General features: G+C 49.9%; 1 protein-coding gene across 4 annotated transcripts; it reads right to left on the bottom strand.

The window, feature by feature from the left end:
* Positions 1 to 8,488: 8,488 nt before the first annotated feature.
* On the bottom strand, positions 8,489 to 105,807 carry LOC140733090 (ETS domain-containing transcription factor ERF-like). Of its 4 annotated transcripts, none has more exons than XM_073055930.1 (5): positions 105,717 to 105,807; positions 77,863 to 77,913; positions 16,683 to 16,917; positions 15,147 to 15,253; positions 8,489 to 10,602 (listed from the first exon to the last, which is right to left on the bottom strand). In XM_073055930.1, the coding sequence occupies exons 1-5, from the start codon at positions 105,790 to 105,792 to the stop codon at positions 9,332 to 9,334; spliced, it is 1,740 nt and encodes a 579-aa protein (XP_072912031.1). In that variant the 5' UTR covers positions 105,793 to 105,807; the 3' UTR covers positions 8,489 to 9,331. The 4 variants fall into 4 exon arrangements, with proteins under 4 accessions (XP_072912031.1, XP_072912042.1, XP_072912052.1 ...); XM_073055941.1 differs by lacking the exon at positions 105,717 to 105,807 and adding an exon at positions 98,211 to 98,259; XM_073055951.1 differs by lacking the exon at positions 105,717 to 105,807 and adding an exon at positions 89,288 to 89,451.
* Positions 105,808 to 124,787: the final 18,980 nt, after the last annotated feature.

Here is a 124,787-nt window from a genome sequence, read left to right as displayed (position 1 = left end):
GGTTCAGCCACTCGGCATCCAGGATGAGGTAGTAAATTGGAGTAGACATTGGCTTTGTGGGAGAAGCCAGAGTGGTAGTAGAGGGTTGTCTCTCTGACTGGAGTCTTGTGGCTAGTGGTGTGCCACAGGGATCAGTGCTGGGTCCATTATTGTTTGTCATTTATAACTATATTCCCAAAGACAATGTGGTTAACTGGACCAGCGAATCTATGGATGACAGTAGGATTGGGGATGTAGTGGGCAGCGAGGAAGCCTATCAAAGCCTGCAGTGGGAATTGGACCAGCCGGAAAAAGTGGGTTGAAAAATAGCCGATGGGATTTAATGCAGGAAGTGCAAGGTCTGGCAGTTTGGGAGGACCAACCAATATAGGACTTGTATCGTAAATGGTAGGGCATTAAAGAGTGCTACAGAACAAAGGGATCTGGGAGTACAGGTCTATATTTCCCTGAAAGTGGTGTCACGGGTAGATAGTGTTATGAAAAGAGCTTTCTGCACATTAACCTTCATAAATCGCAGTACTGAGTACAGGAGATGGGATGTTATGTTAAAGTTGTATGAGACATTGGTTAGATCTAATTTGGAGAATTCTGTACACTTCTGGTCACCTACCTTCAGGAAATAGATCAATAAGATTGAAAAAGTACAGAGAAAATTTACAAGGATGTCATCATTACTTGAAGACGCGAGTTGATAGGAAAAGGTTGAATAGGTTAGGACTTCATTGCCTTGAGCACAGAAGAATGAGGGGAGATTTGATAGAGGTATACAAAATTATGAAGGGTATAGATAGGGTGAATATAAGCAGGCATTCTCCACTGCAGTTAAAGGTTGGATGAGACATGAACTAGAGGTCATAGGTTAAGGGTGAAAGGGAACCTGAGGTGGAACTTCACACAGAGGCTGATGAGAGTGTAAACAGACAACGGAAGTGCTGGATGCAGGTTCGATTTTGACAATTAAGAGAAATTTGGATAGGTCATGGATGAGAGAGCTATGAAGGGGTATGGTCCAGGGCAGGTTGATGGGAGTAGATGGATAATACTTTGGCATGGACTAGATGGTCAAAGGTCCTGTTTCTGAGCTCTATGACCTCTGACCTCTCTTCACCAGACCCAGACCTTATTCACTCCACATCTGACTTGTCTACATGACCCCTGAACTGCCCACACCTGACTCCTGACCCCTGTACATAACCTCTCTGCACCTAACCCCTGGGCCTAGTGACTGTCTGCCTCCTCCAGTTCTCCTGGTCTGGCTGGGCTAGTGCTACGGCCCCTCTGGGTCGGGAATCCGTCCTCATGCCTTGAGCAGAGACAGGACAGGGCTCAGGGCTGGGGTCGGTCTATGGAATATACACATACACACACACCTGCAGACACTCCGTCTGGACACCAGATGGCAGCCCAACCCCACATACCCTGTGAAGAGGGCGATCACCTCCTCCCTCCCCCCTTTCCTCTCCCTCTCTCCCCACTGCCTCGCTCCTTCCCACCCTCCCTCTCAGCTCAGCCACCAAACAGGTTTCCTGTTCTGTGTGGGGCCATCAAAAACCGGCATTGAGCAGTCTGTGTGTTTCCACAGGTGTTCAACAGAGAGAGGAAGAAGGAGGGCAAGAGTGAAGGAAAGGGAGAGAGGAAGGAGTGAAAGGGATACGCACATATTCCCCTCTCTCATTATTAAAACAACTGCTTGAAATACCCACACTCGATAAAACACACTGACTTCTGAAAACAGGCAGATCCAAAGACGGCAAACAAGAGAAAATCTGCAGATGCTGGAAATCCGAGCAACACACACAAAATGCTGGAGGAATTCAGCAGGCCAGGCAGCATCTATGGAAAAAAAGTACAGTCGACGTTTCGTGCCGAAACCCTTCGGCAGGATGGGTTTCATCCAAAGGTGAACTGTCTCGTCTCATACACTTATATACATACACCGATATACACACATACCCTGATACACATTAATGTACACCCCAATATCTACATACTGATACACACACACAAACACACTCACTCCACTCCCTCCCTCCCCTCCTGTGTTTACCACCGAACTCGCTCCGTAATGACACCGTCTCGTTCCCCCGGCTCGCTCTCCCTCTCCCGGGACTCTGTCGTAACGACCCGCGTCCTCCTGGGGCACCGCTCCCTCTCTGATCCGCAGCCGAGATCAAGCACCGTCTCTGCTCCCGCACACATGATGCAAGCGGCCTCCCTCACACGGCCTTGCACACATCTCGTGTACCGAGGAACCCGCGGTGCACCGCCCCCGTCCGCGACCTCCTCCCCACAACCTACAGCCGGACCCCATCGCGTTCGCGGTGCGACCCCCGACCCTCGTCAGAGGCAAAGTCGAGTTTATTTTCCTTTATACAAGTCACGATGCACTGAAAAGCTCACTGCAGTGTTACAGGCCCGTAGCTTCAGAAAATCACCAATTAAACGCAAATTATACAATTTTACAAGAAAAAAAGTTATAAATCGTGTGGACAGCGGCGTCTCCCCCCCTCCCCCCACTTCCAGGGCGGCAATGGCTAATATGAGAGGGTATAACGTTAAGGTGATTGGAGGAAAGTACAATCTTATGAGGGAGGTCAAAGATAGTTTTAAAAAGAACACGGAGAATGGTAGGTGCAGGGGTGGTGGTGGAGATTTAAGAGACTCTTAGATGACAGGACAATGGAGTGGTATGTGGGAGGGAAGTGTTAGATTCCTCTTGGAGTAGCCTAGCACGACATTGTGAGCCAACATCACAGCCGCATCGGCTGGTTGGAGAACCAACTGGTTGAAAGGACAGGTAGCTGTTCCTGAACCTGGTGGTGTGGTACCTCTTGCCCAATGAGAGGAGTGTAGAAGGTGGCATGGCCCAGAAGGTGGAGGTCTTTGGCGATTGGTTATGGCTTTCTGAGGCAGTGCCTCCTGTAGGTACTACCGATGGTGGGGTGAGTCCACCACCACTCTGCGGCTTCTTACATCCCTGTGCCTTCGAACTGCCGCCATGCTATCAGTCAGGCCACTTTCAATAGTACATCTGTAGAGGTTTGTTAGTGTTCGGTGACAACTTTGACAAACTCTGTCCTTTCTCCCTGGTCTGCTGAGCCTCTCCCTACGTTTATTGACCCACCGTATGCTGTGTTTCACCCTCAACTGTAGCCGGGCTTGTAGCAGTAGTTAATGAAGCGGCGTGGAGAGGCTGGGCCTGCAGTTCCAAGGCCGGGGGTGGGGGTGTGCTTCAGAGCTTCTAATGTCCAAAGCATCCTGTTTGTGGGCTGGATCGACATGTCCCCCCACCCCACTGGCCCTCACCAATTTTTCTCAAAGTACCAGAGAAACCATCCTATCCAGATTCAATTGCCCGTGACTGGAAGAAATTGCAGTTTTGGACACGGCTCAGCACGTCGGGGAAACTAGCCTCTCCTCCATGGACGCTGCCTACCCCTCCCCCTAGCCCCATGAAGCGGCCAGCCTGACTCCTCACGCCCTGGGCATTCTCTTTTCACCCCCCCCCCCCCCCACCTCCAACTGGCCAGAAGATACAAAAAAAACTGAAAGCACGCACCACCAGGCTCAAGGGCAACTTCTACCCTGCTGTTGTAAGATTATTGAATGCCCCCCCGGTACGAGAAGATGGACTCCTAGGTGACAATCTTGCTCCTTATCGTCTGCCTGCACGGCACTTTCTCCGGAGCTGTCACATGTTATTGTTTTACCTTAATGATTTGACCCAGACCCTGAGACATAGGACCAGAGTTAGGCCATTTGGCCCATCAAGCCTGCTTATTTTCCCTCAGTCCCATTCTCCTGCCTTCTGATAAACAGAATGCTTTTCACTTTCTCTTGGTACAGGTGGCAATCATAAACCAACTCCAAATCTACTTCATTGTGACCCTAGCCTGCACTGCACTTTCTTTGTAACACTCTATTCAGCATTCTGTATACTGCCTCCATCTATGTAAGTACGAACTGTAGGGCACAAACAAAACCTTCTCACTACATCTATGTGCGTGCAACGAGAATAAACCAATTCCCAGGTACTAATTGTGGGTTTGAGAGACCCATTTCTTCAGAGCCAGGTCCCTGATGTCTGGAGTTAACTCCAGGGATATGGTTGCTTCTCAGGAGAACAGCTGTGATTCAGAAGCTCTAACCCAACATTAGAAATGAATGTTCTACGTTACACTCAGGGTGGGCTGCACACCGAGTACGGTGTGCTGTTCTGGGCACCCCATTACAGGAAGGATGCAGAAGAGGTTCACCAGCGTACTGCCCGGTTTTAAAGGCGCAATCTATAAGGAGGCGTCGGAAAAACTTGGGAGCTGTTTTCTCTGGAGCAACAGCTGGAGAACACTGAATGAATAAACTCCAGGCATCGATTTTAACTGGCATTATGGAGGCAAACCATCTTCATCAGGGATGGTACCTAGGCATGTCTGGTGCGGTGGTATTTATACCCCCTGTGGTCTGTCCCTCCCAAACACAGACATTACAATATAGACCCTTCAGCTCACTCACCATTTAACCTGTTCTGGGATCAATGTGACCCTCCCCACCAACATAAGTTTATAAAATTCCGAGAGCCATAGACAGACATTTTCCCCGGGGTAAAAATGCCAAGTCCTGAAGCATGGAGGTTTAAGTTGAGAGGGGGTAATGCCAACAGAGATGTATGGGACATAAGTACACCTTGAGCAACACACGCACACAATCTGGGAGGAACTCAGCAGGTCAGGCAGCATTTATGGAGGGAAATAGATAGTGAACATTCTGATAAAGCGTCTTCCCCCGAAACATTGACTCAATAGATGGATGGGGCAAGTACTTTACAGAGAGTGCTGGGTGTCGGGAATGCATTGCCAAGGGTGATGGTGGAGGCAGATACGATAGGTGTTGAAGAGCCTCTTAGATGGGACCTGAATGTGCTGGGAATGGAGGGATATGGACATTGTACTGGCCGACTGGATTTAGTTCTATTCGACATCATGGTCAGCATAGTATTGTGGGCCAATGTCCCGCTCGTTGCTGTTATGGATTTCGGGGCAAAAGAGAACAGGTCTTGTACATTTGGTGACTGTATTCCTTTAGAGAGGAACTGCAGATGTCTGGTGTCAGTGAGATGGACACACCTGGCACTGGAAACAGAGCTGAGAAACAAGCCCTTCGGCCCAAATGCTCCATGCTAACAAAGACTCCCATCTGAGCAAGTCTCATTTGCTAACATCCCTCTAAATCATGGGTTCCCAACCTGAGGTCCATGGACCCCTTGCTGAATGGCCTTGGTCCATGGCATAAAAAAGTCGGGAGCCCCTGCTCTAAAGCTTTCCTATCCATGTGCCTTTTAAATGCTTTGTACCCACCTCAACCACTTGCTGTAGTCGCTCATTCCATATATGGACCACCCCCTGAGTGAAAAGGGTTGCTATTAAATCTCTCCTTCCTCACCTTAAACCAGCACACTTCTGCTCATCTTCCAGCCCTGGGGAAAGACTGTGCATTCATCCATCTATGCTCCTCGTGATTTTACACACCTCCATAAGGCTACCCCACCGCCTCCCACACTTCCTGGAACAAAGTCTTAGCTGCCCAACCTCTGCCTATAACACAGGCCCTAAGGTTTTAACGCCAGCAGCTCTACTACATCATGGGTTCGAGACTAGGTGTTCACCAAAGCCTCTTCCAAAGTTCTAGAGATGTATTGCAGGCTGGTTGCATGACCATTTGGTATGGAGGCCCCAGTGTTTAGGGTCACGAGGCTGCACAGGGTGTGGAATTTAGCAAGCTCCATCCCTCGCCACCCTCAAGAGGTGGTGCCTCAAGAAGGCGACGTCCATCACTCAGGACCCTCATCACACGGGACATGCAGTAATGAGAGGACAAGGGAGGAGGTACAGGAGCCCAAAGACACAGTGTTTTAGGAACAGCTTCGTCACATCTACCATTAGATGCCTGAATGGCCCATGAACTCACGAACACTACCTCACTATTTTGCTAAATCTTTCTGCACTAGTTATTGATGGTTCCATTTTCTTCTTGTAACTTTTAGCGATTTTTAATGTCTAGCACTGCCCTGCTTCCTCAGAGCAAATCTCACGACATACATCAGTGATGATAAAGTGGACAAAGTTCCTCTCCTCTGTGTAACAAGGTGATGGAGACGGGGGAACCCCAAACACACACCCACCACCCCCTCCAGACCCCGGATGCTTTCTCTCCTGTTTGTGGCAGGGCGAGGGAGGTAGGGGGAATCACAGGCCTCAGGACTGGGGTTGGGGTAGGGAACAGTGGGAGATTCCCGTGTGGGAGGGAGAGAAATGGGGAAGGGCTGCCCCGCCTGACACATCACTGGGGTACAGGTCTCTCTCGCACAAACACCCAGAGACCCGTATGTACACGACCACACACATCGCCCAGTGCTGGTGTCTGCGTTACACCCTCAGAGAATGAGAGAGAGGCGACAACAAAATAGGATCAAATCACACAGCCAATGGATCCATAAATGTCAAATCTGTTTATTCTTTATGATACAGTCTTTCAACCGCGAATCATTTTGCATGTACGTCTATTTACAGTTCCGTTAGCTAAGGCAGGGTCTTTAACCTGAGAGAGGAGAGGTGGGGGGGAGAACGGGGATGTGCGGGGAACGGGGTTAGGGAGAGGGTGGGCGAGGGCCAGTGTGGGGCTGTTTTCCCAGGCAGTGAGATGGAAACCCAACCCCGAGACCCTGGCACAAACCCCGTCCCATACGGCATTCACCCCCCGCCCCCACCACCGTCTCTGTCACATCGTCCCTGGGAAGAAACATCCCAGTAGGAGCCCATTACTCAGAGCAATAGTGGGGTGGGAGGAACAGGTTGGCTATCAGGGAAGGCAGGGGGAAGGAGCCGTATTTGCCCCCTCCTCGTCCCATTCTGAAGTGAGAAGGGCAGCCTGAGACCAACATTGCCACTGCCCCACAGTGCCGTGTCCATTGCTGGAGAAACCCCTGGGTCCTAGGCCCCAAGGCCAGAACTGCCCCATCAGCAAATAAGAGGGCAAGTGGATGGGGAAGTGGGTGAGGGGGCTCCCTATCCAACTGCGCTCCACACCTCACCGGAGAGCTTGAGGTGACGGTGGAGGAAGTGTCCGCGAGCAGATGGGTAGCAAGGGGCACCCATGGGCCTCAGAGGTAGGCCTGGGGGAAGAGAGAGAGGAGGAGGTGGAGGAGGGTGCGACTAAATCCCGAAGGGCTTGGAACAATCTCCTCCTACATCCACTTGGAGGTGGGAGAGGGTCAAGTCAAAGACCCCCTCTGCTTCACCCCCAAACTTCTGAGCCCAGAAGGCAGAAGCAGAGGGATAGGGGTAAGGCCCAGGACACTCAACGGGCCCGGGGAGAGATCCCGGATTCCAAAAGTGGGCAGGAACCCCACCCCCACCAAAAAAAAAATCAAGGTCAGTACTGTCTCCTCACCACAGCCCCCACTCCCACAATGGGCTGGCATTGACTGTTCTTGTGTGGCAGTGCATTCGTGGGAGGGGCACAGGGTCTGACTCCACGGGCTTGGCGGGGTAATTTTGTCGGGTACCTCTGCGCTTGAGAGGTACCACCCAAGGCACAGAGAAGGAAAGGAAGGGGTAGAGTATCAGCAGTATCCGGGTAGAGATGGGTGAGGGTCAGGGAGAGAAGGGAAATGTGATAGGGAGAGGAGGGTCAGAAAGACAAAGGGTGAGGAAGAGAGATAGGGATGGGAGGTGTGGAGAATTACAAAGGTGACTGAACCGTATCAGAAACAGAGAGGCAGGGAGGACAGAGGTTGGTCACCGGGAAAGGTCGGACAGTGAGGGGTGATGAGATGGAGGAGGGTGATGAGAGGGAGGGAGAGGTGGAGGAGAGGGAAGGAGGACGAGTTGGTGGGAGGGAGCAGTTACGAGAGAGGTTTCTACAACACCCTCCCCCGTTCCCTGGACCCCAGCAGGGGCAGGGAGATGGGTCTGAGGTGGGACCAGGCCTCGAGTGTCAGCCAGAGCCTCCCCACCCCAGCCCAGTCACGTCAGTTTTAGTAGAAGCTTATACATGGTTATAAAGTGATTGTCAGAACATTACACCCCCCCTCCTCCCCACCCCTCCCAACCCCTTTCCTCACTTACCATGCCCCCTCCTTACCTTCCCCTCACCTCCTGGCCCCTCCCTTCCTAGCCTCCCATTCCCTCCTCTCCTAACTCCTTTTTGCCTTCCCTCCCTTCTGCAGCCTGCACCTAAACACTCCCTCAATCTCAGTAGCCTTCCATTTTGATTATCCCTCTTTACCCTCTCTCTCTCTCTCTCACTGCCTCCAAACCATCCCCCCCTTTCCCCTGACCTCCCATCTACTGCCCCTCCTTTTCTCCTCCCATATATCCTCTCAATTTCCCATCCTCTAACCCCCCCCCCCCCCCCCCACTGGGCCCAGGACAAATTTTGCTGGTTAGATACCCCACCCACCCCGTCTCACCACTCGCAACCCCCCCCCCACTTCAAGACCCTTCCCTACCAATGTAGTAAAATGTTTGGTTTTATAAATAGAATTTAAAACATTTCTAGAATTAAAAACCCAATCAGCCACCTCGCCACTCCATCCCATCAACGCCACCCGCCTCGCCCAGGAAGAAATGGGTCCAGAGGACCGACCCCAGCGGTCCCTGGGAGTAGAGATTCAGAGTCCAAACTGCATGGCTGGCATCAAAAGGCCAGACTGGGCCAGATACCCAAGGCATAAATGCCCCAAAGACAGGTTCTCCCACCCTTCTGCTGGGGGAGTGGGAGCTCAAAAGCCACAAACCCATTAATTTAGGCCTCAGAGAGGAGAGGAGGGCTTTATAAATGCAAGCGAGGCCAATATTTTTACACCCCTCCCTCTCCTACCCAAACGAGGAGTCACCTCGTGAGGTCTGGGCCTAGGATGAAGGACGTGTCCAAAAAAAAGGAGGGGGGGCACGTAGTGAGAAAGGGGCCTAAGAGAGATCTAGTCCCCAACCCACACCCTCCCGAGAGAAAATAAAAGTTATTATTTTAAAAAGCCAGTAAACAATTCTTTTTTTTTGAATTTTTGATTTTGATTTCATTTTACAGATAAAAAAATACACCGTTTCCCTCAAATTAAGAACAAAAAAAAAACAAAATATTGGTGCGTGAGGGCCTGTGAAGAGGCACGCAAGGATTTAAGGCACCCAGGAGGTGTCAAGTGAAGGCGATTGATCATGGCTTTTGGGGAGGGGAGAAGGATGGGAGGGAACGAATGGGAGGAGGGAGAGAGAGAGAGAGAGAGAGAGAGAGAGAGAGAGAGTGGGGACAGAGGGGCAGGCAGGAGACACCACCATCACAACTCCTTGTTTTCCAGTGAGAGCTCGGCAGTGGCCCGCTGCAGATCGGTGCTCTCCCGTCGCACTCCCCCTCCGGGGACAGGGGCCGGCTCCTCGGGCCTTGGCTTCTTGTCCGTCTCCTCGGAGGAGGAAGTGGAGGAGGCAGAGGAGGCCTCCAGTGGTCCGCCCTCACTCCAGCGCCTCTTGAAACGCAGCTTGAGGGGCATGCATTGCGGGGCGGTCCGGGAGCCGTCCCGGGTCGGGGCTGGAGAGCGGGGCTTGGCCGGGGCAGCAGGAGCTGCCGGCTGGGCGGTGGCAGCCGTCTCCAGGGCCGTCGGCGTCTTAAAGACCTCCTCCTCTTCCTCGCTGATGTCCGTCACTTCCACCGTCACGTCCTCCTCCTCGTCAGAGATGGGCTCCACCTTGATCCGGGGCAGGGGCCCGCCACACGCGGCTGCGGCATCCTCTTGCCCCTCTCTGCCCTCGTCAGGCCGTGCCTGGGATTGGGACTGGGGAGGCAGTGGTGCCTTCTCCCGCTGGCGACGGCCTGGCGGGGGGGGCTGCAGCTTGAACTGGAAGGTGGCTGGTGGCTCCTCGGGGCCCAGGGAAGAGGGGAGCGGGGCCGGTGGGCCAAGGGGGTGGGCGGCCTTACCCTCGGGCCTCTGGGGCTGGGGCACCACGACGGTGGTGGGCGGGTAGTGGAGGAAGGCGCGGGGGCTAAGGTGGTAGTTGTAGACACTCTGGGCATGGGCCTGCAGGTAACGCTTCATGTCCTCCGGGCTGAAGGAGAAATGGCTGGCGCCCGGGTACATGGGGCTGAGGCTGGGCGAGGGGGTGTAGCTCAGGTGGGTAGGGGTGACGGAGAGGGCCGGGGAGAGCGGGGGGGCCAATAACGAGGCCGCCGGGCCCATGGGTGACACGGGGAAGGGGCTGAGTGCCTCCGGGTGCAGGCGGTGTCTGGGATAGAGGCGGAAGATGCTGTGAGGCGCCGGGGGACCTCCTCCTCCGCCACCACCTCCTCCACCTCCGCCCGCCGGCCGGAAGCCATTCATCTCGCCTGCCCGACGCTCCTCGGTGGCAGAAGCCTCCTCCACCTCCGAGGTGGCGGAGGCGCCGTCGCTGCAGTCGCTGACGGAGCCGCGGGCCAGCCGGCGGGCCACGGCCGTGTAGGGGGCGGGCGAGCGCAGCTCCTCGGAGGGCGAGAGCACCTCGGGCGGCGCAGCTGGAGGGAAGCGGAAGTGCGAGGCCGCAGAGGGGACCGGCGGCGCACTCTGGGGAACAGGGGCACCTGTGGGGAGTAGGGGATAGTGCAGATGAGAGAGGGTTGGGGGAAAGGGGGAGGGGAAGGAGGGAGAAAAGGGTGGGTAAGAGGAAGGGAAGAAATAGTGGGGAGGGGCGAGGTGTTTGGGCGTGGAGGGTGGGGAGGTGGGCGAGGGTAGAAGATGGTGGATATGGAGATGGCAGAGGGAGGCAGGAGGGGAGGAGGGAAATGGAATGGAGGGAGAGGTAGAAGCAAAGGAGTATTGTGAGGGGGAGAGAAGATGGGGATATGGAAAAGGAAGAGGAAGGGAGGGACAGGGGAAGGGAGGTGGTAGAAGACAAAAGAAGTGTTTAGACGGTGATCTCTCTTCACTAGCCACAATCAGCAATTAACCCACAGACTTCCCAAACATAACCACCACATTCTGAACCAGATAGTTCACAGACGGGACAAGTCACAGATCCCCGCGACACACCACTACTCACGGTCTCCGACTAATGAAACCAAACCAGCATTTTATGTAAGTGGGTAGAGCAGCCGGGATTCCCGTGGGATCTGATCTGCTGGATCACCTGACCATGTGGGACCTTCTCACAAATGTTGCTAAAGTCCAAGCCAACACTGACTGCCCACAAGTCAGTCCTGTTGGGACACCTCACACCCTCACAAAGCACAGATCAGATAAAGAGTGAAGCTCCCTCCGCACTGTCCCATCGCACACTTCCGGGGTCAGACACCAAGTGAAAGAACAGAATGAAAAGAAACCATTCGAAACTTGGACTGTATTACTTTCTCTCTCTCTTTCAGCTTACACAGATGTTGTTATGTTTACTTTGCAGTGTGAGTTATGTATAATTATGTTAATTTATGTTTGCTGTCTTGCGCTGCTCCTGCAGTTTCATGGTGTTTATACCCCGGGTATGTGTACCCATTATAATAAACTGCCACTTGAATCTGAGATGGGAGACGTAAGACTTCCTCAATGAAGGAAATCTCCAGCAGCTGTACTTCTCTGGAAAAGATGAAGAGGAGCTTTGTTCTTGTTCAGAAGCCCTATTGAGTCCCTGGCATTACAGGAGGTTGATTCAGACAATCCCCATAGAGCATATAACATATAGAACAAGCGCTTCGGTCCACAACGTTGTGCTGAACCAATTAAGCTCACGAAGCCTCATTCCTTCTGCCTGCACAACGCTCAATGCCTCCATTCCCTGCACGTTGCTTACCTAAACACCTCTGTCGTTTCCGCCTTCACCACCACCCCGGCAGCACACTCCAGGCACAAAACAATCACCATGTTGGAAAAAAAACTTCTCCTGCACATCTCCTTTAAACTGACACCCTCTTACCTTAAACATATGCCCCCTAGTGCTAGATATTTCGACCCCTAGGACAAAGTCTCCCTTCTCCAACTATGGCTTTCAGAACCCTTTAAATTTTCATCGGGCCTCCGTGGCTTCAGAGAAAAACAACCCACATCTGTCCAACCTCTCCTCACAGCTCATGCCCTCTAATTCAGGCAACATGCTGGTGAACCTCTTCTGCACCCTCTCCAAAGCCTGTAATGGGGGTGAGTACATTCTTTGGCCTACAATGTCTGTGCAGAACACAATTCCAATTTAAGCTCAATCTGCTCTTAATCCCCTCCTTCATACCCGCCACCACCACCACCCCTGGCAGTACCTTCCAGGCATCCACCCCTCTCGACGTGAAAAATCGGCCTCGCACGCCTCCTCTGAACTTGCCCGCCATCCTAAATGCGTGCCCTACAATACTGGACATCTCAACCCTGGGGAAAGCTATCGACCCTGTCCGTGCCTTGCATGATCTTATACATCTCTGTCGGGCTCCCCTCAGCCTCTTCTGCTCCAGAAATTAATAGCAGCAGCCTCTGCCTTCCAGCTTCTGAGGAGAGGGAGGCTCAGATTTAGTGGAAAAAATATTCAAAGACAATAAAGCTCAAGCAAGCAGTGTTGGAGTCTGATTTATGTTTCTGTTGGTGTGGGAGGGGCTGTGGGGGCTGGAGTGAGAGAAATGAGTCAGTGGTGGGAAAGAGGCTATAGATAGAAGGGTATAAAGGTGTGGAGGCGTGTTCAGATGAGCCACTGCTACGAAGGTCATGGGTGGGCTGTCGGAAAGGGGAGACAGAGCTCTGTGCATTCCCCGAGCAGCCGGTCGGAAACACACGAGCACACGCACAGAGAGATACGCCCTTCAGCTCTCGCACACAGAGAAACAGGCCCTGCTCCCTGCAGACACACACACACAAACACACACACGCTCCCCTCTCCTGTGAGACGGAGATCCCAAGCCCACAGGAGCTGAATCCTGCCTCAGTCTGCTCTGCCGTTCAGTCCTGGCTGACTATGCATCCAATTCGGCTTGCTCATTTGGAGAGGTTAGCTCTGTCACAGGTACATCCAAACTTATAGCAAGATGCGTCGCTGGCCTCAAATCCAATCTGAAAGGGCTGCACTGGGCAGTCTGCAAGTGTTCTCCCTCCTCCGGGGTTGCCCACAACTCACTAAACCTAAGCACGTCTTTGAAATGTGGAAGGGAAGTGGAGCACCCGGAGGAAACACACCCAGTCACGGGGAAAACGCACAAACTCCTCACAGACACTCGCAGAAGTCGAACCCCGATCAGCAATCACTGGTTCTCTAACCGCTATACTACCTTGCTGTCCTCCCTAGGAAGGATGTGGAGGCTTTAGAAAGGGTGCAGAAGAGGTTCACCAGGATGCTCTCCGGATTGGAGTGTTTGAGTTACAAGGAGATGCTGGACGAACTTGGGCTGTTTCTCTGGAGAGGCAGAGGCTGAGAGGAGACTCGGTATAAGTTTATGAGAGGCATAAATAGGGAGTAGAAAGCTGGCAGAATTTCCCCCAGAGTCAAAATGTCTAATAGGACGGGGCACGCATTTAAGTTTAGGGGGTTAAGGACAAAGCTGACGTGCAAGGCAAGTTTACTTACAGAGAGTGGCGGTGCCTGGAATGTGCTGCGAGGGTAGTCCTGGAGGTAGATACGATGGAGGTGTTTAAGAAGCTCTTGCACATATGGATGTGCAGAGAATGATGGTACGTGGACCATGTGTAGGCAGAAAGGATTAATTTAGTTAAATGTTTCAGTACTAGTTTAGCTAGTTTGGCACAGCATCGCAGACCAAACGGCTGTTCCTAAGCCCTGCTCTTCTTCTCTCAACCTCATTCTCCCTGTAACCCTTAACCTCCTTACCAATCAAGAAGTCATCAACCTCGCACCTAAACAGCCCAACATCATCATTGGCAACAATTTCCACAGATTCACTCCCCTCTGGTTGAAGAAATGCCTTCTCACCTCTGTTGTAAAGAGATGACTCTTTACTTTCAGACACCACCCTCTGGTCCCAGACTCTCCTACAGATGGAAACAGCCCCTCCACCTCGGCCTTTCCATATCCGGTAAGATCCCTCCCCCTCATCTTTCAATGACTACAGGCTCAATGGCTCCTCCCACATTAACCCCTTCACTCCCAGGATCATTGCTGTGAGAGGTTTGCTGCAGGAGCTCAGCATCTGCAGGGGTGGGTGGGGGTGGAGATGGTGCTGTTGATGTTTCATGTTGAGAGCCTGCATTAGGTCTGAGAGGGGAGGGGGAGATGACAGTATAAGAAGAGAATGGAGGGGAGGGGGGAAGGAGTGAGACAGTAAGTGATTGGTGGACTGAGGTGGAGTGTAGGATGATGGACAGGTGAACTCAGTTCAGGGGTTAGGGGGTTGGGGGGATGGGGGGATGGCCTGGAAAGGTACGTATATAAATATTGACGGTTTAGAGGTATACAGGCCAGACACAGGAAACTGGGACTAGATTAGATGGCAAACTTCGCCAGCTGAGACCAGTTAGACTGAAGGGCCTATTTCTATGCTGACTGACTCTCTGGAGTGGGAGACAGAGGGCTGGGGTATAATGGGTAGAGGGAGGGGAGTGTGTCAAGGTCAGACACAGCTGTTGGTGGGGGTGACAAGCTGAAAGTCAAAAGGCTACCTGTGCTGGACTCTGGTACAAAACGGAGGCGTGAGTGGAAACCCACGTGGTCAGGGGGTGAACATACAAATTCCTTACAGGAATTGAACCCTCAATCGTACAGTTGATGCTGTAAAACAGTGCACTTGTCTCCAAGCTACCATGCCACTCTATCTATGCCTCTCATGACTTTATAAGCCTCTTCACTCAGCCTCTGCCACTTCAGAGAAAACGACCCAAGTTTGTCCAACCTCTCCTTGTTGTTCATACCCTCTAATCCAGGCAGCATCCTGGTGAATCTCTTCTGCACCCTCTCCAAAGCCTCAACACCCGATACAGCTCAAAAAGAGATTTATATAGCTCCCAAAATACTTGTAAACTCAGCGTCCTAACCAATGAGGGGAAGCATGCTGCACATCTTCCTTACCAACTCGTGCTGCCACATTCAGGGAGTGATGGACCTGGGCCCCAAGATGCCAGCAACATTGTTGAGGGACCTACCCAGATAGCAAGATAGAGGGGGGTGGAGGGCCCACTCTGGCTCCAGACCACGATGTGCACAGACACTCACCCATGTCGATGAAGGGGTAGTTAACGAGGACCAGCTTGTTGAAGTTGAACTTGTAGGTGAACCTCTTGCCTTTGGTCTTGTGGAGGATGCGCTTGTTGTAGTAATACCTGTGGGCACGAGAGGTCAGTGTCATCACTGGGCAATGCCACACCCTCCATACACCCCCCCCCCCACCTCCAAGGGCGGTGTGGGAGGAGCGGTGAGGAGGGAGCGCCTGGGGGAGAGAGTGCTGTGGCAGCAGCGGTGAGGAGGGAACTCCTGGGAGGAGCCGGTGAGGAGGGAGTGCCGTGGGAGGGGCAGTGAGGAGAGAGCACTGTGGGAGGGGAAGTGAGGAGAGAGCGCTGTGGGAGCAGTGGTGAGGAGGGGCTGCCATGGGATGGGCCGGTGAGGAGGGAGCATGGTGGGAGGGGCTGGTGAGGAGGGTGCACTGTGGGAGGGGTTGGTGAGGAGGGGGCACTGTGGGATGGGCCGGTGAGGAGGGGGCACTGTGGGATGGGCCGGTGAGGAGGGAGCACTGTGGGAGGGGCAGGTGAGGAGGGGGCACTGTGGGAGGGGCGGTGAGGAGTCATTTCCCACTACCCTACCTTGTACACAGATACCATGAGCTGAGATTGGACCACACACCTCATCCCCCGGCAGAAACTCAACCTCTGCTGCCCCACCCACCTCCCTTTCTGCTCCATGTCAGCCCTCGCTCCCATCTTCGCTCTCTCAGGCTGTCTCCACCCACTCTCTCCACCACTGGCTCTCAAATTATCACTTCCTCTCCCCACTCCTCCCTCTCACGTTCATTCACCCTCCCTATAACATTTCCTCTCTCTTCATCTCCCCGTCCCCTCCCTCCTTTTTCTCTCCCTACCCCTTCTCTTTCTCCCTCTTTCCCCACCCCCTTTCTTCCCCCCTCCTTCCCTGAGACTGTACCAGGCAAAAGGGGGAATTCCCCACATCCGGACCCCACTACCCTTAGGAAGGCAGCAGAGGCCTCAGGCTGCAGACAGGGTCCGACGCCCCACACCATGCTGTACCTCACTCTCCCAGACATTCAGCCTGTGGAACTTGGGTCCTGTACAGATACATCTGGGGATCTGACCAACAGACAGGGGCACCAACATTCCACCCGCCATGTCACCCAGACCTGCTCCCCACACCCTGCGCGCTCTGAAACCCTGATCACGAACGCTCATTCTCCCCCTCAGTCCTGATATCTCATTTCCAACTGCCCCACTCTCCCTGGCTCTCTCTATATGTCTCCTCGCCACCCCTCTCGCAGTGCAGCGCTCCGCCACTGTCGATTTCTCAGCAGAGTGTCGGATCGCACCTCCCACACACCGTCACAACTGCGGACACGCATGCGCTACATGCATACCTATGTACGTCAGGCAGAGTCCCACCGCTTGTGAGGGGAGCAGGCCCCACCCATACCCAAGGGAGACCAGGGTTCCATGGACAGATCCCTCACCCAGCCTTGGCCGGGATCAGAGCATGGGGCTTAATTCAGTGGCACCACCCCCCACCCCCCCGCAGGCCCGGACTCACCTCAGCGCCCGGCTCAGCTTGTCGTAGTTCATCTGGGGCTTGCACTTGCGGACCCCCCAAAGCCGGGCCACCTCGTCGGGGTCCTTGATGACAAACTCGCCGTAGTCGCCCTGCCAGGCGATCACATCATGGTACTCCTCCTTCCGCAACAGCTCCAGAATGAAGTGCCAGAGCTGGATCTGCCGTGACCCGGGGCTCGACTCCGGCTTGTAGGCCCAGTCCGGAAACGCGAAGCCTGTTGGGGAGGGGGATAATGAGGCAGTCAGTGACAGAGCAGTAATCAGTGCCCGAGAACAAGCAGAAGTCCCTGCGAGGAGATCTCCAAGGGTACAACGGATGTCACTGTAGCACAATTAGATCACAGTATCAGGGTTTGACACCCGTCGCTACCTGTGAGGAGTTTGTACTGTGTGGGTTTCACCGTGTTTCTCCACCTTCCTGCTACGCGTACCGTGAGGACTAGCTACGTTGGTGCTGGAAGCGTGGTGACACTTGTGGGCTGCTCAACACAATCCCCAGACTGTGTGTCTCCTTGACGCAAAAGACACACTTCACCGTATAAACAAGAGAAAATCTGCAGATGCTGGAAATGCAAACACACACAAAATGCTGGAGGGACTCAGCAGGCCAGGCAGCATCTGAGAAAAGAGTACAGTTGACGTTTTGGGCCACAACCCTTTGGCAGGACTGAAGTGGGACATACATTTCACTGTATGTTTCAGTCTTTCAAGTATATGTGACAAATAAAGCTAATATTTAAAGCATTAAATGATCTCCTCAAATCCCAACCTCCCCTTCCCAATGAAGCCGGTATTTTGTTACACACACAGTCCCAGGATTAGTAATGATCCCAGCCTCTAACCCACTCCCAGGGATCAGTTATTCAATATATAAACCCCCAAACCCTTGGATTAGATCCCAGCCTTAACCCACTCCCAGACACTTCTCTACACTCCATTTACTTTCTTCTGACTCTCTCCCTTGCTGAAGAGCGGAGCAACATTTGCAATTTTGCTATTCCCTGGAAGCATTCCAAAATCTAGTGATTCTTGAACAATCATTTCTAATGCCTCCACAACCTCTTTCAGAACCCTGGGGTGCAGTCCATCTGGTCCAGGTGACTTATCCATCTTCAGACCTCTCAGCTTCCCAAGCATCTTCTCCTTGGTGATAGGAATTGTACTCACTTCTTCCTCCCGACACTCTTGAATTTCTAGCATACTGCTAGTGTCTCCCATAATGAAGACTGATGCAAAATGATCATTAGGGTCACCTGCCATTTCTTTGTCCCCCTATTCTATCTCTCATGTTATTTTTCAGCAGTTCAATATACACTCTCACCTCTCTTTTACTCTTTACATATCTGAAAAAAAAGCATTTGATATCCTCTGATATGTTTGGGTGACTTGCCTTCATATTTCATCTCTTCTCTCCTTGCTTTTTTTTTCAGTTGCCTCCTGTTGGTTTTTAAGATCCTCCCGTCCTTCCCACTGAATTTAGCTCTATTATATGCACCCCATCCTTTGCTTTTGTATTGTTTTTCACTTCCCTTGTCACCCATGGTTGCCTCATCCACCCTTTAGAAAACTTCTTTGGGATATATCTATCCTGCACCTTCTGAACTGTCCAGAAACTCCAGCCATTATTGTTCCATCATCCCTACTAGTGTCCCCTTCCAATCAACTTTGGCCAGTTCCTCTCTCATGTCTCAGTAATTCCCTTTACTCCATGTAATACTGATAATCTGACTTTATACTCTCCCTCTCAAACTGTAGTGAATTATAGAATTGCCTCCCAAGGATTCCTTTACCATAAGCTCCCAATCAAATCTGGTTCATTACACACCACCCAATCTAGAACTGCCTTTGCCCTAGTGGACACAATCACAAGCTGCTCTAAAAAGCCATCTCATAGGCATTCTACTTCCTTGGGATCCAGCGCCAACCTCACTTTCTCAATCTACCTGCACACTGAAATCCTCCATGACTATCCTAACATTATCCTTTTTACATTCCTTCTCTACTTACCATTGAAACTTATATCCCACATCCTGCCTACTGTTCAGGGGCCTCTCACCAGGATCTTTATATCCTTGCAGCTTCCTAACTCTACTCTTAAGGATTCTATATCTTCTGATCTTTCAAAGAATTTAGTTTTGCTTTTTACCATCACAGCCAACCTACCACCACTACCTACCTGCCTGTCCTTTCAATAGAGGTTGCATCCTTGGACGTTATGTTCCCAGCTATGTCTCAGTGATATCCACAACGTCATCCTGCCAAACTCTAATTGCGCTACAAGATAATCTACCTTAGTCCATGTATTGAGCACATTCAAATACACCAGCTTCAGTCCTGTATTCATCACCCCCCCCAGATTGTGCCCCCATGTTACACCTCACCGCACCCTACTGACCGCAATTTTGCCCCATCCTCACCGTCTCACTACACACTGCATTTACACACTCACACTCAGGTTTAGGTGTATCTCGTCCTTCTTGTACAGCTCTTACCTTCCCCAAAAGAGATCCCAGTGATCTAGAAATCTGAAACGCTACCCCTTGCTCAGTTCATCAGCCACTTGTTCAGCTGTATCTTCATCCTATTCCTGCCCTGACCAGCACGTGGCACTAGGAGCAGGCTAGAGATTACTACCTTGGAAGTCCTGTTTGTCAGCCTTTTCCCTAACCCCCTATACTCACTTGTGCAGGACTACTTCCTCCTTTCTACCTACTTCATTGGAGCCAATGGGTACCATGACATCTTGAGAATCTTCTATAGCCACTCTGGACCCTAGCACCTGGAAGGAAACAAACTATCATGGCTTCTCTTTGGTGGCAACTGAATTTCCTGTCTGTGCCTCTAACTGCTTAGTCACTATCCCTCTGCCTGACCTCACCCTTCCCGGCTGAGCCTCAGAACCAGCCACAGTGCCACTGGCCCAGCTACTGCAGTTGTGCCCTGTTAGTTCACCCCCTCAACAGTATCCAAAGGGGTATACTTGTTGCTGAGGGGAATGGCCACAGGGAACCCTACCCTGACCGCTTACACCCCTTACTTCTCCTAGTGGTCACCCATCTGAAGCCTGCACTCTGGGTGTGACCAGCTCAGTAATCTATGAGGCTTTCAGCCTCCTGAATGGTCTCGAGCGACTCCAGATCTGATCTTGTCACACGGGAGGCGAAGTTGGGTGCACCATGCAGTTGTAGTCAACACAGAGACTGTCAGGTACCCTGAAGTCCCACATCTCACAGGAGGAGCATTCCACTGCCTGAACTACCATCCTGCCTACACTTGTTATGCCTCTAACATCTCAAACTTATTGCCCAAGCCTGACTACTCTAACGCTGCCCACTCCACTCGAACGCTGTCCACTCCACTCGAACGCTGCCCACTCCACTCGAACGCTGCCCACTCCACTCTAACGCTGCCCACTCCACTCGAACGCTGCCCACTCCACTCGAACGCTGTCCACTCCACTCGAACGCTGCCCACTCCACTCGAACGCTGCCCACTCCACTCGAATGCTGTCCACTCCACTCAAATCCCACATCCTTTTACTGGCCCTTGCTAATTAATCCTAGTTACTAGTAACCCAAGCAATCTCTCTCTCTCTCTCCGCAAACAAGTCCCAACATAACCCGCTCATTTTTTAAAACTGGCGCGTGAAGTCCACAAAGAGCTGTCTCCAACTCACTCCATAATCTTCTGCCCCACAAAGGCCGTTATCAGTCTTTGTTGCCCCTCTGGCAGTGTGTTCCATGAATTTACCAATCTCCATGTAAAAAACCTTACCTTCGAAATCCTCCTCTAGATCTTCCTCCACTCACCTTAAAAGTATATCTCCTTGTACTAGCCATTACCATCCTGGGTAAAAGTCTTTGGCTCTCCACTCTACCAATGCCTCTTAACCTCCATCAAGACACCTCTCCATCATTTAATTCTCACTGGCCCCAATCCCATGGCTGTGACACTTTCCCATGAACTTTCAACTCCCTCATACTATACAATACAGGAGAGAATTCAGCCTTTTGGCCCATTGAGTCTCCTCTCCCATCCAATCATGGCTAATTTCCTTTACAGCCCCTTTCTTCTGACCTCCCCTAGATGCATAACCAATCAAGAGCTTATTAATCTCTGCCATAAATGTACTCATAGACTTGGCCTTCGCAATGAATTCTACAGATTCACGACCTTCTGGATAAAGAAATTCCTCCTCATCTCTGTTCTAAATTGATATCCCTTTAATTCCCAGGCTATGCCCTTTGGACCTAGACTCTGGGTCTGTCAAGTACTTATCTGCTCCATCTCAAACATCCCCATTGATCCGGACTCACCCAGGGGCCGGGAAATCCAAGGATACTCCACTCTCAGAGGGAAGAGGTGTCTCCACACCTCGGCTTTGCATAGCTGGGACCTCACCTTGTAAAAACCCTCTAAACTGACACTCTCTGAGTTAACATCTACCTGATACCCTCCTTCCACCTTTCACCCCTCCTGTTTCCACTCCCCAACACCAATCTCACCCTAACAACCAACCTCCTCTCTCCCCATCCCTGTCTCCATTCCCTCTCCCACTTGTACCTCTCCCCCTTATCCCCTACTTTCCATTCTCCCTCCCCTTCATCACCCTTCTCTCCATTTCCTCTTCTCCCCTTGTTGCCCTCTTTCCATCCCCTTTTCCCCATGTCCCCCTCTCCATTCCCTCTTCCTGTCACCTCTCCCCCTCGACCCCCTCTCTCCATCTGCTCTCCCCTTCATATCCCCCCTCCCTTGTCACCTTTTCCTGCTAGCCTGTCTCTTGCCTCCACTCTCACTCATCCCCCTCTTGACATCTCCTCCCCATCCTATCACTCAACCCCTCTTCTCTCCATCCTCTCTCCCTCATTACCCTCTGCCTTTCCCCTCATCCCTTACTCCCAGCCTCGCACTCTCTTTGCCTCTTTCTCTCCCTCTCTGCCCTCTACTTCCTGATTCATCATCTCCCGTGTCACAACCCCTCCGAATTTTCCAGGCCTGAGTAAGATCACCCCTATACCTCCCAAACCCTGGTGATGGACCCTCCCCACCCCCTGAAGTCAGAACACTAAATGGAGACTGGCCCCAAAAGTAAGAAACTTTCCCCGCTCTCTGTGCCTGGACCCCTCTGCCCACTGATCCCCCTGCAGGAGCACCTTCCCACAGGCAACTGGGCCAACTGGCGGTCACACCCTCCTCTCGGGGTGGGCGGGGGGTGGGGGGGGGGATTATTTGCGACTCCTCCAAAGGAGTAAATCTGTGGCCAAACATTAAAGATGAGGAGGGGTTGCTGCACTATAGGAGGGGCAGGGATGAGGAAGGATTTCTGTGGGAGGGGTAGTAAGGAGGAACGCTGTGGGAGGGGCGGTGAGGAGGGAGTGCTGTGGGAGGGGCGGTGAGGAGCGAGCGCTGTGGGGGGGCAGAGGAGGGAGTGTTGTAGGAGAGATAGAGATGTGGGTGGGGGTGAGGAGGGAGTGTTGTAGGAGAGGCGACAATGTGGGGGAAGCACAGAGGGAGGGGCGGTGAGGAGGGAGCGCTGTGGGTAGGGGTGTGAAGGGAGCTGAGCACACATAAACTGATGTTCCCAACCCACTGAACGGGGCAGAGTTGCGAGATGAGGAGTCAGCCCGAACAACAGCTACCACGGCAGCCTCTGCCAGTCCTCCAGCAGTCAGCACACGCTGCTGGAATGCAAGGAATTTCCTGAGGAATCCGGGAAAACTGCCTGAGACAGAAAGTCATATTACCTGGGGTCGGAGTTTGGTGGGGAAGGGTGAGAGGGGAGAATGTGAGAGGCAAGGAAGGAGAGAAGCAGAGAGGGGTGACGGGAGGGAGGGGGAAGGTCAGGAGGGAGTGAGAGGGGAGAGGAAGATAGGGAGGAGAGGGAGCAGAAGAGTAGGGAAAGGAGGAGAGGGAGATTGGAAGAGTAGGGAAAGGAGGAGGGATATTGTTAAATATAGATGGACGTTGAAAGGTAAGGTTAAAGTGGAAGGGAAAGAGAAGGTTGAGGAAGCAAGATCGAGTGGGAAGAAAGGCAAAATGCGGAGAAAGAGAGAGAAGTGGGTGTGTGAGAAGGGGCAGGGTGACGGAGGGAGCCCCAGAGTGTTAGGGGGTCAGTGGGTGGTGGAGAGAGTCAAGTGTGGCGAGATGGAGGAGTGACCTCAGATGCAGAATTCCCACACCAGCCTGCGGTTCTCACTGTCCTGCGCAGAGTAACGGCCCCTCACCACGTGCGGATACTGGCTGCATTGTGGAAGGAAGGGGGCGGCGGAGACAGGCACCAGGCTGAATCCCACCAATTGTCTGTAAACAGCTGGGGCTGACGACAGTCGCAACCCACCCCACCTCTCACACCACTCACACTATCCAGAGTACTGCATAGGGTGGGGAGGAGCTCGTGCATGGCAACACAGAACTCCAGAATCCACCCACATACTATGGTCCAAACATCGAACAGTACAACCTATGTACACAAGGCAAACACATCCTGTACAACACCAGAGTACAGTCCAATTGGCATTAGTCTGTTACTGTAGAGCACCAGGGTACAGTCCAATTGGCATTAGTCTGTTACTGTAGAGCACCAGGGTACAATCCCATTGGGGTCGGTCTGTCCTTTTTCCTTTTCTTTTTGTTTTTTTTATGTTTTGGGGTTTTTTCTTTCTGTTTATGTCAGTTATAAAAGTTTCTTCATTTTTTTTTCTTTTTAAGGATAAGAGGAGAATCAATTCTCCTTCTCCTTATTACATACTCTTCGATTAATACTTTGTTTGATCTTGATAATGTTATTTTTCCTTTTATTCAAACTGTTACTGATATAGATATTTGTGATAATTCTCCTCTTGTTCATATATATGTACTTTTTTTATTTAACTATCAGAGAGATTGATAGAGAGTCCCATTGGGGTCAGTCAGTTACTGGATAACACCAGGGTTCAGTCCCATTGGGGTCGGTGAGTTACAGTAAAACACCAGGGTACAGTCCCATTGGGGTCGGTCTGTTACTGTATGACACCAGGGTACAGTCCCATTGGGGTCAGTGTGTTACAGTAAAACACCAGGGTACAGTCCCATTGGGGTCGGTCTGTTACAGGATAACACCAGGGTTCAGTCCCATTGGGGTCGGTCTGTTACTGTATAACACCAGGGTACAGTCCCATTGGGGTCGGTCTGTTACAGGATAACACCAGGGTACAGTCCCATTGCGGACGGGTCTGTCACTGAATAACACCAGGGTTCAGTCCCATTGGGGATGGGTCTGTTACTGTATAACACCAGGGTACAGTCCCATTGGGGATGGTCTGTTACTGTATAACACCAGGGTTCAGTCTCATTGGTGTCGGTCTGTTACTGTATAACACCAGGGTACAGTCCCATTGGGGTCGGTGAGTTACAGTAAAACACCAGGGTACAGTCCCATTGGGGTCGGTCTGTTACTGTATGACACCAGGGTACAGTCCCATTGCGGACGGGTCTGTCACTGAATAACACCAGGGTTCAGTCCCATTGGGGATGGGTCTGTTACAGTATAACACCAGGTTATAGTCCCATTGGGGTCAGTCTGTTACTGTATGACACTAGGGTACAGTCCCATTGGGGACGGGTCTGTTACTGTATGACACCAGGGTACAGTCCCATTGGGGTCGGTGTGTTACAGTAAAACACCAGGATACAGTCCCATTGGGGTCAGTCTGTTACTGTATAACACCAGGGTACAGTCCCATTAGGGTCGGTGTGTTACAGTAAAACACCAGGATACAGTCCCATTGGGGTCAGTCTGTTACTGTATAACACCAGGGTACAGTCCCATTAGGGTCGGTGTGTTACTGTATGACACTAGGGTACAGTCCCATTGGGGTTGGTGTGTTACAGTAAAACACCAGGATACAGTCCCATTGGGGTCGGTGTGTTACAGTAAAACACCAGGGTACAGTCCCATTGGGGTCAGTGTGTTACAGTAAAACACCAGGATACAGTCCCATTGGGGTCGGTGTGTTACTGTATAACACCAGGGTACAGTCCCATTGGGGTAGGTGTGTTACAGTAAAACACCAGGGTACAGTCCCATTGGGGTCAGTCTGTTACTGTATAACACCAGGGTACAGTCCCATTGGGGTAGGTGTGTTACTGTACAACACCAGGGTTCAGTCCCATTGGGGTCGGTCTGTCCTTTTTCCTTTTCTTTTTGTTTTTTTTTATGTTTTGGGGTTTTCTCTTTCTGTTTATGTCAGTTATGAAAGTTTCTTCATTTTTTTTTCTTTTTAAGGATAAGAGGAGAATCAATTCTCCTTCTCCTTATTACATACTCTTCGATTAATACTTTATTTGATCTTGATAATGTTATTTTTCCTTTTATTCGAACTGTTACTGATATATATATTTGTGATAATTCTCCTCTTGTTCATATATATGTATTTTTTTTATTTAACTATTACAGCGATTGATAAAGAAGAGAGTCCCATTGGGGTCAGTCTGTTACTGTATAACACCAGGGTACAGTCCCATTGGGGACAGGTCTGTCACTGTATAACACCAGGGTACAGTCCCATTGGGGTCAATCTGTTACTGGATAACACCAGGGTTCAGTCCCATTGGGGGATGGGTCCGTTACTGTATACAGTCGACCCTCCTTATCCGCGAATTCCACATGCGCGAATTCAACCAACCGCGAATTGAGAAAATCTTGAAGTGCTCTTCCAGCACTTGTTGTTCGAGCATGTACAGACTTTTTTTCCTTGTCATTATTCCCTAAACAATGCAGTATAACAACTATTTTACATAGTATTTACATTGTATTAGTTATTATAAATAATCCAGAGATGATTTAAAGTATACGGGAGGATGTGCGTGGGTTATTGTGGATTGGGATTGAAAAAAATCAGAAGTTCTCTTACTGGTATTATTCAGCGTCAGTTAGAATATAGTATATATTTTACCTTTCTATGCATATAAAACACTTAAAAACATATGTTTCGGTGCCGGGCTTGGGAGCCGGTGACAGAATGCATCCGAGTGCACTCTCCACCATGCCGTGTTGATGTGGAGGATCAAAAACCCAAAACCCCAAAACCCAATAATTAAACCACTGCATTGCTTAGTAATAATTGTAGCTTCCATCGGGGCAGAGCCTTTCTCATTTTATCCATTAAAATTGTTCCGATCATTGACCGACGTAGCCTAACGCTTTTCCAATGACCGATGGCGTTTCATCTCTTTCCGATCGCTTTATTATTTCCACTTTATTTTCAATCGTGATCGTGATTATCTTCGTGAACAGAAACACTGTGGACTCAGATCTCTGCCACAGGGTCCTAATGTCCACCGCACTGAGACAGATTAAATAAGGTCTGTGGTTCCGCTGGGTCCTAAGATCCACCGCATTATTGACGCAGGTTGAATAAGGGACTTGAGCATCTGTGTATTTTGTTATCAGCAAGGGGTTCCGGAACCAAACCCTCGCAGACCAGGAGGGCCAACTTTAATACCAGGGTACAGTCCCACTGGGGATGGGTCTGTTACTGTATAACACCAGGGTACAGTCCCATTGGGGTCTTTCTGTTACAGTATAACACAAGGGTACAGTCTCATTTGGGGTCAGGTCTGTTACTGTATAATCCCAGGGTTAAGTCCCATGCGGGATGGGTCTGCTACTGTATAACCCCAGGGTTAAGTCCCATTGGGGATGGGCCTGTTACTGTAAAACACCAGGGCACAGTCCCATAGGTGTTGTTCCATTACTGTAAACACCAGGGTTCAGTTGCATTGGGGACGGGTCTGTTACCGTATAAAACCAGGGTATACCCCCATTGGGGTCGGTCTGTCACTAGATAACACTGTGGTACAGTAGCAGTGAGAATGGGTCCCCAATATCAGTGGGGATGGGCCTGTCACTGTATAACACTGGGGTACAGTATCAGTGGGGAAGGGTCTGTCACTGTATAACACCAGGTTATAGTCCCATTGAGGATATGTCTGTTACTGTATAACACCAGGGTCCAGTCCCATTAGGGTCGGTCTGTTAGTGTATAACACCAGGGTCCAGTCCCATTAGGGTCGGTCTGTTAGTGTATAACACCAGGTTACAGTCCCATTGGGGATGGGTCTGTTACTGTATAACATAAGGGGACAGATCTGGTACTGTATAGCACCAGGGTACAGTCACATTTGGGTCGAGTCTGTTACTGTATAGCATGAGGGTACAGTCCCATTGAGGACGGGTCTGGTACTGTGCAACTCCAGGGTACAGTCCAATAGGGGTCAGTCAGTTAGTTAGTGTTAGTTAGGGCTAAGGCACCAGTGACCCCGTTTCCATCCAAGGGGTTAGGTTGGATTTGGTGGAGGATTATAAATACCTGGGGATACGAAATGACAATAAACTGGACTAGTCAAAGAACATTGAGGCTGTCTACAAGAAGGGTCAGAGCCGTCTCTACTTCCTGAGGAGACTGAGGTCCTTTAACATCTGCCGGACGATGCTGAGGATGTTCTACGAATCTGTGGTGGCCAGTGCTATCACATTTGCTGTTGTGTGCTGGGGCAGCAGGCTGAGGGTAGCAGACACCAACAGAATCAACAAACTCATTCGTAAGGCCAGTGATGTTGTGGGGGTGGAACTGGACTCTCTGACAGTGGTGTCTGAAAAGAGGATGCTATCCAAGTTGCATGTCATCTTGGACAATGACTCCCATCCACTCCATAATGTACTGGTTAGGCACAGGAGTACATTCAGCCAGAGACTCATTCCACCGAGATGCAACACTGAGTGTCATAGGAAGTCATTCCTGCCTGTGGCCATCAAACTTCACAACTCCTCCCTCGGAGTGTCAGACACCCTGAGCCAATAGGCTGGTCCTGGACTTATTTCCACTTGGCATAATTTACATATTATTATTTAATTATTTATGGCTTTATATTGCTATATTTCTACACTATTCTTGGTTGGTGCGACTGTAATGAAACCCAATTTCCCTCGGGATCAATAAAGTATGTGTGTCTGTCTATATACCATCAGAGTACAGATGCATTGGGGATGAACTGTTACTGTATATCAGCAGGGTTCAGTCCCACTGGGCTGGTCTGTTACTGTATAACACTGGGATGCAGTCTCATTGGGGTCAGTCTGTTACTGTGTAACACCAGGGTACAATTCGATTGCAGTCGGTCTGTTACAGTATAACAGCAGGGTATTGGGGACGGTCTGTCACTAGATAACACTGTGGCATAGTAGCAGTTGGAATGGGTCTGTCACGGGTACAGTATCAGTGAGGAAGAGATTGTCACTGTATTATACCGAGGTACAGTATCAGTGGGAAAGGGTCTGTCACTGTATAACAATGAGGTACAGTAGTACTGGGGAATGTTTTGACACTGTATAACACTAGGGTATAGTATTGGTGGGGAAGGGTCCGTCAGTGTATAACAGCGAGGCACAGTATCGGTGCGAAAGGGTTTGTGTCACTGTTTAACACCAGGGTACACTATTGGTGGGGAAGGGTCTGTCACTGTATAACACCAGGGTACACTATTGGTGGGGAAGGGTCCGTCAGTGTATAACAGCGAGGCACAGTATCAGTGGGAAAAGGTTTGTCACTGTTTAACACCGAGGTACATTATCAGTGGGGAAGGGTCTGTCACTGTATAACACCAGGGTACACTATTGGTGGGAAGGGTCTGTCACTGTATAACACCAGGGTACACTATTGGTGGGGAAGGGTGTATCATGGTATAATACTGGAGTACAGTATCGGTAGGGAAAAGTCTGTCATTGTATAACACCGAGGTACAGTATCAGTGGGGAAGGGACTGTCACAGTTTAACACCAGGGTACAGTCCCATTGGGGACGGGTGTGAACATAGAATAGTACAGCACATTACAGGCCCTTCAGCCCACAATGTTGTGCCGACCCTCAAACCCTGCCTCCCATATAATCCCCCACCTTAAATTCCTCCATATACCTGTCTAGTAGTCTCTTAAACTTCACTAGTGTATCTGCCTCCACCACTGACTCAGGCAGTGCATTCCACGTACCAACCACTCTCTGAGTAAAAAACCTTCCTCTAATATCCCCCTTGAACTTCCCTCCCCTTACCTTAAAGCCATGTCCTCTTGTACTGAGCAGTGGTGCCCTGGGGAAGAGGCGCTGGCTCTCCACTCTGTCTATTCCTCTTAATATCTTATACACATCTATCATGTCTCCTCTCATTCTCCTTCTCTCCAAAGAGTACAGCCCTAGCTCCCTTAATCTCTGATCATAATCCATACTCTCTAAACCAGGCAGCATCCTGGTAAATCTCCTCTGTACCCTTTGTGCTACAGTATAAAACCAGGGTACAGTCCCATTGGGGTCAAGTCTGTTACTATGTAACACCAGGGTACAGTCCCATTGGGGTCAGTTATTGTATAACACTAAGGTCGGTCCCATTTGGTTCGGTCTGTTATGGTATAACACCAAGGTCAGTCCCATTGGGGTCGGTCTGTCACTGTATAACACCAGGGTACAGTCCCATTGGGGTTGGTCTGTCACTGTGTAACACCAGGGTACAGTCACATTGGGGACGGGTCTGTTAGTGTATAATTCCAGGGTTCAGTCCCACTGGGGATGGGTGTGTTACAGTATAACACCAGGGTACAGTCCCATTGGGGTCGGGTCTGTTACTGTGCAACACCAGGGTTCAGTCCCATTGAGGGCTGTCTGTCACAAGATAACACTGTGGTACAGTAGCAGTGCGGACGGGTCTGTTACTGTATAACACCAGGGTACAGTCCCATTGTGGTCAAGTCTGTTACTGTATAACACCAGGGTACAGTCCCATTGGAGACCTGGAGACGAGTCTGTTCGTGCATAATTCCAGGGTTCAGTCCCATTGGGGACGGGTCTGTTACTGTATAACACCAGGGTTCCGTCCCATTGGGGTCGGTCTGTCACTGTATAACACCAGCGTACAGTTCCATTGGAGTTTTTCTGTTATCGTGTAACAGCAGGGTAGTATCCCATCGGAGTTGGGTCTGTTACTGCATTACGCCAGGGTACAGACCCATCTGGGTTGGGTCTGTTACTGTGTAACACCAGAGTACAATCCCATTGGGGACAGGTCTGTTACTGTATAACACCAGGATACAGTCCCATTGGTGTTGGTCTGTTACTGTATAACACGAGGGTTCAGTCCCATTGGGGTCGGTCTGTTACTGTATAACACCAGGATACAGTCCCATTGGTGTTGGTCTGTTACTGTATAACACGAGGGTTCAGTCCCATTGGTGTCGGTCTGTTACTGTATAACACCAGGGTTCAGTCCCATTGGGGTCGGTCTGTTACTGTATAACACCAGGGTACAGTCCCATTGGTGTTGAGTCTTATACTGTATAACACCAGGGTACAGTCCCATTGATGTCGGTCTGTTACTGTATAACACCAGGATACAGTCCCATTGGTGTCGGTCTGTTACTGTATAACACCAGGGTTCAGTCCCATTGGGGTCGGTCTGTTACTGTATAACACCAGGATACAGTCCCATTGGTGTTGGTCTGTTACTGTATAACACGAGGGTTCAGTCACATTGGGGTCGGTCAGTTACTGTATAACACCAGGATACAGTCCCATTGGTGTTGGTCTGTTACTGTATAACACGAGGGTTCAGTCCCATTGGGGTCGGTCTGTTACTGTATAACACCAGGATACAGTCCCATTGGTGTTGGTCTGTTACTGTATAACACGAGGGTTCAGTCCCATTGGTGTCGGTCTGTTACTGTATAACACCAGGGTTCAGTCCCATTGGGGTCGGTCTGTTACTGTATAACACCAGGATACAGTCCCATTGGTGTTGGTCTGTTACTGTATAACACGAGGGTTCAGTCACATTGGGGTCGGTCAGTTACTGTATAACACCAGGGTACAGTCCCATTGGGGTCGGTCTGTTAGTGTATAACACCAGGATACAGTCACATTGGGGTCGGTCAGTTACTGTATAACACTAGGGAACAGTATCAGTGGGAAAGGGGTTGTCACTGTATAATACCAAGGAATATTATCAGTGGGGATGGGTCTGTCACTGTATGACACCGAGGTACAGCCTCATTGGAGTTTGTCTGTCATTGTGCAACACCTGGGTTCAGTCCCATTGGGGTCGAGTCTGTTACTGTATAACACCAGGGTACAGTCCCATTGGTGTTGAGTCTTATACTGTATAACACCAGGGTACAGTCCCATTGATGTCGGTCTGTTACTGTATAACACCAGGATACAGTCCCATTGGTGTCGGTCTGTTACTGTATAACACCAGGGTTCAGTCCCATTGGGGTCGGTCTGTTACTGTATAACACCAGGATACAGTCCCATTGGTGTCGGTCTGTTACTGTATAACACCAGGGTTCAGTCCCATTGGGGTCGGTCTGTTACTGTATAACACCAGGATACAGTCCCATTGGTGTCGGTCTGTTACTGTATAACACGAGGGTTGAGTCCCATTGGGGTCGGTCTGTTACTGTATAACACCAGGGTACAGTATCACTGTATAATACCTTGGAACACTATCAGTGAGGATGGGTCTGTCACTGTATGACACCAAGGCACAGCCTCATCGGAGTTTGTCTGTTACTGTATAACACCAGGGTTCAGTCCCATTGTGGTCAAGTCTGTTACTGTATAACACCAGGGTTCAGTCCCATTGTGGTCAAGTCTGTTACTGTATAACACCAGGGTACAGTCCCATTGTGGTCAAGTCTGTTACTGTATAACACCAGGGTTCCGTCCCATTGGGGTCGGTCTGTCACTGTATAACACCAGCGTACAGTACCATTGGAGTTTTTCTGTTATCGTGTAACAGCAGGGTAGTATCCCATCGGAGTTGGGTCTGTTACTGCATTACGCCAGGGTACAGACCCATCTGGGTTGGGTCTGTTACTGTGTAACACCAGAGTACAATCCCATTGGGGACGGGTCTGTTACTGTATAACACCAGGTTATAGTCCCATTGGTGTCGGTCTGTTACTGTATAACACCAGGGTACAGTCACATTGGGGTCGGTCTGTTACTGTATAACACCAGGGTACAGTCACATTGGGGTCGGTCAGTTACTGTATAACACGAGGGTACAGTCTCATTGGGGTCGGTCTGTTACTGTATAACACTAGGGAACAGTATCAGTGGGAAAGGGGTTGTCACTGTATAATACCAAGGAATATTATCAGTGGGGATGGGTCTGTCACTGTATGACACCGAGGTACAGCCTCATTGGAGTTTGTCTGTCATTGTGCAACACCTGGGTTCAGTCCCATTGGGGTCGAGTCTGTTACTGTATAACACCAGGGTACAGTCCCATTGGTGTTGAGTCTTATACTGTATAACACCAGGGTACAGTCCCATTGGGGTCGGTCTGTTACTGTATAACACCAGGATACAGTCCCATTGGTGTCGGTCTGTTACTGTATAACACCAGGGTTCAGTCCCATTGGGGTCGGTCTGTTACTGTATAACACCAGGATACAGTCCCATTGGTGTCGGTCTGTTACTGTATAACACCAGGGTACAGTCCCATTAGGAATGGGTCTGTTATTGCATAACACCAGGGTCAGTCCCATTGGGGTCCATCTGTCACTAGATAACTATGTGGTATAGTAGCAGTGGGGACGGATCTGTCACTGTGTAACACCAGGGTACAGTCCCATTCGGGTCGGTCTGTCACAGTATAACACTGAGGTACAGTATCAGTGGGGAAGGGTCTTTCATTGTATACCACCAGGGTATAGTCCCATTGAGGTCAGTCTGTCACTAGTATACACTGTGGTACAGTAGCAGTGGGGACTGATCTGTCACTGTATAATACCAGGGTACAGTCCCATTGGGGTCGTGTCTGTTAAAGTATAACACTAGGGTTCAGTCCCACTGGGGTGAGTTTCTTACTGTATAATACAAGGGTACAGTCCCATACTGGTCAGTCTGTTACTGTATAACACCAGTGTACAGTCCCATTAGGGACAGGTCTGTTATTGTATAACACCAGGGTACAGTCCCATTGGGGTCCGTCTGTCACTAGATAACAATGTGGTACAGGAGCAGTGGGGACGGGTCTGTCATTGTATAACACAAGGGTACATTCCCACTGGGGTTGTTCTGTCACAGTATAACACTGAGGTACAGTATCAGTGGGGAAGGGTCTGTCACTGTCTCACACCAGGGTACAGTCCCATTTGGGTTGGTCTGTCACTGTCTCACACCAGGGTACAGTCCCATTTGGGTTGGTCTGTCACTGTATAACACCAGGGTTCAGTCCCATTGGGGTTGGTTTGTCACAGTATAACAGAGTATAACTGGGTACAGTCCCAGTGGCCACACATTATAATTCCACGTCCCATTCCCATTCTGATATGTCTATCCATGGCTTCCTCTACTGTCAAGATGAAGCCACACTCAGGTTGGAGGAACAACACCTTATATACCAGCTGGGTAGCCTCCAACCTGATGGCATGAACATTGACTTCTCTAACTTCCGTTAATGCCCCTCCTCCCCTTCTTACCCCATCCCTGGCATATTTAGTTTTTTTCTCGCTCTCTGCCTGTTCTCCATCTTTCTCTGGTGCTCCCCTTCCCCTTTCTTTCTCCCTAGGCCTCCCGTCCCATGATCCTTTCCCTTCTCCAGCTCTGTATCCCTTTTGCCAATCACCTGTCTGGCTCTCAGCTTCACCCCACCCCCTCCAGTCTTCTTCTATCATTTTGCATTTCCCCCTCCCCCTCCTACTTTCAAATCTCTTACTATCTTTCCTTTCAGTTAGTCCTGACGAAGGGTCGTGACAGCGCTGCTCCCTATAGATGCTGCCTGGCCTGCTGCGTTCCACCAGCATTTTGTGTGTGTTGCTTGAATTTCCAGCATCTGCAGATTTCCTCATGTGAGTCCCATTGGAGATTGTCTGTTACTGTATAACACCAGGGTACAGTCCAAATGGGGTCTGTCTGTCATTGTATAACACCGAGGTACAGTATCAGTGGGGAAGGGTTTGTTACTGTAGAACACTGAAGTACAGTATCGGTGTGATAGGTCCGTAACTGTATAACACTTGGGTACACTATCTGTGGGGAAGGGTCTGCCACTGTATAACACCGAGGTACAGTATCAGTGGGTGTGTTGCCCTTAAGGCATTTGTTTAGCTTTATTACATTTTCGCTTTAGTAATTCGTTTGTAATTATTTTCTAGTTAAAGTTAAGGTTGTTGAAAGTAAATTCGTTGTCTGTGATGTATCGCGGCATGCGATGATGTCACACCCGGTTTCGCCGCGTCTTGTGGGAAAATACCGGTTTGGAGAAACGGGAAGGAGGGGGCTTGTGTGTCCAGGATCAGCGCGAGAAAAGTTTTCATTCTACGCACTAAGAAACATCATAGAAGCAACACCGTAAGTTTATAAGATAATCGATACGTTGAAGTAAAAATGTTAACGTGATTCTGTTAAAAGTAATGATGGTTGATAAAGTTTTTTTGTGTTATTGAAAGCATTGCTGGATAGTTTGTGAAGTGTATTTAAAGGCAGTTGATGGCGTAGGTAGATTCTGACTGTATGTTGTACTTTAATGTAATATAGTTTGTTGTAGTTTTACTTTTGCAAGTATTTATGATGTAAATGCGATGCCAAGGAAACAAATATTGTATATATTTTGTATTGTTTTATCAATAATTTTCACCATACGTTAATGTGGAAGAGTGAACAGTAAACGGTTAATCTTACTGCGATCGTGCCTCATTGACAACGGTTTAAACTTGGTGTTTAGTTCAGAGTTCTTACACCTGAATGAGAACATTATCGTGAGTAAGGGTCTGTCACTGTATAACACTGAGGTACCATATCAGTGGGGGTTTGTCACTGTATAACACTGGGGTACACCATCGGTGGGGAAGGGTCTGTCACAGTTTAACACCCAGATACAGTATCAGTGGGGAAATGTCTGTCACTGCATAACACCGAGGAACTGTATAAGTTCCGAAGTGTCTGTGGCTGTACAACACTGAGGTACAGTATCGGTGGGGAAGGGTCTGTTACTGTACAACACCGAGGTACAGTATCGGTGGGGAAGTGTCTGTTACTGTATAACAACGAGGTACAGTATCAGTGGGGAAGGGTCTGTTACTGTATAACAATGAGGTACAGTATCAGTGGGGAAGTGTCTGTTACTGTATAACACTGAGGTACAGTATCAGTGGGGAAGTGTCTGTTACTGTATAACACTGAGGTACAGTATCGGTGGGGAAGTGTCTGTTACTAACACTGAGGTACAGTATCGGTGGGGAAGTGTCTGTTACTGTATAACAACGAGGTACAGTATCGGTGGGGAAGTGTCTGTTACTGTATAACACTGAGGTACAGTATCAGTGGGGAAGTGTCTGTTACTGTATAACACTGAGGTACAGTATCGGTGGGGAAGTGTCTGTTACTAACACTGAGGTACAGTATCGGTGGGGAAGTGTCTGTTACTGTATAACAACGAGGTACAGTATCGGTGGGGAAGTGTCTGTTACTGTATAACACTGAGGTACAGTATCAGTGGGGAAGTGTCTGTTACTGTATAACACTGAGGTACAGTATCAGTGGGGAAGTGTCTGTTACTGTATAACACTGAGGTACAGTATCGGTGGGGAAGTGTCTGTTACTGTATAACAACGAGGTACAGTATCAGTGGGGAAGTGTCTGTTACTGTATAACACTGAGGTACAGTATCAGTGGGGAAGTGTCTGTTACTGTATAACAACGAGGTACAGTATCGGTGGGGAAGGGTCTGTTACTGTATAACAATGAGGTACAGTATCGGTGGGGAAGGGTCTGTTACTGTACAACACCGAGGTACAGTATCGGTGGAGAAGTGTCTGTTACTGTATAACAACGAGGTACAGTATCAGTGGGGAAGGGTCTGTTACTGTATAACAATGAGGTACAGTATCAGTGGGGAAGTGTCTGTTACTGTATAACACTGAGGTACAGTATCAGTGGGGAAGTGTCTGTTACTGTATAACACTGAGGTACAGTATCAGTGGGGAAGTGTCTGTTACTGTATAACACTGAGGTACAGTATCGGTGGGGAAGTGTCTGTTACTGTATAACACTGAGGTACAGTATCAGTGGGGAAGTGTCTGTCACTGTATAACACCGATGTACAGTATCTGTGGGGACGGGTCCGTCACTGTATAACACTGAGGTACAGTATCTGTGGGGACGGGTCTGTCAATGTATAACACTGATGTACAGTATCTGTGGGGACGGGTCTGTCACTGTATAACACCGATGTACAGTATCTGTGGGGACGGGTCCGTCACTGTATAACACTGAGGTACAGTATCTGTGGGGACGGGTCCGTCACTGTATAACACTGAGGTACAGTATCGGTGGGGAAGTGTCTGTTACTGTATAACACTGAGGTACAGTATTGTTGCGGAAGTGTCTGTTACTGTATAACGAGGTACAGTATCTGTGGGGACGGGTCTGTCAATGTATAACACCGAGGTACAGTATCGGTGGGGAAGTGTCTGTTACTGTATAACAGTGAGGTACAGTATCGGTGGGGAAGTGTCTGTTACTGTCTAACACCGAGGTACAGTATCGGTGGGGAAGTGTCTGTTACTGTCTAACACCGAGGTACAGTATCGGTGGGGAAGTGTCTGTTACTGTATAACAACGAGGTACAGTATCGGTGGGGAAGGGTCTGTTACTGTATAACACTGAGGTACAGTATTGTTGCGGAAGTGTCTGTTACTGTATAACGAGGTACAGTATCTGTGGGGACGGGTCTGTTACTGTATAACAATGAGGTACAGTATCGGTGGGGAAGGGTCTGTTACTGTATAACGAGGTACAGTATCAGTGGGGAAGGGTCTGTTACTGTATAACGAGGTACAGTATCAGTGGGGAAGGGTCTGTTACTGTATAACGAGGTACAGTATCGGTGGGGAAGTGTCTGTTACTGTATAACAACGAGGTACAGTATCGGTGGGGAAGTGTCTGTTACTGTATAACAACGAGGTACAGTATCAGTGGGGAAGGGTCTGTTACTGTATAACGAGGTACAGTATCAGTGGGGAAGGGTCTGTTACTGTATAACGAGGTACAGTATCGGTGGGGAAGTGTCTGTTACTGTATAACGAGGTACAGTATCGGTGGGGAAGTGTCTGTTACTGTATAACACCGAGGTACAGTATCGGTGGGGAAGTGTCTGTTACTGTATAACGAGGTACAGTATCAGTGGGGAAGTGTCTGTTACTGTATAACGAGGTACAGTATCAGTGGGGAAGTGTCTGTTACTGTATAACAACGAGGTACAGTATCTGTGGGGAAGGGTCTGTTACTGTATAACAACGAGGTACAGTATCGGTGGGGAAGGGTCTGTTACTGTATAACAATGAGGTACAGTATCAGTGGGGAAGTGTCTGTTACTGTATAACAATGAGGTACAGTATCGGTGGGGAAGGGTCTGTTACTGTATAACGAGGTACAGTATCGGTGGGGAAGTGTCTGTTACTGTATAACAACGAGGTACAGTATCGGTGGGGAAGTGTCTGTTACTGTCTAACACTGAGGTACAGTATCGGTGGGGAAGTGTCTGTTACTGTATAACAACGAGGTACAGTATCGGTGGGGAAGGGTCTGTTACTGTCTAACACTGAGGTACAGTATCAGTGGGGAAGGGTCTGTTACTGTATAACGAGGTACAGTATCGGTGGGGAAGTGTCTGTTACTGTATAACAACGAGGTACAGTATCGGTGGGGAAGTGTCTGTTACTGTATAACAATGAGGTACAGTATCAGTGGGGAAGTGTCTGTTACTGTATAACAACGAGGTACAGTATCGGTGGGGAAGGGTCTGTTACTGTATAACGAGGTACAGTATCGGTGGGGAAGTGTCTGTTACTGTATAACAACGAGGTACAGTATCGGTGGGGAAGTGTCTGTTACTGTCTAACACTGAGGTACAGTATCAGTGGGGAAGTGTCTGTTACTGTATAACAACGAGGTACAGTATCAGTGGGGAAGGGTCTGTTACTGTATAACGAGGTACAGTATCGGTGGGGAAGTGTCTGTTACTGTATAACAATGAGGTACAGTATCAGTGGGGAAGTGTCTGTTACTGTATAACAACGAGGTACAGTATCTGTGGGGAAGGGTCTGTTACTGTATAACAACGAGGTACAGTATCTGTGGGGAAGGGTCTGTTACTGTATAACAACGAGGTACAGTATCTGTGGGGAAGGGTCTGTTACTGTATAACAACGAGGTACAGTATCGGTGGGGAAGGGTCTGTTACTGTATAACGAGGTACAGTATCGGTGGGGAAGTGTCTGTTACTGTATAACAATGAGGTACAATATCGGTGGGGAAGTGTCTGTTACTGTATAACACTGAGGTACAGTATCGGTGGGGAAGTGTCTGTTACTGTATAACAATGAGGTACAGTATCGGTGGGGAAGGGTCTGTTACTGTATAACAATGAGGTACAGTATCGGTGGGGAAGGGTCTGTTACTGTATAACAACGAGGTACAGTATCTGTGGGGAAGGGTCTGTTACTGTATAACAACGAGGTACAGTATCGGTGGGGAAGGGTCTGTTACTGTATAACGAGGTACAGTATCGGTGGGGAAGTGTCTGTTACTGTATAACAATGAGGTACAATATCGGTGGGGAAGTGTCTGTTACTGTATAACAATGAGGTACAATATCGGTGGGGAAGTGTCTGTTACTGTATAACACTGAGGTACAGTATCTGTGGGGACGGGTCTGTCACTGTATAACACTGAGGTACAGTATCTGTGGGGACGGGTCCGTCACTGTATAACACCGATGTACAGTATCTGTGGGGATGGGTCTGTCACTGTATAACACTGATGTACAGTATCTGTGGGGATGGGTCTGTTACTGTATAACGAGGTACAGTATCAGTGGGGAAGTGTCTGTTACTGTATAACAACGAGGTACAGTATCGGTGGGGAAGTGTGTTACTGTATAACACTGAAGTACAGTATCAGTGGGGAAGTGTCTGTTACTGTATAACGAGGTACAGTATCGGTGGGGAAGGGTCTGTTACTGTATAACAATGAGGTACAGTATCGGTGGGGAAGTGTCTGTTACTGTATAACAATGAGGTACAGTATCGGTGGGGAAGGGTCTGTTACTGTCTAACACTGAGGTACAGTATCGGTGGGGAAGTGTCTGTTACTGTATAACAATGAGGTACAGTATCGGTGGGGAAGGGTCTGTTACTGTCTAACACTGAGGTACAGTATTGTTGGGGAAGTGTCTGTTACTGTATAACAATGAGGTACAGTATCAGTGGGGAAGGGTCTGTTACTGTCTAACACTGAGGTACAGTATCAGTGGGGAAGTGTCTGTTACTGTATAACAATGAGGTACAGTATCGGTGGGGAAGTGTCTGTTACTGTATAACACCGAGGTACAGTTGCATTGAGGACGGGTCTGTTACTGTATAAAATCACGGTTCAGTCCCATTCGGGTCAGTCTGTCAATGTATAACACTAGGGTACAGTCCCATTGACGTTGGTCTGTCACTAGTATACACTGTGGTACAGTAGCTCTGGCGACTGCTCTGACACTGTATAATACTGGGTTACAGTATCAGTGGGGATGGGTCGGTCACTGTGTAACAGCAGGGTACTGTCCTTCTGGGTTTGGTCTGATACTCAGGGTCCAGTCCCATTTGGGACGGGTCTGTTACAGTATAACACCAGCGTTCAGTCTCATTGGGGATGGGTCTCTTACTGTATAGCACCAGCTTGTATGTTACTGTATAACACCAGGGTACTGTCCCATTGGGGTCGGCTCTGTTACTGTATAACCGCAGGGTGCAGTCCCATTGGGGCCGGTCTGTTACAGTATAACCGCAGGGTGCAGTCCCATTGGGGTCGGCTCTGTTACTGTATAACACCAGGGTACTGTCCCATTGGGGTCGGCTCTGTTACTGTATAACACGAGGGTACTGTCCCATTGGGGTCGGCTCTGTTACTGTATAACCGCAGGGTGCAGTCCCATTGGGGTCGGCTCTGTTACTGTATAACACCAGGGTACTGTCCCATTGGGGTCGGCTCTGTTACTGTATAACCGCAGGGTGCAGTCCCATTGGGGTCGGCTCTGTTACTGTATAACACCAGGGTACTGTCCCATTGGGGTCGGCTCTGTTACTGTATAACACGAGGGTACTGTCCCATTGGGGTCGGCTCTGTTACTGTATAACACCAGGGTACTGTCCCATTGGGGTCGGCTCTGTTACTGTATAACCGCAGGGTGCAGTCCCATTGGGGTCGGCTCTGTTACTGTATAACCGCAGGGTACAGTCCCATTGTGGTCGGCTCTGTTACTGTATAATCGCAGGGTGCAGTCCCATTGGGGTCGGCTCTGTTACTGTATAACCGCAGGGTACAGTCCCATTGGGGTCGGCTCTGTTACTGTATAACCGCAGGGTACAGTTCCATTGGGGTCGGCTCTGTTACTGTATAACCGCAGGGTACAGTCCCACTGGGGTCGGTCTGTTACTGTATAACCGCAGGGTACAGTCCCATTGGGGTCGGCTCTGTTACTGTATAACCGCAGGGTACAGTCCCATTGGGGTCGGCTCTGTTACTGTATAACCGCAGGGTACAGTCCCACTGGGGTCGGTCTGTTACTGTATAACACCAGGGTACAGTCCCATTGGGGTCGGCTCTGTTACTGTATAACACCAGGGTACAGTCACACTGGGGTCGGTCTGTTACTGTATAACACCAGGGTACAGTCCCATTGGGGTCGGCTCTGTTACTGTATAACCGCAGGGTACAGTCCCATTGGGGTCGGCTCTGTTACTGTATAACACCAGGGTACAGTCCCACTGGGGTCGGCTCTGTTACTGTATAACCGCAGGGTACAGTCCCATTGGGGTCGGCTCTGTTACTGTATAACCGCAGGGTACAGTCCCATTGGGGTCGGTCTGTTACAGTATAACACCAGGGTACAGTCCCACTGGGGTCGGCTCTGTTACTGTATAACCGCAGGGTACAGTCCCATTGGGGTCGGTCTGTTACAGTATAACACCAGGGTACAGTCCCACTGGGGTCGGTCTGTTACTGTATAACCGCAGGGTACAGTCCCATTGGGGTCAGCTCTGTTACTGTATAACCGCAGGGTACAGTCCCACTGGGGTCGGTCTGTTACAGTATAACACCAGGGTACAGTCCCACTGGGGTCGGTCTGTTACTGTAAAACACCAGGGTACAGTCCCACTGGGGTCGGTCTGTTACTGTATAACCGCAGGGTGCAGTCCCATTGGGGTCGGTCTGTTACTGTATAACCGCAGGGTGCAGTCCCATTGGGGTTGGCTCTGTTACTGTATAACACCAGGGTACAGTCCCATTGGGGTTGGCTCTGTTACTGTATAACACCAGGGTACAGTCCCACTGGGGTCGGTCTGTTACTGTATAACACGAGGGTACAGTCCCATTGGGGTTGGCTCTGTTACTGTATAACACCAGGGTACAGTCACATTGGGGTTGGCTCTGTTACTGTATAACCGCAGGGTACAGTCACATTGGGGTCGGCTCTGTTACTGTATAACCGCAGGGTACAGTCCCATTGGGGTTGGCTCTGTTACTGTATAACCGCAGGGTACAGTCCCATTGGGGTCGGTCTGTCACTAGATCACACTGTGGCATAGTCACAGAGGGAACGGTTCTGTCACTGTGTAACATTGGGTTACAGTATCAGTGGGGAAGGGTTTGTCAATGTATAACACAGAGGTACAGTATCAGGTGGGATGGGTCTGTTACTATGTAACACCAGGGTACAGTCCCATTGGGGTCGGTCTGTTACTGGATAACACCAGGGTACAGTCCCATTGGGGTCGGTCTGTCACTAGTTAACACTGCGGAACAGTAGCCGTGGGGATGGGTCTGTCACTGTATAACACTGAGGTACACTGTCACTGCGGAAGGGTGTGTTACTGTATAACACAGAGTTACATTATCAGTGGGGAACAGCATGTCACTGTATAACACCAAGATACAGTATCAGTGGGGAAGGGCTTGTCACTGTATAACACCAGGGTACAGTCCAATTGGGGTCAGTCTGTCACAGTATTACACCAGGGTACAGTCCCACTGGGGTCGGTCTGTTACTGTATAACACCAGGGTACAGTCCAATTGGGGTCAGTCTGTCACAGTATTACACCAGAGTACAGTCCCATTGGGGTCGGTCTGTTACTGTATAACACCAGAGTACTGTCCCATTGGGGTCAGTCTGACACTGTATAACACCAGGGTACAGTCCCATTGGGGTCAGTCTGACACTGTATTACACCAGGGTATAATCCCATTGGGGTCAGAATGTTACTGCATAACACCAGGGTACAATCCCACATCGGTCTGTCATTAGATAACACTGTGGTATAGCATCAGTAGGGAAGGGTCTGTCACTGTATAACACCGAGGTACAGTATCTGTGGGGACGGGTCCGTCACTGTGTAACACTGAGGTACAGTATCGGTGGGAACGGGTCCGTCACTGTGTAACACTGAGGTACAGTATCGGTGGGGATGGGTCTGTCAATGTATAACACTGAGGTACAGTATCTGTGGGGACGGGTCCGTCACTGTATAACACTGAGGAACAGTATCTGTGGGGACGGGTCCGTCAGTGTATAACACTGAGGTACAGTATCGGTGGGGACGGGTCCGTCACTGTATAACACTGAGGAACAGTATCTGTGGGGACGGGTCCGTCAGTGTATAACACTGAGGTACAGTATCGGTGGGGACGGGTCCGTCACTGTGTAACACTGAGGTACAGTATCGGTGGGGATGGGTCTGTCAATGTATAACACTGAGGTACAGTATCTGTGGGGACGGGTCCGTCACTGTATAACACTGAGGAACAGTATCTGTGGGGACGGGTCCGTCACTGTATAACACTGAGGAACAGTATCTGTGGGGACGGGTCCGTCACTGTATAACACCGAGGTACAGTATCTGTGGGGACGGATCTGTCACTGTATAACACTGAGGTACAGTATCTGTGGGGACGGGTCCGTCACTGTATAACACTGAGGTACAGTATCTGTGGGGACGGGTCCGTCACTGTATAACACCGATGTACAGTATCTGTGGGGACGGGTCCGTCACTGTATAACACCGATGTACAGTATCTGTGGGGACGGGTCCGTCACTGTATAACACCGAGGTACAGTATCTGTGGGGATGGATCCGTCACTGTATAACACCGATGTACAGTATCTGTGGGGATGGATCCGTCACTGTATAACACCGAGGAACAGTATCTGTGGGGACGGGTCCGTCACTGTATAACACTGAGGTACAGTATCTGTGGGGACGGATCCGTCACTGTATAACACTGAGGTACAGTATCTGTGGGGACGGATCCGTCACTGTATAACACCGATGTACAGTATCTGTGGGGACGGGTCCGTCACTGTATAACACTGAGGTACAGTATCTGTGGGGACGGGTCCGTCACTGTATAACACTGAGGTACAGTATCTGTGGGGACGGATCCGTCACTGTGTAACACTGAGGTACCGTATCTGTGGGGACGGATCCGTCACTGTGTAACACTGAGGTACAGTATCTGTGGGGACGGGTCTGTCACTGTATAACACTGAGGTACAGTATCTGTGGGGACGGGTCCGTCACTGTATAACACTGAGGTACAGTATCTGTGGGGACGGGTCCATCACTGTATAACACTGAGGAACAGTATCTGTGGGGACGGATCCGTCACTGTATAACACCGATGTACAGTATCTGTGGGGACGGGTCCGTCACTGTATAACACTGAAGAACAGTATCTGTGGGGACGGGTCCGTCACTGTATAACACTGAGGAACAGTATCTGTGGGGACGGGTCCGTCACTGTATAACACTGAAGAACAGTATCTGTGGGGACGGGTCCGTCACTGTATAACACTGAGGAACAGTATCTGTGGGGACGGATCCGTCACTGTATAACACCGATGTACAGTATCTGTGGGGACGGATCCGTCACTGTATAACACCGATGTACAGTATCTGTGGGGACGGGTCCGTCACTGTATAACACTGAGGAACAGTATCTGTGGGGACGGGTCCGTCACTGTATAACACCGAGGTACAGTATCTGTGGGGACGGATCCGTCACTGTATAACACTGAGGTACAGTATCTGTGGGGACGGGTCTGTCAATGTATAACACCGATGTACAGTATCTGTGGGGACGGGTCCGTCACTGTATAACACCGATGTACAGTATCTGTGGGGACGGGTCCGTCACTGTATAACACCGATGTACAGTATCTGTGAGGACAGGTCCGTCACTGTATAACACCGATGTACAGTATCTGTGGGGACGGGTCCGTCACTGTGTAACACTGAGGTACAGTATCTGTGGGGACGGGTCCGTCACTGTGTAACACTGAGGTACAGTATCTGTGGGGACGGGTCCGTCACTGTGTAACACTGAGGTACAGTATCTGTGGGGACGGGTCCGTCACTGTATAACACTGAGGAACAGTATCTGTGGGGACGGGTCCGTCACTGTATAACACCGATGTACAGTATCTGTGGGGACGGGTCCGTCACTGTATAACACTGAGGTACAGTATCTGTGGGGACGGGTCTGTCACTGTATAACACCGAGGTACAGTATCTGTGGGGACGGGTCCGTCACTGTATAACACCGAGGTACAGTATCTGTGGGGACGGGTCTGTCACTGTATAACACCGATGTACAGTATCTGTGGGGACGGGTCCGTCACTGTATAACACTGAGGTACAGTATCTGTGGGGACGGGTCTGTCACTGTATAACACCGAGGTACAGTATCTGTGGGGACGGGTCTGTCACTGTATAACACCGATGTACAGTATCTGTGGGGACGGGTCCGTCACTGTATAACACTGAGGTACAGTATCTGTGGGGACGGGTCTGTCACTGTATAACACTGAAGTACAGTATCGGTGGGGACGGGTCCGTCACTGTATAACACTGAGGAACAGTATCTGTGGGGACGGGTCCGTCACTGTGTAACACCGAGGTACAGTATCTGTGGGGACGGGTCCGTCACTGTGTAACACTGAGGTACAGTATCTGTGGGGACGGGTCCGTCACTGTGTAACACTGAGGTACAGTATCTGTGGGGACGGGTCTGTCACTGTATAACACTGAAGTACAGTATCGGTGGGGACGGGTCCGTCACTGTGTAACACTGAGGTACAGTATCTGTGGGGACGGGTCTGTCACTGTATAACACCGAGGTACAGTATCTGTGGGGACGGGTCCGTCACTGTATAACACCGAGGTACGGTATCTGTGGGGACGGGTCCGTCACTGTATAACACCGAGGTACAGTATCTGTGGGGACGGGTCCGTCACTGTATAACACTGAGGAACAGTATCTGTGGGGACGGGTCTGTCACTGTATAACACCGAGGTACGGTATCTGTGGGGACGGGTCCGTCACTGTGTAACACCGAGGTACAGTATCTGTGGGGACGGGTCCGTCACTGTGTAACACTGAGGTACAGTATCTGTGGGGACGGGTCCGTCACTGTGTAACACTGAGGTACAGTATCTGTGGGGACGGGTCTGTCACTGTATAACACTGAAGTACAGTATCGGTGGGGACGGGTCCGTCACTGTGTAACACTGAGGTACAGTATCTGTGGGGACGGGTCTGTCACTGTATAACACCGAGGTACAGTATCTGTGGGGACGGGTCCGTCACTGTATAACACCGAGGTACGGTATCTGTGGGGACGGGTCCGTCACTGTATAACACCGAGGTACAGTATCTGTGGGGACGGGTCCGTCACTGTATAACACTGAGGAACAGTATCTGTGGGGACGGGTCTGTCACTGTATAACACCGAGGTACGGTATCTGTGGGGACGGGTCCGTCACTGTATAACACCGATGTACGGTATCTGTGGGGACGGATCCGTCACTGTATAACACCGAGGTACAGTATCTGTGGGGACGGGTCCGTCACTGTATAACACCGAGGTACGGTATCTGTGGGGACGGGTCCGTCACTGTATAACACCGAGGTACAGTATCTGTGGGGACGGGTCCGTCACTGTATAACACCGAGGTACGGTATCTGTGGGGACGGGTCCGTCACTGTATAACACCGAGGTACAGTATCTGTGGGGACGGGTCCGTCACTGTGTAACACTGAGGTACAGTATCTGTGGGGAAGGGTTTGTCACCGTATAACATTGGGATACACTGCTGGTTTGGACAGGTCTGTTACTGTATTGAACTGGGGAACAGTACCAGTGGGGACAAGTATGCCTCTGTGTAATTCTGTGGCAGAGTACAGGTGGGGACGGCTCTGTCATTGTATAAGACTGGGTACAGGTCTGTCACTGTTTCACACTGAGATACAGTACTGGTGAATATGACACGTCACTTTACAGTTGCAAGAAAGTTTATGAACCCTTTGCAATTACCTGGTTTTCTGAATTAATTGCTCATAAAATGTGGTCTGATCTTCTTTTCAGTCACAACAATAGACAAACACAATCTGCCTAAACTAATAACACACAAACATTTGTACTTTTCATGTCTTTATGGGACACATTGTTTAATCATTCCTAGTCCAGGCTGGAAAAAGTATGTGAACCCTTGGATACATTCTATGAACAGTGCTCTTCAAGTCATGCCACAGCATCTCAATTGGGTTAAGATCTGGCCTTGGTCATTCCAAAACACATATTTTCTGCTTTTTTAAACTAGTCTGTTGTTGATTTACTCCTGTGTTTCTGATCATTGTCTGATTGCATCATCCAACTTCTATTGAGCTTTAGATGATGGACCACTACCCTAAAATTCTCCTGTGAAATGTCTTGATACAATTTTGAATTCATTGTTCCCTTAGTGATTGCAAGCTGTCCAGGCCCTGAGGCCGCAAAGCAGCCCTAAACCGTGATGATTCTTCCGCCATGCATCACTGCTGGATGAGGATTTGTTGATGGTGCACAGCACCTTCCAAACACAGTAATGTGCGTGTCTGCCAAAAAAAAATCCATTTTTGTCTTATCTGTCCACAGAACATTGTCCAGAAGCACTGTGAAACATCCAGGTGGTCTTTTGCAAACTTCAGACATGCAACATCTGTACCTGGAGAGCTGTGGTTTCCATCACAGTGTCCTTCCATGAACACCATTCTTGTTCAGTATTTTTCTTACAATGGACACTAGCAGAGGCTTTAACAAGCTCTAAAGTTTTCTGCAGGACATCTGTTGTTACCTTTGGGTTCTTTTACACCTCCTTCAGCATTGAACATTGTGCTCTTGGTGGGATCTTTGCAGGAAGCCCACTCCCAGGGAGAGGAGCAACTGTTCTGAATTTCCTCCATTTGTGGACAATTTCTCTTACGGACTGATGAACACTCAAGTCTTTAGAAATGCCTTTGTAGCCTTTTCCAGCTTCATGCGTCTCTACAATTGCCTGCTAAAAGTTGTTTTGATCTAGGCATAGTGCATATAAACAAATCTTTCTTGAGAGGTGTAGGCTCTGTCAGTAACCTGACTTTGTGTCCTTTTTATAGGGCAGGGCACCTCTACAACCCACACCTCCGGTCTCACCCCATTGATTGGAAAACCTGACTCCAAATAGCTTCTGTAGAAAGCATTACCCCACTGTGATTGTTTAAATGGTGTACTCAGTATTGGCGAGGAGTTCAATTGTTTGTGTGTTATTAGTTTAGGCAGATTGTGTTTGTCTATTATTGTGACTTAGATGAAGATCAGACCACATTTTATCAGTGATTAATGCAGAAAGTTAGGTAATTGCAAAGGGTTCAGGAACTTTTTCTTGCAACTGTATATCACCGGGATACTGTACTGCTGGGAACGGGTCGGTCACTGTATAACACCAGAGTACAGTATTGCTGGGAATGGATGTCGCCAGTGGGGATGGGTCTGTCACTGTATAACACTGGAAGACAGTACTGCTGGGAATGGATGTCACTGTATAACACCAATGGGGATGGGTCTGTCACTGTATAACACTGGGGTACAGTACCAGTAGGGACAGGTCTATCACTGTATAACACCAGGGTACAGTACTGCTGGGAATGGATGTCACTGGATAACACCAATGGGAATGGGTCTGTCACTGTATAACACTGGGGTACAGTACCAGTGGGGAAAGGTCTGTCATTGTATAACACTGGGGTACAGTACCAGTGGGGACAGGTCTATCACTGTATAACACCAGGGTACAGTACCGGTGGGGATGGGTCTGTCATTGTATAACACCGGGGTACAGTACTGGTGGGGACGGGTCTGTCACTGTATAACACTGGGGTACAGTACCAGTGGGGAAAGGTCTGTCACTGTATAACACTGGGGTACAGTACCAGTGGGGAAAGGTCTGTCACTGTATAACACTGGGGTACAGTACCAGTGGGGAAAGGTCTGTCACTGTATAACACTGGGGTACAGTACCGGTGGGGATGGGTCTGTCATTGTATAACACTGGGGTACAGGTCTGTCACTGTACAACACCGGGTACTGTACTGTCACTGTATAACACTGGGGTACCATACTGGTGGGGATTGGACTGTCATTGTATTATACAGGGTACATTATATCCCTGAGTGACAAAATGACTAACTTAGAAAAATTGAACTTCTCACAAATTCCACTGTGCACTTACATGGCATTCTGCAAGGCTGTAACAATACAAAAACGTTCCCCAATACCCAGCTTGTCTGCATCCTGTGCATAGACATTCCATGTGATTAATCATGGCCAGTAGGATGACTAATAAACAAGACTCAGTATTTACGAGTGTACATCCAGCAATATGACACAAATCGTAGGTAAATCAGGCGTTAGTGATTTACGAAACAAATGCTTTCAGGGACAGGAAGCCTGTGGAATGTCTGGCTTCCAAACCCTAGCTTACGCAATCCCAGAGGGTCTGACGAACCTGCCTATTCCAGGTAAAATCCTGTTCCTATCGCAGTGGGAGCTGCGTCCGAGCTCATATAGGCTGTTTGGTCCATGAAGGATATCAATAATTACAGCAAGACTGTATACAGTCATCCAGATGTGATCCCACTGGACAGCTGCAATCCTTACAAAACAGAACAGTGAACAGTATAATACAGTAAGGGCCCTTCAGCCCACAAAGTTGTGCTGGTAATTTAACCTACATTTTACTTACATCTATAAATCTATCTAAGAGTCTCTGAAATGCCTGCACGGCCATTCCGGGCAGTGGATTCCAGGCACCCACACACTGTGGCAAAAAAACCTATCTTTGACATCTCCCATAAACTTTCCTCCACACACCTTAAACAGAACTAGTATTGGCCAATGCCACCCTGGGAAAAAGGCACTGGCTGTCCACTATCTATGCGTCATGATTTTATACACCTCAATCAAGTTGCCTCCAAAGAGAAAATGTCCAGCTCAATCAACCTTTCCTTATATGACACGCTCTCTAATCTAGGTAGCATCCTACTAAATTTTCTCTACACCCTCTTGAAAGCTTCCACATTTTTCCTATGAGGTGACCAGAACTGAATACAACATCCAAGTGTGGTCTAACCACTGTTTTATAGAACTGCAACATTATCTTGAGGCTCTTGAAATCAATTCCCCCAACTAAAGGCGGCCAGCACGCCACACGCCTTCTTAACAACCCCATCAACTTGCACAGCAGCTTTGAGGGATCTATGGACATGAACTTCAAGATCCCTCTGTTCCTCCACACCACTAAGTATCCTGCCTTCAGTTTCAACTCCCTTAAGTGTGTCAGTTCACACTTTGCCAGATTGAAATCCTTCTGCCACTTCTCAGCCCAGCTCTACATCCTCTCAATGTCTCATTATAACCTACAGCAACCTTTGACACTATCCACAACTTCACCAACCTTCCTATTATCTGCAGACTTACAATCCCACTCTTCCACTAGGTCATTTATAAAGCAGGGGTCCCGGAACAAATTCCTCTGGGATACCACTGGCCAGTGACCTCAGGCAGGATTCACTCCATCTTCTACCACCCTCTCTGCCTTCTGTGGCCAAACGAATTCTGAACCCACGCAGCCAAGGTTCCCTTGGACCCCATGCCTTCTGACTTTCTGAATGACCCTACCACAGGGAACTTTGTTGAAAGCCTTACCAAAACCCACATACATCACACCCACTGCTCGTCCACATCTACTTCCTGAGGAGAATGAGGTCCTTTGGAGTATGCTCCTTCACACGTTCTACCAATCTGTTGTTGCCAATCCAATCTTCTATGCGGTGGTGTGCTAGGGCAATGGCATCAACATGGGTGATGCCAACAGGTTCAATAGACTGAGTAGAAAAGCTGGTGCTGGCCTTGTTATAGGAATCAAACTGGTCACAATGGAGGTTGTAGTAGGTTAAAGGACCCTATGGAAAATCTTGGCAATTCGGGGCAATGTTTCTCACCCTCTGCATGCCACCTTAGCTGAACAGAAGAGTACTTTTAGTAACAGACTGAGACAACTGTGCTGCTTTTCCAAAGAGGTCATTCTTACACTCGGCTATTAAGCACTATCATGAGTCAACCTATAACTGGAGAAGTGATAACCCCCTCCTGTTAAGCCTGTTTGAGGTAACTTATTTTTTAAATTCTTTCTTACTTCTCTTCTAATATTTGTATAGCTGTGCACTTGTAATGATACGGTGACACTGTAATTTCCTTTGGGATCAATAAAGTATTTATCTATCGATCTTCCTTCATCAATCCACCAACTAATGAAAGCCAACACACTATACGCTGTCTTAAACACACTATTAATTAGCAGGGCAACTTGAAGGATCTACCAGGACCCCAAGATCCCTCTGTTGCTCCACACTTCCTCCTGACTTAACTCCTCTCTGCCATGCTTGATAATGGTGCTTCTACCCTGCATCCCTGTACAAGGGCAGGAAGCTCCCCTCACCCCCCACCACCCAAACCTAGGCTGAAGGAAAAGCCTGGGCCTCACCTGATTTCACCAGACTAGTCTGTAACTCATTGACTAGAGATTGTGTTGACAACAGCCTCAAGCCAGCACACAGATTTACCTGAAAACGACCACAATTCATTGTCACGCCCTTCCTGTGCTGCTGGGAGGCATTAAGATCACGTCTCGCAGCCACAGGGGAAGGCCTCATCAACAACTCAGTGACCATTTTCCAAAATGAACCCTTGACCAGGTAGTGAACGTGCTCTCGTCCTTCATGGCCCCTCTCCAGCCTGCTTCCTGCTTTCTTTGTAGGCTCCCGATATCCTTCCTGAAACCAGGATACTTGTTTGGGCCCTGCTCACTACATCAGGGGAATTCCCTTCCCAATTTTCTGAGGCCTATGTTGAGATCTAGACAAGGTCAGCACTTATAGTACATTGCTCCTTGCCCCTCGAGAAGAGGGGGAGTGGGGGGGGGAATGCGGTGAAGGAGAATGAACCGACCATTCCTGAGTTTTATTTTTTCCTGTTGGTCCAGACAACTACGACAGTCCGCAGTTGGAATGAGACTGAGCCGGATAAAGCAAGAGGCGTTTCTTGCACTGAGAAGGCGGAGAAGACAAAAGGGCCTTTGTTTTCACACTACCTCTGGAATTCCAGTTCCTCAGTGGGTGTGGTACAGTTCCAACCTGAATCCTCAGGGCTGTTACTTCTGAACGTCAAGGGAGCCTGGTAAGTTCTTCAAGGGGTTACGCAGCACAGGAAAAGGCCCTTCGACCTACTTGTCTGTGCCTATCCCTGATCTAGTTTAGCTTGCTGCACAGAAACAGGCCCTTTAGCCCACTGAACACAATGCCAAATTGAAATAACGGCCCTCATATTATGCTAGCTGTAAGTTCGGGGTTTGATTCCTGCTGCACCCTGCAAGGAGTTTGCATGTTCTCGCTGTGGCCACGTGGGTTTCCCCCGGCTGCTCCGGTTTCCTCCCACATCCCAAAGACGTACGAGTTAGGGTAAGTCAGTTGTGGGCATGCAATGTTGGCAGCTGAAGCGTGGCAACACTTGCGGGCTGCCCAGTACAATGCTTGCTGATTTGATTTGGAGCCAACGATGCATTGCACTGTATGTGCGACGACTACTGAAGCTAATCGTTATCTTTAACCCCTATTCCATGTACATTCCTGCACAGGTAGAAACAGGAAAGTTGTTTCCACTGGTAGGTGAGGCAAGAACTAGTCTCTATAGCGTCAAGATTCAGGGGAATACATGCGGAGAAACTTCTTTTCCCAGAGAGTAGTGAAGCTGTGGAATTCTCTGCCCAGGGAAGCCTCGTTAAATATATTTAAGACACAGTGAGATAGACTTTTGCATAGCAGGGGAGGCAAGGGTTCTGGGGAAGAGACAGGTACAGTATTGTGCAAATGTTTTAGGCACATACATGTAGCCAGGGAGCCAAAGACTTTTGCACAGTTCTGTATATTGGTTAAAATAGGAAGGTGGTTGGGACACTGAAGTAAAAGTACTTACCTTAGCATTAGCTCAGCAGTAGTAAGAGTTATTTGGTAACTGCTAAGACATAATATACGGTACTGTGCAATTCTTAGGAACCCTAGTCTATATATGGCCGGCTAATGGTGGAGTGGCATCAGCACCGGACTTCAGAGCGAAGGCTCCCGAGTTCAAATCCAGCTGGTTCCCTTGCACGCTTTCCATCTGTGCTGGGTTGAGCGTTGAGCTAGCAACTCAGCCTTGTAAAAACAAGAAAGCCTGCTAAAAAAAACCCGTCACGACGGCGTCCCGATGACTCCACTCAGAGTTAAGGGCTTTCTTCTTCTTCTCGTCTATATATACGTGTCTAAGACTTTTGCACAGTAATGTATGTGGAACTGAGGCCATGGCCAGATCAGCTATGAATATTGAATGGCAGAGCAGATTCAACAGGCCAGATGGCCGATCCCTGCTCCTATTTCTTACCTTTTTATATTTTTATTCATCTACCTAAGAGCCTATGCACCTTTTCTGTATCTCCTCCACCTCCACCCTGGCAGTGCATTCTGGACACCCACCAATCTCTGTTCAAAATAAACTTCCCCACATAATTTCTTTAAACTTTCCACCTCTTAGCTTAAATGTATGCTCCCTGTTATCTGACATTTCTACCCTGGGGAAAAAAGAGATTCTGACTGTCTATGCCTCTCATAATTTTACAAACCCCTACCTGGTCTCTCCTCAGCTTCCAATGCACCAGACGAAACAATGCTAGCTTTAAAGAGGCTGAGATCCCTTTAAATGCCACTATTTTGTCTGCTTCCACCATTAACCCTGACAGCCTGTTCCAGGCACCTAACAGCTGCTGGCATTTGGCCCATATCCCTCAAAATCATTCCTCTCCCTTTACCTGTCCAAGTGTCATTGAAACACTGTAATTGTACCCAGCTCATTCCATATCCACCATCCTCTCTGTGAAAAATCTGTCTCTTAGATCTCCCTGAAATCTTTCCCTGCTCACCTTCAATCTATGCCCTGTGGTTTTTTGTACTCCTTCATCCTGGGGGAAAGATTGTGACCAACCACCTTGTCTACATCCCTCATGCCCTTCATAAAGGCCATCCTTCAGCCTCCTTCATTCCAGGGAAAAACAGTCCCAGCCTATCCAGCCTCTCCTTATAACTCCAGTCCCAGTAACATCCTCGTGAATCTTTCCTGCTCTCTCTCCCATTTAATGATATCCTCTCTGTAAGCTGTGTGACCAAAGCTGCACACAACATTCCAAGTGCAGTCTCACCAACGTCTTGTGCAGCTGTAACAAATCTATCAAGGGTCTCTGTCGCTCCAGAGAAAACAAAAGTCTGTCCAAGCAACACACACAAAATGCTGGAGGAACTCAGTAGGCCAGGCAACATTTATGGAAATGAGTAAATAGTCGACGTTTTGGGTCAAGATCCTTCGTCAGGACGAATATCTGTCCAACCTTCTAGGCAGCACCCTAATGAACTTCTTCTGCACCTTCTCCAAAGTTTCCACATCGCTCCTGTAATGGGGCCACCAGAACAGCACACAACACTCCAGGACAGCCTAAGTCTTATGCAGCTCAGCACAACCTTACACTCAATGCCCTGACCAGCATCTGCTTGTGTCTCCACTATCAGCAATGGACTTGGACCCTGAAATCCCTCTGTATTAACATTATAACAAGCTCCAAAGAATACTGATCTAACCTCTCTAACTACTGAAGAGAGGACTTCATCCTAGAAATTATTAGTGGGACACGTGACAAAAGTTTCTAAGATTATGACAGGCATAGGTAGAGTAGACCTTTATTCCCCACAGTCAAAATGTCTAACAGTAGAGGACATGCATTTAAACTGAGAGGCAGAAAGTGCAAAGGACATGAGTGGGGCAAGATTTTTGTGACACAGAGAGCAGATGCCTGGAATGTGCTGTCAGGGCTGGCGGAGGAGGCAGATACGATAGAGGCAGTCATTTGGAGCTTAGATAGGCACGTGAATGTGGAGGGAATGGAGGGAAATGGACCATCCACATGCAGAAGGCTTTAGACATTTGGCACAACATCATGGGCAAGAGCCTGTTCCTGCGCTGTACTGTTCTGTGTTCCACATATGTACGGTGGAAGGAATTGTCTGGTATGGACACACCAGTGCACAGGATTGCAAGGGGCTGTGCACTGAGGGTCGTGGGCTCCATCACAGGCACAACCCTCCCCACAGTCCAGGACATCTTCAAGAGGTTGTGCTTCAAGAAGGTGGCATCCATCCTCACTACCTGGGACACGTCCTCTTCTCATTACTATCATCAGGGAGGAGGCACAGAAAACCCACACCCACTGATACAGGGACAGCTTCTTCCCCCTCCCCAGTGGATGAGGAGACTGAACAGTTCACAAACCTACGAACTATGCTGGAGGAACTCAGCAAGTCAGGCAGCATCCATGGAGGGGAAATTGCTGAGTTCCTCCAACATTCTGTCTGGATTTCCAGCCCCTGCAGAACTTCGTGTGTTGATGGCTCACTGTTGGCCATGGGTGTTGCCTCCCTGTCGATATGCGAGCCAGAGCAGTATGAAATGAAGAACAAGCTGTTGCCCACGCAGCTGATAGATCCAGAGGAACAGCAGAAACCAATACAGTTTCACTGGTGTACTCAACATAGACTGCCTGAGGGACTCCAGCTGCGGACTTTTCCCAAAGGTCTTCCCATGAGTAGGCATTGGAAGTTGGTGATCAGAGTTTTCCTTCTCCTAGGAGAGCCGCTGACCAGCCAATCTGCCCAAAGTGACTGATTTTAAAGCAACAGTAACCCATCTTTGCACCTTCTCCTGTCAGTTTCCTATCAGCTAAGCCACATATGAAGGCCAGAACCTGGACTTGGTTGTCACAGGCTATTTGAAACCCATTAGGAGCATTTAATAGGTAGTGGGAGCTTATCCCCACTACTTCCCCCAGCTTATGAAAACCTTTAGGCGCTATTTATTTATTTTAGTAATTTATAGAATCTTTTAATGTCTTTGACGCTGCAAAACCACAAATTTCACGTCAGCTATCTCACTTGATAATAAACATAATTCTGATTCTGTTCTATGATCCTACGGTGGTGGAGGCGGATACAATAGGGTCTTTGAAGAAAAATAGAGGGCTATGGGTAACCCTAAGTAATTTCTAAAGTAAGTACGTTTGGCACAGCATTGCGGGCCGAAGGACCTGTATTGTGCTGTAGGTTTTCTATGCTCTAATCTGCAGAGGCTGGAGGGATAAGCAGACAGAGGAGATTTAATTCATCACTACGTACAGCATACAGGATGGGCCAAAAGGCCTGTCCTTGTCTGTCACTGTTTGGGGAGGGTTGATCTTACCGAAACACCTCACAGGTGAGGGGACAGGAGACGAGAGGATGGGCAACTCTGCATCTAACCTACCATTCCTCTTAACAGAGGCTGAGGGAGTGTGTGCCTGATGATAACAAGCAGACTCAGCTACCACTTTATTAGGTACACCTGTACACCCGCTCGTTCATGCAAATATCTAATTAGCCTATCGTTTGGCAGCAACTGAATGCATACAAGCATGCAGACATGGTTAAGTGGCTCAATTGCTGTTCAAACTAAACCTCAGAACGCAGATGAAATGTGGAAACTATAGAGAGAGTGTGAAGGAGATTTACAAGAACGTTGCCTGGATTGGAGAGCGTGCCTTATGAGAAGAGGTTGAGTAAACTCGGCCTTTTCTTCTTGGAGCGACGGAGGATGAGAGGTGACCTGATAGAGGTGTATAAGATGATGAGAGGCATTGATCATGTGGATAGCCAGGTGTTTTCCCCAGGGCTGAAATGGCTAACACAAGGAGGTTTAGTTTTAAGGTGCTTGAAAGTAGCTACAATGGGGTGTCAGAGTTAAGTTTTTCACACAGAGTGGTGGGTATGTGGAATGCACTGCCAGTGAAAGTGGTAGAGACGGATACAATAGGGTTTTTTAAAGATGCTCTTAGATAGGTAAATGGAGCTTAGAAAAATGGAAAGCTATGTGGTAGGGAAATTTTAAGCAGTTTCTAGGGTAGGTTACATGGTCGTCACAACATTGGACTGAAGGGACTGTAATGTGCTGTAGATTTCTATGTTTCTGTTTTTTTTAAATGCGATCTAAGTGACTTTGTGGAATGTTTGTTGGTGTCAGATGGGGTGGTTTGAGTATCTCAGAAATTGCTGATCTCCTAGGATTTTCCTGCACAACAGACTCTAGAATTTACAGGGAATGGTGTCAGAAATTAATAAAAAATTCAGTGAGCGGCAGTTCTGTAGGCAAAAGTGCCATGTTAATAACAGAAGTCAGAGGAGAAGGGGCAGACTGATTCAAGCTGACAGGAAGGTTACAGTAGCTCAAATAACTGCATGTTCCAACAGTGCTGTGCAGAAGAGCATCTCTGAACACACACGTTGAACCTTGAAGTGGATGGGCTCCAGCAGCAGAAGACCATGAACATACACTCCGTGTCCATTTATAAAGGTTCCTAATAAAGTGGACACGAAGTGTAGATAAAGACAGGATACACATTCCCCATCAAGGCAAACTGCTGATTTAGTTGTGGCCACTCACTATTGGTGCTGCCAATGGTTTTATACACCTCTGTAGGGTCAGCAGACAGTCTGCTGCAGACCAAGGAATAACGTCCCAGCCTGCTCAACCTCTCCATAACACAGTCCCTCAGGTCATGACAACATCCCTCCGCACCCTTTCCACAACAAGACTATCAAAACCAAACACAGTATTCCTAGGTGTGGTCTCACTGGTGTCTCGTACAACAGAAGGGCTCAGGCATATTCAGAGAATAGGCAAAGAAGTAGCAGATGGAATTCAGTGTGAGGAAGTGTATGGTCATGAAGGAATAAAAGCATAGGCTATCTTTTAAATAGGCAGTAAATTCAGATATCAGAGGTGCAAAGGACCTTGGGAGTCCTATTACAGGATTCCCTAACGGTTTACTTGCAGATGAGTCGGTGGTTAGCAATGTTAGGATTAATTTCAAGAGGACTAGGATATAAAAGCAATGATGTAATGCTGAGGAATTCCAAAGCATTGATCAGACTGCATTTGGAGTATTCTGAGCAGTTTCAGGCCCCGTATCTAATAACACACGTGCTACATTGGAGTGGATCCAGCGGAGGTTTGAGACTGATCGCGGGGTTAACATACGAGCCTCTGAGCCTGTAGTCACTGAAGTTCGGAAGAATGAAAGGGACCCTAATGGAAACCTATCGAATATTGAGTGGAAACAGAGAGGTTGTTTCCAATGGTGGGAGAATGTAGGACCAAAGCCATAGCGTCTGAATAGAAAGCACAGCACAGAGATGAGGAAGGAATTTCTTTAGCCACGGGGTGGTGAATCTGTGGAATTCATTGCCACAGATGGCTGTGGAGGCCCAGACATTCGGTACATTTAAAGTGGAGGTTGATATGTTCTTGATTAGACAGGGCATTAAAAGGTAGGGGAAGGCGGCAGGGGAATTGGGTTGGAAGGAATAATAAGTCAGCCATGATGGAGCAGACTCGATGGGCCAAATGGTTTAATCGTGCATCCACTTGTTATGCTCTTATGGTCAGGGGTATCACTCAATACAGGAGGCTTGGATTGGGTGGGGGGAGACAATGATAAGCATTGAACAAGGAGGGCTAGGAATCTCAAGACTTCCACTCCGCCCGAGAGGAAGGTGCGGACAGATCTTCAGGAGAGGGGAATTAAAGAAGCAGGGAGATAATTGTATGGAAGATCAGATGGGACTGAGGGCAGGGAATGGGCTGAACTGGTACAGACAGGGAGACTGGGGTGTGGATAGGCGAGTCAAACGGCTCCTGATCTCTCCAGCTTGACTCTGCTGAGAAGTCCATGGAGAGAAGGTTGTTTTGGATGAGATTTTTGGGAAGGTGGGGGAATTGTTGGGGAACTGGGGACAGGGTGTCTGAGAGGTTCATCAGAGGAAGGGGGTCCTGAACTTTCAACAGAGGAGTACATGGAGGGCGGGAGGCTGGCAGACGCAGGGTTAACACCCGCTCTGTCCCCGGGCTGTACAAACAAAGGCTCTGGTCTCCGGTGGAGCGGCAGGGTCTGGAGAAACACTGTCCACTGGCCTGAGAACACTGCTCGGCATTCATTATTCATAGGGTAGGCATTACATCACACACTCCACCAGTGCGGAAGGGAAGAGGGGGGGAAGTGGATGGGGAAGGAAGGGGGGGAGTGGACGGGGAGGTAAGGGGGAGGGGGGGGAGTGGACGGGGAGGTAAGGGGGAGGAGGTGGACAGGGAGGGAAGCTGGGGTGGAGGAAGTAGACAGGGAGGGTGGTGGGCAGGGGGGCCAGAACGGGGGTTGGTGGTGAGAGGAGGGCTGAAGGGGAGGGGGTGAAGCAGAGATGGGATGGAAGTGCAAGAGGAGGAGAGGGTGAAATGAAAGAAGAGAGGGTATGTGGAAGAGTAGGGGTAGCAGTGGGGGAGTGGCAGAGGGGTGTTGGGAGGGTGGGGTTGTGATGACAGAGCGGCATGGGCAGTGGGAGAGTGGGGGAATGGCAGAGTTGAGAAGAGAGGTGGGACGATAAGGAAGGACGTGTTTCCGTCAAGTCCTCCAGACAGAGTTTCAGCAGACGTGTGCACCTCTCACTTGGTCTCTCTGCACAGTTGTTTGAAACTCGGGAGGGGAAGACTCCCACTGCCTGCCACTGCACTACAGCTCAACAGCAAGGGAGCAAAAGGGTGACGAGCAAAGCAGACACATGTGTGCCCAAGTGAGAGACAGTGGACAGCAGCTTGACAGAGGCAGAGCAATAGAGGTTGGAAGTGAGAGGAGGGAGTTTCACTCCGTGTCTGACCCCGGGAGTGTGTGATGGGACGGCGTGGAGGGAGCTTCACTCCGTGTCTGACCCCGGGAGTGTGTGATGGGACGGTGTGGACGGAGCTTCACTCTGTGACTGACCCCAGGAGTGTGTGATGGGACGGTGCGGAGGGAGCTTCACTCCGTGTCTGACCCCGGGAGTGTGTGATGGGACAGTGTGGAAGGAGATTCACTCTGTGTCTGACCCCGGGAGTGTGTGATGGGACGGTGTGGAGGGAGCTTCACTCTGTGTCTGACCCCGGGAGTGTGTGATGGGACGGTGTGGAGGGAGCTTCACTCTGTGTCTGACCCCAGGAGTGTGTGATGGGACGGTGTGGAGGGAGCTTCACTCTGTGACTGACCCCAGGAGTGTGTGATGGGACGGTGTGGAGGGAGCTTCACTCTGTGTCTGACCCCGGGAGAGTGTGATGGGACGGTGTGGAGGGAGCTTCACTCCATGTCTGACCCCGGGAGTGTGTGATGGGACTGTGTGGACGGAGCTTCACTCTGTGACTGACCCCGGGAGTGTGTGATGGGACGGTGCGGAGGGAGCTTCACTCCGTGTCTGACATTGGGAGTGTGTGATGGGACGGTGTGGAGGGAACTTCACTCTGTGTCTGACCCCGGGAGTGTGTGATGGGACGGTGTGGAGGGAGCTTCACTCTGCGTCTGACCCTAGGAGTGTGTGATGGGACGGTGTGGAGGGAGTTTCACTCCGTGTCTGACCCCGGGAGTGTGTGAGGGATAGTGTGGTGGGAGCCTCACTCTGTGTCTGCCCTGGGGGTGTGTGACAGGACAGTGTGGAGGGAGCTTCACTCTGTGTCTGCCCCGGGGGTGTGTGACAGGACAGTGTGGAGGGAGCTTCACTCGTGTCTGACTCAACTCTCCAATCATTGGGCAACAAACTTCTTTTAAAAAAAAGAAAATGGCTACTTCTCTGGAGCTTTGCAACGACAAACAGATTTCAAAAGACGGTGGAGTAAATAAGAGATGAAGGGGTGAGGGGAGATAGCATAGAGGCTGTGTGCTTGTCTTTAATGGTATCTCAGTAATCTTGGCCCACTTGTCACTGAATAACTCAGTGAGCACCAGTCCCTATTGTTCCCTATCACTGATCTGACCCTGGGATCACCCACAGCCCTGGGATATAAACAGCCTGGGAGCCATTAAATAGAGGACTGCATCTCAAGCCAACGGGCCTGACTACGGGCATCTCTGCCCCTGACTACCTAACATCCGGTGGGCTGAGGGAGGGATCGTGAGGGATCTCATTAAAAATTAATGGATACAGAAAAGCTGGTTGGACAGGATTTTTCAATCAACAGGTGAGTTATTCAGAGGTTGTTCCTTCAGATCTACACTCTTCAAAAAACCCTCTCCAAGCCCACTCCATGCTAACATTTCAGTGGGGGTAGGGAGAGAGGGAGGGGAGCGCAGGAGTGGAGGGGAGGGGGAGTGGCGGGGTCAAGGGGTGACGGGCAGGGAGAAGAAGGCGAAAGGCAGAGTGGGTGAGGGAGGGGTGGTGGAGGGGAGAGGGAGAGGTCGAAGGGGACGGGGAGAGGGGGAGGGGGAAGGGATGTGAAGGGACAAGGGAGGTGGAGAGGGGTGGGAGAGGGCTAGGGGGAAGGGAGGGGCAGGGGAGGTGGGAAGGGAGGAGGGTGAGGAGGAGAGGAAGGGGAGGGCGAGGGGGAGGAAGAGGGAGGGACAGGTGGGTGGCAGGAGAGAGGGGGGTGAGGGAGGGAGAGAGAGGTATGGAGGGTTGTGAGAGGGGAAGTTCCTGGAGTGGAGAGGGAGGATGGTGGAGTAATGTGAGGAAGGATTGGAGAGATACAGGAGAGGGAGGGGGAGGGGTGGGTGGAGGTTGGATGCTACGGGGTGGGGATGGACTGAGCGGGGAAACGGAGGAGGAGTGGCAGGCAGGGAGAGTGGGGGTGAGGCAGGGCTGGTGGAGTGGAGAGTTGGGAGGTGGCAGGGAAGGGGAGGGTGAAAGAGGTGGGCGGGGTGTGGTGGGAGAGGTGGGAAGGGGTGAGTGGGGGAAGTGGGAACGAGTGGATGAAGAGGATAGAGAGGAGGGGATAGGGGAGAAGGGGGTTAGAGCAGGGGGTGAGAGGGTGGTAGGAGGGGTAGTGTGGGGGCAGTGGGGGCTTGGGGGGAAGGAGGGAGAGGGAGGGGGTAGGTGGGGCCAGAGGAGGGTTGTGAAGTAGAAGAGTGGGGATTAGAAGGGGTAGGGAGTAGAGGGGGTAGGCAGTAAGGAATGAGAGGGGGGGATAAAGTGATGGGAGTAGGAAGAGTGATGAAGATGGAGGGGAAGAGGGTAGGGGACAGAGAGGGAAATGGGGAGGTGGTTCAGAACAGGGAGAGGGAGAGATATGGGTTTAGGAAACTGGAGTTTAGAGAACAAGCAGAGACAGAGAGGGTGATAGATACTAAGACAGTTCATTCCCAGTTATTAATCGACAGCATTGAGCACACAATTCCAGGTCCCAGACACGCATGTCACGGCAATAGCATGCATATGTTACCTGATTTCAAATCTTAAAGGGACAGTGCACCATGTGTCTGGATATTGGGAGAGATGCAGGAAGATCACCCTGTCACCCCCCCTCCCCACTGGGCAGTCACTGCTGACTATTTATGACGCTATTCAGCCCATCGAGTGCATACTGTACCACAAGGAAATTGTGCCTTTTCTCCCAACAATCTCCGCAACACCCCCATGTATCACCTGCAACTCCCCCCACCTTCTGGCCCTTACCTGCAATTTGAGAGGTGGGGGCAGGGATTCAAAATTGCCAATTAACTCACCTGCACAGAGGGTCATAGAGAGAATGTGCAGACTCCACACTAAGACACCTCTGGGAAGCAGAGGGGAGTGAGGGGCAATCTGCCCAAATGATCATTGCAGCCCCTTTCCTACAATGGGGCAGCAACCAGCATTGCCTCATAATCTCTCTGCCTCCTCTCCCCATCTCTCTTCCACCCCCCACCTTCACTCTCCGTTCCTTCCTCCCTCTCTGCCCTCGAACTTCTCTCTCCCTCTCTTCTCCCTTCCCCCTCATTCTGTCTCTCCCAGCCCACCCAGGACTGAGTTAGGCCTGCATGATGTAATGGGGTGGTTGGGTGGAGGGGGGTGTGGGTGACGTGGGGAGACAGGCAGATGGTGTGAACTGCTATCCCCCATCCCGCTGTCAGCTCCCTCCAGCCACTGTCCCGGAACGTGGCCCAGGGTGTCTCACCATGAGATGGGGAAGGGTTGGGTTTCTGTCATCTATCCCAGGGAGAGGAGATGGAGGAACCAATCGGCACTGGACCAGCCATCTGACTTTGCGACGTGAGTGAGAGAGTGTAAGAGAGAGAGAGAGAGAAACAGTCCCATCTCTCAGAGTCTGTGTGTGAGGGAGACCCATCCCTCAGTGAGAGTCTGTGTGTGAGAGAGAGAAACCTGTCCCTCAGTGAGTCTCTGTGTGTGTGGTTGGAAGTGAGAGGAAGAGAGGCCTGTCCCTCAGTCTGTGTGTGAGGGAGGCCCAACCCTCAGTGTGAGTCTGTGTGTGAGGGAGGCCCGTCCCTCAGTGAGAGTCTGTGTGTGAGGGAGGCCCGTCCCTCAGTGTGAGTCTGTGTGTGAGGGAGGCCCGTCCCTCAGTGAGAGTCTGTGTGTGAGGGAGGCCCGTCCCTCAGAGTGAGTCTGTGTGTGAGGGAGGCCCGTCCCTCAGTGTGAGTCTGTGTGTGAGGGAGGCCCGTCCTTCAGTGTGAGTCTGTGTGTGTGAGGGAGACCCGTCCCTCAGTGAGAGTCTGTGTGTGAGGGAGGCCCGTCCCTCAGTGAGAGTCTGTGTGTGAGGGAGGCCCGTCCCTCAGAGTGAGTCTGTGTGTGAGGAAGGCCCGTCCCTCAGTGTGAGTCTGTGTGTGAGGGAGGCCCGTCCCTCAGTGTGAGTCTGTGTGTGAGGGAGGCCCGTCCCTCAGTGAGAGTCTGTGTGTGAGGGAGGCCCGTCCCTCAGTGTGAGTCTGTGTGTGAGGGAGGCCCGTCCCTCAGTGAGAGAGACAGAAAGTGAGTGAAGGGGAGGGAGGGAGGCCCGTCCCTCAGTGTGAGTCTGTGTGTGAGGGAGGCCCGTCCCTCAGTGTGAGTCTCTGTGTGTGAGGGAGGCCCGTTCCTCAGTGTGAGTCTCTGTGTGTGAGGGAGGCCCGTCCCTCAGTGAGAGTCTGTGTGTGAGGGAGGCCCGTCCCTCAGTGAGAGTCTGTGTGTGAGGGAGGCCCGTCCCTCAGTGTGAGTCTGTGTGTGAGGGAGGCCCGTCCCTCAGTGAGAGTCTGTGTGTGAGGGAGGCCCGTCCCTCAGTGAGAGTCTGTGTGTGTGTGAGAGAGAGAGAGAGAGAGAGAGAGAGAGAAAGTGAGTGAGGGACACCCACCCCTCAGTAGTGAGAGAGAGGCCCGTCCCTCAGTGAGAGTCTGTGTGTGTGTGTGTGTGTGTGTGAGAGAGAAAGTGAGCGAGGGAGACCCGACCCTCAGTGAGAGAGACAGAAAGTGAGTGAGGGACAGAGAGAGAGGCCCGTCCCTCAGTGGTCTGTGTGTGTGTGTGTGTTGTGAGAGAGTGAGACCCACCCAGTGAGAGAGAGGCCTGTCTCTCAGTGCTCTGTGTGTGTGTGTTGTGAGAGTGAGACCCACCCAGTGAGAAAGCCCCTGTCCCTTAGTGAAGTCTGTGTGTGTGAGAGAGTGAGACCCACCCAGTGAGAGAGCCCCGTCCCTCAGTGAAGTCTGTGTGTGTGAGAGAGAGTGAGACCCACCCAGTGAGAGAGAGCCCCGTCCCTCAGTGAAGTCTGTGTGTGTGAGAGAGTGAGACCCACCCAGTGAGACAGAGAGCCCCGTCCCTCAGTGAGAGTCTGTGTGTGTGTGTGTGAGAGAGAGAGAAAGTGAGCGAGGGAGACCCGACCCTCAGTGAGAGAGACAGAAAGTGAGTGAAGGGGAGGGAGGGAGGCCCGTCCCTCAGTGTGAGTCTGTGTGTGAGGGAGGCCCGTCCCTCAGTGTGAGTCTCTGTGTGTGAGGGAGGCCCATCCCTCAGACTGAGTCTGTGTGTGAGGGAGGCCCGTCCCTCAGTGAAGTCTGTGTGTGCGTGCGTGCCTGGCGGTGTGAGCCTGTGTGATGTGTGCGATCTCAGGCTGAGAAGAATAGACTCCCTGTGACACGCACGCACACAGACGGAGCGACCAGCAGGGGATGTTGGGGATTGGAGGAGGAGCCTGACTCCTGGGCAGGCCTCAGGGAAACGCTCACATTCCTGCACTATGCCACCAACCCCTCCCACCGCCTGCCGAGGCCCCGGCCCGGGCTCCCACACACCTCACCACATACACACGGCGCAACACACAGACAACGGGCCTCCGAACACTTCAAAAATAGAGCAGGCCTCCAGCTGCTTGGATAAGGCGACGCGGCAGCCAGCTCGACACATTACTGCAGCCACGGAGAAAAACAGGCCTTCGTGCCAAATCCATGACACAGCCGTGTGTGCACAGACGTTGGAGGCTGTCCTCCGGGGACACGGAGTCTGCGCCTTTGTGCGTCTTCCTCCTTCCTGTGTGTGTATGTGAGTTTGTGTTTCTGTGCATAGGACATGGTGTGAGCCACCCCCCCCCCCCCCCCAGTGAAGGACAATGTGGGTGTCTGTATGTGTGCACTTTTGTGTCTGAGTATATATTTCAGGCTGTATATATCAGTGTGTTTGCCTGAAGTGTGACCCTGTGTAATGTGTTTGCATCTTCCTCCACCGTGTGGCTCCCTCTTCTTGTATGTGTGCCTTCCTGCTTTCCCTTGTGTGTGACTCTGTTACCCCACTTGTATGAGTTTGTGCACGTCTGTCATCTGGTGTGTTTGTGTATGTGTCTGCCTCTATTTCCTGTGTCTTAGTGTCACTGTACTCCACCTGTGTGAATCTCCTTTCCCCCCCCCCCCCCATGTTTGTGTCTCCATCTTCCCTGTGTATCCCACCTTCCCTTCTGTCTTCTCCTTCATATGTGCGTTTATCATGATGTATCATGTCTCCCTCTCCACCCCATGTCTGCATGCAGATGTCCCTCCTTCCCATGCCTATCTACTGCATGTCCATGCACACGTATGTGTCCCAGCCCATGTGTCTGTAGACATGTATGTGTCCCTCCTCCCCATGCAATCTACCTCATGTCTGCACACGTGTGTCCCACCATCATTCCCATGTCTCCCTCCAGTCCGTGTCCATCACTGTCCTCTGTGTGCATGTGTGTGATTGTGAATCCTCCACTTTGTGTAATATGTGTGGGTTTACCTCAGTTTTGTGTGCGTGTGAGAGAGGGAGACTGTTATCCCACATGTATGAATATATCACATTCACGTGACTGTTTCCCTCCTCCCCATGTGTCTCTTCCTCCAGAATGTCTTTTTCCCCTTATGAGCGATAGTGATGGTGTATATAACCCATGAGATCGTGTGTATATCACCCTCCCCGTGTGTGTCAATGTATGTGACGTGAGACAAAGTGTGTGTGTGTGTGAGTATATGTACCTGTATGTATATTTGTGTGTTTGCCTCTCTGTGGGCGTGTCACCCTCCCACCTCAACATTCGTCAACTCGCAGACACACAGAAAAACAACAAAAATAAGACGCATCCACCTCCTTCACGGTTTGAAACCTGACTAATCCTTCCAATAACGCACAGAAATCGCCTCCATCACCTCTCTGCCGCAACCTTCCTCAAATTTCTGTGTCATTAACACTGAAAAATAACTCGGATTTCACCCAAGAGGGAAAACTTCCCCAACTCTCGCCCCTCCTTTTAAGATCTGCCCAGATTGTTTCGGAGGGGGGGAGGGTGCTGCAGCGCGGGTGCGAAGTCTCGAACTCACAGGCTCCCTCTCTCACTACTTTTACCCCCCCCCCCCATCGTGTTTACACCTTCCCCCCTCCCCGTCCATAGCCCCCCTCCCAGATCCTCTTCAGTTAAGTCCAATCCTGTCTGCTTCACTTGGCCCATTTTACGCCTTTCCCCGCTGATCGGGTTCCACAAACCGAAAGTTTAAGAGATTTAGTCTGTTCTCTCGACTTCCCTCCTTCCTCCCCCCCCCCCTTTCGACCTCACTCTTTTCTAAAACAAAACCATGAAATCGGAAACAACTTTTTTTTTCTTGTACACAAGAGATATTGGGCACAATGAAAATAATCACACGTCCCCCGAAGCGGAACAATTAAAAAACTTCTTGAAAAAATTTTTTTTTAAACTTCTAAATTTGTTTACTTTCCTCGATAACGCCAATTTCTTTTTTTTAAAAAGAGGATTTTGAAGGAACTGGCGGCGAAAGATTTGCGATTCATATCGAGTGAAATAGTTTTTCAACAATGTTCAGGGAGACGGAAACCACGGAGTTAATTAGTTTCAATCTGTGCTTTTATATATTACTCCATTTTACCGACCAGCCCTGATCTTCCTGCCGTTCCTCTCGCTAAAGAAAAGTTAACCCGACCAAAAGAAAAAAAGCCCCCCCCCCCCCCCCGTCTCAGTCAATCCCCAACCCCCAATCTCTCGCCTGCCAACCTCCGGAAAAGAAAGGACTATTTATTTTTTTTAAATTGGAAAGGTTGCAGAGAAGCCGAGCCAATCCCTGTACATTTTCCCCTCTCCGGGAGAGAGTCAGCTAACAAAAAGAAGTTGGGAAGGGGGGGGGGGAGGAGTGCGAGCTCAAAGTCGGATCGTTTTTAAGGTTGGAAAATACGTGCTCAAGGCCGGGGCGACTTAGAGTGTGAGGATATCTTAGAGTTGTTAATTAAATCCCAGTTTTGGATCGCGGAAAGGCACGACGTAGGAAAGAGATTATTACTAGTCAACAAGTCGCGGGGAAGAAACTTAGCCGCTGGCACGGGCTCTGGAACGGCGCAGAGACTCGATTGCAAAGCAGAGGGCAAGGTTTCTGACCTGGTTCCGGAGGAGTCTTCATTCTCGACGGTCCTCCCCCAACTCCGGGCTTCGGACACTCCGAAATCTCTTAAATCCCCCCGCGAAGTCCGCCAGGCATATTGAAGGGCTGGTGTGTGAGTTGTGCGGATCTCCCCGTCTCTCTCTCCCTCTCCCTCCCTCCCGGCTGGAACACGCTCAGTGTTGCTTTCGCTGTAAGTTCAGTCCGCCCACGGCTGTACGCCCGGCGTGACGTGATGCCGGGGAGAGATGGTCGGCATGGTGACTGCCCAGGGAGGAGGGAGGAGGAGGAGGGAGATGAAAGGAAGGTGAGAGAGGGGAACGGGGTTGGAGGGAGGAAGAAGGAAGGGGGTTGGGGTCGGGGAAATGGACGAGGTAGAAGGGGGTGGGGGGAAGTGGGAAAGGCGTGGGTGTTGGGGGAGAGGAGTAGAGAGAGGTACGGGTGGAGGGGGCGGGAGGAATGAAGAGAGGAGGGGGTCTGGAGGGGGAGGGGAGAAGGTAAAAGGAGGTGGGGTACTAGAAGACGTTGGAGGAGGAGGGGGGCAGGGAAGCAGAGGATTGGGGAAGGGGAGGGGAAGAGGAGGAAAGGGGAGAGGAGTGGAGGAAGGAGGTGAATGAGGGGGTGGAGAGAAGGAGTTATGGTGAAAATGGAGGGGTGGTGGGAGGGAAGAGGAGGAGGAGAGGTGGAGGATGGGAGGGGCAGGGGAAGGGAGTGGAGAAGGTGAAGGAGGATGGGAGAGGACGGGGTCGGGGAGGAAGGTGGAAGAGGGGGGGAATGGGGTGATGGAGGGTGGGGAAGGGTGTGTTTTCAGAGGAGGGAGGGAGATGGGAAGGGAAGGATGGTGGAGGGGGAGGGATGGATGGTGGAGAGGGACAGGGAGCGGGGTGAGGGGAGGTGCGGAAAGAGGGAAAGAAAATGGGGCGGTGTAAAGAGGGAAGGAGGCAGAGGGGAGGTGGGTGGAGGGGGTAGAGGATGCAAAGATGAGGGTGGAGGGGAGAAAGGGGGTGTGCAGAGAAGGGTAAGGGGAGGGGTGAGAAAGGAGCGGGGAGGAATGGGTTAGGCCAGAGCAGATGAGAGGGGGAAAGGAGCTGAGTTGGGAATGAAGGAGGCTCTCTAGTGGAAATAGGAGAGAGGTGGAAGAACAGGGGGAGGGAAAGTAAGATAGAGCAACAAGGAAGGATGAGGGTATTGTGGGTGGGCCGAGTGTGCAGATGGAGAGGTGGGGTAGGTGGATAGAGAGGGAGCATTGGGAGATTGGGAAAGGTGGAGGATGGGATTTGGGAGCAAGAGTGATAAGGAGGAAGAACCAGATCTCCATCTCGCCCCAATAATTAAGTTCTTCCTGGTTATTGACAGGAAGCATTGCTCCCACAGACCCAATGTTTATCTGACCTTCCCACTCCATTCCAGCCAGCTGTCATTCCACACCTCGACTCCTCGGTAATCTGGCCACATGGTGAAGGATTGTGCAATTGGTCAGACCAGTTAGAAGAGGCTGCCCCCTCCCCTGACACCAACTCCAATTGGTTACTGATCAATCTGCTCATTGACCATGGATCTAAGCGAAAGATATTGTACATGCCACAGGGAGGTTTTAACTTGGGTGCCTCTAGTGCCGGGCAAGGACACCCCTCTTCTGTTGTCAGCCTTCCTGATGGATTCAGCCAGGGTTCTATGCAGCAGACAAACCAGACGGGAGAGTGGACAACCCTGCCTCAAAGTGACAACTATCTGTCTCCCACCCATGGATGGAGGAGATGGGGGATGTCAGACTGGGCGCGGTCTGCGTGACCTCCTTCTGCACGCTCCTAGAGACCTGGGCACCTAAACCTCCAGGCACAGGGAGATCCCACTGACTCCCCCTCTCCCTCCCACTTCACGTGCAAGGATATAAAGAGGATCAGGTTCGGTCCCCTGTCCCTGGTGTTGCTAAGATTACCACCAGGCAGGGACAGTTCACCCGCCACAATAAGATGTTCCCTCCCCAACACCATTACTGTGGGGGTGGAGGGGGCATGAGATTTCCTGGGCCAAGTGCAGGGGGAAGGTTCACCTTGCCTTTGGCTAGTATTTATTTATCTTCCTATCTGTTTACTTAGAGCACAGAGCAGACCCACCGATTTAACCTTAACCTAATCACGGGACAATTTCCAACCTACCAACCGGTAAGTCTTTGGACAGTGTGAGGAAGCCCATGTGGCTCACAGGGAGGATACAGACGGCTGCGGAGTTGAACTCTGAACTCCAGATCCCACTGAGCTGCTATAGAGTCGCACTGCGCACTATGCTACTGTGGCTGCTCGCTCTGTGGGGTGGTGTCCAGCGTGGGAGGAACCTCGAGGTCACACATTGGGTCCACTCAGTAGGCAGTGAGAGATGTCCCTGTGGGGGGGGGGGGGGCGGGAGGGGGACAGGCTGATGGATTTTAGATGAAGAGGGAATGGCAGGTGGGGAGGGGGTGGTGAAAAGGCTTAGGAAGTTTAACATGGAAGTTTTGGGGAAGTAAATCAGTTACGTACCATCAGAATCTGGTTCATTATCACTGACATTAGCTGTGAGATTTTTATTTTGAGGCAGTGATACGAGCAATACATTAAAAAAAGACTTTAAATTATAACAATAAATAGATTGCACATAAGACAAAGGAGCAGAATTAGGCCATTCAGCCCATTGAGTCTGCTCTGTCATTCCATCATGGCTGACTTATTACCACTGTCAACCTCATTTTCCTGCCTTCTCATAACCTTTACTCACTTACTGGTTTTTCACCCGGCACCTACCAGCTTTCTCCTTCCCACCCTCCCCGCACCTTCTTTATAGGGCCCCTACCCCCTCCCTCTTCAGTCCCGACAAAGGGCCTTGGCCGGAAACATTGACTGTTCATTTCCACAGATGCTGCCCGACCTGCTGAGTTCCTCCAGCATGTTGTACGTGTTGTCATAACCTTTGATGCCCTGACCAATCAAGAGCTTATCCAACCTCTACCTTTAAATATACCCATTGCCTTGGTCTCCACAGCTGTTGGTGGCAGTGAATTCCACAGATCCACCACTCTCTAGCTGAAGAAATTTCTGCTCATCTCTGTTCTAAGTGAACAGCCCTCTATTCTGAGGCTGTGCCCTCTGGTCCTAGACTGCCCTACTATAGGAAACATCAGATCCACTCCGTTTAGGCCTTCCTTTCAATATTGGATAGCTTTCAATGAGATTTCCCCCTCATGCATAAGAGGACCAGCAAGGTGGCATTCAGGAATCTGATGGCGGAGGGGAAGAATCTATTCCTGAATTATTGAGTGTGGGTCTTTAGGCTCCTGTACCTCCTTCCCAATGGTGGTAGAATCATGAGCCCAACTCATCCATGCCAACCAGGATTCCCGGACTGAGCTCGTCCCAGTTCTCCACATTTGGCCCATTTCCCTCTAACCTCTCCCATCTGTGTTGCTGTCTTTTAAACCACCTCTGCCACTTCCTCTGGCAGCTCGTTCCATATACTCACCGCCCTCTATGTGAAAGACCTGCCTGTTTAACTCTTTCCCCTCTTGCCTTAAACCTGTGCCCTCTAGTTTCAGAATCCTCTACCCTGAGGTAAAGGAGGGTACACCTCCCCCTCGTCTACACCCCTCACACTTTTGTAAACCTCTATAAAGTCACCCCTCAGCCTCCTTCACTTCAGAGGAAACAGTCCCAGCCTGTCCAGTCTCTCCTGATAGCTCTCACCCTCCAGTCATGGCAACATCTTCGCACCCTCTCCGGCTTAATGACATCCTTCCTCTGGCTGGGTGACCAGAACTACACCCAATACTCCCGAGTGTGGTCTCACCAATGCCTTGTACAGCTGTAACATGATGTTCCAACTGCTGTACTCTGTGCCCTGACTGATGAAGGCCAGTGTGCCAAACAGCTTCTTCACCACTTTCAGGGAACTATATGCCTGTACCCCGCAGCAGTTCTTGTTCTACAATACTCTGTAGGCCCCTGTTCGACCTGCCCGAATTTAACTTCCTAAAGTGCAAAACCTCACGCTTGTCTGATTTAAATTGATGCTCCCCATTGCTGTCAGGTGACCCATGAGTTAGAGAGAGGGGGTTAAATCAGCCAGGGTTCCTGCTCCCCGTCACTGGCCAGACCACCCTGGATTTGAAAGAGAGAGAGAGAGAAAGGTGGGGGTAATTTGACAGGAGACAGGGTTCCTGCTCCCCAACAGTAACCAGAAACCCCTTGGTTAGAGGGGGTGAAATCAGCCAGGGTTCCAGATCCCCACTTTGGCCATTTGGATCAGAATCATCAGGCAGGTAGAAGTGGGGAGAACATTATCTAAATCCTCCTGAGATTATGTTTTTGATGGTAATACCACCTGGGCCCTTATTACGCCTTCTATATTTAACTTCCGAATACCTTGAACTCCCATATCACACAGCAGCAACAAGGTGCCATTCCCAGTGCACAGGTTCTGTTCCCGAAGGACCCAACACACCTTCATGTAGAGGGAACACCACTATATGCCTGATCCCAGGATTGTGTGATGGGATGGTGTGGAGGGAGCTTCACTGTGTGTGACCTCAAGAGTGTGTGATGGGACAGTGTGGAGGGAGATTTACTCTGTGTCTGACCCCAGGAGAGAGTGATAGGATGGTGTGGAGGGAGATTCACTCTGTGTCTGACCCCGGGAGTGTGTGATGGGATGGTGTGGAGGGAGCTTCACTCTGTGTCTGACCCCGGGAGTGTGTGATGGGACGGTGTGGAGGGAGATTCACTCTCTGAGCCTGGGAGAGTGAGATGGGATAATGTAGAGGGAGCTTCGCTCTGTGTCTGACTCCAGGAGTGTGTGATGGGACAGTGTGGAGGGAGCTTCACTCTGTACCCGATTATAGTAGAGTGTGATGGGACGGTGTGGTGGGAGCTTCATTCCATGTCTGACCCCGGGAGTGTGCAATGGGATGCTGTGGAGGGAGCCTCACTCTAACGCCTCACCCCAGGTGTGTGAGGCGTTACTACAGAACCAACACTGTTCAAAGGTTGCTCCCCCACTTACTGAATACTTTTAACCTCCCTGGTGCTTCGATTGTGTTCCAGGTCTGTAACTCCAATTCTGTAAGAACCTGCTAATTGCGTGCCACCAGAGATTTTGTGTTTTCTCCCCGTAAGTAGCATGTTGAAACCTGAAATGTGGCTTTTAATCTACACTCCACTGCACTATAAATTAAAGTGTTACTGTCGGCGAGTCTGTACCCTCCTTCAAAAGGCTGGAGCTGACATCTGTAATAAGCAGTCTCCCAGTTACAGAAAAAAGGGGCAACTTACAGGGAAGTCTGCCATTGGAGGCCTGCAGACTGCTCCTTGGTGAGCAGTAGGAGGCTGCTCGGCCCCTCTAGATCTGTGCCTTCTTGTCGCTTTCCTCCTCTCCCGGAACTGCCAAGGTCACTTGGTGAAATACTGCGGCAACGTACAAGGTGCCACGGCTTTGCATGACGTTGGTGTGGATCAGACAAATCCTGTCTGACCTGCATTTTTGAGGATGTGTTTGAAATAGATGTGATTCAAGCAGTGGATGTGTGTGACAAGATGGGGTTAGTCCCTGTGTCACACAGCACAGAAACAGGCCCTTCGGCCCGACTCATCCATGCTGACCAAGGCACCCAGCTAACCTAATCCCATTTGCCCACATTCGTCTTTAACGTTTCCTTATCCATATATCTATCCAAGTATTTTAAAAATGTAATTGTAACTGCTTTAGCCACTTCTTTGTTCCATATACCCACCAGACTCTGCGTGCAGAAGTTGCCTCTCAGGTCCCTTTAAATCCTTCCCCTCTTAAACCTGTGCCCTCCCGTTTTTGAATCATAAAGAACAGAGAGCACTACATCATAGCAACAGGTATTCCGGCCCATGATGTGCCAAACTCATTTAACTAGTAATTAAGTGTCTAACTAAACTAATCTCTTCTGCCTACACGATGTTCATATCCCTCCATCCCCTGCACATTCATATGTCTGTCTAAAAGCCTCTGTGATGTCTGCCTTCACCACCACTCCTGGCAGCATATTCCAGGCACCCACCACTCGGAACAAAAAAGCTTGGCCCTGCACAGCTCCTTTGAACTTGTCCCCTCTCACTTTAAGTGCATGCCCTCTGTTATTAGTTAGTTATGGCCATGAGAGAACGATGGTCTACCTATATGCCTCTCATAACCATATACACTTTTATCAGGCCTTGCCTCAGCCTCCACCACTCCAGAGAAAACAGCGCAGGTTCATCCAACCTCTCCTTCCAGCACACTTTAAACTTCTTATCCATCTGAAGTTTGGGGAATTATTTTACAGGCAAGGACTAAGAATTCACAGCAAGGCAGAAGGCAGTGTTGTACTGTACTGCTGCCACAAACAACAAAAGGCATGTCAGCTAAGACAGCAGTAATAGATCTGATTCTGGAATTGTGATGCTATCTTGGCGACCACTGGGATTTCTGTTTTCAGTAGATTTAAATTCCTGCTCACTAGCATATCGGGAGGCCTGTCCCGTGCCCAGCACACGGATGTAATCGCACGGAAGGTGCGCCAGGGTCTCTCTCAGGAGGTTCTGCTCGTCACCAAACGGTCCATCAAATTTCCTCAGACGTCCTGCTGAAAGTGGCCTGACTCATTGTATCGTAGTCTGGTAGGGCAATTCACATGCACAGATCACGACTCAGCCCAGTACGTAACAAATACATCCCTCCGAACCATCCGTAGTATCTACAGGAGGAGCTGCCTCAGGAAGTCAATCATCAAAGATCCCCACCATTTGGACCATGTCATCTTCTCGCAGCTCCGAGCAGTCAGGAGATACAGAAGCCTGAAGCCGCACACCTCCAGGTTCCGGATCAGACCATTTAGTCTTGAACCAACTGGCACAGTCCTAATCACTGCCGCAATTTAGTAACACTGTCATCACTTCGCGCTACAATGGACTTCGGGTTTTTTTTGCTTTAATTGTGTTTGTTCTTGTAAAAATTGTGTATAATTTATGTGTAATTGTTGTTTTTCTTGTGAATGTTGTGTCTCTGATGCTGTGTGTCTGGGATGCTGCTGTAAGTTTTTCATTACACATATGCACACGTCTGTAGACTTGTGTTAGAATGTTCAGTGACACACTAAACCTCCTTTTAACTTTCTAAGAGTATAAATGGTGGTGGCTTTTGAGATGTCAATGTGCAAAGAGGCTTTAAGTCACACCTGCGGCCAGCAAGCAGTTTGCAAGGCTGTTCATCACACACAGAATGTTGGAGGGATTCAGCAGGTCAGGCAGCATCTGCAGAGGGGAACGAATAATTGACAATTCAGGATCTGATGAAGGGTTTCGGCCCAAAACATTGACTGTTTGTACCCATCATAGATGCTGCCTGACCTGTTGAGTTCCATAGATCACGAGCAGTTCGTGTGTTGTTTAAGATTTCCAGCATTTGTTGAACCTCTTGTGCCTCAGAAGGGTGTTCAGTAGTCAGAACTCCAAGTGTGGTCTAACCAGAGTTCTATAGAGCTGCAACATTATCTCACGGCTCTTGAACTCAATCCCCTGACTAATAAAGGCAATACACCATAAACTTTCATAACCACCCTATCAAATTGCGCTGCAACTTTGAGGGATCTATGGACGTGGACCCCAAGATCCCTCTGTTGTTCAACATTGCTAAGAATCCTGTTATTAACCCTATACTCTATCTTCAAATGCAACCTTCCAAGTGAATCACTTCACACTTTTCCAGATTAAACTTTATCTGCCACTTCTCACCTCATTTCTGCATCCTGTCAATGTCCGGTTGTAATCTACAACAATTTTCTACAGTATCCACAACTCCTCCAACCTTTGTGTCATCTGCAATGCTGGAAATCCGAGTAACACACACACACAATGCTGGAGGAACTCAGCAGGCCAGGCTGCATCTATGGGAAAAAAGTACAGTCGACGATTCAGGCTGAAGCCCTTCTGCAGGACTCGAAGGGTTTTGGCCTGAAACGTCAACTGTACTTGGATTGGAAGATTGACGAACAGAGGGACCTTGGGGTACAAGCCCAATGATCTCTGAAGGCTTCGACACAGATGGTGAAGGAGGTGTATGGGATTCTTGGCTTCACTGGCCAGGACATAGAATATAAGAACAGGGAGGTCTTGGTACAAATTTTATAACACACTGGTCAGACCATAGCCAGGGTACTGCATGCAGTTCTCATCACCACACTGTGAGAATGAAGTGATTCTATAGGAGAAGGGGCAAAGGAAGTTGCCTTGGGGCATTCCAGTGATGAGGAGAGATGTGAGATGTTGGGTCTATCCTCCCTGGAGTGGAGGGAGCTGAGGGTGGGGGAGGAAGAGGTGAACAGAATTATAAGGGAGAGAAACAGGGTGGATAGTGGGGATGGTGTAGAGGAGGTTCGTCTGGTTGATTCCAGAGATTCCAGGGATTTAAAATCTGTGAAGAGAATGTGTCGCCTGAGACAATACTTGCTGGACTTCAGAAGAATGAGAGGGGATCTTATAGAAACATATAAAATTGTGAAAGGGATAGATAAGATAAAGTCAGGAAAGATTTTTCCATTTGTACGTGAGACTAGAACTAGGGGACACAACCTCTAGATTCAGGGGAATAGATTTAGTACAAAGATGAGGAGAAATTGTTCATGCCATAAGAAACAGGAGCAAAATTAGGCCATTCAGCCCATCGAGTCTGCTCTGCCATTCCATCATGGCTAATTTATTATCCCTCTGAACCCCATTCTCCTGCCTTCTCCCCATAACCTTCCCAGAGACTAGTGAATCTGAGGAATTCCCTGCCCAAGGAAACAGCTGCGGCTGCCTCATTAAATATATTTAAGACACCATTAGTTAGAATTCGGGGAAAAAAGCAGGTAGGTGGAGCTGAGTCTTCGGCTAGATTAGCTGTGATCTTGAATGGTTGAGCAGGCTCGATGGGCCTGATGGCTGACTCCTGCTCCTGTCTCGTGTGTCCTGCACTTTTTCCCACAGAGTGGCGAGTGGGATTGAGAATGTCCACAAGGCGTGAGGGATCTAAAATGGGAGGGCTTCCAGTAAGAGGGAAGTGATTTATAGGAGATGTGGGGGGTGGGGGTTTCACTGGGATTTGGAATAGACTGCCTAAGGGGACGCTGGAGGAGCACAGCAGGTCAGGCAGCATGTATGGAGGGAGATGAAGAGCTGACATTCAGGCTGTGATGATAAAGTCAGGGTGAAGGCCTATGTTTATTCCCCTCCATAGATGCTGCCTGCCTGACTTGCTGAGTTCTTCCAGCAATGTGAGTGTGTTGCTGAAAAAGGGAACATTTTAATTTAAAAACACAAAATGCTGGCAGAACTCAGCAAGCCAGACAGCATCTATAGGAGGAGGTAGTGACGACGTTTCGGGCCGAAACCCTTCATCAGATACCTCCTCCCATAGATGCTGTCTGGCCTGCTGAGTTCTGCCAGCATTTTGTGTTTTTATTTATTTCCAGCATCTGCAGATTCACACGTGTGACATTTTAATGTAGTTGGTCTTGGATATTGCAGTGTCTTTTCAGTGTTTTTTGTTGTTGTAATGTTTCAGAGCTTAAAATAAACTTGCAAAAAAAACAGGGCTCCGGTCTACCTTGGGTTTGGGACAACCCTGTTCATTCCACAACCTCACCACCTTCCCCAAAACTGCAAAACCCTCTCCAATCACCCTGACGACAACATGCATGTCCTCCAATCCCACCACTGCACAGAAGCTGCCCCCCAACACTGTCCCATTATGTACATGGGAAATACACAGAACGGTTATCACATTTTTTTTTCATCTTTGGGATTTGTGTCATAGTCACACAGCAGAGTAACAGGCTCTTTGGCTCTAATTGTCCATGCTGACTGAGACTCCCATCGAAGCTGGTCCTATTTGCCTGCATTTGGCCCACATCCCTCTCAATCTTTTCTATCCATGTTCACGTCCAAATGCATGTTAAATGTTGCAACTGTACTTTCCTCTACCACTTCCCCTTGCAGCTCATTCCACACACCCTCCACCCTCTGGGCGAAAAATTTATCCCTCGTGTCTCACAGTATGTCATACTGTGACCTTCCACTTTATCTACACCCCTGATGGTTTTATAAACCTCTATCAGGTCGCCCCTCAGCCCCCTTCACTCCAGGAAAACAGTCCTAGCCTGCCCAGCCTCTCCTTGTAACTCAAGCCCTCCAGTCCCAGTAACATCCGCATCAATCTTTTCTGAGCCCTCTCAAGGTTAATGACATCCTTTCTGTAGCTGAGTGACCAGGACTGCACACAGTACTCCAAGAGCAGTCTTATCAACAACTTGTACGGCTGTAACATCATCCCAACTCCTGTACTTAGTGCCCTGACTGATGAAGGCCAGCATGCCGAATGCCTGCTTGACCACCTGTACCATCGAGCACAGCATTTATTGCATCTCAGTAACCACCTCCAAACCCCTATTCAAGAGCAGCATATGATACCCTGATTCATGGTTAATTCAATTGAACTTACAAGGGTTTCAATGACAGTCTTTCATGGAGTGTGGTACGGTTTGCAAATATTGAATTGAATTGACTTTATTTTTTACATTCTTCATATACATGAGGAATACAAATTTTTATGTTACGTCTTCGTTTAAATGTGCAATCACAGTAATTTTCTATTAAATGGAACAAACAGTCCATGTAACATAGAATCAGCGTTTGTGAATCAGTCTGATGGCCTGGTGGAAGAAGCTGTCCTGGAGCCTGTTGGTCCTGGATTTTATGCTGTGTTACCGTTTCCCAGACGGTAGCAGCTGGAATAGGTTGTGTTTGGGGTGACTCGGATCCCCAATGATCCGTTCACACCTGTCTTTGTAAATGTCCTGAATCATGGGAAGTTCACAACTACAGAACTATATGCAGAAATAATGTTACTTACCAGGATTCCAGCTTTTGTGGGGTCCCTTTCGCCCGCAGTGCATGCTGCTGTCTGGGAGGGAGAGAGGGAACCGTGAGAAAATGGATTGCCCACAGTACCGTCACATCATCAGGTGCAGGGGTTACAGCAACCGCCTCCCACCTCCAGAGACCCTGGTTCAGTCCCATACATACTTGCCTGTCAGACACAGAGTGAGGCTCCCTGCACACTATCCCGTCTCACACTCCACGGGACAGACACTGAGGCTCCCTCCACATTGTCCCATCACACACTCCCGGGGTCAGACACAGAGTGAAGCTCCCTCCACACCGTCCCGTCACACACTCCCAGGGTCAGACACAGAGTGAAGCTCCCGCCACACCGTCCCATCACACACACCCGGGGTCAGACACAGAGTGAAGCTCCCTCCACACCGTCCCGTCACACACTCCCGGGGTCAGACACAGTGAAGCTCCCTCCACACCACCCCATCACACACTCCCGGGGTCAGACACAGAGTGAATCTCCCTCCACTCATCTCTATCACACACTCCCGGGGTCAGACACAGAGTGAAGTTCCCTCCACACCATCCCATCACACACTCCCGGGGTCAGACACAGAGTGAAGCTCCCTCCACTCGTCTCTATCACACACTCCCGGGGTCAGACACAGAGTGAAGCTCCCTCCACACCGTCCCGTCACACACTCCCGGGGTCAGACACAGAGTGAAGCTCCCTCCACACCGTCCCATCACACACTCACAGGGTCAGACACAGAGTGAAGCTCCCTCCACACCGTCCCATCACACACTCCCGGGGTCAGACACAGAGTGAAGCTCCCTCCACTCGTCTCTATCACACACTCCCGGGGTCAGACACAGAGTGAAGCTCCCTCCACACCGTCCCGTCACACACTCCCGGGGTCAGACACAGAGTGAGACTCCCTCCACACCGTCCCGTCACACACTCCCGGGGTCAGACACAGAGTGAGACTCCCTGCACACCGTCCCATCACACACTCCCGGGGTCAGACACAGCATGAAACTCCCTCCACACCGTCCCATCACACACTCCCGGGGTCAGACACAGAGTGAAGCTCCCTCCACACCGTCCCATCACACACTCACAGGGTCAGACACAGAGTGAAGCTCCCTCCACACCGTCCCATCACACACTCACAGGGTCAGACACAGAGTGAAGCTCCCTCCACACCGTCCCGTCACACACTCCCGGGGTCAGACACAGAGTGAGACTCCCTCCACACCGTCCCGTCACACACTCCCGGGGTCAGACACAGAGTGAGACTCCCTGCACACCGTCCCATCACACACTCCCGGGGTCAGACACAGCATGAAACTCCCTCCACACCGTCCCATCACACACTCCCGGGGTCAGACACAGAGTGAAGCTCCCTCCACACCGTCCCATCACACACTCACAGGGTCAGACACAGAGTGAAGCTCCCTCCACACCGTCCCATCACACACTCACAGGGTCAGACACAGAGTGAAGCTCCCTCCACACCGTCCCATCACACACTCCCGGGGTCAGACACAGAGTGAGGCTCCCTCCACTCGTCTCTATCACACACTCCCGGAGTCAGACACAGATAGAAGCTCCCTCCACTCGTCTCTATCACACAGTTCTAGGGTCTGAGTCGCAGTCACACAGCACAGAAACAGGTCCTTCAGCCCAACCAGTCCATGCTGATTAAGATTCCCATCTAAGCGAGTCCTATTTTCCCATGTTTGCCCCATATCCCTCTAACCCTTTCTTGTCCATGTTGTCCCATTGTCTTTTCAGTGTTGTAATTGTAGCCGTCTCTCCCATTTCCTTGTTCTATCTACTCGGCACCTTAACTGCTTCATTAACACTGTCAGAGCCTCTGTTTGCACATCTCTTGCTCTGGCAGTGTGTTCCAGGTACAGGGAGAAAGCAGGAGAATGGGTTTGAGAGGGAAATGAATTAACCATGATGCAATGATGGAACGGAATCGATGGGCCAAATGGCCTATTTCTGCTCCTATGTCTTATGCAGATGCCGTGTTCTGTTTTACTTTATACAACGATTTTTCTGTAAGTGAGAGTCATCTGTTTTCTCTCGATACCATCACTGTACCACTTTGATTGTACCTCCTATCATTTATTTCATCAATTTTCATCCTGGCACTGCCCATAATGAACTGAATCCCATATCATTCAATATGGGAAGCATTTTATTATCTCTATTAATGTACTGAAAAATACTTTAAAGGCATCTAAGCTTATCTCGCTCTCTCTCTCTCTCTCTCTCTCACACCCACACCACACCAGCGTCTCTTCTACCTTAAACGGTAAGAAGATTCGGCATGTTATCAAAGACTCTGACATCTTCTCCACTGTACAGTGAAAAGCATTCCGAGACAGATGGGGATTCCCAATCCGCAGGATTGAAAGAGGCTACAGAGAGCAGTAGGATTCAGCCAGTTCCTTCATGGGCACATCTCTCCTCACCGGGGATCATTTACAAGAGGCACTGTCTCAGGAAGGCAACATCAGTTATCAGGGACCCACTGCATCCTTCTTCTCGATGCTGCCGTCAGGCAGGAGGCACAAGCTTGAAGACCCACTCCTCAGGATTCAGCAATGTTCTCTTCCCCACTTGCCATCAGTTTCTTGAACCGAACAGAAAAATCCTGAGCACTAACTTGGACTTTATCTCTCTCAACTGGCACTCGTGTCGCTGTGTTTACTTTGTGTTGTAAGTTCAAAGTTCAAAGTAAATTTATTATCAAAGTGCATATATGTTCCCACATGCCACCTTGAGTTTCATTTCCTTGCAGATACTTACAAGAAAAAAGGAAATACAATAAAAATTTACAAAGAACTATGTGCATATAGAGGCTGACAAGCAACAAAGTGCAAAAGAAGACAAACTGTGCAAATACAAAAAATGAGGACATGAGTTGTCAAGAGTTCTTGAAAGTGAGCCTGTAGATCATAGAATCAGTTCAGAGCAGCGGTGAAGGAAGTTATCCATGCGGGTTCAGAACCCTGGTGGTGGCAGGGTAATAACTTCCTGAACCCAGTGCTGTTGGTCCTAAGGCTTCTGAACCTCCTGCCCAATGGTAGCAGCAGGAGGAGAGCGTGGTCTGGATGGTGAATCCTGATTTCTTCTGGTAGGGCTCCATGTAAATGTACTGTGTGGTTGAGAGAGCTTGCCTGTGATGGACTGGGCTATATCTGCCATGTTATGCAACCTTTTCTGTTCCTGGGCACTGGTGTATCCACACCAGGCCCTAACGCAGGGATACTCTTCACGGTACATCTATTCAACTTTGTTGAAGTTTTTACAACTTTGCAAATCTATGCAAATTTCTGAGAAAGTACCTTCTTTCTCGTTGGTCCCAGGATAGATCCTCTGATATGATAACAACAAAGAATTTAAATTTACTAACTCTTTCCACCTCCAGTCTCCTAATGAGGACTGGCTCACCGACCTCTGGTTTCTTCCTCCTATGTATTATTGGTGTTACTTTAACTTTATGTTCACTTAATGTTCAGTACAATGTTTGTACTGTGCTGCTGCACCAAGGTAATGTTCATGATGTTTGTACCCTGGGTATGTGCGCCCACGACAATAAACTTATACTCTGTTTATTCTCTCCAATCCTCCCTTTAGTTGCCAATGGTCAGATTTCTGTAGGACAGATCCTCCTCAATCCGGGGAAGTGCTGCACTTACCACCCTCCAGAGCGGAATTAGGCCATTCACCCCATCGAGTCTGCTCTGCCATTCTATCATGGCTGACTTATTATCCCTCTCAACCCCATTCTCCTACCTCTCCCCGTAACCTCTGGCACCCTGACAATCAAGAACCTATCAATCTCCACTTTAAATATGTGCAATCACTTGGCTCCCACAGCCATCTGTAGCAATGAATTCCACAAATTCCCTATCCTCTGACTAAAGAAATTCCTCATCTTTGTTCTAAATGGATGTCCCTCTACCCTGAGGCTGTACCTCTGGTCCTAGACTCCCCCCCTCCCCCCGCTATAAGAAACATTCTCTCCACATCCACTCTATTCTAGACCTTTCAATATTCAGTAGTTTCAGTGAGATTCCCTTTCATTCTTCTTATCCCCAGTGAGTACAAGTCCAGAGCCAGCAAATGCTCCTCATACATTAACCCTTTAATTCCTGGGATCATTCTCATGAACCTCCTCTGAACCCTCTCCAATGCCAGCACATCCTGATTGTAGACCTCAGGAAGTTCATGAGCCGGTCCTGATCGGAGGATCGGAGGTAGAGAGGGTTAACAACTTTAAATTCCTGGGTGTAACTGTTTCAGAGGACCTATCCTGGACTCAGCATGTAAGTGCAATTGCGAAGGAGGCACGGTAGCACCTATACTTCCTTAGGGGTCTGCAGAGAATCAGCACGACACCCAAAACTGGGACAAACCTCCATAGACGCGTAGCGGAGAATATATTGACTGGCTGCAACACGGCTTGGAATGGAAACACCAATGCCTTTGAAAATAAAATCCTACAAAAGGTAGTGAATTTGGCCCAGTACATCATGGGTAAAGCTCTCCCAAACGTTGCGCACATCTTTATGAAATGCTGTCATGGGAAAGCAGGATCCATCATCAGAGATCCCCACCATACAGGCCATGATCTTTTCTTGCTCGAGAGCCTTAGGACTCACACCACCAGGTCCAAGAACAGTTACTTCCCCACAACTATCAGGTTCTTGAACAAAAGGGGATAGCTAGACTAACTTGCCCATTCATTGAGATGTTCTCACAAGCAATGATCTCACTTTAAGGCTCCTGATCTTGTTAACTCGTTCTCATTATTTATTGCTATTTATTTATATTTGCAGTTGCAGAGTTTGTTGTCTTCTGCACTCTGGTTGATCTTTCATTGATCCTGTTACTGTTACTATTCTATAGATTTGCTGAGTCTGCCCGCAGGTAAATGAATCTCAGAGTTGTATATGGTGACATATATGCACTTTGAAAATAAATTTACTTTGAACTTTCTTTAGGGCACAAATTCACAAATCTCCCACTTCTTCCCCTCTGTCCAAGTCCTCTGGATTTTTCCACCCCTGGTATGGGGCACAGTTTCCTGTCATCTACCCTGAGCTATGACCCCTCTTGGCCTCCTCCAGTCAAGGGAGAACAGACCCAGACTCTCTGTTCTCTGGTGTTCATTCAAAGGGTCACCACACACAGGGGTAGGGGGCATACGTGCACTCAGAGTTATACAGTTCCACTTACAGCTATACACATGCGTTTGCACGTTCACACTAACATACTTGCATAATTACATGTATGTACACAGTTACACACATTTTGCAGTTACACACATAATTGCAGTTTTACACACACAGTTACAGAGTTTTACACTTAACAGTTCTACATTCATCCAGTTACACAATTGTACCACATAGAATCACACACACACATACAGTGACGTATAGTTTTCCATACACATTACACACATAGAACTACAGACTTACACACACTGCTTTGCACACTCAGTCACACATAGTTTCACACAGACACAGGTGCACATGCAGAATTACACAATTTATTTTTACACATCCCCTCCTGCGTGGGTTTCACTCCCACTCCCACAGGACTAGTGAGGGAAGGCAGACACTGGGTTCTGGAGGGGGATGGAGTAAAGGGGCAGCAGATCAGCGATTCCCAGGAGTTGGAGAATTCTGTGCTCATGCTGTCGGGATGTAGACTCCCCAGGGAGCAGCTGTTGCTCCAGGTTGTTTTTGAGCCTCGCTGTAGCAGTGGAGGAGGCTGACGATGGACAGGTCGGTGTGGGAATTGGAGGAGGGCATTAGAAGGGTCAGCCATTGGGTGATCCGGACAGTCTTGTTTCAGAAAGGTGGGGCACAATTCCCTGTTCTAGCAATCGCAGTCAAGTTCAATTATTATTCCCCCAATACCTGAACACCCACAAATACAGCCAAAGGAAACTGCATTACTCCGGGGTCAAAGTGAAAAACACACTATCAACAGTCATACACAGACCAAGACACACACAGCAGTCAAAGAAAAACTATGTCGTCCACAACCCATGAAAGTTGCAACCATCTGCAATCGAACACAATATGGTGTCTTCTGCCAAGCGGGCATCATCAGGAGCCAGTGTCCCGGGCACATTTTATAAAACCACAGCCACGCTCCCAGTCCTGCCCAGCATCCTGTATGCCTTCACTACCAGCTCCACCTGGGCTACTTCCTTCAAAGTCTAAGTCAATGTCGAGTTTATTGCCAGATGCACAAGTCCACGCCTGCAACGAGAAACTGACCTGCAGCAGCATCGCAGGCACAAGGGATCCCTCGTGTAGATACACCCTCCACCTCTGAGTCCCCTCCCCCCCGGGATACCACCATTCACTCTGTATGGGCAATGGAATTGGTTCATGGACGGAGACACAGTGAAGAAGTTTGTCTTGCATACAGATCAAATCACAGTGCATTGAGGCAGAATAAGGGAAAACAACAACAGAATGCGGAATAAAGTGTAGCAGCTACAGAGAAAGTGCAGTGCAGGTAAACGATAAGGTGTGAGATCATGGCGAGATATATTGGGAAGTCAGGAGTCCATCTCATCGAATCAGGACTTCTAACGGTGGGATACAAGCTGTCCTTGAGCCTGGTGGTGGGACGTGCTTTCGGGCTTTTGAGCCTGTAGACCCACACTGTTACAGCTTTTTCTCCTCCGCCTTCAGATTTCTGAGTGGTCCATGAACTTATGAACACTCACTCACTACTTTGCTCTGTTTATTTATTTTTATATTTCTTATTGTAATTTATAGTAATGCTTCTGTATTGTGCTGTACTGTCACAGAATAACAAACTTACATAGATCCCAAGACACAGCAGCAGAATTAGACCACTCTGCCCATCGTATTTCCTCCGCCATTCCACCATGGCTGATTTATTAACTCTCAACATCATTCTCTTGTCTTCTCCCTGTAACCTTAGACACCCTTAATAATCAAGAACTTACCAACCTCTGCCATACCCAATGACTTGGCCTCCACACCCATCTGTGGCAATCAATTCCATGGATTCACCACCCTCCGGCTAATGAAATCCCTCCTCATTTCATGGCACGTCGATGACAATAAACCTGATTCTGATTCTTCTGCCCGATGGCAGGGGAGAAGAGGGAATGGCTGGAGTAGGTGGGGTCTTTATGCTGGCTGCTTGACTGAAGCAACGAGAATTGCAGGTAGAGTCCTTAACCAACCTGACCCACCACTCTCTACGCACCATGTACAAACCTCCACAACCGCACTGGTCTCGCTGATCTTACACCTACGCTTGGGCCTATAGTGGACAGTGAAGGAGTTTGTCCAAGGTCACTAAAGGTCCTTCAGCATAGAAGAATGACCTTATAGTGATGTATTAAACCATGAGGGTGATGACGTTAAGATTTTCTCCCCCGAGTTGGGGAATCAAGAACCGGAGGACGCAAGTTTAAGGTGAGAGGGGAAAGAATTAAAAAGCACCTGAGGGGCAAAGGCATTCGGGATATGGCGTTGGAGAGGTGGTCTGGTGGGGGTATGGGGGCTCTTATTTGTTGGGTAGGTTTCTACAATAGACCTGGCCTCTCATCCCCTCACTCCCAACCTCCAAGCTTCAAAACCTGGGCTGTACCTACCTCTGCAGCTAGATCTTCAATCTTTGACTTCCATATTGGGAGACACAGTTTGTGTAGATCGGTGATAACATCTCTTCCTCATTGATAACCAACGGTGAGTATTTAGCCCATATCTCTACTTCCTCTACACTTCCGACTGTGTGATTGTATACAGCTCCAATGCATGTATAAATTCACTGTTGACGGCAGAAATCTCAGACAGCGATGAAAAGCAAGATGGATTGGCTGGTTGAGTGGTGTTGCAACAACTCTTTCATTCAACATGAGCAAGATTGTGGACTTCAAGAAGGGGAAGTCAGGAGAACACACAGCAGATGAGGGATCAGCAGAGGAAAGGGCGAGCAGCTTCAAGTCCCTGGGTGTCAACATCTCAGCGGATCTATTCTGGGCCCAACATATTGATGAAAGCATGCCAGCTTCATTCGGAGTTTGAGGAAATCCAGCATGTCGTCAAAGACTCTAGAAAATTTCTACAGACATACCGTGGAGAGCATTCAGACTGGTCTGGAGGATCCAAGAGGCTGCAGTGGGTTGTAGAATCAAGCCAGCTGTATCGTGGGAAAAACCCTCCCCACCACCGAGGGCATCTTCAGGAGGTAGTGCCTCAAGAAGGTGACATCTATCATTAAAGATGCTCACCATGCAGGGTGCGCTCTCCTGTAACTGCTGCCTTCGGGGAGGAAGGTACAGCAGCCTGAAAATGCACACATAATGATGCAGGAGCAGCTTCTTCCCCTCCACCATCAGATTTCCAAACAGACTACGAATGCTTCCTCACTCTTCCTCCTTCCCACTCCATGTTTGTTACTTCCAGTTTTTTTAAAATACGTCCTGCATGGTACTGCTGCCACAAAACTACAGATTTCACCATTGTCAGTGACAGTAAACCTTACTGTGGTTCTGATCTTGGTCTGAGTGCTGGGGAAACCCGGGTGGTGGTGTAGCTGAATCCGAGGAGGGTGCCCCACTCTCGTTCCTGGGCAGAGAGAATCAGACACGGTAACCGGGTGGCGGGCAGGGGGTCTGCGGACCATGCAAGTCTCTCCTTTGCTCAGTCTGCCCCAACAGCTCAGAACCCCTCGTGGTCAACCATTTTAATCCCACATCCCAGTCCCCCACCATGGCCTCCTCTCCTGCAGAGTTGACGTTACACACAGATTAGAGAAACAGCAACTCATTTGCTGCCTGGGAAGTCTCCGACCCAATGGCGTCAACATCAATGGTTCTAACTTCGAGCAACAGCTTACCATTTCTCTCTCCTCCTCATCAACCTGGCTCCTCCCATCACCCCATCTCTTTTCTCTTCCCCACTTTCTCCCCTCACCCGTCACCCACACAAACACTCCTGCCACCTGTTCCCCCCCGTTATGTTGTGTTCCCCCTTCTCAGATTCCACTACCTTCACCTTTGCCACCGCCACCAATCGCCTCCATTCTCTGTCACCAACTCCACTCCCCCCTCCTCCATCTGTCTCTCACTCCCCCATCACCTGGATGCACAGGTCACCTCCCAGCCTCTGTCACTATCTCCAGTCCCCAGCTCCACCATCTGTCTCTCACCCCCACCCCCCATCACTTGGATCCACCAATTACCTAACAGCTTCTGTCACCATCCAGGCTCACCCCTCCTTCATCTGCCTCTCATCGCCTGGATTCACACATCACCTCCCAGTCTCTGATACCATCTCCACTTCTCATCTCCCCCATCTGCCTCCATCACCTGGATCCTCCCATCATCGGTCACCACCACCACTCTCCACTTCCTCCAACTGGCTCTCACCACCTCTATCAGTTGGATCTACCTACCAGCTTCTAGCCTCTGTTGCTAATCCCACTCTCACCCTCCATCACCTCCCAGCCTCTGTCGCCAACTCCATCCCCTCCTCCATCTGCCTCTCACCTCCATCACCTTCCAGCCTCTGTTACAAGCCCCACTCTCCTCCCCCTCTATCTGTCCATCACCTGAGTCCACCCATCATCTCCCAGCTCCTGCTCCTCCCACCATCCCCTCTGCCTCTTATACTGGGTGTGGCCCCTCTACTTTTCCAGTCCTGATGGGTCTCAACCTGAATCACGGACTGCCCGTTTCCCAAGTGTATCCCATGCGTAGATGTTGCCCACAGGACTGACGTCAGCCACCCTGTGAACTCAGGAGACAGAGATCTTAGAGAGGCGTATAAAGTGACCATCGGGACTTGTCCTTTTCCCAGTACTACCATCAAGGAGGAGGCACAGGAGTCTGAAGACCCACAATCAAAAAGATTCAAGAACAGCTTCTTCCCCTCTGCCGTCAGATTTCTGTGCGGTCCATGAATCCATAAACACCTCCTCACTGTACCGCTGCCGCAAGACAACAAATTTCACGACATATGTCGATGATAATAAACCTGATTCTGATCCTGAATACAAGGAGCACACAGTCTTTTTCCCCAGAGTTGGAGAATTAAGAACTAGAGGGTACCTGAGGGAAAACTTTTTCACCCAGAGGGTGGTCCATTTATGGAACTAGCTGCTGCAGGGAGTGGTTGAGACAGGCACAACACATTAGCAGCATTTTTTTAAAAAAAGTACATGGGTAGGAAAGGTTTAGAGGTATGTGCCAAATGTGGGCAGATCAAAGTCAACATCTAGATAATTGTCACATGCGCGTGTACATACATGTATGCATAGGTGCAAAAAAAACTCACCTGCAGCAGCATCACAGGCTCACAGCATCAGATACACAACATTCACAAGCAAAACATAAAATTAAACATAAATTACACACAAGAAGGAACACAATTAGGACAAAATGAGCTCAATCCATTCTGTGGCAGAGTGGTCCCGGAGTTGTTTTACTGAGGTACTGATTAATGTTGCACTGGCTGGTTGGAGTAAAGAAGCTGTTTCTGAACTTGCTGGTCTGGGACCTCAGGCTTCTCTAACTCATAGATGACACACGCAGTTACAGTCACGTGGATGAGGATTTGACACAGAAGCAGTCGTGTGCACACACGTGTGTTTAACACACACACAAATCCTATCACACATTTGAGCAGTCTCACACACTTCCCCACACACAAATACAGTCAAAATGAGTGTTGACATACACACACTCTCTCTTCCTCTATCACATTCTTTCTGTCCCTTGCCTCCTTTCACTCTCTATCCTACCCGCACACATAAATACAATACTGCTATCACGCTCCCTTTATCATACACTCTCTCCCCTCACACTCTTTTCTCTACCCCGACACTCTCTCACAAACACTCCCTTCACCCCATGACACTCACCCCCACACTCCCTTCTCTACCCCTGACACTCTCTCCCCCCACACTCCCTTCTCTACCCGACACTCTCTCCCCCACACTCCCTTCTCTACCCCTGACACTCTCTCCCCCACACTCCCTTCTCTACCCCTGACACTCTCTCCCCCCACACTCCCTTCTCTACTCCTGACACTCTCTCCCCCCACACTCTCTTCTCTACCCCTGACACTCTCTTTCACACACTCTCTCTCCCCCTCACATACATACTCTGTCTCTCCCTCTCAGATACACACACACAGATTCTCTCTCTTTATCACAGACTGACGCTCATTCTATCTCTGTCCCCACCACTCTCTCCCTCTCTCACACAGCCACAATCTCCCTCTCAATCACACTCTCCCGCTCTCTTTCACCCTCTCTAACACACACACAAACACACATACACAAATCATACAAATACATAGTCACATGGACAAGTGTTTCACACACACGCACGCACAGCTCATGCAGTGAAACTCACATCGAGTGTAGTCAGCTCGTCTGGAGGAGGGAGGACTCAGTTCTTCGGGATAAGTACGGCCCTATTCCTTGCCCAGTTCTGGAGGTCAAAGGCTGAGGCCGCAGTTCCTTGCCAGTCGGTGGAATCACTGCCCCTGCCCACACTCTCTCTGTGTACACTGGAAGCCCGCACCGAGAATCCGGATGCATCACAAAAATAAAAAGGGAAGATACCATTCCCTGTGACTTCCTACTGGCGCAGAGCGGGCAGCAGGGAGCGGGGCCAGAGGAAAGGTGATCCGGCAGGGATTTGTGCAGGGAGAGGGCCGGGGTCAGATTTAGCAGCAGCTTTCCAAAAATAACTGCAGTGTGCACCCGTCAGCATTCTGTCAGGACACAGACCCACCTCAGCACAGCCGGCCCATCCCTGGAAAGTTTCCCTACTCCAACTGAAGACAAACAGGGAGTGAGGGTGGGGGCGGGGGGGGGGGAGGTTGGACCAGAGATTGAATCCCTCCCTACCTCCTCCTCCCACAGCGTTCACTCCTCACCCCCACCACAGCTCTCCATCCACACCTCCTATAACATCCTCTCCTCATCCCTTTCCACAGCGTTCACTCCTCGCCCCTCTCCACAACACTCCATTCTCACTCTCCCCCCACAGCACTCCATCCTCACCCAACCCTTAGCGCTCCCTTAACACCCTTCCCCCACAGTGTTCCCTCTTTACCATTTCCCTAGTGTGCACCCTCCTTACTGACCCTCCCAGAGAGCTCACTCCTCATCGCCCCTCCTACAGCGCTCCCTCTTCGCCGCCCCCCCCAGTGTTTCCTTCTCATTGCCCCCCAACAGTGTTCCCTCCTCACTGCCCCCCCAGTGTTTCCTCCTCATTGCCCCTCCCACAGCGTTCCCTCCTCATCGCCCCTCCCACAGCGTTCCTCCTCAATGACCCTTCTCATTGCCCCCCCCATAGTAAAGACCCTTCCACCTCATCACACTACCACCCCTCGTTACCCGGATGCTTTCCCGGCAATGCCGCCCTCACTCGTGACCATCCCCCTGTGCCTCCTCCCCACTACCCCCACCCACCCCCATAACTTCCTCTGACCTGGTCACTCTCCTCCTCAGAGGGTTGAGCAGACACAGTGGTGGTGGGGGCTAGGAACAGTCCGACTGGCTGCCTGGCAGGAGGCAAAGGGAGTCCTTTCTGATGGGCTGCCGGTGAATAGTGGTGTTCTGCAGGGGTCCTTGTTGGCCATTGTATATTGATGATAGAATTGGTAGCTTTGTGGCCAAATTTTTGGATGATATGAAGAAAGGTGGAGCACCAGGTAACATTGACAATAGACATTAGACAATAGGTGCAGAAGTAGACCATTCGGCCCTTCGAGCCTGCACCGCCATTTTGAGATCATGGCTGATCAATTCCTAATCAATACCCGGTTCCTGCCTTGTCCCCATATCCCTTGATTCCCCTATCCATAAGATACCTATCTAGCTCTTTCTTGAAAGCATCCAGAGAATTGGCCTCCACTACCTTCTGAGGCAGTGCATTCCAGACCCCCACAACTCTCTGGGAGAAGAAGTTTTTCCTTAACTCTGTCCTAAATGACCTACCCCTTATTCTCAAACCATGCCCTCTGGTACTGGACTCTCCCAGCATCTGGAACATATTTCCTGCCTCTATCTTGTCCAATCCCTTAATAATCTTATATGTTTCAATCAGATCCCCTCTCAATCTCCTTAATTCCAGCGTGTACAAGCCCAGTCTCTCTAACCTCTCTGCATAAGAGAGTCCAGACATCCCAGGAATTAACCTCGTGAATCTACGCTGCACTTCCTCTACAGCCAGGATGTCCTTCCTTAACCCTGGAGACCAAAACTGTACACAATACTCCAGGTGTGGTCTCACCAGGGCTCTGTACAAATGCAAGAGGATTTCCTTGCTCTTGTACTCAATTCCCTTTGTAATAAAGGCCAACATTCCATTAGCCTTCTTCACTGCCTGCTGCACTTGCTCATTCACCTTCAGTGACTGATGAACAAGGACTCCGAGATCTCTTTGTATTACTCCCTTACCCAGCTCTATACCGTTCAGATAATAATCTGCCTTCCTGTTCTTACTCCCAAAGTGGATAACCTCACACTTATTCAAATTAAGCGCCATCTGCCAAGTATCTGCCCACTCACCCAGCCTATCCAAGTCACCTTGAATTCTCCTAACATCCTCATCACATGTCACACTGCCACCCAGCTTAGTATCATCAGCAAATTTGCTGATGTTATTTTCTATGCCTTCATCCAAATCGTTAACGTAAATGGAAAACAGCTGTGGTCCCAATACTGAGCCCTGTGGCACCCCACTAGTCACCATCTGCCATTCCGAGAAACACCCATTCACCACTACCCTTTGCTTTCTATCTGCCAACCAGTTTTCTATCCTTGTCAATGACTTCCCCCCGATGCCCTGAGCTTTGATTTTACCCACCAATCTTCTATGTGGGACCTTATCAAATGCCTTCTGAAAATCGAGGTACACTACATCCACTGGATCTCCCCCGTCTAACTTCCTGGTTACATCCTCAAAAAACTCCAACAGATTAGTCAAGCATGATTTACCCTTGGTAAATCCGTGCTGGCTCGGCCCAATCCTATGACTGCTATCTAGATATGCCACTATTTCATCCTTAATAATGGACTCTAGCATCTTTCCCACCACCGATGTCAGGCTGACAGGTCGATAGTTCTGTTTTCTCCCTCCCTCCTTTCTTAAAAAGTGGGATAACATTAGCCATTCTCCAATCCTCAGGAACTGATCCTGAATCTAAGGAACATTGGAAAATGATTACCAATGCATCCGCAATTTCCAGGGCCACCTCCTTTAGTACCCTAGGGTGCAGACCATCTGGACCTGGGGATTTGTCAGCCTTCAGTCTTCTCATCACCGTTTCCTTCTGAATGTCAATCTGTTTCATTTCCTCTGTTACCCTATGTCCTTGGCCCATCCATACATCTGGGAGATTGCTTGTGTCTTCCTTAGTGAAAACAGATCTAAAGTACTCATTAAATTCTTCTGCCATTTCTCTGTTTCCCATAACAATTTCACCCAATTCATTCTTCAAGGGCCCAACATTGTTCTTAACTATCTTCTTTCTCTTCACATACCTAAAAAAGCTTTTGCTATCTTCCTTTATATTCCTGGCTAGCTTGCGTTCGTACCTCATTTTTTCTCTCCGTATTGTCTTTTTAGTTAAGTTCTGTTGTTCCTTAAAAACTTCCCAATCATCTGTCCTCCCACTCACCTTAGCTCTGTCATATTTCCTTTTTTTTTAATGCTATGCAGTCTCTGACTTCCTTTGTCAACCACTGAGGCCCCTTTCCCCCCTTTGAATCCTTCCTTCTCTGGGGGATGAACTGATTTTGCACCTTGTGCATTATTCCCAAGAATACCTGCCATTGCTGTTCCACTGTCTTTTCTGCTAGGCTATCCGTCCAGTCAACTTTGGCCAGCTCCTCCCTCATGGCTCCATAGTTTCCCCTGTTCATCTACAACACTGACACCTCCGAGCTGCCCTTATCCTTCTCAAATTGCAGATAAAAGCTTATCATATTGTGATCACTACCTCCTAATGGCTCCTTTACTGCGAGATCGCTTATCAAATCCTGTTCATTACATAGCACTAAATCCAGAATAGTCTTGTCCCTGGTCGGCTCTCATACAAGCTGTTCCAAGAATGCATCCCGTAGGCACTCTACAAACTCCCTATCCTGTGGTCCAGCACCAACCTGATTCTCCCAGTTCACCTGCATGTTGAAATCCCCCATAACTACTGCAACATTACCTTTGCCACATGCCAATGTTAACTCCCTATTCAACTTGCACCCAATATCCATGCTACTGTTTGGTGGCCTGTAGACAACACCCATTTGGGTCCTTTTGCCCTTACTGTTCCTCAGTTCTATCCACACAGACTCTACTTCTCCTGACCCTATGTCCCCCCTAGCAAAGGACTGAATCTCATTCCTCACCAACAGGGCCACCCCACCCCCTCTGCCCACATTTCTGTCCCTACAATAGCACGTATACCCTTGTACATTCATTTCCCAGGTCTGATCTCCCTGCAGCCATGTCTCTGTTATCCTAACAACATCATAGTTACCCATTCGCACCTGAGCTTCAAGCTCATCCGCCTTATTCCTGACACTTCGTGCATTCAGATATAGAATTTTTAACCCATTTCTCCTCTCTCTGTTTGAATCGCTGCCTATTGTGCTTAACCCAGCTCCCTGAACTCCCATCGGGTTATACGCCCCTAGAATTTTGTTGTCCTTCCTACATTGAGGAAGCAGGGAGTCTGAGAGGGACTTAAAAATTGGGGGAAAGGGTAGAGAAGTGGCAAATGGGAAATAGTGTAAGGAAGTGTATGGTCATGGACTTTGGTAGAAGGAATAAAGGCATAGACTATTTTCTAAATAGGGAGCAAATTCAGAAATCAGATGGACAAAGGAACATGGGAGTCTTGGTGCAAGAGGCAAATGCAATTTTAGCATTCATCTTGAGAGGACAAGACTACAAAAGGATGTAGAGCTGAGGCTTTGTTGGTCAGACCGCATTTGGAGTATCGCGGACAGTTTTGGGCCCCTTATACAAGAAGGGATGCGCTAACATTGGAGGGGGTCCAGAGGAGGTTCGTGAGAGTGTCAGCATTGACGTATGAGGAGCGTTTGATGGCTCTGGGCCTGCCATCGCTGGAGTTCAGAAGAATGAGGGGTGATCTCAATGAATGTTGAAAGGCCTAGATAGAGTTGTTGTGGAGAGGATGTTTCCTACAGTGGGAGAGCCTAGCACTAGAAGGCACAGCCTCAGAACAGAGGGACATCCATTTAGAGCAGAGATGAGGAGGAATTTCTTTAGCCAGAGGGTAGTGAATCTATGGAATTCATTGCCACAGATGGGTGTGGAGGCCAAGTTATTGGGTATATTTAAAGTGGTTTATAGGTTCTTGATTAAGCTAGGACCATGGGGAGAAAGCATGAGAATGGGGTTGAGAGAGTGTCAATATCTCCAAGGATCTAACCTGGGCCCAACGAATCAATGCAGTCACAAAGAAGGCACAACAATGGCTATACTTCATTAGGAGTTTAGGAGACTTGGTCTGTCAATTAAAACACTCGCAAATTACTAGAGATGTACCGTGGAGAGCATTCTAATTGGCTGCATCACTGTCTGGTATGGGATGGGGCGGTGGGGTGGGGGGGCTACTGCACAGGATTGAAGGAAGCTGCCGAAAGTTGTGAACTCAATCAGCTCCTTCACAGGCACCACAGCCTCCATAGTATCCAGCACACCTTCAAGGAGCGATGCCTCAAAAAGGCAGCATCTGTCATTAAGGACCCCTATCACCCAGGACATATGTTCTTCTCATTGCTACCATCAGGGAGGAGGTTCAGAAGCCTGAAGACACATGCTCAGCCATTCAGGAACAGCTTCTTCCCCTCTGCCACCCCATTTCTGAATAGACGTTGAACCCGTGAACACTACCTCACTCCTTTTTCTTCTTTAACTGTTTTATATAAATATATATTTACTGCAACTCACATTTTTCTCTATTATTATGCATTGCATTGTGCTACTGCCACAAAGACAACAAATTGCATGACATACGCTGCTCATACTAAACCCGATTCTGATAACAGGCCCATGTACACCTACTAACCTACTGTGGGAGGAAACCGGAGCAGCTGGAGGAAGCTCACAGGGCTTAGAGGTAACGACAGGGACACTGGTTGACAGAGTTTCACTGTCTTTAGATTTCCAGTGACTCGGGGCGAGGACAGAGGTTGCTACACAAAGGCAGGCAGGGTTGCGGTAATTTCTCAGAGCAGGCACACACTGAGATGCAGTGAAGGGTTTTTGTCTGTGTTTTAGGCATCCGTTAGTCTTGTGAGACCGTGGATTTGCACCTTGGAAGGTTTCCAGGGCGCAGGCCTGGGCAGGGTTGTATGGGAGACCGGCAGTTGCCCAAGCCGCAAGTCTCCCCTCTGTACACCACCGATATTGTCCAAGGGAAGGGCACTAGGACCCAAGCAGCTTGGCACAGGTGTCGTCGCAGAGCAATGTGTTGTTAAGTGCCTTGCTCAAGGACACAACACGCTGCCTCAGCTGAGGCTCGAACCAGTGACCTTCAGATCACTAGACCGATGCCTTATCCACTAGGCCACACACCAACACAAATATTTCACCCGAACATCAGTACATCAAAGACCCCAGCCATTCTCCCTTCTCCCCTCTCCCATCGGGCAGAAGATACAAAAGCCTGAAAGCGCATATCACCAGGTTCAAGGACAGCTTCGACCCTGTCATTAACAGACTCTTGAATGGACCTCTGGTACGATAAGATGGACTCTCGTCCTCACCATCTACCTCATCACGATCCTGCACTGCACTCTCTCTGTAGCTTTTACACTTTATTTTGCATTGTTATTGTTTTACCTTGTTCTACCTCAACACACCGGGCAATGATCTTAACTGTATGAACAGTGAGCAAGGCAAAACTTCTCACTGTAACTTTGTCCATGGGACAGTAATAAAACAATCCCAACACATCGAGGTACCGGAATGCAGAATTAAGTGTTACGGTCACAGAGGAAGTGCAGTGCATGCAGACAATCAACTGAATGGGCCACGACAAAGTTGACTGTGAAGTCAACAGTTCATTTTATTGTGCAAGAGATATGGTCACTAGTCTTATAACAGCAGGACAGAAAGCTGTCCTTGAGCCTGGTGGCATGTGCCTTTGTACCTGCTGCCTGACAGGAGGGCAGAGAAGAGAGAATGTCTGGTGTGGTTAGGGTCTTTGATTATGCTGGCTGCTTGACGGAGGCGGTGAGAAGTGCAGATAGAGTCCATGGAGGGGAGGCTGGTTTCCATGATGTCTACAGCTCTCTGCAGTTTCCTGCAGTTGCCCTACCAGATAAGACTTTCTGTGGTACATGTGCATAAATTGTAATTGTAATTGCTTCTGAGGAAGTAGAGTCGTTGCTGAGCTTTCTTGGCCGTGGTGTCTGTGTGGTTGGACCAGGACAGGCTATTGGTGATGTTTACACCTAGGAAGAGGAAGGTCTTAACACTCTTGACCTCAGCATGTCAGCAAAGACTCTAGCAAATTTCTACAGGTTGCATCACCACCCGGTAGGGGGGCTCCAATGCACAGGATCGCAAGAGGCTGTCGGGCAGGGGTGGCCAACCTTTTACATTCCATGCATCAAGTTTTTCATGCACGAGTTCAGATACGCCATACAACTCTTGTACCCCCATTCAACTCTTGTAAAAATATGTTAATGTAGACATATTTAACATTTTTACATGATATATTGATTTAATATAAAACGAGATAAACATTATTTACCTTAATGAGACTTCTAACAAATATATCTTATCTTCTTTTGATTTCTTCCTTTTTCTTAATCACATATTCTTTCCGTAACTCAGACCCAAGCACTAGCTTCAGTTTTCCTTCTATTTCAGTCTGATCCTGTGATTTACAGTGTCTATTAAGATCATGTCTTCTATTATGTGAGAAGGTGTTTTCACAAACAATGCACAACGGTTTTCCTGACGGAGCCGGTATAAATAAGAACTCATTTTCCCACTGTTCATTGAATTCACGCTTACTATCACTTTCTGCTTTTCTTTTGCACTGTGATGGGTAACTGAATGTAAAAACAAGGACAAACACGAGGAAATCTGCAGATGCTGGAAATTCAAGCAACACACACAAAATACTGGTGGAACGCAGCAGGCCAGGCAGCATCTATAGGAAGAAGCAATGTCAACGTTTCGGGCCGAGACCCTTTGTCAGGACACAAGGCTTAATTTTCGAAAAAGTACAAAACTGCAAATGTTCACAAAGGACGAACAAAGCACAACTCTGTAGCGCATGAGTGTCAATTGTAAACTGACTGGCAAAAACCTGCGACGCACTGCTGGTGCAGACGCCTGGCACCTCAGGATCAAACAAGTATCAAACGTGTATTGAACAGTTATGGAACGACTGCAGAACAAAAGTCCTTCTTTCCTAGTTTGACTCATTGACCATTTTTAAAAAATTGAAAACAGATTAATGTGAAAGAAGATAACATTCGCCAAAAGATGTGCGCGAAATAATAAAATCGCTAAAAATAATTGCTAAGTTTTAGATTTATTCTAAGTAAAAACCCATTTCTAGCTCTAAGCTACTTGAATTCCTGTTATAGATCTTTTTCCCTACAAATCGGTTTTTGGTTAATATTTTTTGCATGAGTAGGTTTACTTTTTTATTATTCACACTGGGGTGCAATGTGCCACTTCTGGCGCATGCGCCATAGGTTGGCCACCCCTGTTGTGGAAGGTTCTACATTCAGCCAGCCCCATCACAAACACCCCCTCCCCATCATCGGGGACATCTTCAAAAGGAGGTGCCTCCAGAAGGTGGCATCCATCACTAAGGACCCTCCCCATCTGGGACACGCCCTCTTCTCATTACTACCATCAGCAAGGAGGTACCTAAGTCTGAAGACCCACACTCTATGATTCAGGAACAGCTCCTTTTCCTCCGCCATCAGATTTCTGAATGGTCCACGAACCCATGAACACCTCTGCTCTATTTATCCAACTATCTGTCTGTCTATCTAGCTGTAACTGAGAGTAATTTTTTATGAGAGCAATTCTTATGTCTTGCCACAAAACTCATTGGCAGTGATCAGTGCTGGGCCCATTTACGACCTGTATTAACATCGTGGGACTGAGTTAATGGTGATTTAGAGTCACAGAGCACAGAAACAGGCCATTCAGCCCAAACAGTCTATACTGACCAGGATGGCCACCTAAACATCACCCCCCCCCATTGTAGTGTTAAACATACCACAGCAGATCTGTCTTCCCCATGTTATTTCAAGCGACTAACCTTCACGTGCAGGAACTGCTCTCCTGTCTGTCATTCATGCTGATACACACATATGGATCTCATCGTGCAAATCTCCCTGGTCGTGTAAGGCTTGGGATTAATTTTAATAGTCGTTTCCACCCCTCCAGGCGATTCTGACCAAATCCACAGGCTGGGGAGGCATCTGTGGTCTCTGGATTTGATAGTCAATGCCTGCTCCCCAGGTTTGAAATGTCCAGTTCCAGAGGGCATGCTTGCCTTTATTAGTCCAGGCCCTCAGTTATGTTGCAGCCTTATAAAACGCCAGTTCCGCCGCGTTTGCAGTCTTGCGTTCAGTTTTGGTCACCCCATTACGGGACGGGCGTGAAGGGGGTGCAGAAGAGGTTCACCAGGATGCTCCCGGATTAGAGGGCCTGAGCCATAAGGAGAGTCTGGACAGACTTGGGTTGTTTCTACCGGAGCAGGGGAGGCTGAGGGGAGACGTGACAGAAGTTTATTCATTATGAGAGGCACAGATGACGTAGACAACCAGTATCTTTACATCAGAGTTGAAGTATCTAATAGCAGAGGGCATACATTTAAAGTGAGAGTGGGACAGTGATGTGTAGGGCAAGTACACAGGCACGGTGGAGGTTGTTACAATAGAGGTGTTCAAGAGGCTCTAAGATAGGTACGTGGATGTGCAGTTTAACTCAGCATGGTGGTCAGCAGAAACACTGTGGAGCGAAGGGCCTGCTCCTGCGCCGTTCTCCTGCTGGGGACGGCCAGCACAGCGGAACACCGCCACCTGCAGGCTCGGCTCCGAGTTGCAGCGCCAGCCCGATTCCACACCACTGAATCCCGGGACTCTCTCCACCCCCACCCTCCACGCACACGGGCTGCGGCGATTCAGGGGAGGCAGCTCAACCCCATCTTCTCAAGAGGGACGGGAAGGGTGCGGTCAATGCTGGCCTCTCCATTGAAAAATAAATTTTAACAGGCCGCAGAGACATTGGTCTCCAAAGTCAAGGTCGAGTTTATTGTCTGAAGCACAAGCCCACGTACACACAGGTGCAACGTAAAACTTTCATCAGAGAACATTGACAAGAAAAACAAATTAAACAGAAATGACACATAATGTTTTCAAGAAAGAACTAAATTGAACAAAAACACAAAGTCTGTTCTATTGTAGTTACAAGAGATTCTGCAGATGCTGTGAATCTTTAGTAGCCTGCCCACCCACCTTCCCTCTCACCTGCCAGCATGCACTCTCACCAGCCTCCCCCACACGCCTCTTCTGGCTTCTGCTCCCTTCCTCTCCAGACCTAGTGAAGGGTCTCAGGCTGAAACGTGGACTGTTAATTTCCCTCCATTAATGGACGCTACCTGCCCTGCATTCTGCGGGCGTTGGTCAATTGTAGTGCAAAGTGGTCCTCGTGTTGTTATACTGAGGCAGTGATTAGGAGGGTTGTGCCGGTTGGTTCAAGAAACAAATGGTTGAAGGGGAGTAACATGTACAACACGCTGGAGGAACTCAGCAGGTCGGGCAGCATCCGTGGAAACGGGCAGTCAACGTTTCGGGCTGTTCCTGAACCCGGTGGTGTGGGACTTCAGGCTTCTGTACCTCCTGCCCCATGGGAGCTGTGAGCAGGTGGCGTGGCCCAGATGGCAGATGTTGCCTTCTTGAGGCAAGGTCTCCTGTAGACACTACCGACGTGTCCATGATGTATTGGGACGAGTCCGCCTCTCTGCAGTTTCTTACATTCCTGCACATTTGAATTGCCGTTCGGCGACAAACTGAACCTCCTTAACTTCAAGAGAAAGTAAAGATGCCGGCACTTACTCCTTCGATTGCATCTGTGTGCTGGGTCAGTTTGTCACTGAACACTCCAACAAACTTCTACGGATGTGCTGTTGGAAGTGTCCTGTCTGGTTCCATCACGGTCTGATGCGGCGATTCGAATGTGCAGAAACTTGAGTAGCTGCAGAGAGTAGTGGACACGTCCCTCCACACCACAACGGGCACGTCCCTCCACACCACGGACACGCCTCTCCACACCACGGACACGTCCCTCCACACCACAACGGGCACGTCCCTCCACACCACCACGGACAGGTCCCTCCACACCACAACAGTCACGTCCCTCCACACCACAACGGTCACGTCCCTCCACACCACAACGGTCACGTCCCTCCACACCACAACAGTCACGTCCCTCCACACCACAACGGACACGTCCCTCCACACCACCACGGGCAGGTCCCTCCACACCACAACGGTCACGTCCCTCCACACCACAACGGTCACGTCCCTCCACACCACAACGGTCACGTCCCTCCACACCACCACGGACACGTCCCTCCACACCACCACGGGCAGGTCCCTCCACACCACAACGGGCACGTCCCTCCACACCACCACGGACAGGTCCCTCCACACCACAACAGTCAGGTCCCTCCACACCACCACGGACATGTCCCTCCACACCACAACAGTCACGTCCCTCCACACCACCACGGGCAGGTCCCTCCACACCACCACGGGCAGGTCCCTCCACACCACAACGGTCACGTCCCTCCACACCACCACGGACACGTCCCTCCACACCACCACGGGCAGGTCCCTCCACACCACAACGGGCACGTCCCTCCACACCACCACGGACAGGTCCCTCCACACCACCACGGGCAGGTCCCTCCACACCACAACGGGCACGTCCCTCCACACCACCACGGGCACGTCCCTCCACACCACAACAGTCACGTCCCTCCACACCACAACGGTCACGTCCCTCCACACCACCACGGGCACGTCCCTCCACACCACAACGGTCACGTCCCTCCACACCACAACGGTCACGTCCCTCCACACCACCACGGTCACGTCCCTCCACACCACAACGGGCAGGTCCCTCCACACCACAACGGTCACGTCCCTCCACACCACCACGGACACGTCCCTCCACACCACAACGGGCAGGTCCCTCCACACCACCACGGGCAGGTCCCTCCACACCACAACGGACACGTCCCTCCACACCACCACGGGCAGGTCCCTCCACACCACCACGGTCACGTCCCTCCACACCACAACGGTCACGTCCCTCCACACCACAACAGTCACGTCCCTCCACACCACAACGGGCACGTCCCTCCACACCACCACGGGCACGTCCCTCCACACCACAACGGGCAGGTCCCTCCACACCACAACAGTCACGTCCCTCCACACCACAACGGTCACGTCCCTCCACACCACCACGGGCAGGTCCCTCCACACCACAACAGTCACGTCCCTCCACACCACAACAGTCACGTCCCTCCACACCACAACGGTCACGTCCCTCCACACCACAACGGGCACGTCCCTCCACACCACAACGGTCACGTCCCTCCACACCACAACGGGCACGTCCCTCCACACCACAACAGTCACGTCCCTCCACACCACCACGGGCAGGTCCCTCCACACCACAACAGTCACGTCCCTCCACACCACAACAGTCACGTCCCTCCACACCACAACGGTCACGTCCCTCCACACCACCACGGGCAGGTCCCTCCACACCACCACGGTCACGTCCCTCCACACCACAACGGGCAGGTCCCTCCACACCACCACGGGCAGGTCCCTCCACACCACCACGAGCAGGTCCCTCCACACCACCACGGTCACGTCCCTCCACACCACAACGGGCACGTCCCTCCACACCACAACGGGCAGGTCCCTCCACACCACCACGAGCAGGTCCCTCCACACCACCACGGTCACGTCCCTCCACACCACAACGGGCAGGTCCCTCCACACCACCACGAGCAGGTCCCTCCACACCACCACGGTCACGTCCCTCCACACCACAACGGGCAGGTCCCTCCACACCACCACGAGCAGGTCCCTCCACACCACCACGGTCACGTCCCTCCACACCACAACGGGCACGTCCCTCCACACCACAACGGGCAGGTCCCTCCACACCACCACGAGCAGGTCCCTCCACACCACCACGGTCACGTCCCTCCACACCACAACGGGCAGGTCCCTCCACACCACAACGGGCACGTCCCTCCACACCACAACAGTCACGACCCTCCACACCACAACAGTCACGTCCCTCCACACCACAACGGGCAGGTCCCTCCACACCACAACAGTCACGTCCCTCCACACCACAACAGTCACGTCCCTCCACACCACAACGGGCACGTCCCTCCACACCACAACAGTCACGTCCATCCACACCACAACGGGCAGGTCCCTCCACACCACAACGGGCACGTCCCTCCACACCACAACGGTCACGTCCCTCCACACCACAACGGGCAGGTCCCTCCACACCACAACGGGCAGGTCCCTCCACACCACAACGGACAGGTCCCTCCACACCACCACGGACACGTCCCTCCACACCACCACGGGCAGGTCCCTCCACACCACCACGGGCAGGTCCCTCCACACCACAACGGGCACATCCCTCCACACCACAACGGGCACATCCCTCCACACCACAACAGTCACGTCCCTCCACACCACAACGGGCACGTCCCTCCACACCACAACGGGCACGTCCCTCCACACCACAACGGGCAGGTCCCTCCACACCACAACGGGCACGTCCCTCCACACCACCACGGGCAGGTCCCTCCACACCACAACAGTCACGTCCCTCTACACCACAACAGTCACGTCCCTCCACACCACAACAGTCACGTCCCTCCACACCACAACGGGCAGGTCCCTCCACACCACAACGGGCACGTCCCTCCACACCACCACGGGCACGTCTCTCCACACCACAACGGGCACGTCCCTCTACACCACAACAGTCATGTCCCTCCCCACCATCGGGAGTCTGCCATGCGCTTATGTGTTCGGATTGCATCTGTGTGCTGGATCCGCGACAGGGCACCCGTTACGTTCACGCTCAGCAGTCGATTGTGAAAAACCTGCCTGCCCACCTGTCACGAAATGTAAACCTCAGTGCACAAGCACAGCGCTCCCAGCTGGAGTGCAAAGGCACTGGGGTAGTGGCCGTAGGCTCCACGTGCTCACTCGCACACTCGAACCACAACCTCTGTTTTGGTCTTCGTGTGGTCACGGACAGGTCGCTGGTGTGGGACCGATCCACCTCTGAGAAGGAGAAGACCATGGCCCGTGTACTAATCTCTGTCCTGATGTGTCCGTGTCAATAACGTCGGCAAAACCTCCAATGTAAACCACTGGTGAACAGCTCGCCGCTCGTGAAGTGGTGTAGCATCACAGTGGCAGTGTGTAAAATGAAGTGAGTGTCACTGCAGTGTGATAGAGTGCGTGCCTTTGTACTAGTATAAAGTCACTATAGTTGTGTGCGTGGTTTCAGAGTCATTAAGGTAGTGTGTCTCCTTGTAGTGGTGTAATGTCAGTGCAGTGCTGTATGCCTGCCTGTAGTTGTGTGTTTCTCTCTCTTGTACTCTATGGTACCATGTGTTAACTGAGTTGGTGTAAAGTCACCCTGGCAATGTGTGTCTCACAGTAGTGTTGTACTCATGTCTCTCTCTGTAATTGTGTATACTCACAGCTGTAGTTTGTGTCGCCATGAGGTGTGGTAGTGGTAGTTTCGACAGGGGAAGTTGTCCCTCAACCAGCATGTGTGTGACATTTGCCAGACACAAAATGGCAGCAGTTTTTTGCTACGTGGTAGAGGGATGTGGAATTGGGCCTGGGTAGGATGGTCATGGTCATCCTGTAGCGGTGTAAAATAATAGCAGTTCTGGGTGTTTACCTGTAGTGTGAAATGTTACTGCATTTATGTGGGTCTCCCTTTAGTAGTGAAATTCACTGCCATAGTGCGGGCCTCTAGTGGTTATGCATGTCTTCCTGCAGTGGTGTAAAGACACTACAGTAGTATGTGCCACACTGTTGTACAGTAAAGTCACTTCGGTGGTGTCTGTCTCCCATCAGGTGGTGTAAAGTCACTGCTATCATGTGTGACTCCTGTAGTGGCGTAAATACCAGTACAGTAATGTGTGTGTCTGCCTGTAATGGTGTAATATCACTACATTAGTTTCTGTCTCCCTCTTGTGGTGTAAGCTCACTATGGTCATGTGAGCTATCCTGAGTTGGTGTAAAGTCACTGCAGTTCAAAGTAAATTTATTACCGAAGTACATATCTGTCACCGTATACAATCCTGAGATTCATTATCTTGTGTGTAATCACAGCAAGTACAAGAAAATCAGTAGAAAGACCACACCCAACAGAACAGACAAATGACCATGTGAAAAAGCCAACCAAGTGTGCAAATACCAAAAGAAAACAGAGAAATAATAATAACATACAAGCAATAAATATTGATGAAGGGGGGGGTGTGGTAGTGGTGTGTGTTGCTCAGTAAGTTTGTAACAATGCTGTGTTAGTGTGTGTTTCCCAGTAGTGGTGTTTGCCTGTAGTGTTGTAATGCCACTGCATTAGTGGGTGAGTCTCCATCGTGGTGTTCAGTCACTGCAGTCATGTCTGTCTCTATGTAGTATTGCAAGATCTCTAAGGTAGTGTGAGTCATGCTGTAGAACTGTAAAATCACTGCAGTAGTTTGTATCGCCCTGTCACTACATTTGTTTTTGATTCCCTGCTTTGGTGAAAAGACACTAGTGTGTGTTCACATGATTCATGGCTGAAGTGTGTTTGCCTGTACTGTTGTAATGTCACTGCGTTAGTACGTGTCTCTTGTAGTGGTGTAAATTCACGGTGTCAGTGTGAGTGTCTCTCTGTGGACGTGTAAATGCACTGCAGTTATGTGTATCTCCTTGCACTGGTGATAAGACAAAATTGTACTATAGGTTCCTCTGCAGTGTGTTTGCCTTTTACGGAGTAAAGTCACTGTGGCAGGATGTGTCTTCCTGTACATGTGTGTGCCTACCTGTAGAGATGCAAAGTCACTATGATAGCATGTTTTACCCTGTAGTGATGTAACATTGCAGTGGCAATGTGTGTCTGACTATAGCTGGGAAAGGTCCCTACTGAAACGAGCACCTTCCAGCCGTGGGAAAAGTCACTGCAGTAATGTAATGGGTGTCTCCCTGTAGTGGGTAGAGTCAGTATTGTCTTGTGTGTCTTCCTGTAGAGCAAGATCACTAAGGTAGCGTATCCTTTTAGAAATGAAAATCCAGTACAGTGAAAGACCATAGTGGTGTAATTACAAGGCAATGGTATGCAACTCTCTGTAGTGGTGCAAGGTCACTACAGTAGTATGTGTGTGTGTGTATATATATATATCCCTGTAGCCAAGGTGGTTATGTTTCCCTGTCCTACTGTACAGCCAGTCGGTTTCCCTGTAGTCGTGTAAATTCACGGTGGTCCATTTACTTGCGTTACACACAGAGTAGTGCACGAGTGCATGTCTCCCTGTCGTGGTTCAAAGTGACTATGGTTGTGTATGTTTCCTTGAAGTGGTGTAAAGTTAATGTGGTACTATGTCTTCCTGTAGTAAAGTAACTGCGATAGAATGTGTCTCCCTGTAGCAGTGTAAAGTTATTACGGACTATTTCTGCGGGATTAAACTCTAGCGCGCACTCACCCGCTGAATGTGTGACGGTGTCGCGTTCACCGGCCCTCTCACCCCTGCGTGTCATTGCGCCGGTTGCCTTGGCCATGACGTATTCGCTATTTCCTCTCCCCACATTGGCTATTCCTTCCAACCACGAGATGACCTGACGTCACGGCGGCTCCCAGCCCCCGATTGGTGTGGAGCGTCGACCAATCGGGTGTGCATTCCGGCAGGTGACGCGAGGCTGATCGGGATGCCTTGGCAACCACCGGCGCTCCGGCTGCCCGGTGACGTCAGCTGGCAACCCGGGACCTACGACGTCATGGAGGCGGGAGGGTTTTCGGGGGTGTGACCGAAGTAGGGGAAGGGTGGGCGGCCCCATAGGGGGTATATCCTGCTTCTCATTGGCCCAGTCTGCTGTCGCTAGCCCGCCGTCAATGAATTCAACAGGTCCCGCCCCCCTCGGGAGGAGGAGACGCCGCGATCGAGCGACAGTAGAAAGGGGGAAGGAAGTGGGCCCGGCGCCGATGGTGAGTTTCCCTATCAAAAGCCCTCGCCGCTGGCTTTACCGCAGCAACGGCCGCGGTTGGCGCTGTCCTCGCCGTCCCGTCTCAGCTGACAGCCCTTCGCCGCCTCGTCCGCACCCTGATTCCCTCTCGTTCCCTGCGTTCGCCAGCGCAGGCCTTCGGTCTTCCCCCGAGGCACGTCGGGAGTTGTAGTTTTCAATCCGTTCCGCATCCATGCCCCCGTCTCTGTGACGTCTTATTTTGACTACAATTCCCGGCGGGCTATGGGTGGATGGGGGTTGGAGCGATTTTGCGCAAGCGCGTCCATAAGCGGGCTCTGGTAAACACAAACGCTCCTTCTGTCCCTCCCCCTTCTTTCTGCCATTGGTCTGGCTGTCTGTCGGTCAATGCGGATGTGACTTTCTGATTGGTTGGTTGGCTTGCTGGCGTAGGCGGGGAGGGTGGGAGGTGGAGGTACGTTCCAGCTCCATTCACCATTTTGTAGCCCCGGTCTTCCTTGTGAGTGACCGCAAGGCAAGGAGCAGTGGGGGGAACTGTGAGTGACTGTGGCAGGCTGTCCTCCCCGCAGCTCGGTGAGTACCCGCGAGCAACGGGCTGTCCGCCAGGCCGGGCCAATGGCAGCTGCTGCACTTGTACAGAGACAGCTTCGTACTACTGCCGTGGGAGCTTTGCACTACTACAGTGGCTTCGCACTACTGGAATGGCCGCTTTGCACTACTGTTGTGGCTTTGCACCACTGTCTCGGCAGCCTCGCATTACTATAGTAACTTTGCTCTATTGTCGTGGCAGCTTTGCACTACTGTACTGGCTTTGCACTACTGCCGTGACAGCTGTGTACTATATAGTGGATTTGCACATCTGTTCTACAGTGGTAGTTTTGCACTACTGCATCAGCTTTTCACTATGACAAGGGTGGCTTCACACTACTGCTGTGGCAGCTTTGCACATCTACAGGGCTACCTTACCAAAATAGTGTTTTGACTGTACTACAGGGTCAGCTTTGCATATTTGCTGGGGCAGCTCACACCACCATAGTGCCTTGGTACTACTACAGGGGCAGCATTGTACTATGATAATGATCACGTGCTACATTATTCCATGACAATGGGCAGTTTCTACCACTGTTGCAGCGTTACATACTACTGGCATTATTGCTGTGACAGCTTTGCCCTGCTGCTCTATTCTTACACAACTGTAGCAGCAGCCCTGCTCTGCTTGCAGAAACCTTGCACCAATACAATGGTATCTCTGCACTGTTTTCATGGCAGGTTTGCACCTGGACAGGGGCTTTATAACACTGGACGGCGCCTTGTGATTGCAGCTGGGGTTTACATGACTATAGTTCTCCAGCGCAGTGGGCTTTGCACCAGCATGGGGCATTTGAGCGCAAGGGAAGCTGCACCACTCCAGTGGAAGAATTTTCTCCCTTCAGGGGCAGATTTTGGATGAGGGTAGGGAGATTTTCCCACTGCAGGGACAGAGTCTGCACAGTTACGGGGGGTGGATTTTGCAATACCTCAATTGGACTGCTCACAGTGGCAACTTCACATGCCATAGGGGAACCTCTCCAATGAACAGAGGCGGCTTCTGCAGCACGGGGGGTGCTCACTCTGGGCAAGCCTCGTACTATGACAGCTCAAGCCATGCATGACTGGAAAGAGCTTTGCACCCTAACAGGAAAGATATCAAGCTAGAAAGAGCACAGAGAAAATTGACACGGATGTTGCCAGGACGAGTTACAGGAAAAGGTTGAATAGGATAGGACTTGATTCGGTGGAGTGCAGGGAAAATGAGGGGAGACCTTGGAGATATGTTCAAAATTATCAGGAGTATAGATAGGGTGAATGCATGCAAGCTTTTCCCTCTCAGGTTAGGTGAGACTAGAATTGTAGATCATGGGTTAAGAGTGAATGGTAAAATATCGTAGGGGATACCTGCAGGAAGATCTTCTTTGATCAGACGGTGGAATGATCACACTCTTCTTTGAATGTGGAATGAGCTGGCAGCAGAAGTGGCAGCAAATGTGGGTCCAATATCTGAGAGAAGTTTGGATAGGTACATGGATGGGAGGAGGTATAGGAGAAGGTAGATCGGACTAGGAAGATTATTGGGTTGCCATGGACTAGGTGGGCTGAATGGCATGTTTCTGTGTTGGAGTGTTCTATGATTCTGCATGCTATCCCATCACACACTCACAGAGTCAGACATAGAGTGAAGCTCCATCTACACTGTCCCATCGCACCCTTCCGGGGTCAAACACAGAGTGAAGCTCCATCTACACTGTCCCATCGCACACTTCCGGGGTCAGACACAGAGAAGCTCCCTCCACAGTGTCCCATCACAAACTCCCAGGGTCAGACACAGAGTGAGGCTCCCTCCACACCATTCAATTGCGTACACCAGGGATCAGACACTGAGTGAAGATCCATCTGCATCATCCCATCACACAATCCCAGGGTTAGACAGAGTGAAACTCCCTCCACACTGTCCCATCACACACTCCCGGGGTCAGACAAAGAGTGAAACTCCCTCTTCATCGTCTCATCACACAGTCGCGGTCAGACACAGAGTGAAGCTCCCTCCACACCGTCCCATCACACACTCCCGGGGTCAGACACAGAGGAAGGCTCCCTCCACACTGTCCCATCACACATTTCTGGGATCAGACACAGAGTGAAGCTCCCTCCACACTGTCCCATCACACACTTCTGGGATCAGACACAGAGGAAGGCTCCCTCCACACTGTCCCATCACACACTCCCGGGGTCAGACACAGAGGAAGGCTCCCTCCACACTGTCCCATCACACATTTCTGGGATCAGACACAGAGGAAGGCTCCCTTCACACTGTCCCATCACACACTCCCGGGGTCAGACACAGCGTGAAGCTCCCTCCACACCGTCCCACCACACACTCCCGGGGTCAGACTCAGAGTGACGCTCCCTCCACACTGTCCAATTGTACACTCCCGGGGTCAGGCACAGAGAGATGCTTCCTCCACACCATCCCATCACACACTCCCAGGGTCAGACTCAGAGTGAGGCTCCCTCCACACCATCCCATCACACACCCCCGGGGTCAGACACAGAGTGACTGTCCCTCCACACTGTCCCATCACACACTCCCGGGATCAGACTCAGAGGGAGGCTCCCTTCACACTGTCCCATCACACACTCCCGGGGTCAGACACAGCGTGAAGCTCCCTCCACACCGTCCCATCACACACTCCCGGGGTCAGACAAAGAGTGAAACTCCCTCTTCATCGTCTCATCACACACTCCCGGGGTCAGGCACAGAGAGATGCTTCCTCCACACCGTCCCATCACACACTCCCAGGATCAGACTCAGAGTGAAGCTCCCTCCACACCGTCCCATCACACACTGCCGGGGTCAGACACAGAGTGACTGTCCCTCCACACTGTCCCATCACACACTCCCGGGGTCAGACACAGAGTGAAGCTCCCTCCACACTGTCCCATCACACACTCCCGGGGTCAGACTCAGAGTGACGCTCCCTCCACACTGTCCAATTGTACACTCCCGGGGTCAGGCACAGAGAGATGCTTCCTCCACACCATCCCATCACACACTCCCAGGGTCAGACTCAGAGTGAGGCTCCCTCCACACCATCCCATCACACACCCCCGGGGTCAGACACAGAGTGACTGTCCCTCCACACTGTCCCATCACACACTCCCGGGATCAGACTCAGAGGGAGGGTCCCTCCACACCGTCCCGTCACACACTCCCGGGGTCAGACACAGAGTGAGGCTCCCTCCACACTGTTCCAACTCCGCTCAGTCTTGGTCCATATACCTTCCCCAGCCATGGTCTTGCGAGGGTATCTGAGAGACACATGACATCAGTGGGCTGATTGACAGTTGCTACCAGCATTGCAGAGGGGTCAGTGACATGGGGGTAGTCACGGGAAGGAAGACTCTGACACAGCCGCTGAGCAGAGTGGCCTGAACCTGTTTGCCCGGCCTTGTCGACGGGCCAGGGATTGAAACTGCAGCGAGCCAGGCAAACCCTTGGGCTGGGGGGAGGGCAGTGGGCAGTGCTACTCCAGATTCCAGAACTTGCAGATACCAAACTGCTGGAGGAACTCAGCAGGTCGAGCAGTATCCCTGGGGGAGATGGTGTGTGGATGTTTTTGGGTGGAATGTCTTCACCTGCTGGTGGAGCGGGGAAGAGGTGGATCCCTCACTTGGGTGAGTAGATGGTGGTAGGTAAGGGAAGGGGTAGTGATGTCAGAGGCTGGGAGGTGTCAGGTGGAAGTGTCACCCTGTGTCCTGACGAAGGGTCTCGGCCCGAAACGTCGACAGTACTTCTCCTATAGATGCTGCCTGGCCTGCTGTGTTCCACCAGCATTTTGTGTGTGTTGTTGTTTGAATTTCCAGCATCTGCAGATTTCCTCGTGTTTGACTTACCATTCCCACTAGCTCTTGCCCCACCCCTTCTATTTTTATACTGGCTGTGTCCCCCTCCTTGTTTACAGTCCAGATTGAAGGGCCTCGACCCAGAACGCCCACTGTTTTCTCTCCACAGATGCCGGCTGACTCACTGTTCTTCCTGCAGTTTGTGTGATTTACAGTCTCCTCTGTTTACCCCTGGATGTCCCTGCACAGTTGGACATCTTTGCACACCTGGGACAACCTTACACTACTGTGCACCATTGCACGACTTGGTACACTTGTCTAACCAGGCATTATTGCATGACTGGACAACATTGTACGACTGGGTATCCTTGCACCCTCGAACATTCTTCCATGACTGATCCTCCCAAGCACGGGCTTTGAATAACCATAGTGTGTCCGACATCCTAGCAGGCAGGTCTCTGCCATCCCTGGGCACTGGAAGGGTATGCTGATGCCAAAGAGCGCCCGGGGCGGTTGGAAGCTGTCTCACAGGATGAGTGGGTGTGTAGCAGCGAAGCCACAAGTGTGTATGTGTGGGTGGGGGTTGGTGCAGTGCAGAACAATGAAAGGACACAGGTGGAGGTAGCAGTGAGAGCAGAGCCCACAATGAGGCAGTGCTGGGCAGAAGAATGTCCATCAGACAGCTGTCCTTGTCCAGGAGACAGAGCACTGGGACAGGATGTCCACAAACACCTACATCGGGATGCGGTGAACCTGACTACAGCCAGTGAACAATTACGATACACACCAGGTCCTTGAATCCTTCCACAGCTCCACACTCACGCACAGCAATCAGACATGGACCAACCACACTCACACATGGACCTGTATGAACATACATACCCAGTCACGCGTGGGTCTGCAAGCACCCACCCAGTCACATGTGGAACTGTATATATATACACACACACACACACACTGAGTCACATGTGGATCTGTACGTAAACACGCCACTCACACATGGATCTGTACACACACACACACCCAGTCACATGTGGATCTGCAAGCACCCACCCAGTCACACGTGGATCTGTAAGCACACACCCAGTCACATGTGGAGCTGTATATATACACACACACACAGAGTCACATGTGGATCTGTACGTAAACACGCCACTCACACATGGATCTGTACACACACACAGAGTCACATGTGGATCTGTACACAGACACACACCCAGTTACACGTGGATCTGTACACACACACACACACACACAGTCACACGTAGATCTGTACGCAGACACACACCCAGTTACACATGGATCTGTACATAAACACACCAGTCACATGTGGATCTGTACACACACACCCAGTCACACGTGGATCAACCACATACAGAGAAGGTACACTTCTACATACGGACAATCCCACCCCCCAGCCACAGACATCTAATCCTGCTGTAGGTACCCTCATACGCCCAACTCCCAGGTACAAGCCATCTGACCTTCCCACCCCCAGACTCACATCTGACCTGCCTCCTGCAGTCACAGACATAAGACCCTCTGAACCCCAGACCCAGATGTCTCACTCTCCCACCCCAGGCGCTGACATCTGATCCTCCGACAGACGTCTGACTCTCTGGTTCCCAGGCTCAGACACAGATGTCTGACTATTCCAGTTCAGATCCACGTGGCTAACCCTCCCACACCCAGACAGATGTCTGACTTTCCCTGCCCCAGACACCTGACACACCCAAAACACAGACATCCAACTTCCCACCCCAGACTCAGACCGTATCATCCACCCATTGCCAGAGATAAACATCTGATCCTGTTGCCCACAAACCTAAGACTGTCTGATCCTCCCATCCCCAGACATATATCTGAAACTCCCACACCCCGAGAAACGTCTGCCCTTCCATCCTCCGGACACAGGCCGTCTAACTTTCAGATACAGACACTGGCCCTGCTGCCCACAGACTCAGATGTCTGACCCTCTCAACCCTTCAAAGAAGTCATATGCTTGGATCACAGTACCAGTGGGGACAGGTCTGTCACAGTCTTAATACTGGGGTACAGTACCAGTGGGGCAGGTCTGTCACTGTATAACACTGGGGTACAGTACCAGTGGGGATGGGTCTGTTACAGTCTAATACTGGGGTACAGTACCAGTGGGGGTAGGTCTGTCACTGTATAACACTGGGGTACGGTACCGGTGGGGAGGGGTCTGTCACTGTATAATACTGGGGTACAGTACCAATGGGGGCAGGTCTGTCACAGTCTAATACTGGGGTACAGTACCAGTGGGGGCAGGTCTGTCACTGTATAACATTGGGGTACGGTACTGGTGGGGAGGGGTCTGTCACTGTATAATACTGGGGTACAGTACCAATGGGGGCAGGTCTGTCACTATAACATTGGGGTACGGTACCGGTGGGGAGGGGTCTGTCACTGTATAATACTGGGGTACAGTACCAATGGGGGCAGGTCTGTCACTGTATAATACTGGGGTACGGTACCGGTGGGGAGGGGTCTGTCACTGTATAATACTGGGGTACGGTACCAATGGGGGCAGGTCTGTCACTGTATAACACTGGGGTATCGTACCGGTGGGGAGGGGTCTGTCACTGTATAATACTGGGGTACAGTACCAATGGGGGCAGGTCTGTCACTGTATAACACTGGGGTACGGTACCGGTGGGGAGGGGTCTGTCACTGTATAACACTGGGGTACAGTACTGGTGGGGAGGGGTCTGTCACTGTATAACACCGGGGTACGGTACCGGTGGGGAGGGGTCTGTCACTGTATAACACTGGGGTACGGTACCGGTGGGGAGGGGTCTGTCACTGTATAACACTGGGGTACGGTACCGGTGGGGAGGGGCCTGTCACTGTATAACACTGGGGTACGGTACCAATGGGGGCAGGTCTGTCACTGTATAACACTGGGGTACGGTACCGGTGGGGAGGGGTCTGTCACTGTATAACACTGGGGTACGGTACCGGTGGGGAGGGGTCTGTCACTGTATAACACCGGGGTACGGTACCGGTGGGGAGGGGTCTGTCACTGTATAACACTGGGGTACGGTACCGGTGGGGAGGGGTCTGTCACTGTATAACACTGGGGTACGGTACCGGTGGGGAAGGGTCTGTCACTGTATAATACTGGGGTACAGTACCAATGGGGGCAGGTCTGTCACTGTATAATACTGGGGTACGGTACCGGTGGGGACGGGTCTGTCCTGTATAATACTGGGGTACAGTACCAATGGGAGCAGGTCTGTCACTGTATAATACTGGGGTACGGTACCAATGGGGGCAGGTCTGTCACTGTATAACACTGGGGTACGGTACCGGTGGGGAGGGGTCTGTCACTGTATAATACTGGGGTACGGTACCAATGGGGGCAGGTCTGTCACTGTATAACACTGGGGTATCGTACCGGTGGGGAGGGGTCTGTCACTGTATAATACTGGGGTACAGTACCAATGGGGGCAGGTCTGTCACTGTATAATACTGGGGTACAGTACCAATGGGAGCAGGTCTGTCACTGTATAATACTGGGGTACGGTACCGGTGGGGAGGGGTCTGTCACTGTATAATACTGGGGTACGGTACCAATGGGGGCAGGTCTGTCACTGTATAACACTGGGGTATCGTACCGGTGGGGAGGGGTCTGTCACTGTATAATACTGGGGTACAGTACCAATGGGGGCAGGTCTGTCACTGTATAACACTGGGGTACGGTACCGGTGGGGATGGGTCTGTCACTGTATAACACTGGGGTACACTACTGGTGGGGAGGGGTCTGTCACTGTATAACACTGGGGTACGGTACCGGTGGGGATGGGTCTGTCACTGTATAACACTGGGGTACGGTACCGGTGGGGAGGGGTCTGTCACTGTATAACACGGGAATGGTACCAGTAGGGATGGGTCTGTCACTGTATAACACTGAGTTACAGTACTGGTAGGAGGGGTCTGTCACTGTGTAACACAGGGGAATGGTACCGGTGGGGATGGGTCTGTCATTGTATAACACAGGGGAATGGTACCGGTGGGGAGGGGTCTGTCACTGTATAATACTGGGGTACGGTACCAATGGGGGCAGGTCTGTCACTGTATAACACTGGGGTATCGTACCGGTGGGGAGGGGTCTGTCACTGTATAATACTGGGGTACAGTACCAATGGGGGCAGGTCTGTCACTGTATAATACTGGGGTACAGTACCAATGGGAGCAGGTCTGTCACTGTATAATACTGGGGTACGGTACCGGTGGGGAGGGGTCTGTCACTGTATAATACTGGGGTACGGTACCAATGGGGGCAGGTCTGTCACTGTATAACACTGGGGTATCGTACCGGTGGGGAGGGGTCTGTCACTGTATAATACTGGGGTACAGTACCAATGGGGGCAGGTCTGTCACTGTATAACACTGGGGTACGGTACCGGTGGGGATGGGTCTGTCACTGTATAACACTGGGGTACAGTACTGGTGGGGAGGGGTCTGTCACTGTATAACACTGGGGTACGGTACCGGTGGGGATGGGTCTGTCACTGTATAACACTGGGGTACGGTACCGGTGGGGAGGGGTCTGTCACTGTATAACACGGGAATGGTACCAGTAGGGATGGGTCTGTCACTGTATAACACTGAGTTACAGTACTGGTAGGAGGGGTCTGTCACTGTGTAACACAGGGGAATGGTACCGGTGGGGATGGGTCTGTCATTGTATAACACAGGGGAATGGTACCGGTGGGGAGGGGTCTGTCACTGTATAACACAGGGGAATGGTACTGGTGGGGATGGGTCTGTCACTGTATAACACAGGGGAATGGTACTGGTGGGGAGGGGTCTGTCACTGTATAACACAGGGGAATGGTACTGGTGGGGATGGGTCTGTCACTGTATAACACAGGGGAATGGTACTGGTGGGGATGGGTCTGTCACTGTATAACACTGGGGTACAGTACTGGTGGGGAGGGGTCTGTCACTGTAAAACACAGGGGAATGGTACTGGTGGGGATGGGTCTGTCACTGTATAACACTGGGGTACAGTACTGGTGGGAGGGGTCTGTCACTGTGTAACACAGGGGAATGGTACCGGTGGGGATGGGTCTGTCATTGTAAAACACAGGGGAATGGTACTGGTGGGGATGGGTCTGTCACTGTATAACACTGGGGTACAGTACCGGTGGGGAGGGGTCTGTCACTGTGTAATACAGGGGAATGGTACTGGTGGGGACGGGTCTGTCACTGTATAACACAGGGGAATGGTACCGGTGGGGAGGGGTCTGTCACTTTGTAATACAGGGGAATGGTACTGGTGGGGACGGGTCTGCCACTGTATAACACTGGGGTACAGTACCAGTGGGGAGGGGTCTGTCACTGTATAACACAGGGGAATGGTACTGGTGAGGATGGGTCTATCACTGTATAACACCAGGGTACAGTACTGGTGGGATGGGTCTGTCACTGTGTAACACAGGGGAATGGTACTGGTGAGGATGGGTCTATCACTGTATAACACCAGGGTACAGTACTGGTGGGATGGGTCTGTCACTGTATAACACAGGGGAATGGTACTGGTGGGGATGGGTCTGTCACTGTATAACACAGGGGAATGGTACTGGTGGGATGGGTCTGTCACTGTATAACACAGGGGAATGGTACTGGTGAGGATGGGTCTATCACTGTATAACACCAGGGTACAGTACTGGTGGGATGGGTCTGTCACTGTGTAACACAGGGGAATGGTACTGGTGGGGATGGGTCAGTCACTGTATAACACAGGGGAATGGTACTGGTGGGAGGGGTCTGTCACTGTATAACACTGGGGTACAGTACCGGTGGGGAGGGTTCTGTCACTGTGTAATACAGGGGAATGGTACTGGTGGGGATGGGTCTGTCACTGTATAACACAGGGGAATGGTACTGGTGGGGATGGGTCTGTCACTGTATAACACTGGGGTACAGTACTGGTGGGGAGGGGTCTGTCACTGTATAACACAGGGGAATGGTACTGGTGGGGACGGGTCTGTCACTGTATAACACTGGGGTACAGTACTGGTGGGGAGGGGTCTGTCACTGTATAACACAGGGGAATGGTACTGGTGGCGATGGGTCTGTCACTGTATAACACAGGGGAAGGGTACTGGTGGAGACGGGTCTGTCACTGTATAACACCAGGGTACAGTACTGGTGGGATGGGTCTGTCACTGTGTAACACAGGGGAATGGTACCGGTGGGGATGGGTCTGTCATTGTAAAACACAGGGGAATGGTGCTGGTGGGGATGGGTCTGTCATTGTATAACACAGGGGAATGGTACTGGTGGGGATGGGTCTGTCACTGTAAAACACAGGGGAATGGTACTGGTGGGGACGGGTCTGTCACTGTATAACACTGGGGTACAGTACTGGTGGGGAGGGGTCTGTCACTGTGTAATACAGGGGAATGGTACCGGTGGGGATGGGTCTGTCACTGTATAACACAGGGGAATGGTACCGGTGGGGATGGGTCTGTCACTGTGTAATACAGGGGAATGGTACTCGTGGGGACGGGTCTGTCACTGTGTAACACCAGGGTACAGTACTGGTGGGGATGGGTCTGTCATTGTATAACACAGGGGTATAATACCAGGGTGCAGACCAGTGTGGATGGATCTGTCACTTTATAACATCGGTTTTCACTTGTTTCAGTCACTATAAAGCATTGGTGTTCAGTACTGTGAGCATCAGTCTGTGGCCCTACAACCCTGGATTCCGTGTTCATTGGCACCAGCTTCTCGTCATATGACAACTGTATAGCCTTGTAGTGGATTCACTTACTGAACCACCCTGACCTACACCACTGAGCTAGGAGCTTGTTGCCATCCTGAAGTTAATGGTGTTTCTGGTTGCCCAGGGGACGATTCTGTCTTGGCGTCTGTAGGCGGTTATACAAATTTACAGGCGTGATGGAGGATATTCAGGTAACAGTTGGGAACTGCAGTGCAGAGGAGGTGATGATTTCATGATTTTGATTCTGTGTGTGATTACTTTATCAAGGAGTTCAGGGACGTTGTATATGATGCTCACTGTACTCTGTACCATCAAGACTGTCAGGCAGCATTAATTGAATAACTCATTCACTACATTACGTCATTTCAGCCTCGGATATTTCTCTGTCTTGCAGGATGCTGTTTTAAAGTCAGCTATCTCGACAGCAGGACTTCACTCCTCTGGGCAGTGTTGTTGACATGCCCTCTAGCTATGTCCTCTGTCCCTTTCTGTTTGACATCTGGGTCCTTTGTCATCAGGGTGCAATCAAATTTCCTGTTTGTGTGAAGCTCATTATACACTGTATTAATAAATATAATCAGTGGCCATTTTATTAGGTTCTGGAGGTAGTCCAGTGTTCTCTGTAAGTTTTCCCTGGGTGCTCCGGTTTCCTCCCACAGTAAAAAAGATCATAAGACATAGGAGCAGAACTAGTCCATCGAGTCTGCTCCGCCATTTCCATCATGGCTGATCCCAGATCCCACTCACCTGCCTTCTTGCCATATCCTTTGAAGCCCCAGCTGATCAGGAAACTATTAACTTCCACCGTAAATATACACACGGACTTGGCCTCCACCACAGTCTGTAGCAGAGCATTCCACAGATTCACTGCGCTCTGGCAAAAAAAAATTCCTCCCTTACCTCCATTCTAAAAAGTCGCCCCTCAATTTGAGGCTGTGCCCCCACCCATAGGAAACATCCTTTCCACATCCACCCTATCTAATCCTTTCAACATTTGGTAAGCTTCAATGAGATCCCCCCACATTCTTCTAAATTCCAGTGAGTACAGGCCCCCCCAAAGCTGCCAAACACTCCTCATATGTTAAGCCCTGCATTTCCGGAATCATCCTTGTGAACCTCTCCTGGACTCTCTCCAATGACAGCACATCCTTTCTGAGTTATAGGGTTCAAAACAGTTGACAATACTCCAAGTGTGGCCTGACTAGTGTCTTATAAAGAATCAGCATTATCTCCTTTTTTTTAAATATTCTATTGCCCTTGAAATAAATGCCAATATTGCATTTGTCTTCTTTACTACAGACTCAACCTGTAAATTAACCTACTGCATGAGGACTCCTAAATCCATCTGAACCTCTGATGTTTGAACCTTCTCCCCATTTACAGTTGAAGTCAGAAGTTTACATACACCTTAGCCAAATACATTTAAGTTCAGTTTTTCACAATTCCTGACATTTAATCCTAGAAAACATTCCCTGTCTTAGGTCAGTTAGGATCACAACTTTATTTTAAGAATGTGAAATGTCAGAATAATAGTAGAGAGAATGATTTATTTCAGCTTTTATTTCTTTCATAACATTCCTAGTGGGTTAGAAGTTTACATACACTTTGTTAGTATTCGGTAGTATTGCCTTTAACTTATTTAACTTGGGTCAAATGTTTTGGGTAGCCTTCCACAAGCTTCTCACAATAAGTTGCTGGAATTTTGTTCCATTCCACCAGACAGAACTGGTGTAATTGAGTCAGGTTTCTAGGCCTCCTTGATTGCACACACTTTTTTAGTTCTGCCCTCAAATTTTCTATCAGATTGAGGTCAGGGCTTTGTGATGGCCACTCCAATACCTTGACTTTGTTGTCCTTAAGCAATTTTGCCACAACTTTGGAGGTATGCTTGGGGTCATTGTCCATTTGGAAGACCCATTTGCGACCGAGCTTTAACTTCCTGGCTGATGTCTTGAGATGTTGCTTCAATATATCCACATAATTTTCCTTCCTCATGACGCCATCTATTTTGTGAAGTGCACCAGTTCCTCCTGCAGCAAAGCACACCCACAATATGATACTGCCACCCCCATGCTTCACAGTTGGGATGGTGTTCTTCGGCTTGCAAGCCTCACTCTTTTTCCTCCAAACATAACGATGGTCATTATGGCCAAACAGTTCAATTTTTGTTTCATCAGACCAGAGGACATTTCTCCAAAAAGTAAGATCTTTTGTTGCCCCCTGTGCACTTGCAAACTGTAATCTGGCTTTTTAATGGCGGTTTTGGAGCAGTGGCTTCTTCCTTGCTGAGCAGCCTTTCGGGTTATGTCGATATAGGACTTGTTTTACTGTGGATATAGATACTTGTCTACCTGTTTCCTCCAGCATCTTCACAAGGTCCTTTGCTGTTGTTCTGGGATTGGTTTGCACTTTTCGCGCCAAAGTACGTTCATCTCTAGGATACAGAATGCGTCTCCTTCCTGAGCGGTATGATGGCTGTGTAGTCCCATGGTGTTTATACTTGTGTACTCTTGTTTTAAGGAACAACAGAACTTAACTAAAAAAGCAATACGGGGAGAAAAAATGAGGTACGAATGCATGCTAGCCAGGAATATAAAGGAGGATAGCAAAAGCTTTTTTAGGTATGTGAAGAGAAAGAAGATAGTTAAGAACAATGTTGGGCCCTTGAAGAATGAATTGGGTGAAATTGTTATGGGAGACAGAGAAATGGCAGAAGAATTTAATACGTACTTTAGATCTGTCTTCACTAGGGAAGACACAAGCAATCTCCCAGATGTATGGATGGGCCAAGGACATAGGGTAACAGAGGAAATGAAACAGATTGACATTAGGAAGGAAACGGTGATGAGTAGACTGATGAGACTGAAGGCTGACAAATCCCCAGGTCCAGATGGTCTGCATCCTAGGGTACTAAAGGAGGTGGCCCTGGAAATTGCGGATGCATTGGCAATCATTTTCCAATGTTCCTTAGATTCAGGATCAGTTCCTGAGGATTGGAGAATGGCTAATGTTATCCCACTTTTTAAGAAAGGAGGGAGGGAGAAAATAGAGAACTATCGTCCTGTCAGCCTAACATTAGTAGTGGGGAAGATGCTAGAGTCCGTTATTAAGGATGAAATAGTGGCATATCTAGATAGCAGTGATAGGATTGGACCGAGCCAGCATGGATTTACCAAGGGCAAATCATGATTGACTAATTTATTGGAGTTTTTCGAGGATGTAACCAGGAAGTTAGACAAGGGAGATCCAGTGGATGTAGTGTACCTCGATTTTCAGAAGGCATTTGATAAGGTCCCACATAGGAGATTGGTGGGTAAAATCAGAGCTCATGGCATTTGGGGGAAGATATTGACATGGATAGAAAACTGGTTGGCAGTTAGAAAGCAAAGGGTAACGGTGAATGGGTGTTTCTCGGAATGGCAGATGGTGACTAGTGGGGTGCCACAGGGCTCGGTATTGGGACCACAGCTGTTTATGATTTACATCAACGATTTAGATGAAGGCATTGAGAATAACATCAGCAAGTTTGCTGATGATACTAAGCTGGGTGGCAGTGTGACATGTGATGAGGATGTTAGGAGAATTCAGGGTGACTTGGATAGGCTGGGTGAGTGGGCAGATACTTGGCAGATGACGTTTAATGTGAATAAGTGTGAGGTTATCCACTTTGGGGGTAAGAACAGGAAGGCAGATTATTATCTGAATGGTGTAGAGTTAGGTAAGGGAGAAATACAAAGAGATCTGGGAGCCCTTGTTCATCAGTCATTGAAGGTGAAGAAGGCTAATGGAATGTTGGTCTTTATTACAAAGGGAATTGAGTACAAGAGCAAGGAAATCCTTTTGCATTTGTACAGGGCCCTGGTGAGACCACACCTGGAGTATTGTGTACAGTTTTGGTCTCCAGGGTTAAGGAAGGACATCCTGGCTATAGAGGAAGTGCAGCGTAGATTCACGAGGTTAATCCCTGGGATGTCTGGACTGTCTTACGTAGAGAGGTTAGAGAGACTGGGCTTGTACACGCTGGAATTAAGGAGATTGAGATGGGATCTGATTGCAACATATAAGATTATTAAGGGATTGGACAAGATAGAGACAGGAAATATGTTCCAGATGCTGGGAGAGTCCAGTACCAGAGGGCATGGTTTGAGAATAAGGGGTAGGTCATTTAGGACAGAGTTAAGGAAAAACTTCTTCTCCCAGAGAGTTGTGGGGGTCTGGAATGCACTGCCTCGGAAGGCAGTGGAGGCCAATTCTCCGGATGCTTTCAAGAAGGAGCTCCATAGATATCTTATGGATAGGGGAATCAAGGGATATGGGGACAAGGCAGGAACCGGGTATTGATAGTAGATGATCAGCCATGATCTCAAAATGGCGGTGCAGGCTCGAAGGGCCGAATGGTCTACTTCTGCACCTATTGTCTATTGTCAGATGAATGTGGTACGTTCAGGCTTTTGGAAATTGCTGCCAAGGATGAACCAGACTTCTGGAGGTCCACAATTTTTTTTTTCTGAGGTCTTGGCTGATTTCTTTTGATTTTGTTTGTAAACTTCTGACCCACTAGAATTGTGATATAGTCAATTAAAAGTGAAATAATCTGTCTGTAAACAATTGCTGGAAAAATTACTTGTGTCATGCAGAAAGTAGATGTCCTCAACGTCTTGCCAAAACTATAGTTTGCTAATATGAAATCTGTGGAGTAGTTAAACAATGAGTTTTAATGACTTCAACCTAAGTGTATGTAAACTTCTGACTTCAAATGTAGATAATAGTCCACACTATTGTTCCTTTTACCAAAATACATTATCATACATTTCCCAAAACTGTATTCCATCTGCCAATTTTTTGCCCATTCTTCCAATTTGTCGAACTCCTGCTATAATCGCATTGCTTCCTCAGGACTACCTACCCCTCCACCTATCATCATATCATCCACAAACTTTGCCACAAAGCCATCAATTCCATGATCCAAATCATTAACAAGCAATGTGAAAAGCAGCAGTCCCAATACTGACCCCTGAGGAACACCACTAGCCACTGGCAGCCAATCAGAAAGGGCCCCATTTATTCCCACTCACTACCTCCTGTCTGTCAGTCATTTCTACATGCATCCCAGTATCTTTCCTGTAACGCCATCGGATTTCATCTTATTAAGCAGACTCGTGTGCCTTCATAAAATCCTAGTAAATGACATCCATTGCCTCTCCTTTGTTTACCCTGCTTATTACTTCCTCAAAGAACTCTCACAGATTTTTCAAGCAAGATTTCCCTTTACAGAAACCATGCTGACTTTGCCTTATTTTATCATTAGTCTCAAATACCCAGAAACCTCATCCTTAGTAATAGACTCCAACACTTTCCCAGCCACTGAGGTTAGGCTAACTGGCTTTTGCCTTCCTACTCAGATGTACTGGTTAGTAGGCTAATAGGTCATTGTAAGCTGTCCTGTGATTAGACTAGTGTTAATAGACAATAGGTGCAGGAGTAGGCCATTCAGCCCTTCGAGCCAGCACCGCCATTCAGTGTGATCATGGCTGATCATCCACAGTCAGTACCCCGTTCCTGCCTTCTCCCCATATCCCTTAACTCTGCTATCTTTAAGAGCTCTATCTAACTCTTTCTTGAAAGCATCCAGAGAATTGGCCTCCACTGTCTTCTGAGGCAGAGCATTCCATAGATCCACAACTCTCTGGGTGAAAAAGTTTTTCCTGAACTCCGTTCTAAATGGCCTACCCTTTATTCCTAAACTGTGGCCTCTGGTTCTGGACTCTCCCAACATCAGGAACATGTTTCCTGCCTCTAGCGTGTCCAATCCCTTAATAATCTTATATGTTTCAATCAGATCCCCTCTCATCCTTCTAAGTAGGTGGGTTGCTGGGTCTCATTGGATTGGAAGTTGTTGTACCACACTCTATCTGTGAATAGATAAATAGCCACAAGGACTGAGTATCTCATGGTAAATAGCAACCTCCCTGTGACACTCCACATCTTCTTCACCATTGATAGAGCTGTTGCTTCATGGTTCTAACCTGTCAAGATCAATCTTGACCTGCTGTGTGTGTGAAATTGGCACATTCTCTCTATGACCCTGTGGATCTCCCCTGGATTCTCCCGTATTTACTCTCCCTAATCCCAACAATGTCGGCTGTTGGTGTTTTAACCACGTTGTTAGTGGTGCTGATGCAAGTCACCTCCCACCACCCCTCCTGCACCAAGCACGTAGGTGAGAGGTGGAATGTAGGGAGAATGCAAAGGGATCAGTGAAATTGGTGGTTGATTGTTGTACGTCAGGAATGAGACTGGACACACCCTACTTGAAGATGAAGTTAGTCCATGCTCTCCACATCCACCACATTACCTTTCCCTCATCGACAATTCAGCAGTGTGATGGGACACTCCCCACTTCCCTGGGTGGGGTTAGTCGAGGTGCCCAACATCTGCCATACTACCTCTCTCCCATCTACAGTTCAGGAGTGTGATGGAACACTCCTCATTTGCCTGGGAGTACTCCACATCTGAAACATCTACAGGTCGGAGGTGTGACAGGATACTTCTCACTTGCCTGGGTGGAATTAGTCGGTGCACTCCACATCCATCAAATTACCATTCAGTCACAACTTAGGAGTGTTAAGGGACACTCCCATCTTGCCTGAGTCAGTGTGGCTCCAGTGACTCTTAGGAAGCTTAACACTGTCCGGGATAGAGTAGTCCACCCATCTCTCTCAAGCACACCCTTCCTACACCACCAGCCCATAATGGCTGCAGTGTGCTCTGTCTACAGGACGCACCATGGTTACTTGCCTGGGCTACTCCAACAGCCCCACCCGGATCCCTCATCCACCTCTCCTGCAAGATGAGGACAGCAGAGGGCAGGGGAATAACACCACCTCAGGTTCCGTTGACCTCTGACTTGGAAATCAGTCTGCTGTTCCTTCACTGTCGCTTGGTCTGAACCCTGGAACTCCCTCCACCCCCCCATCCCCTGACTTCACCACATAGACCATGGCAGTTCAAGGGTGTGGCTCACCCCCACCTTCTCAAGAGTCGATTGAAAGACACATGAATAAAATTAGAAATGAAAACAGCTGATTGCAGGTTTTTTGTGACCGTGTTGAGATTAGATAATGAAGGATGTGTTCACCCTCTTCAACCTTGGATATTGGTTTATTATTGTCACATGTACTGAGATACAGTGTTTTGTTTGCGAGCCTTCCAGTTAGATCTTTCCATCAGGGTAGTTAAAAGAAAAACAGAATGCAGAATAAAGTACGGAAAAAGTGTGGGGTGGGAAGACAAATAAACCAGAACGAGGTAGGTCGGGCAATCCAGGGTTCATCTTCATCGTACAAAAGGTCGAATCAGGAGTCTGATAACAGTGGGATAGAATCTGTCCTTGATCTGGTGATAGTTGCTCTTAGACTTTCTTATCTTCTGC

Source organism: Hemitrygon akajei, chromosome 1 (genome assembly GCF_048418815.1).
Source record: "Hemitrygon akajei chromosome 1, sHemAka1.3, whole genome shotgun sequence".
Classification (NCBI taxonomy): domain Eukaryota; kingdom Metazoa; phylum Chordata; class Chondrichthyes; order Myliobatiformes; family Dasyatidae; genus Hemitrygon; species Hemitrygon akajei.
The sequence above is the reverse complement of the archived record's forward strand: the minus strand, read 5'-3'. Positions and strand labels throughout refer to the sequence as shown.

Excerpts from the sequence above, each read along its gene's own strand:
- LOC140733090 (XM_073055930.1), bottom strand. The coding sequence starts at position 105,792 with ATGGCCAAGGCAACCGGCGCAATGACACGCAGGGGTGAGAGGGCCGGT. Across the intron at positions 77,914-105,716 it reads CACCGTCACACATTCAGCGG|ACAGCAGCATGCACTGCGGG; the intron begins GTGAGTGCGCGC and ends TCTCCCTCCCAG. Across the intron at positions 15,254-16,682 it reads AAGCTGAGCCGGGCGCTGAG|GTATTACTACAACAAGCGCA; the intron begins GTGAGTCCGGGC and ends TCGTGCCCACAG.